A 121,896-nucleotide genomic window follows, 5' to 3' on the forward strand; every position below is an offset into this window, starting at 1 on the left:
GCACTCTCGCCTCTGAGTCAGAAGGTTGAAGCCCCACATCTGGATTTGGAATCACAAAGCCTAAGATGACACTCCAATACAGTGCTGAGGGTGTGTTACATTATTGGAGGTACTGTCCTTCAGATGAGATGTTAAACCGAGATTCAGGGGGACTTTAAAAATCCCATGGCAACTACAACAACAACAACAACAACAAGATTCCATTTATAAAGCGCCTTTCACGTCAGGAGGACGTCCCAAGGCGCTGCACAGTTGGGTCATGACCCGAGCAGGGGAAATGGTCAGGGTGAGGGGAGGGAAGGAAGGGAGCGAGGAGGGGGAAAATGGTCAGGGTGAGGGGAGGGAAGGGAGGGAGCGAGGAGGGGGAAGAGAGTCGAGAGGGGAGCTGAAGGCTCGGTCAAAGAGAACTAATCGAAAAGAGAAGGGAATTTCTCCTGGCGTCTTGGTCAACAATCTCCAAATAAAATTGGTCATTCGCTTCATAGCTTTTGTGGGATATTGCTCTGTTCAATTGACTGCTAGGTTTGCCTACATATATTTACAGTTGATTATAGATGATTGTTATTAATTATTAACTAACTCGTTGCTCCAATGCATTTTAGTACAAATACGTGGAGTCCTGTAGCTCAGTGGTTAGAGCACTCGCTTTGCAAGCGAGAGACCTGAGTTCAATTCCAGGCAGGGCGAAACCTTGGGCAAGTTTCCTTACTCCACACAGAGCCTAATAATAATCCCTCCAAAACCAAAAACAATAATAAATTGGTCATTTTCAATCTATGACTGTTTGTGGGACATTGCTGTGCGTAATTGGCTGCCGCGTTCGCCCACAAATATACAGTCAATTCACTTTACAGTGTGTTCTGTGAAGCGCTTTGGGACGTCCTCCCGACGTGAAAAGCGCTATCTCAAATGCAAGGATTATTATTATTATTAAATAGAGGACAGCAAGAGGCCCAAATGATATTTGGTTTAGCTATCCACTGTATGACTGAATCAAATAATTAAATACCTTGGCAACATCATTTCTGATTGGCCAAATTACACTTGATACAACAAAGTTGTCAAACCTCACGTTGTGCCTTTCCTGCTCAGGAGAAACTAAGTATTATGTGATTTTAAAACTGTCTTATTGATTTTTGCAGGTCATGTTTTTTTTCTCACGGGAAGCCACAGAACAACATTGATAATTACAGACATTTATATTTTTTCTTAAAGTGACCTCTGTCCTTGTCAATGAGATGTGTCTTTTACTCTTAGTTAATGAGACATCATCTTGCACAATTTCTGCATCAGACAGCCCCATATATTTTCATGGTTTACATGGTTGTCTGGCCTGTTCAAAATGATGGAATTCACGGAGTAAACATACTCTTATCTCTGAACAAACCCATCAATGAGATTCAATTATTGGTTATATGCTCTTGTTATATTTCACTCCCCCTCCCTCCCCCCTCCCTCAAAACAAGCCAATCTGAATTCTGGAGTCAATATTCATAGTCTGCACAACTTTACTTTCCAAATTCTTTCAATTACTCAAATTGTAAGACCAGAGTATTCTGCTCCAGTACCTCTATGTGTATGAATTACAGTTCTCCTTTTGTTTGCTGAAACCATCTTTATCTATTATCAAGTGCTGTGTTCGACCTGTTTGGATATTTTGGCATTGATCTGTTATTTGTTAAATGTGTCAACATTGACCGAGTGATTGCAGAATGAGCTTTCCCATTGCAAGATGACACTGTGAAAGTCAATAAAATCACTACCTGCTTGCTTGCCAAAATTGTTAAATTACTCCCTCTATTAACTTATTTGACAAAAAACACTTACCACAGCAATATTTTTCAGCCATTTTTGACTTTGTGTCCAGAAATTCACATCACATTTATGTGAATCATTTCCCAAGGATGCATGAAAGCCATAGCCAATGTGAAGAATTTAGGTTTCCGTGGCATGTCTGCCACGGATTTCATCTGTTTGCCACCTGCTTGGAGCTTCGGCAAGATTCTCCCTTACTTCAGTCACACCTCTCCCTCCACTCCCTCCTTGAGCCCCTGCAGTCTGGTTTTTGCCCTGCCCACAGCACAGAGACAGTGCTTGTCAAAGTCACAAATGAGGTCCTCTCTATCTGTGACCAGGACTCCTTCTGCCTCCATGTCCTCCTCGATCTCTCTGCCGCATATGACACAGTCGATGACACCATCCTCCTCCATTGCATCTCCTCCCTCATCCTCCTTAGTGAGACCACACTCATATGATTCGAGTCTACTCATCTTGGCAAATAGTTTCTTCTCCTGTCTGCGCCCGGTCACCTGCAGGGTACCCTAGGGCTCCATCCGTGGCCCTCTTCTTTTCCTCACTTATATGCTCCCTCTTGGCGATGTCAAATGCAAAAATGGGGTAAACTTCCACATGTATGTGGATGTCATACACATCTACTTTACTTCCCCCAGTACCAACTTCAGGTCTGCCGATATTCTATTAGCTTGTCTGACAGACATCAGGACCTGGATGAGTGCAAACTTGCTGCAACCGACTGTGAACAAGATAGAAGCCATACTCCTTGACTCCCGTCAACGTCTTCACTCCTTCGGATCTGAACTCCTCAATCTTCCTGGACTCTCCCTCACACTCACTGAACCAGTGCGCAATCTAGGCGTTCGGTTGACTGCCAGCTGACCTTCCTCCCCTACATCAAGTCCCTGACTAGGACCGCCTTCCTCCACCTCCACCACATTGCCCACCTCTGACTGTACCTTACCCCAAATACAGGCAAAACCCTCATGCGTTTATCACCTCCCATCTGGATTATTCTAACACACTCCTTGCCGGTCTCTCCAGCTTCACTATTAAAAAAATCCAGCTCATTCAGAATTCTGCTGCCCGCATATTTACCCCAACTGTACTGTACCAAGAGGTGAAGGAACTGTATCAGTTCTGGCCAGGCTCCACTAGCTCCCCATCACCGAACAGATCGACTTCAAGACATGCGTACTCAAATCCATTCACTCCCTGGCACCTCCCTACCTCTCTGACCTCCTCACTCCCCAATCCACCATATGCCGCCTCTGCTCGACTGGCACCAGCCTCCTGCTCGTCCCTTGCACCTTCCTCCCCACCATCGGAGATCACACCTTTAGCCACCTTGCCCCGAAATTCTGGAACACTCTCCCTCAATCCCTCAGCCTTGTCCCCTCTCTCCCCTTTTTCAAGTCCCGCCTGAAAACCTTCCTTTTCAACCGTGCTTATGGTCACATTACCCCTCCACGCCCACCCAGCTCGGAGTCAGACTCCGCCACTGTTAAGTGCTCTGAGATGCTACCCTGCATCGAGGGCCCTATATAAGTGCAAGTTTTTGTTGTTGTTGTTGTTATGGTGCTTAATTATGATTGTACCCTGTACATCATGTATAATGTATTTTCTCCATCCTTCTATTTACCTGTTCAGGTGACGTTAAAGATCCCATGGTACCATTTGAAAAAAGAAGGGAGTTTCTTTTGGTGTCCACCCAACAATCCGCCAATAAAATTGATCATTCCTTTCCTGGGTGTTTGTTAAACATCAGATCACAAGCTTAGTCTGGATGAAGAAGGATCTTTGGCCCATCCAATCTCATCTCTCCAGACCACCCACCCTACCAACCACCATCACAGCAAGAAGCTGCTTTTTCATAGAATCATAGAATTATACAGCTCAAAAGGAGGGCATTTGGCCAATCGTGCCTGTGCCCGATCTTTGAAAAGAGCTATCAATTCAATCCCACTCCCCCGCTCTCTTCCCATAGCCCTGCAAACTTGTCCTCCCCAAATAATTACCTACTTCTCTCTTAAAAGTTGTTATCGAATCGGCTTCCACCACCCTTTCAGGCAATGCATTCCAGATCCGAACAACTCTCTGTGTAAAAAAATGTCTCCTCACCTCCCCTCTTTTTATTTTAGCAACTATTTTAAATCGGTGTCCTTGGGTTACCGACCCACCCGCCAGTGGAAATAATTTCCCCCCTATTCACCCTATCAACTCCCCTCATAATTTTGAAAACTTCTATTAAAGTCTCCTCTTAACCTTTTCTGCTCCAAAGAGAATAATCCTAGGTTCTCTAGCCTCTCCTGATAACTCAAGGCCTCATTCCTGGTACCATCATGGTAAATCTCCTTTGCACTCTCTCCAATGCCTTGACATCCTTCCTAAAGTGTGGTGCCCAGAACTGAACACAGTATTCTAGCTGAGGCCTAACCAGTGTTCATCTTAACTTCCTGATTTTTGTATTCTATGCCCCTATTTATAAAGCCTAATATCCCACATACTTTTTTTTAATAGCTTTATCTACCTGTCCTGCCACCTTCAAAGATTTATTTATATGAACCCCCGGGTCGCTCTGTTCCTTCACCCCTTTAAGATTGTACCATCAGCTTATATTGCCTCTCCTCAATCTTCCTCACAAAATGCATCACTTCACATTTCTCCACATTAAAACTTCATCTGCACGTGTCTGCCCATTTTACCAGTCTGTCTATGTACATTTGCAGTGTGCTACTATCCTCCTCACTGTTTACTATTTTTCCTAGCTTAGTATTATCTGCAAACTTGGAAATTGTACTCCCTATACCCAAGTCCAGGTCATTTATAGAAAACAAAAACAGTAGTGGTCCCAATATTGATCCCTGGGGGACACTACTGCACTCTTCCCTCCAGTCAGGAAAACAACTGTTCATCATTGCTCTCTGCTTTCTGTCTCCCGGCCAATTCTGTATCCATGCTGTCACAGTCCCTTTAATACCATGGGCTTCTATTTTGCTTAAAAGTCTCTTATGTGGCTCTTTATCAAACGCCTTTTGAAAATCCATATAAACTACATCAACTGCACTACCTTCATCCACCCGCTCCATTATTTCATATAAAAAAAAACTTTCTTTCCGGCTTAGTACTACATCAGGAAGGTACTCTGACCTGGGCCATCGGAAGAGCGTATGAATTTTATTTTCAGTCAATTTCTCAAAATCAAGATCAAGGATGATGGGCAAATAGATTGCTTTATTTCATCATTTCAATGCTCGGGATAGAAACAAGGCACATGATCCAACCTAGCATTTTTCCTGAACGGACAAATTGTGCAATGTACGCAACAATTGTATGTCACTGAATATTAAGGTTATGACAGCCACAGACATTGATGTTTTCATTCCTGCCCAGACAGTTCAGAACATGATAGCCAGGTCTGAAATGATCTCGGCACCACATGCCATTTTATAAATGTGGTAAGGAAGACGCCAATAAATGAAACTATTCTACCCTCTGGTCATGTGGAAAATATAATGGATGCAGAAAATGCTTCATTATACAGTGTCAAATTAAGTCATTGTTACATTCTTCCTGAAGACCTTTTGTGAAAATTTAATATCAATATAAGGTGTGACTGAAGGTTTCACAACATATTAGTCTAGTCTGACACTCCAGTGCAATATAGGGAAGCATTGAGCTGTGGCATCAGAGAAATGCCGCCTTCAGATGAAACGTTAAAACAAAGTCCCATCTGCCTGTTGAAGTGGACATTAGAGATCCTATGACACAATTTTTCCCAGTACCCTGGCTAACAATCCCTCAGAAACTTCATGGCTGTTTGTGGGACATTGCTGAGCACAAATTGTCTGCCCTATTTTCCTAAAGATACATTTTACAGTAAATCTTGAAGTATTTCATCAACATGTGAAGACACTATATCGAATATGAGGATTTCTGTTATTAAATTTTATTATTATTATTAACTTTTAAGGTTTTTAGTTTCAGGGACATTAGAACTAATTAGAACCCCACCCTTTGGATCTCCATCCAACAGTCCCTTTGCCTTGTTCCCTCTCTTGCTTCCTTCAAGGCCCATCTCAAGAGCCTTCTCTTCGACCGCCCTTTTGGTCCCACCCCTACCCTCCACCACTCCTGATCCCAACCCCCAGCTCGGATCCAAATCGCTTACTGTCCAGGGCCTTGGGATGTCCTCCCAATGTGAAAGTTGCTGTACAAATTGTTGTTGTTGTTGCTATGTACAAACTGGGTGCTGCATTTTGCCCACAAAATGCATAGTCAAACCACTTTATTATAATAATCCTTGCATTTGATATAGTGCCTTCTCACATCTTGAGACGTCTCAAAGTTCTTCCCAGAATATACTGTAAAGTTAATTGACTATATTTTGTGGGCGAAACGCATCAGCCAATTGCGTACAGCAGTATCTCATAAACAGTAGATTGAGTAACCAATTTCTTCTTATTATTTTTATTAGAAGGCAATACTAGAATCCTGAGTTTAGTGTATGTGTTGTGCTGTTGTCTTTATTTATACATCTTAGATGTAATCGGGTCAAAATTCCATAACATCTAAAATTGTCCTGCGTGATCAGAGGGTTACATTTCATGGCACAAAACAGATTATAATTTTGATGTTCATATCCAGTGAACAATGAACCTGACTACAGCTTTACATGTCATTTATACATGTGCTAGTTCTGCAACTACATAATTATGCCAAAGAGGACCGACATAGAAGGATACAGAGAAAGAACAGGGAATTGAGATTTAGGTAGATAGTTTTGATGGAGAAGCAGAAGAATGGTTTGAATTTGTCTCCTTCAGTAATTTATAATTTCTATAATTTTACTACTGCACACACTTTTGTACATTTTTACATTTATACATGTCAACCTCAAATTTTCACATGATGAATTACATTACTTTGAAATATTATGGAGACAAACAGCAGCTAGTCCACAACAACAAATTTCTCAATTAGTGATGAAACTTGTTGCTTTTTGATGAATTTGGATGGGGAGAGTATTGGTCCAAATACCATCAAAACGTGTTGCTCTTCTTCAAAATAGTGCCAAGGGATCATCTTTAACATCCAATTAAAACACCCAACACTTTGGTTTAACATCTCATCCAAAGTTAACTGATCCAGATCTCTTGTAATATAATAATAATAACAATCCTTGCATTATATATAGCACCTTATCACATCTTCCAGACGTCTCAAAGCGTTTCACAGAATATACTGTAAAGTGAATTGACTGTATATTTTGTGGGCGAAACATGGCAGCCAATTGCACACAGCAGTGTCCCACAAACAGTCATGTAATGGGTAGAATGTTACTACACAACCTGCTCAAATATAATTCTTGGGTAATGTTTTGACACCTTGAAACATCACCTTAGTGCTGCAGTACTGAATGCTATTCTGGATTATAAACTGAAATCCTGTTGAGGTACTATCCACTATGTCACATTGGCGCTACACACCTTTTGCACTCTACGTGCATATACGTTCTGTACTTAAGAAAATGCTCTAGTGATTTGTACAGTCAGGTCTAAGCTTTGAAATGCTCACTATGGAGAGGCAGTAAGTGAATGTCTTTCTGTCCTGTTTGCACTATTTGGTACCTGAGATAATCGAATGTTGAAAGACTATTTATCCTGTAAACTTCAATATGTTATCACACGTGGAATAGATATTTGAATGAAATGCTCCTTGACTGACATTGTGGAAAATAACTAGAGTTTTCAGGAGTCAATTATTATAATGAGAATATCTGGACTAGAATTTTTAGATGAGCTGCTAGAAACCTGTTGTTTTCTGTCTTTAGTCATATTCAAACTACAAAGACATAAAGGAATTGAAAAGTAAAGGAAAACTTGAAACAGATCTAATTTTGCAAGCAAAAGACATGTAAGTATTATCATTATTAAAACTCATATTTTATCAGTCTCCATCATGTATTATTTATTAGGGATGCGGTCAGTGCTGCTTGTCATATCCTTTTGGTAACAAGAACACCTTTGACACATTGATACTGTAGTCATGTTGAACCTATTTGACTTTTCTATTTGTTGAAATGTACTTTCTTGACAAGGTTATGTGGTGCTTGTTTACCTTGTGTGACCTTGGGCTGGAAACCTTTCGGTTAATTCCATCAGAAAAGTTGCTATCCATAGTTCTGCTGAAAGCTGCTATATTGTGATCTCTATTGGCTTTGGCAGGATCCGCTCTATTGAGTTGACAGGAGCTATAACTGATCATCACAAAAGATCAGCAGTACTTACCTCCTGCTATTCTTCCGATAGAGAGAGAAACATTGGAGATGGTTATAAATGGTTATACGCACGTCATCATTCTAATCCTATCTCACATTCTGAACCCCCCTGAGGAGAACCACTCCAAATGTCGAACATAGCAATGATCACTATACAGCAGACCTTCAGACAGTCTCTACACTTTACAGTGTATGCTGCGAAGCACTTTGGGACGTCTCGACGACGTGATAAGGCGCTATATCAAATACAAGGATTATTATTATTATTATTATTATCCACCATAATGGACAGGGAGCTCCATATTGGCTCATTGAAATTGCTGGATAATTGGAGTTCCATTGTACCAGGGTGTCAGCCTAGCTCACAGCAGTTGGAAGCACTTTTGCCTCTGGATCAGAAAGTTGTGGGTTCAAGTCCTGCATTGGGTTAAGATTGATTGCTGTGTGTAAATGATCTACCTTGCCTGCAAATACAATTGTGAAGCACACTGAGATATTCTGGTGTGAAAAGGCAATGTATCAATGCAAAGTTTTTTATTATTATTGTTGTCCTTCAGATGAGACGTTGAATTGAAGTCCCATCTGCCTGTTCAGGTAGATGCTACAGATTCCATGACACTAGCTGAAAAGAGAAAGGAGTTTCTCCTGGTGTCCTGGCCAACACTACCCCAAATAAAATTGATCACTTACTCCATGGCTGTTTGTGGGACACTGCTGTGCAAAACTGGTTGCAACTTTTCACCCACAAAATACACAGACAATCCACTTTACACTATATCCTGTGAAGCCATTTGAGAAGTCTCAATGATGTGATAAGGCACGATATCAAATGCAAGGATTATTTTTATTATTATGTTATAAAAATAATCATTGAAATATTTCAACATGGTAAGGCTCTATCAAATACAATTACAGTATTATTCTTTATTTTAAGATTTGCATAAATATTTATTTTAAGTTTCACAAAAAAGACTTCAAGAGGCCCCATAATGGCCAAACAGGTTTAAAAAAACACAGCCTGAAACACAACTAAGACGAGAAGGTTCCAATCCATCTCTGATGATTTAGCTGATCTTATCCTGTGCAGAAATGTGTACATTTTAATTGGACTCTGGGACCCTGGTGGAGGAGATGGAGGAGAAAATAAGCCAGGTTTCTATTAATGGAGATGCAAATATGTGGATTTTGGGTGAAAATGAGATCAAGGTTGGCTATATATCATTATCATTGGCTTACAATTCAACAACACAACAACAACAAGATTTCATTTATAGAGCGCCTTTCACGTCGGGAGGATGTCCCAAGGCGCTGGATAGTCGGGTCAGGACCCGAGCAGGGGGGGAAATGGTCAGGGTGAGGGTAGGGAAGGGAGGGAGCGAGGAGGGGGTAGAGAGTCGAGAGGGGAGCTGAAGGCACGTTCAAAGAGAAAGGTCTTGAGACCGGCCTTGAAGAAGGAAAGGGAGGAGGCGGCGAAGGCACTGGGGGATGGAGTTCCAGAGCCTCGGGGCTGAGAGGCTGAAGGTCCGGCCACCGATGGTAGGGCGGTTGGGGCGGGGGATGTGGAGCAGACCGGAGCCAGAGGAACGGAGGGTACGGGGCAGGTAAGTAGGGGGATAGTAGGTCGGAGAGGTAGGAGGGAACAAGGCTGTGAATGGCCTTGTAGGTGAGGATGAGGATCTTGAATTCGATCCTCTGGGGATGGGGAGCCAGTGGAGGCGAGCGAGGGTGGGAGTGATGTGGTCCGAAGCCTGGTGCGGGACAGTACACGAGCTGCAGAGTTCTGAATGACCTGCAGCTTGTGGAGGGAGGTGCCGGGAAGGCCGGCGAGGAGAGGGTTCTCATAGTCCAGCCTTGAGGTGATAAAGGCGTGGACCAGTGTTTCAGCAGCATGAGGGGTGAGGTAGTGCCATAGTCTGGCGATATTCCGGAGGTGGTGGAAGGCGGTGCCAGTTGTAGCGTGGATGTGGGGAAGAAAGGACAGCTCAGGGTCGAACAGAACGCTGAGGATATAATAAAGTTATATTAATCACAGGAGTGTTGCATTCAGTTTTGGATGCCCTACCTCAAATAAAGTATAGGTACATTGGAAATGGTTCTGAGAAGAGAAATAAAATATAGTTGGCATTTCCTTGGGGGATGATTCTGAGCATAACCGGAAAAACTGAACTCTGCAGTGCCATTTGTAGAGCTACTTCACTCAATCTAAACTGTAGAAGCTGAGCTTTCAGGTACTGTCACTGTCTTAGGCTTTAAAGTTCCTTTACACCACAAGATAGACTCTATTCTAACCTTTATTCTGAAATAATAGACTTACAATGCAACCAGTCACACTCTGTGTATGATTGAAACAGAAGTTATTAGATGTGTTTGTGTGTGCCACTTACTGTGCAAATACTGAATGTAGGGTTTCAAAATGAACATGCTGAAATTACAGAACAATCTGCCATTGCCACAGTTAAAACATTTTATTAAATAAGACATTAAACTTAGTTCTATTCAAAAAGTTTGATTATGAAATTTGTATATTTGACTCCAACGGCCAAATTTATATTTATGTCTGACCTCAGCATCTACTAAAGCAATGATGTTATTATCACCAAATAATGATAATTCATCTGTTACTATGGGCACTAAAAGTTTAATGTTATAAAACAACACCTCAAGAGAGGTATCCAATATAATTACTCTTTGGACATGAGTGCTTGTACAATGTTTACATTTTACAAGGCTGATTTTTGAGCAGAATATTGTAGCTTCCATTATATGACAGCGATTTGTATTCTTCCCATCATTAGACGTTCAGGAAATACATAGAATCCTCCCATTACCTACAATCTGAAGAGGCACAGATACAAACCTAACCCATCACTCCCACCCTTGCCCGACTCCACTGGCTCCCCATCCCCCAGAGGATCAAGTTCAAGATCCTCGTCCTCACTTTTAAGGCCATGCATTGGCCTTGCCCTCTCCTACCTCTCTGACCTGCTGACTCCCTACCAACCTCCCCGCTCGCTCCATTCAACGGGCTCCGGTCTGCTCAATGTCTCCCGCCCGACCCGCCCTACCATCGGTGGCCGGGCTTTCAGCCTCTCTGTCCCCACACTCTGGAACTCCATCCCACGGTCCCTTCGCCTCGCTTCCTCCCTGTGCTTCCTTCAAGGCCGGTCTCAAGACTCTTCTCTTCGACCATGCCTTTGGTCTCCCTCCCACCTCTCTGCCTTCCCTCACCCCTACACCACCCCTCTCGGGCCCTGACACCTGATTGTTCAGCACTTTGGTACATCCTCCCGACGTGAAAGGCGCTCTACAAATGTAATTTTGTTGTTGTTGTTGAGAGAAAAACAGAAAACTAAGGGCTCCTTTAGGAAATTGGAATAGTACAACAACAATTTACACTTATATAATGTGCGTCACATAAGCTAATGTCCCAGAGTGCTTAAATGGTAGTTGAGAAAAGGGGCTGGAAGATTAGCAAGTATAATATTTGGCACCAAAATGGTAAAATATAAAAATTGTGTTTTTCCCTTATAGTCTCTGTTAGACACCAGTTCAACAAATAAAACAAGTGCTCATTGCCATCTGGATATGATGACCATATGTATTGACTGTCATTGGAAAACATCAGCATGGAGTGAAGAGGCAGGGGGAGGGGAATGCTGAACTGCAGTGGAGAAGTTTATTTAATTTTATTTAAAGCATAATTTAATGCTGAAGGAGTCTTCTTAGGGCACTGGTAACATTTTAATACAAGATTGTTTTACAGGCTAAGACTAACTGCAATTTTGGTCCTTTAATGTTTTCAATTTTGCCCTCATGTAGAAAACAAGAATGTTGGTGTTAGTTGACTTTCTGCTATTATTACTGACAGTGAAGCTTATTCTGTATTCCCTGGGGGCAACCACAGCCATTAGTTCGAGTTCACTGCCGATGTTAGCAATAAATAACTCTTATGTTGATTAAAACTATTATGATCTGTTACTTTATTCAAAATGTTGTTTCAATGACTGTAGTTTCCTCGAAGTTCTTTTTTAAAACTGAACTCTGAATTGCAAAATAGGTACTATTTGAAGTGTTATTAATTCAAATGAATGTCCTGAAACACAATGTAACAATTTGTAATAACTCAATGATAAAGAAGGATATTGCTCAGTCCAGAAGTTTAGGAATGCTTAATATAGGTACAGTAATTGATGTTCAAAATTTAATCGGATTTTAAATTTAAGACCCATGGGGGTTTGTAGTGTTTTATAATGTGTTCTGTGTATTCATTAAGTCAGCACAAAGAATAAGTTATGAACACCCCATTTTCTTAAAATTTAAGGTTTTCAGAATTAAGAAAATGTTAAGATAATACACATAGCAAACACAGTTGCAGTCTGAAACTCACCTGTAAGAATTCAGATCAATAGCAATGCTGATAGGGATAAACTTCCTTAAGCAGGGTGAAGCTCAATAGCTTATTATGCACAGATTTGTTCAAAAACATCCCCTGTGTGATAAAGCATATTCCTAGATGTATTTAAAATAATAAACTTCAGGACGAGACCAGATGGGATTTCAGCCTTTTGGTTTTATTGATTCACAGCACTTTTCATTGTCGAAGTCACACTTACCAGTGCTTCGAAGTCACAGCTAACAATTCCCAACAACAATGGAAAATAAATACAGTAAAACTCACATAAATCTTATAAATGGTATAATCGCCCAAGTTATACATTCACCCGAGTGCTATTCAGTTTTCTATCGAAACCACTTAGATTTCTTTGCATTAGTCGATTTAATTACCTCCTAACTCAGAATTCCACACCCTACTCTCCATACTCCCGCGTATACCTGAATCGCAGGAACTGATGTCCTGACCCATTGACGCATGCACACTTAGCATCCTGCTGCATTGAGTTGTGGGAAATTTTGTCTTGATCCGTCGATGCATGCACCAAAGAACTTGATTTCCTGTGATTCAATGTGATTCAAAATGGTTGACGGCATGTGCACATGTGTTGACGGGTCACGATGCATTGAATCATGAGAAATGCAATCTCGACCGGTCAACACATGCAAATTTTGCGGCTGCAGTGGTGAACTACCGCGTGCGTACCTACCAGCTTCAATAAATTGCGCATGTGAAGTGTAGGTTACTGATTAAATCGGATTTCCTGCATTTATACAGTTTGCCTACAACTTGGACTTTGCATAAGTCATGTTAAATATTATGGTCCTAACTTATGTGAGTTTTACTGTATAACAATTGCACATAAAAAAAGAAATTTTCTCAGTTTGAATCAGGGAACCTGCACAGTCAGAGTGAGATGTAAACTGACTGACAGTGCAGTAACTAAGAGATAAATGTCAGCTTGGCTTCCCAGCCCCAGGACTTCCAACAAATCTGACTGCAACTCCACTGACTGCAATATTAAAGGCTTCCAGTTACCCACGAGAGTTTCAAATCTATTTTACTTTTCCCATCAAGTTGATAGATTGATAGATCTTTGCACAGAAGAGTAGAAAATAGCACAGACCAGATGCAGACTTAGCTCACTCCACTCCAACCCACACCATATTAATACGATAGTTTTCTATTTCCAATATCAACCATTCTATTTGGTACCTCTGAGTCAGATTGACAATTTAGCCATCAGCCTACCAAGTCCTCAGCCTCCAGTAACTGGGTTAAGATTGACCAAACCTATTTCACATAGGACATTTACAAAAAGCAGAGCCAGATGTTATTTCCCTCATAGATCAGGGGTGATTTCAAACTCACATCCCCGAGATGAAGGCATTACTGTGCCATTTAATGGCCTTTGAAAACAAAATGTTTTGAAAATGTCGATGCTAAAAGTGGGAGTTGCAGAAACTCCTGTTATATAGCTACTGATGCAGAATAAAATAAGCAGGCTAGCCTCGGGTTATGTCACTTACTCCAATAGTGTACTGACATGCCTAGGCGGATTTATTAAGTCATGTTAACATCAAAACTAAAGTTGCAGTATGAAAAGGCAGCATTGCTGTTTTTATGGCTTTTCTTCCGGTCAGGATTCTGAGAGCAATTCAGTTCACTAAACATCTGCTGAGCACACCTGCAGGCTGAAGCTGTCTTGTAAAGTTTTAGATCCATATCAATCCCGACAGGGATAAACTTCCTTATATCAGCGTAAAACTGCAGAGCTTGGTATGCACAAATTTGTGGCAAAACATCACCTGTGTGATAGAGCATATTCCTAAATGTATGAAAATGAGTCACCTCATCTATAAATTGCCTTTCTGTAAATAAAACAGCATGCTAAGCACCTTTTTATGAAATAATATTGATGATCGTGTGTTTATGTAGCTTTAATGAGGTGAATAAGAGAAATACTTGGAGTGTCATTGAGTTAATGCAAATTGATACAGTGTGTTTGAGGACATTAACTCTGGGTTGAGTAGATCTACAATAACAACATGTTTAATGAGCAGATATTAATCAATCATCGTGTGGGATCAGTGGAGCCCAGACTACAGAATAGTTAGTTTCTAGTAATATAAAAGAGTATGGGGAGTGAGCAGGGGAATAGGATTAGATTAGATGACTCAATTTGAGAAAAATTTGAGATAAGAATAATATTTGCATTTGCAAATGCCTATAACGTTGAAGAATCTCAAAGCATTTCAGTCTGTAAAGTATAGTGATGAAGTGACACCTATGGAATGAATGACCAATTTTATCTGAGCAATTAATAATAATAATCCTTGCATTTAATATAGTGTCTTTCACATTGAGAGCACTCAAAGTGTTTCATGTTATTTAGTGTAAAGTGTAGTGACTCTATTTTGTAAGCAAGAAGGGCAACCAATTTGCAAGCACAATCTTTCACAAACAGCCAGGAAGTGGACCAATTTCAAATGGGGGATTGTTGGCCAGGTACCGTGAGAAACGTCTTTTTTCTTTTCAAATAGTGCCATGGGATCTTTACCATCCACCTGAACAAACAGACAGGACCTCAGTTAAACATCTCATGCGAAGGACGGCACCTCCAAAACTCCAGTATTTCTGTAACACTGTAATGGATTGTCAGCCTGGACCGTGAGCTCAAAGTCCCACGTGGGGCCCTGTACACACAACCTTCTGATTCAGTGCTGAGATTGCTACCAACAGAGCCAGGCTGACACCACAAGACTATTGTCATGAGCCAAGTGACCTGTTTTTGTACTGTAACATTCTAGTAACAGTCAATTTACAGCAATTGTTATTTAGGATTTAACTCGTTTGCAATAAAATGTTACGGAAACACAAAAGCAAAATAATTAGGATAATATAAATGTATTTGTTTCAGTATGAAGGATGTAAATGACATTTACTGTGTTCCAAGCTCATTTATTTCCAGCTCAACTCTTGCTGGAGTGCATATGCTGGATGGAGGGTGGAAATCTGCACATTTAACATTTGTAGATATTTTTACCTGAGTTCACATGTCCACTGTATTATGGTTGAAACATCATTTGCTGGAATGTCTTCAGAAAATATTTAAAGTAAATAAAAACTCTACATAAATCTTACCCTGGAGTTCACATCAGTATTTGAAAAGAATAAAAAAGTACAACTTGTATTTTTATAGCGCCCTTAACGCAGGCTGGCAACACCGAGCACTTGAAGTAGACAAGTTTCCAAACCAGAAGTATTTTTCTTGGTTACAAGTCTTGCAAATGAATGAATTTATTTTCAAACTGGGAATGATTGCTTCCACAAGGATTTGATCATTGGCATCAACTGCATACATGTGGCAATGAGGTCTCCCACGGTCAATTCTCTAACCTGACCTGATCTCCCCTCAAGGGTTTTCATTACATCAGTGTGCAGCCAGTGAGTGATGCACAAAGACATATTGCACATCAAGGCACAAGTCCCAGGATCAACACATGAATCCTTCATCTTCAACCAGTCATCTCTGGCTGCAGCATTGAACACAATGACAGGCTGCAAGGCTGTTTGCCAGGGAATTTGGGTAATGGCCTGAAACCATGGCTTCTAACTCCATTGCTCAAAGCAAAAGAGAAGTAGAACTAACCACACAAGAAACCTCACACAGCCATTTGGAAAGAGATTGAGCAGCAGTCTCAGTGACCACGCAGGACTCCACACTATGAGCCAGGCTACATGTACACAATGGTTGTGGTAAATGTTGTATAACGTTGCCTTTCACAATAAACTACAATCCTATAATAATCCTTGCACTTCATATAGGCCTTATCACATCTTTGATCTTTGAACCTGTGCACAACTTAGGGTTTCCTTTCTACCCCACATATGTTCAATGACCAGGACTGCTTTTTTCCACCTCCATCATATTGTCCACCTCCGACCGTACCTCACAAACAGAGCAGCCATCCACAACTTTGTCACTTCTTGGTTATACTATTCCAATGTTCTCCTCGCTGGTCACCTCAGCTCCACCATACACAAAATTCAACTAATTCGAAACTCCGCCGCCCAGATACTCACCCGCACGAAACTCGGTATCCCCATCACACCAGTCCCTGCCAGGGTACACTGGCTCCAAATTGCCGAATTGATAGAATGTCTGTCGGACATCAAGTTCTGGATGAGAGCTAACCTTCTTCAGTTGAACGTCAACAAGACCGAGACTCTCCTGATTGGCTCCCGTCAACGCCTCCTCACCTCAGGCGCTGACAGCATCACCATCCATGGTTGCACACTCCACCTCACTAAGCCAGTTCGGAACCTTGGGGTCTTGTTTGACCTTCAACTATCCTCTCTACCCCACATCTGCGCCATGACCCGCTCTGTCTTCCCCACCGGGCCGCTGAAACCCTCATACATGATTTCATTACATCGAGGCTTGACTATGCAAACTCCCTGCTTGTCGACCTCCCCAACTCCTCCCTCCATAGGCTGCAGATCATCCAGAACTCTGCAGCCTGTGTCCTCTCCCACATTGGGCTCTGCGACCCTATCACCCACATCCTCGCCCAACTCCACTGGCTTCCCATCACACAGAGGATACAGTTCAAGGTCCTGGTCCTCACCTTCAAAGCCCTCCATGGTCTTGCTCTCCCCTACCTTTGCAATCTCCTAATGCCCTACCATCTTGCTCGCTCCCCTGCTCAGCTGGCTCCGGCCTGCTTCACGTCCCTTGCCTCGCTCGCCCCACTATTGGCAGGCAGGCCTTCTGCCACTCTGCCCCCACCCTCTGGACCTCCATCCAGCAGTCCCTCCACCTCACCCCCTCCCTTGCCACCTTCAAGACCCATCCTCTTCAACCGTGCTTTTGATCTCCCTGCTTCCTCCCCTGCCCTCCACCCTCCCCAACCCCAACCCCCAGCTCAGGTCCGTAACTCTGTGTGTCCAGCGCTTTGGGACATCCTGATGTGAAAGGCTCTTTACAAATGTAATTCTGTTGTTGTTGATTGATTTCAAGAACCTCTCAGACATTCTCAAATCTCTTCATGCCCTCGTACCTCCCTACCTATCTGTTTTGCTTGCTCTCTATTCCACCACCCGCTGCCTCCGCTCAGCTGGCTCCAGCCTCTAGTTTGTCCCTCGTCCCCTCCGTTTCACCATTGGTGGCCGTGCCTTTAGCCACTGCGCCCTGAAACTCTGGACCTCTCTCCCCCAATCACTCCGCCTGCCCCCTCCTTCCCCACTTTCAAATGCCGCCTAAAGACCTCCCTTTTTGCTCATGGTTATGGTCACTTCCTCCTTCCTTCTGCCTCCTGGCTCGGTGTCAGACACCTGTGAAGCGCTCTGGGACGCTACTCCACTAGAAGGGCGCTGTATAAATGCAAGTTGTTGTTGTTGGTGTTGTTGTAGTGCTTAACATGATATTAAATGGAATAAGAGCAGGTATCCTAAATATTTTCAAATGATTTTTTCTACTGTTGATAGATTCCATATTCTCATGAAGCAGAATATAGATGCCCAAACCTGTGTTCCAGACTCAATCAACATTTGTACACCATCTTAAATAGATCCAACAGGGACAGCACAATATTTATGTTCTCTTATAAGGAGACAAAGGAGGGTGTTTTCTTTTCTGAGGTATGCCGAGTCCAGGTTTCTGTCAGTTCAGACTTTAGCTTAGAATGTGTAGAACTAACAACAAAGGGTCTATTTATGCTCCTTAGTCAAATAGATGTCCCAACAGACCATCTCTGCTTCCTAAAAAACATTTTCAGTTATTGCTACTGGGTTTTCAAAGGAAAGAGATAGAGACAGTCACAGCGGCAGTCTAGGAGGAGTGCAGGCTTGTTTAACCTGGTGGATTGTAGGTCTGATGGATTGTTGTACTTGGCAAGTCTAGTACTACAATTGAACATACGTTCTATCTCATTTGTTGAGAACAGGCCAGTGCTTTCTTGGAAATAGCTGCAACACGATTTATGGCACAGATATGGGCATTAACCCATGGAAACAGTCTCCAGATTTCCACAGGTATCAAGGTATCAAAACAAAACCAGGACTTGTTTTTAACATTTGAAAACAAATTATGGATTTATGATCTGACTGGTGATCACTCCTTACCCTATTGCCATAGATACATCATCATATCAGGAAACAAAACAACCACAAGGTACTGATTTATTTTCATCCCATTTTAGAATTATGTTTCAGGGACTCATTTCACAATGAAGCTCCATTTCCCAATCAAATGAAACATGTGACAACCTATGTAGAGCAAATTTAAAAGGGGAATGCGCGCTAGCTAACTCTCTGTGAAGTGCATAGCATTCTTTCAGAGGTAACTCCAGACATCACAGAAACTCACAAGACTCTGGCTCAAAGGAGATCACAGATCACAGGTAGAGACTCATAAATCAATGTGACACACAGAGGCTTCCCAGCAGAAAACAGTTTACACCACAAAGCGCTGTTATCTGCTGGCCCATGCCAATAACATTACCGCTTACCTCAGCATGCTTTTTTAATCTGATTCAAGGATTGAATTTGCCCCTGATTTTTAACCTTTTCTTGTATCACATTGGTGTAGACTCTGAGAGGTCAAAAGCAATGTGATAAAATCCAGCCCCTCTATCAAAAAGAAAGCCTGAGACGGCAAATAAAAGGAAAGGCTGATGAAATGAGAGACACTGGTTTATCCATTTCAAAAGAGCAAGCGTTTCTTTGCTGGACTGAACAAGCAGGCAGTGCTATTTCACGCGACTCTACATGAAGAAAGGTATTAATAGCTTGCAAAGTATATTCATCTCAGAAGAAGGATATTGTACTTCATATTTGAAACTGCTGTCACTTTGGCGTTGATGCAAAGTACATTAAAAGGGACAAATTCCATTTTCTTTGTGTGTGGACTGTTAGCTCTGCGAAGTAATCAGAAAGGTAATTTATTTGATGGCAAAACAAAAGCTGTTCCAAAAGACATAACTGATTTGATGAAAATGAACTTGAGATTGATAAAGGAATGCAGAGTCCACGATTGTCAGATCAGCTAATGGTTGAATGCACTCTGGTGTCGTGGCTCCTTGTTGCAATGCCTTCTGAAGGAAACTCTGTAAAAAAGGCAAGAAACTTCTGCTGAAAGTTTTTTTTACTTAAAAGATCTGAGAGTCAAATAATATGGTTGAGTAACTGAGCTGAGTTCTTTCTGAAGAAGTACAGAAATTCACTAGTGACTTTAATTTTGCTCTGACATGCCTATTTAGTAATGTATGTGTCTCTATAATTGACTCTGTGTATAAACAACACATTTATTTTACGCCAGCTGTAAGCATTGCAGCTACGTTTACAACCAAAGGGTCCAATATGGAATGTAGATTGACACACAGACAGAAATTTCATCTTTATCTATAGTCATCTGGGAGAACTCCTGTGGGAGATCTCCTTTTGGGAGGACTCCTGTGGGAGGACTCCTTTTGGGAGGACTCAACAGGAGGACTTGGCGCTTTAAAAATGTAATTGTGTTGTTGTTGCTGTGACTTAGCTTTGTCTGTGTGCTTTATTTTTTTCACGCCGCTTGGCTACGTATGTGCTCTGTGACGCACGATGCCACAGCGTCACTTTGACTCTGTGGCCACCAGATGTAACTACAGAAAATAATGCAAAACTGAAAATAATTAATGAACGATAGGAGATACCCAAACACAAATATGCCCATGTCACTCTCAGATGCAAAATCTTTCCGATGAGGTATCAACCATATCTGTATGTCAATTGCTTATTGAGATCCCTCTTGAAGCACAGACAGACATTGTTGTTTTATTAGTATAGAAGAAGAAAACTATAAACTGCTAGTCTATGTCAAATTATTCAACTTCGTGAGAGAATTATTAGTAGCAAATGGATTTGAGAGTGTCTCATGGCATCTCTAAAGAAGTACATAACAGCGAGACATCAAGTGTTAGACTGCTACAAGAGAAACAGTAAAGTTTTACAGTAAGATTTGCCTTACTCCTTGATCCTTTCCTTATCTTAATTAATTACCCTTCCTTGCTTGATTGTAAATCCATATTAGGAATTTTATTTCGGGGGAAATCCTCAATTGAAGCTTCCAATATGAATTTTCAACCACATTCTCAGGTAACTGTTTTTTACCTTAACTGCAAAGCTGTGAAGGTTTACCTAAACTGGAGCTCCATCAATGCTAGTTGCTTCTTGGCTACTGAGCAAAGCCACAGAGAATGATCCATTTTAATGTACTTTGCATCATTGCTGAGGAGATGGAGGCTGGGAGCAGTAGGATGAGAGCGATGTGAACTATGAAATTGAGAGAAATGTCCAATATTTCTTAACTAAGCCATGGAAAGTGTAAATAAATACTGCAAATTTTACCCCAATGCTCCAAAAAAAATCTTGTTGGGGGAAAATTTCAGTTGAGATTAAGAATAAAGGAGAAAATTTGTTCTCTATCCCGTCAATAAAATAATTAGTGCAACGATCATAGTGAATCTGTGAAAACATTCTATATTATAGCCTACCAGAGCTTATCCTTTATATAGTGAAGAGTATCCATCAGTCTTAGATGCTGGGTCTGTAAGAAAGATCCAATAAATTACAGGTACGTTGAGACATGCTGGCACTGACTAATCTATAAGCTCTCTATAAGTGTCTGAGATAGTGATTCTGGCCGCCAAAGTGAAGTTCTTCAGAAAGACAGAATGCAAATGTGTTATCGGTACTCTCAACTCATAAAGTCAAATCTTCCAGCTTGAGAAAGAACTTTGTACGTTGGAAGATTTGGGGCAGAAAATACCAAAGAGTACGTATTTTCTCCAAATTTATCTCTGACCAATTCTTGTCAATTCCCCAGCACTGAGTTCAAATTTTGGCTATTCTGGTTTATGTACAGGGTACACCAGTGGTCCAAGATGAACTCAAACTTGACAAGAACTTGAAGGTCTCAGTGTGGCTGCGGATTGATTTGGTGCCTTGGGTTTGTTTGCTGTGCCGGCCTCTGCCAGACATGAAGGATCTTGTCATGTTGCTTTTTTCCTTCTTCCTATTCATCGTCTGGAACTTGGAAACTATCTGTAGAATATTGCTTTTATCTTTGGTTCTTTTATCCATCCTTATTATTCTTTTAAGACTTTACCACATGTTTATGTTGTGAGGAAATAAAGCAAAGAACATGATTTTCTTTGTATGTTATGAACAGTATGTACTTCTACAGAGATCCGAGGAAAAGGCTGGTAAATTGAATGTGGTGTTCGCAAGTGACAAGAACTGTAAAGAAAACTACTACTATGCCTGGTTTATACATGGGCACAGAGTATAAAACTAACGCAATAATGTTAAATTTGTATAAATCATTGGTTAGGTGGAAACTGGAGTATTGTATCCGGCACCTCACTTCAGGAAAGATGTTAAGGCTTTAGAGGCAAAAGAAGAACTTAGGAGGATTTTTTTTACCAGAGAATAATTGGAATATGAACGCCCTGCCGAGTAGAGTGGTGGAGATGGAATCCATTATAGTGATCCTCCAATCGACTAACAACCGGGTTCCTATTTACTGCGAGGTAAACAGAGGCATGTGGAGTAAGAAAACTTGCCCAACATTTTGCCCTGACAGGAATAGCACCCAGGTCTCTCGCTTGTGCTCTAACCACTGAGCTATAGACTCCACAAAAGAGTGAAATGGGACTGAAAGGGTTGCACTTAAAAGAGGCAGTAAAGATACAATGGGCTGAATGGTCTTCTTCTATGCTGTAAATCTCTATGGTCTATGGTTCAAATAAGAGGAATAAAGAATACATCTTTCTCTCTTTATTCCCTCCCTGCCCCATTCCTCTCCCCACCTCCATACCCACAACACAACACACATTGGAGGAGGATTCTGCCTTTTCTGCTCTAAATATTTTTTCAATGGATTGTAAAATGTTGATCTTTGGAATTTGCCTCATGTACATTACAAATGCAGGATAACTTTTTCCAGATCCCAGAAAACACAATAATAAAATAATAATCCTTACATCTGGTATAGCGCCTTTCACATCTGGAGAATGTCCTGACGTGCTTCACAGGACGTACTATGAAGTGCAGTCGTTGTGTGTTTTGTGGGTGAATATGGCAGACAAATTCTTGTCTTTTTGAATAGTGCGTGGGATCTTTAAATGCCCACAGGCTGTTTAATGACTCAACCAAGGATTTGTGATATCCTAATGTTGAATATTGGATGTTCAGCTCACACAGGAAAATCCTTGTTTCCTGCTTGATTCCCGCTCTTGTTTAGACTCTAGTTTAATGTTTCACTTTCCCGTCACCCCAAATTAATTATGGAGTAAGTAAAAAATCGGGAGAATATGTGCCAAGTGCTGTCGAGCAGACTCACTCTAGCCTTAGGAGTCTGCACTTTCCACTTGAATGCTACTTGAAGTCCAGTCCTCTCACACTTAAACATCCTGGAGTCCCTTCGCCTCACTCACTTCCTCACCTTGTTCAAGACCTACCTGTTTGAGTGCACCTTCAGTTATATTTCCCCTCCACATCGCTCTTGGTTCAGGTGTCAAGCCAGGATCGTTAAGCGCTTTGAAAAATCCTTCTGACGTGAAGGCGCTACTATATAAGTGTAAATTAGTACTGTAATATGCAATTGATTTTTTAAAAAAAGCTATCCAATTTACAACTACTGAACATTGCGCCTTTTATGTTGGGAACACATCGCAATGTGTTTGCAAGGAAAAAGTTGCAGAACTTTGAGATATCAACAGGTCAACAATTTTGGCAGGTAAACAAAAGGCCCATCATTTCCTTCTTAAGGACTTTCAGCTATAAGAAGAAATAAAAATGGATTTCATAAATCAAGAGAAATTCTGAACAACAATATCCAATTTCCTGAGTTTACACATCTTTGCTGGCTCAGTCAGTGAGCAATGGACTTGAGACTAAAACGTTCTTAGTCAAAATCCCAGTGAAATGTAAGTGATACAAAACTATATTGTAAGGGTTTCTCACTTTCAGTTATTGGTCTTGTTGAAAATCTGTAGATCACAATTTATCGATTTGATGTAAATTCTCCTATCAGAAAAGGAACCAAAATATATTGCCATTGGAGTCCACAGATAATTCGGAACTCATTCTATTTTCTCACACAACTGTATTTAATGCAAACAAATGTTTAAAGGAGAAAAGTGCATTTCTTACATAAAGAGGTTTTGATACTACATTATTTCACACAACAGTTATTGCCGTTGAGCATTTGAGTACAGAATCATATAAAGGACAACCCTACTCTTAAAAGTTACCCTGAAGCCCAAGGCAAAAGTTGTTCATTTTTGCAGCACTAATGACTGCAGTTGTTTGCTTCGTTGCATTATACTGTACTTACTGACCTTGCCATAGCCTTGCCCTGGGGCAACTCAAATGAAACACATATTGCCACAGAGCAAGGTTATGGCATTTTCAAAATACTTCAAAAGGTTCATAAACACAAGCAATCTGGCCAATTATTCAGACAGAAAATTTGCTGATATGCTAAGGAAAGTTAGATTTTAAATATCTTTTTAGAAATTAACAGTGATGTTGATGGGAGAAATATTGAAGTCACTCTCTACCACAATCAATCTAGGAATGTGTACAGACCATTAGCATAGGCATAAAGGTAAAACCTGCTTCACTAAAATAATTATATTTAAGGTGTCTTCATCTCATTATGATGGCTGTTCACCTTTTTGTTGTTTGTGGGACATTGCTGGTGTAGATTGGCTGTTGTGTTTGGGATGTTCTTGGTGTAGATTAACTGTTGTGGTCAGAAGATTGATGCTGGAAATTAACTGTTGTGATCAGATGTTGCTCGTGGAAATTAACTGTTTATTTACCTGCAGAACAACTGGCATTAGATTTTAAAGTAGCTTGTTGTGTGATAGTAGCCAAGTATTATTCACTGTAATGTCTGTAACTGAGACTGAAGTCAGACTTTTCAATTCTCTCCTGAAAGAAATCATGTTACTTTTGTAACAGATAAGTAGAAATCTTAATCTTATATAAAAATCAAGTGATAGGTCTTGTTTAATCATAATAATAAGGTACTACATGAAAGGTGAATTTGGGATCTTGAGTCTAAAATTAATTATTTTCTGGTAAAATGCTTGCTTGAGCTGACATGATGTTTAGGATCATAGATAGAGGTTCTTAAAGGTACACTACAACAGTGAGCAGGTACTGGTATGGGAGGAAGGCAGTAGGTGAGCGGAATCAGCAAGGTAGGAAAGACCAGGGAGAGGGAGGTCAAGACATTGTACCTGCGTGAAGGGCCCGTTGTATGGTAACAAGATAGATGATTAGGTAAGCTCATACATTGCTTACCTGTCAAAAAGGTTATCAGCTGCCACTGCTTGGGAAGTAGGAGGGGTACCAAATTATGCGGAGAAAAGCTGAGGAAATGTGTTCTTACAAAATAGTGGAACAGACTCTTTGGCGGGGTGAATAGGTTCCTCCTGTTCCTGTGTTACCATAACAACAACAACAACAATTTGCATTTCACGTTGGAAGGATATCCGATGCCTATTCTCCCATAAAAAGAGAGAATAGGCTTGATGGGCTAAATGGTCTCCTACTGTTTGTATGTTTCCATAAAATGATGGAACAGGCTTGCTCTGTGAATATCTTTCATTTCATACATTGCTAGGGTGGACGATACCTCCAAAAGGTCATCTCATATATACACTAAACTCCAAGGCTAAACAGAGCGAGTGGAGAACAAACAAATGAACAGACAGAATATACTGGTGGAGGCAGGACAAGGAAGACAAAGGAGAAAATACGGTAGAGGATAAGGATGATGGGTTAAAGAGGTGTTAATGATGAAGAGCAAAGAGGGGAGATTGCAACAAAGCAGGGGAATAGAGGTGTTAATAATGCAGAACAACTTAACACCTCCCAACATGCCCCAGTTCTGACGAAGGGTCGTGGACCTGAAACGTTGACTCACTTTCCTTTCTCCATAGATGCTGTCTGACCTGCTGAGTGTTCCCAGTGACTTCTGTTTTTTGATTTCAGATTTCCAGCATCTACAGTGTTTTGTATTTTGTTTAGACAGAATATACAGTCCAAAATTAAATTAAAAGTAACTTAGAAGGTATTAAAATCTCAAATTTTGACAAGCTTGCTTCCCTCAACTGATAAGGTGCGCACTAAAATTCCTGTGTAATGTGATAAAGAACCCTTATCTTCATCTTTAATGACTATTAATGCATTATTATGACTCAGGCATTGGTCTTCATTTGCCAATTTAAATGTGGAGACACAATAACTCTCCAGGACATTGGATTGTCTCTTACCTTCTAACAAGCTCACTGATTAGCAGCAAGCCAAACATTACTAGTACCAGACTTTCTCGGAAATAAAGATAATAGGAATAATAGGATGAAATTTGGAGGATTCATAACAAGTTCCTTGTATTATAAGGTGAAACGGAACAAACTTCAACCCATGACCTTGGTCAGCTGATATGCAAAATAGAGGAAATGTTGTTACATGAGACTACAAAATATAAAACTTGTAAAGATTAAAAATAACAATAAAAAAATTGTACATGTATAAACCTTTCTCAAAGGGAGAATGTATCAAAACACTTTACAAAGATGGGATGAGAGCTGAAAGGCATACGGGAGGGAGTTGAGCAGGGGCGGGTGGTCAAAGACTCAGTCAAAGAGAAGTGTTTGAACAGATTTTGAAAGTAGAAAGAGAGAGAGGTTGATGGTGTTGGCTAAAGACAGGCAAGAAGCTTGGGTAGACAGGATGGGGAAAAAATGGTGAATTTCACATAAGAGATGAAGGGGTAGAGGGATAAGGGGGAAATAGGGTCAAATGTTTGAGGGTAACCAGCGTGGGAGAAGGGGAAATGGGTAGAGGGAGCAGAGGCAGCTGAGCAGATCTTAAGAACTTGTTGATTTTCAACACCAGGAAATCTATGACCTCAAATTTGGAGCTGGATGTGAGGATGGAGGAAGTGTGGGAGAGTGGATGGAGGTGGGATTTTTTTGGAGAAGAGGAGCTTAGGTTAGCTTTGCTCTTCAGTTTTGTGGAGTAAAAGGAGGATTTTGCCGAGGAGACAGAAAGATGGTAAGTTTAACAATAATAAAGCTTTTTAGGCAATTTCTCTGCTCTCTCAACAGGGAAGTATGATATGTCAGATTTGATTGATCATGAATGAGCTAATAGGTGAAAGGTTCCCACGTGTATGCTGAAACATTTGATAATGCAATCGCACAGCCCAAAATAGCTTTCAGTACTTGGCCACTGCATTTATTAGTCTGTAAATAACGCTAACCGTTTGCTTGCAAACATCTTCAGCACTTATATATTCGGTTGCCTTTATCCATCAATATTAATTTCTCTTCAAATGATTTATCACTGGACCTGCTGGCCCATTTAGATTAGCACAGTCCTTCACTCAATAATGTGTTTACTCAAATTCTTTTGACCTTTAATATTTCCTTACATTGGAATATGATTTTGTATTCAGGCCTAATATTTAATGTCTAATCATCACTCGCTTTTGTTCTCCATGAGAGGGCTTGAGTGCTGGATTCTAATGAGCTACTTCACTCACAATCATCAGTGATCACACCAGGAGGGAGTTAGATTCAGCTTTCAGAAGCAAACTGGAACATCATTATATAATTCATATAATTCAATGGATCAGGAACAAAAAAGTGCAAATTGTAGCACTGCACTGCATCGAAACTGTGGTGTTGTCCTAAAATAAACTATCAATCTTCATATTACATTTACAACAACAGCAACAATAACTTGGATTTTTAGAGCACCCTCCATGCCAGACGGCGTCTCAGAGCGCTTTACAGTAACGGATCCTGGGGCCAAGACAGGGGGAGGGGGAGGAAGGTGACCAAAGACACTGTCGAAAAGAAAGGTCTTCAGCAGAGACCTGAAAATGGGAAGGGATGGAGTGAGACGAAGGGAGTGAGGAAGGCAATTCCAGAGCTTTGGGGCATAGTGGCTGAAGGCACGGCCGCTGAGGGTGGAACGGAGGACTCGGGGGACGAGGAGGCCAGACCTGGAGGAACGGAGGCAATGGGTACTGTTTTGAGGAGAGAGGAGGTCAGAGAGGTAGAGGGGTACAGAGGAGTGCAGGGACTTGAATATGAGGGTGAGGATCTTGAAGTCAATCCTCTCTGGGATAGGGAGCCAGTGCAGTCTGGCAAGGACTGGGGTGATCGGGGAGCGGAGTTTCGTACGGGTGAGAATGCAGGCGGCAGAGTTTTGAATGATTTGGATTTGATGGATTTATTATGATTTGTGACAGTATCCTCTGATTTCTATCATTTCTGCTGTTTAAATTACCAGTTTAATTTTTTAAAAATTCTTATTTCCATTTGTTTGCTTTCCCTTCTGAATATTCATCAGAAGACCCGCTGCTCGCAGTTGTAATGGTGCATTTCAAATAGGATAAAAGTCTCAATAGGTTACACAGAAATGAGGATGATTATTTTCTAGGAATGCCAACCTTGAAGATGTTCTGCTCTTCTCTTTGACGTGACTTTTGTACTTCCCTTTTACCCTGCTCACCTTTTTTGCTATCTGTTTCCCTTCTTGTGTTTGATGATGTGTTCACTAAAACCTATTTTCACAGCCATATGTCTTTTGCAGTATTAACACCTCTTTTCCTCTGTTTTGTTGCAATACCCCTTTGTTTTGCATCATTATCATCTTTTTAACCCATCATACCCTGTCCTCTACCCCATTTTCTTCTTTGTCTTCCTTACCCTCCCTACCAACATCCCCCAGTTCTGATGAAGGGTCGTGGACCCAAAACATTAACTCAGTTTTCTCTCTCCATAGATGCTGCCTGACCTGCTGAGGGTTCCCAGCGACTTCTGTTTTTGTTTGAGGGTAATATCTATAATTAATTAACAAAATAAATATTCTTGGTTGAATATTATCTTGAGTTACGGCATAAATCAGGAAAAAAATGAAACACTATCGATCGAACACAGACTTACCTAAACTCATGTGGATGTTCTGTGTGTGGGGTAGTGGGGTGGGGGGGTGGGAGTTTCTTGATTAGCTATTACTGTATCCATTAGTTTTGATAATAATCCCTCCAAAACCAAAAAACAATAATAAATTGGTCATTTTCAATCTACGACTGTTTGTGGGACGCTGCTGTGCGCAATTGGCTGCCGCGTTCGCCCACAAATATACAGTCAATTCACTTTACAGTGTGTTCTGTGAAGCGCTTTGGGACGTCCTCCCGATGTGAAAAGTGCTATATCAAATGCAAGGATTATTATTATTATTATTATTTATATGAAGTAGTACAACATGAATAATGAACTATTTATCATTCAGTCTCTTTGTATAACTTGCCTAAAGGTGAAAATAAGTCCACAGCAAACTGATGGGTTATTTTGGACCAAAAAGACTGAAAATAGAAAATGTTTCACAAGCAGGTTCCTCATGTTTGCCAAGTACCAAGAGATGTTATATTACACAGTAACCACAGGAGAGGCTTGGGAATGTACAGTAGCGACAAAAACTACAAGATTATAATCTTGAATGTATTTCTTGTTTAGTATATGGTCTTTTCCATAACCAGCTCAACTCCAGACAAACCTGTATCCCTCTGTCTCTCTCTCTCTCCCACCCCTGCTCCTCCTGGAGGGCAACCACATGTTAGTGAGCAGACAGCTGACAAGTGTGGGTTTGAGTTCATACTGGATTGATAGCTAGCATCAGAAACTCTTTTCAAGAGAATAGACACTCACATAACTGCACATAACACGCACAAGTTTATCTCAATTATTTCCAGACCACATCCAGAGTCCACTGTAACACATTAAATGGTTTTAAATTTCAGCCCTCTGCACACTGCACAGGATAGTGGCAGGATAAGAGAGGGTGTGCATAAATCTGCACAATTAGTACAATAATATATTCTAGCATCCTGCGCCCAAGGTTCTTAATGTTAATGTGGTCTCAACCTCAATAGTTATTTGTAATATATTATGTCGTGTTCTAATAACCCTCTGCATTAAAAACATTGCTAACCTCCCTTTAATTCTTCCTGTGATAATCTTGAATTTATTACCACTTGTTATTAATTTGCCAATTAACTTGGAACAATCTTTCACAATTTATACTCTTAATCCAATTTCAGAGAGAGGGAAATATCACTGCTTAGATGGCATGCATATGTGTGGCTCTCAGACTGGTTTAGATACTCTTAAGTGTGGTCCTGATGTGAACGGCTCTATTCCATTTCCTTTCAAGAATCCTTGGCCCCAAGAAATAAGGCTGATGAACAATGTGAAAGGATTTTCTATTACGTTCACTGGCTGTGACAGTAAGTCTTACTGTTTTGAACAAATGATTTGGAATGACATGTTGGTTTGAATCTGAAGTCAAGAGAGGGTGGAGAAATTATAAGGCTGACAATCCAACTTTAGTTTTCAGATCCTGAAATAGTGCTGAAGTGACACTGACTAGAGTTTATTGAGTCCTAGTCCACCACTACAGCCAATTATATTGTAGTCTTATAGCAAGGAACTTGGAATTTGCCTATAAATGTATTCATTGGAATCTTTATAGGCTTTCTATGGTACGTGAAAGCCAAGGATATTTTTGCACTCGAGTATAGTTCATAGAGATATTAATATATGAATGTGTTGTATTCTACCAGAAAATTGCTGGACAAAAGATTGTTAGCCAAACGAAAGGGAAATAGCATCTCAAAAGTCTTTGAGCTTCGAGTAAGTAATGGCCTAGATTTTGCCTGATGTCCAAAAGAAACAGAATTTATTGATGAAAAGTGCACACAGAGGGCTCATTTTTCTTAGGTGTGCAATTTAATTTCCTGTTCAGAGTCTTCAGACTCAGTTGTAGTGTTTGGATAAGGATGTAAGAACATCAATGTAAGAACTTCCACTCTCTTTTGATTTTGCATTCAATACAATACTATGATATATTTTTATTTGCTAATGTTCAAATACAACTTAACACTTAGACAGACTGTTGGCAGATTTAGAGATGCTGTGGACTGCCTGGATTTGTATATTACCAGCTCAATACCGCAATGCTGAAGAAAATACTAATATTACAGCTAGAAAACTATTCAAACATGAATATAGCTTTATTAACCCTACCCACTAAAATAACCATCAAAGCACACTTGTGGCTATTTTCAACAAATACAAATCTTTAGTCTACTAATTTTCTCCACAATTTTTTCCCCTTCATTTACTCTTCTAAGGTGTTTTTTTCTTTTTCATCTTTTCCTTCCTTTGGGACACAATTCTCTGGATGCTCAAATGGATGGTGTTGAGTTGAACCCTATCCTCATCTGATGTTCACATAAATCATTGTAGATTCCTGAAGCTCAATGGTTAGAGCGACCTGGGTTCAATTCCCAGCAGGGCAAAATGTGGGGCAAGTTTCCTTACTTGGCCTCTGTTTAGCTAGCAGTGAGTAGGAATCAGGTTGTTAGTTGATTGGTGGATTGCTTTTCCAAGGGTAATATTTCCTTCAAAAAATAATAATAATAAATCAGTCACTTCAATCCATGACTGTTTGTGGGAGACTGCTGTGCGCAATTGGCTGCCGCGTTTTGCACACAAAATATACAGTCAATTCACTTTACAGTATATTCTGTGAAGCACTTTGAGACGTCTCGAAAACATGATAAGGCGTTATAGTAAATCAAGGACTTATTATTGTTATTATTAAATGCACCCCTCTTGGGATTCACTGAATAGTGATTAGGAGTGGAAACATTGTTTGATTTTCCTCTTGTCTAAGATGGGTACTGAGGCCGATTTTAATACCCTTGCTTTGCTTCCCTGGCACATTTGAAACTAATCCTAGTATTTCTAAAATTAACTCTGGCATACCTGATAGTTGAGAAAATAAAATTGAACCCAGTTTTTAAAATTCTGGAACTTATACATAAACATATTATACAACCTGTCTATAAGAGCACAACCAGACTACTGTATACAAGTTCAATATTAACAAGTCTCAAATGAGCCTAGAAATTACAATGTATTTTCCCCTTACCATATGTATGTGAAAACAGATGTCCAGAACCTAGTAGTGTATATGGTGTATTATGATGAGTAACATCAGCAATAATTATCATATGGACAGAGGAGCAGTCAAAATCTGTCCAGGAATGGTATAATACTGCACAAGACACAAAAATTCCTTTGTTGTCGTGTTTTTTTAAAGTTAATTCTTGAAATGCTGTTGCTGTGTTATCTGATTTCAGTTAAATAATGATCAGAATAATAAACAAACTATGTATTAACACTGTATTTCATTGCAAAACATTTTCGTTTCACATTTTTACATTAACGGGACCTAGATCCTGAAAAGTAGGTTTGTGAGATTTTCTAACAGTACTTAAAAGTGGAAGTGTGCTATAGGGACTAGTTCCTGTGCATATTGCATCCTTATGTGAGATGGTAAACCAAGACTCTATCCATCTGTTCAGGTGGACATTAAAAACACTATTCAAAAAGAGAAGGGAGTTTCTCCCAATATCCTGTCCAACGTTCCCCCAGATACAATTGGTTGTTCACTTCATGGCTGTTTGTGGGATATTGATATGCACAAATTGGTTGCCAGGTTCACCTACAAAATACACACTTACCGTAATTTCTGTGAAGGGGTTTGAGTCATCTCAGTGATGTGATAAAGTTCTATATTGAATGCAAGAATTATTACATTCTGTAGAGCAGAGCATTTAATCAGTTCTGTAACTAAATATTTAATTGATCAAAATACAGGAAGAACCTTTGCAGAACATCCTCTGAGGAAATTAAATGGGTTGGGTGGAACCTATGATGGAGTGGATAGGTATGATTAATAATGTTCTGTAATTACAATTTTAATTATATCATGAATGTAGATTCCTAGTCTGGGCTATGCCATTGGTCTTGATCTGTAAATCTAATACAGAAGTTGAATGAGTTTAACATTTTTTTAATTAACATTCATGTTAATGCCTGTTTTAGTTGGTTACACTCTTGCCTTTGGGTCAGAAAGTTGTGAGTTCAAGCTATACATTGCAGATTGGGAATGTTAAGACTAACACCCCATTGCAATGCTCTGGTACGCTCCATTGTCAAATGTGCCATCCTTCACATGAGGTACTGTCTCCCTGCTCACGTGAATGAGCAAGATCTCATATAGCTATTTGAAAAGATAAGGGAGTTTCTGCTGGTGCCCTGGCCAGCAATCTTCCGGATAAAATTGCTCATTCACTTCATGGCTGGTTGTGAGACATGGCTTTGTGCAAATTGGCTGCTTACAAATATATTTTACAGAAAAAACTTTAAGACATTCTCAATATTATATGCATCATTTTGATTGCAAGGATTATAACTGTATTCATTTCCAATTTGCAGATGGTTTGAGGTTGTGAACAAACAAAGGTTTCTCTTCATTTCCTATTTTAAGTTTCTTGGTTAAATTATTGTCTATTACCAGTTTCCTCAGCAACATCAGAGCTGGAACCATTGTAATTGTCAACTGCACAGCTTTAGTCTGAAGAGGTGACTTATGATCTTTTCAAGCTTCGGAAAATGCTCTCTAGATAGTTTTTGGATCCAACTGATATTGCTTTCAATTTTCTATGATGTTCCAGCTTGTATTTTATTGATGGTTTGAGCTCATGGAAACATTTTCAATAACATGATAGATTTACATTGCTGAACTTTTATTACATTTTGCAAGAATAACAACCATACTGATTTCTGTACTTCTATCAAGGCCATGGGTACACCAACAAATATTCCCCAACCCTCTCCACACTTTTGGAATCCTATTAACTGAAGAAGAAATGTTGCTAACCTGTGGCTGCCTGTGCTGTTTTCCATATGTGTTTTATGCATTTTCTATGATGATGAGGCACCTCATAGGTCACTTGCAAGATTAAACTGAAAAATATCTGCAAAATGCCTGAGTTTAGCTCAAGTAGTAGAACTCTCACCTCCAAAGCAAAAGGTTGTAGGTACATGTCCCACTTTTGGGCTTTGAACTCATATAGTCTAGGCTGACCCACCAATGCAGAGCTGAGGATAAGAACATAAGAAATAAGGGGTAAGTTAATAAGGGTTGTGCTGAATTGTTGGAGGAGCTGGGCTATGGATGAGACATGAATCTGCCGTGTTTCGCCCACAAAATACGTAGACACTACACTTTACAGTATATTCTGTAAAGCGCTTTGTGACATCTCGAAGACGTGATGAGGTGCTATATTAAATGCAAGGATTATGATTATCATTATTCAAAAAGAGAAGGGAGTTCTTTTGGCCAACAATCCTCATATAAAAACTGGTCATTCCCTTCATAATTGTTTGTGCAACTTTGCTGTGTATAAATTGGCAACTGCATTTGCCCACAAAAACACATGGTCTCTACAATTCACAGTAAATCCTGTGAAGTGCTGTAAGACATCTCAACAATGTGATAAAGTATTATATCAAATGGAAAGATTATTCTTTTTATTATTGATGTTGACAATGATAGCTAATGTTTGGATGGGTGACATCTATGCTGATAGCAGAATGAAATCTAGGTGACTCAAACTGAAGCTTGGTTTGAGTGAAATAGAATAAAGTTAAACCTGATTCTGGACCCTCTTCCCCCTCCCCTGGCTTGCCACTTCTCCCACCCCCCTGCCAATTACCAATGCTCAGGATTAAGTCTCACAGGTATCAGAAATATATTTTCAGTTGTCAACAGGTGGCAGTAGAGTTGTATGTTGCAATGTCAACTTATGGGTCTCAAAAGAGAAGAGATTATTTGATTTAAAGTTTAAATGTAGCCAGGCATTAAATGTGACAGTGCTTCCTGAAATGGCAATCTACCGATGCAAAATGAAATGTGTTTTCTTGTGTGGGAGTGAAGAAGGGAATTTGGACCTTATTTTTGGCTAGCAATATAGAGGTGGAAACTGCAACGTATGATTTGTTAAATAGGACATGTTGAGTGAAACATTGTAAATTCCACTGTTGAAAAATGAAGACATTGAATGGCGTGACTCCCCTACCCAGCCACATCACAGGACAATCCGGTTATAACTCCGTCATCTGAGTCTATTGTCTCCAGGCTATAAATGGAGCACAGAATAATGGCCAATTTCCAGGTAGTCACAGCAACACTGATATCACTTCCTGAGTGCTGTAAGCCTGTCCTTCCCTTGCTGAAACCTGGCCAACTTCAGTGTTGTCAGATCAGTGTCAATGTCACTTCATGCGTAATAGGTAAAAGAATCACTTCCTTTGCAAAGTGATGTAGGCTAACAGACCTCTCGATTGGCAAGATATTGGCTGTTTTGTTGAGTTACACTGCTATTCTAATAATAAGAATCTTTGCATTTGGTACAACGCCTTTCATGTTGAGATGATGTCTCAAAGCGCTTCATAGGATATAATGTAAAATGTAAAGACTGTGCATTTGTAGATGAATGCGGTAGCCCATTTGCACATTTTCAATATCCCACAAATAGCCATTGAGTGCGCGACCAATTTTATTTGGGAGATTGTTGCCCAGGACAAATAGTGTCATGGGATGTTTAACGTCCACCTGAACAGAAGACAAGACCTTAATATATCATCCCATCTGGAGGACATGTAATGGTTAAATAAATTTGTGACCCTACAGTGAAGTAAGGACTGACACAAATTTCCTTTTAAATAGTAAAATTTAATGAAAACATTAGTAAAGAAAATGCATATCAAAGTTATATGTTTCATCAAATCAATGTAATGACAGGTTAGTAAAGTTCACCAAAATGGGTTGATCGGATCAATCTAGTGGCTTTGATGTCGGAATTGGCTTGTTAACATGCATTGATCCACATTGATTTTAGAATATCCCTTTCCTCGAGATTGATTGCGATTAACTGCTCCATTCTCTCTTCAATCTAAGCCAAAAAATCTCTGATTCCTTATACCTTTTTGGTCACAAATGCCAGTTTGTTCAATGTGTTGTTAAAAACACCAGCTGCAAACCAAGGACAAGCTCATAACAAAATCAGAAAACTCAGATAATATAAGTGACTTCAAAGAATATATCGCAATATATTTTTGATCATGTAAGGTTTTATTCAGGGGCATGTTGATGTGTTGAGTTTATTGCTCATCTTTGCCGCTATCTATTTTGAAACCTATTACATTATTAGATATTTTTCTTCAGATTTTTGCATTCTACATTTTAGGATCATTGTTAATTATGTTTATTAATATTGACCCAGTGCTTGGAAAGACTGCTGTGCCTTTTCATTCTTTTATGGGACATTACTGTGTGCAAATTAATTGGCATATTCGTCTATGAATACACATAACTATACTTTAGAGTAAAATCATGTAAAGCGCTTTGAGATGTTTTGTAAACATGATAAGGATTTCACCCACAAAATACACAGTAAATTCACTTTACAGTATATACTGTGAAGTGCATTGACGTGATAAGGCGCTACATCAAATGCAAGGATTCTTCTTATTATTAAAGCGCTATATCAAATGCAACATTGATATTATTGAAGATAATATTATTGTTAACTTAATTTATAAATGATAAAATTTGTAAGAAGGTCATTTCTTATATTTTATATATATTATATATGATGTATTCAGCACATCTGGGACTCTGTGAACCATGCATCAGTAACCTTTTCACTGTGCACAGTGCAAGTGACATGTAATTCTGCCCTTTACTGCTTCAGATTAAACTTTAAGACTGAAAAAAACGTGTAGTGAAGATTCCTCTCATCCAATGTGAGCCTTGCTGTCAGTCAGTGTGTGTTCTTCAGAGAACATAATGTGAAAGAGAAACATAATGAAAGAGAACATAATCTAAAAGAAAAGACTAAACAAAGATCAAAACATACCAAAGTAATAAAGAGGAAAGAACAGATAAGGATCGTCAGAAAACGAAAGTGTAAAGAAGTAAAAAGATAGTCAGACAAGGGAGAGGAAGCAGGAGAAATTACAAACTGAAACATTTTTAGTGTTGTACATATGAAAATTGTTTTGTATTGTATTGATTCTGCCTCTACAGCTTTCTGTGTAGAGCATTCCACACCTTCACATTCCTTCTTAATTCTGACCCTCTTAATTCTGATTTAAAGCTGTGCCCCTTGTAATGGATCCCCTGATGGATTTAGTAATAACAAAATGTTGAGAGTTCAAATATGAAAATATATAGAAGGCAACATCAGCACCAACTGTTCTCTTAATTCACAGTGAATGATTATCAGCATCACTGTGTCAGTTCCACATTCACGCTCATTCCTTGTGACGTATTCAAAATGAGATTATCCAAACCAATGCTCACAGGTTCCACATCAAGGGTAGTTGCAAGCATAAACACTTATCAAGAGCAATTTCAACCTCTGGGGTCTTCAGTGAGCATTTGTTTTGATCAGCTGTGTGTATTACATATGCAAAAACCCATCACCATGCAAAGGAGTATTCAAATCAGGTTAAGAGTCCCACATATGCATGCCACCTACACATGGAAATATCCCTGTTTGGAATGCAATGCACGCTGTGTTCCTGAAGGGACTTTCTTATCTAATTCTGGAGACAATTAGGCACAGGTTGGCAAGAGCCAAAGCTTGGAGGCACAAATTTTGGTTTCTCTGCCATTAGCAGTGCCCTGGAGTATTGGCTCAGGAACAAGTCTGCTGAGAACACCACACAGGATTGGGTTGATTCCGACATTCCACTGCCAAACATATCTCCTTAGAGCTAATTCAGCTCCAAGAAGACCCAACTCCTTCCCTCTCCCCCCACCCACTCCAAAAAAGATAGTCAAGAGTCCTATATGCCATACACAAGATCAGCTCGATTTAAATTTGAAGTCCTAGAGATGAAAGGTGCCTGTCACAGATCCTTGTTTTAATGCTTGTTTAGATTGATTTCTGATGTCTCCTCTGAATTAAGCTCTTCATCATTTTTTATATAACCTAACATGGAAGCATTTTAGCACATTGACATTCTGATTGGATTTAAAATATGGCTACAGTATAAATATCAACTTCAAGAACAAGCTGAAAATTGTAGGTACTGAGATTTTAAGGTTCACTAGCTACCATCATAAAGCATTTTGACACAGATCTCCATCACAATGACAGACAATAGCTTTAAGATCTGAAACCACACATCACATGCAAGAAATTCATGTTGTGTGCTGCCTTGTTACTTGTATCTCATTCATCTGTAATCTGCACAAAGCTTTTGTTTCTATGTTTACTATCTGCTTCCGCGTTTTGACTTCATGCATGAACCTCTGAGGTTCATGCATGTTTTACATAGAATTAGATAGAATTTATAGCTCCAAAAAGGCCATACGACCCAACCTGTCTATGCCAGTGTTTATATTTCACAAGAGCCTCCACCCAATTCTAATCCCCTCTTTCTAGCCTTCCCCATTTCCATTTATTTCCTTTTCTCTCATGTATACATTAAATTTCCTCTTAAATACATTGATGAATCCTTTTTATTGCTATAGCGCTAGACTTCAGAACTAGGAGAACTAGCAAGTCCGTGATAAGGATTCAGCACTAGAATGTTAATTGACTTATATGTAGCCACCAATATTCAGTGACACGGGTCATATCTGAATAATCGCCACTTGGATAAGATACTCAAGGGCATCTGACATCCATAAAACTATATTCAGTCTATACAGTTTAAACTATAATAAGTCTAAACACAACAACTTTGCATTTAAATAGCACATTTCACATTCAGAGGAGATCCCTATAGTGTAAATGTAAACACCTTCAGGTAAGTGGCAAAAAAATTGAAGGAGTAAACAATATTCTGTAAATTCACATGATCTATATGTCAATAGGCAATTGGCCATTTCATGTATCTCACAGATAGTTCTTTATATTGATAAATTGGTTTTATGCAGGTAAACTCAGCCAGGCAGCTGGAGGAGTCATTGGCCAGTGAGGGCACACAACTGCAAACAGAAACTAGAGTAAAAGAGATCCATGTGGGGTGAGCGCGCAATAGCAGTGAAATTGAGGGGAGGGAGAAGGGGTAAGGGTGAAGTGACACAGAAGAGATTACTCCAGGCACACAAAGACCACCTGTCATTTTCTAGATAAAGCATCACTGCTGCAGAACATGTCTAGAATTCTGAAAATGTTACAATTATTAAAGTTCCCTGTTTTTAAGATACATTGTTCAATATTATTGTCACATTTGATACATCTCTTTTCAGTTCAGTGGCTATATCATCGGATGATCCTCAAGGCATGTTCCTCACTAATAATACTCATTAAAATTTTGGTCAGTTGGGTTTCTAACACATGCAAAAATTCATCACCGGGTTTAAGAGTATCCAAATCCGATCATATATGTGAAATTGCCCTATGTCTGAAATGGAATTCGCACTCTTTTTCTCCGGAGATATACACACTATTTACCTAATTCTGGAGAGCATGAGGCGCAGGTTGACAAGAGCCAAAGTTTGGGGACCACTAAGTGTGCATTGAAGTACTGCTGGGTTTAACCAGCTAAAACAGCAGAGTTTTTACTTATATTCGGTAAAATTACACACATAGAAAAATTACATACATACATATGTACTCATGAGAAAACAATAGATTTCAAAATAGGTTATGAAGTTCCATATTTGCTCCTTCGATGGTTCATGGTATTGTTACAGAGCAAGAAAAGACCGGATTCCCTGTCTGTGCTGAGTCAGTCAATAATACAGTAAACTTCTCTTTTCTCCACCCCATCATCACTGGAAAGTATCTCTGTGCTATGGACATGAGGTGAAGATTAGTTTCAGCTTAGTTGCAATGACTCCACAGTTGAATGGTCTGCTGATACTCCTTGTATTTGTTAGCCATTTCAGTTTAGTCATTTTGCTGAGTTTACTTGTTTTACTTGATGCTGAAATTCAATTTTGTGGCAGGTCAATGGTGATTTTTAGTAAATTTACAGATTAACCCGAATTCCTAAACTTTGCTGTGTTAATCTAACATCAGGCATTTGCAGGTGGAGGGATACATTTATTATTTCATGAATATTTCTCTGAACAAGCTACTTGCAATATTTCAACTAGAGATTAGACTGCTTCGAATGCCAAACACTTGAGAATGATATATGTACTCATATATGTAAAAAGACAATGTCTATTTACACCATTCTTCTGTGTAAAATGTTTCTCTTAAACAGGCGACACCACTGAACTCTTTTCCAATTATGATACGACTACAAAATACATGAGTGTTTTTAATTGTACATATAGTCAGAAGCACAGATGCATCATGTGAGGACCTGCGCGGTGTTGTCTTTATATGGCAGAGAGTTAACCTTAGTTATTAAACTGTTAAAAGTTTTAAAGAAAATATGAAAGCACACAAAACCTGTTCTGTAGTTATACTGTGTCACAGAACAACTGTGTGGTTATACGCAATGATTCAGTTTTACCACAAACAAAAACAAAAGTCGCTGGGAACACTCAGCAGGTCAAGCAGCATCTATGGTGAAAGGAAAGTGAGTCAATGTTTCAGGTCCACGACTCTTCATCAGAACTCTATTCAGTTTATATAGCGGTTCCTCATGATGAATGGATATTGCAAAGGTTGTGGAGAACCTTCACTGAGGGTTGTTATTAATAGTCTTTCCACATGGAAAGTATATTGAAACAGTTCTCTACTGGTGTGATTGTATTTTGTTTTACATTTCTTGTTTTTAATGTTTAATGAAAGAAATTGAAATGAGGGGAACAGGAACAGAGTGCAAACTGATCACATGATGTAACTTGGGACTGCTGAAAATAGTCTGTGTAGAAGTGCAGTGGGTCTATCTAAAACGCCACATCCAGAGCATGAAAAAGGCATTTAGAATTTTATTGCTGCTTGTGACAAGCCTGCTTTAGCTGAATGGTGTAGCAATCATTGCCTGCAAGGTTGATTTTAATTATAGGACATTGACCCAGAGCAAACCTATCAATCTGTGCAAAATGGGACACTGAAAAAATAAAGGTCATTCACTGCGGTAAAAATACCAATGTGAACATAAGCCTATTTTGAAATTAGCCTCTTTTAAAAACAGATCTGCAGCAATCCCAGCTACTTTCCTGAGTTTATTTTTATGTCCTCCCCAAGCCAAGTGGCAAGCCCCAGGTTTCCACATTAACAATTTCTAGGAGCTGAGGGAGTAAACTTGGCTGTTTTAATTGTGAAGTGGTTATGAGATGTCAGCACTTTTTTAAACTGGTTGAATTCTGTTAACTTGCCAACTCCTTGATGCAACAGTAGCCCCTGAGCAAAAGTCCCCCCTCAGTCTTCCCTAGTGCCTTCTCATCCTCTGATCTTCCCTCCTTGTGGTCATCCACCTGCCTGACCTCAAGCTGTTGAACGGCTTCCTCTCCTCCATCTTCAAAACACTTGCTCTCTTGAAATCCAGAATCATCACACACCCTAGCCACCCCCTCTCCCTCAGTACTACAGCATTAAATACTTTACACTCAAACACAGGTGATACAAAACCATTAGGCGATCAGAGAGACAAGGAGGTACCAGGAAGTGGATGGATTTATAGGTGAGGTTCTTGAAATCAATCAATTGGGAGACTGGCGAGGACCAGGGAGAATGGCACATGAAGTTTGGTTTGGGTGAGGATGCTGGTGGTGCAGTTTTGGAAGAATTGAAGCTTGTGAATGGTGGAGCTCGGGAGACCAGCGAGGCGTATATTGGAAAAGTTCAAGCAAGAAGTGATCCAGGCATTAATTAGTGTTTCAGTGGCATGTGGCTGTAAATCTACACCCACAATTTCAATACTTAACAAACGGAGTTGGAAAACTCACAGTATTCTTAATCCCAGAACAAGTTTATTAATCCTTTAAAATGAATGGTGAATGTTTGTTCTAGTAGAGTAGATGGCCATTAAATGTTTAATAGCACTGTTTTGAAGAGTGGAGAATTATACCATTGTCCTGGTATATTTCCCTAAACTAGATTCACAAAAAAAATTGTTTAGAATCAGAGAACCGTAAAACTGTACAACACAGTCGGAGGCCATTCAGCCCATTTTTGTGTCAGTGTTTGATCCACCAAAAAACAACCTAATCCTAAGCCTCTGCTGTTTCCCTTTACCTTTTATTACCCTTCCTCTGCAAGTACATGTTCAACTGTTTTAAATGTTCCAGTCAACGGTGTTCTAACAGCCACTCCTGGTAAATCATTCCATGCTCTGGGAGAAGGTCTTCTGAACTCTCCTTTATGCCTTGTCACAATCTTGAATTCGGGCCTTCTTATCCTCAAATCCCTTATCAGTAAAAAGGTTTTTTTATGATCATTTCTTTCAAACTCTTTCACTTTTAAACACTTCGATCATATCACCCTTTAACCTTATCTGTTCCAAAGGGAAGTCTTAATCTTTCTAGCTTCTCTCTATCTACATGGCTATAACTTTTCATTTCTGTTATTATCTGCTTGAACATATGCTGCACTGTCTCCATAGCTTTAATTTTCGAGATTAATGGAAGATCATTGTGGCATTTGTCACACTGATGTTTTGGTGACATTGCTGGTGCATATTAGTTGTAAACCCTGGACTGTTCAGCATTTTGGGATGCCCTCCTTATGTGAAAGGCAAAGTAAATTTGTTGTTGTGTTGTTGCTTCTTTTGCCCAAATAAAACCAGTCACTTTATTTCTATAACTAAGAACTTGCATTTTTAGAGCGCCTTATCAAACAAAACATCTCTTAAGTGTTTCACAAGTAATTACCGGCAAATGTAGAGGCAGCCATTTGCTCCAGGTTGGGTCTCATCATCAGCCATAAAGTGAATGTCAATGAATCTGGTGACGTGATTCAAATAAGCTTTACAGCTCAACAAACATTGCTAGAACCATCACAACATGTCTTCTGACCTTTTGGTCGAATATAACACTTAGAAAAGGGGAAAATTGTGATTGCAAAAAGCCTTTATGGAATCAGTCGGATTGCAACAAGACTTGCTGTGTTGGATGCCTTTATCTTTTATGGCAAAGGATTGTTAGATCAATAAGATATTTTTAGTGTTCCATTAACAATAAAGTGACATACTCTGCAGAGAGGAATGAACCGTGATCGACGATTAGACAAACTAGGGCTCTTCAGTCTTGAGAGAAGGTGACTCACAGGGACCTTCTGGAGGCATATAATATTTTAAATGGGATTGAAAACGTAAACCCAGAACAATACTTCAGGATGCAGTGAGACAGTAGAACAAGAGGACATATGTTTAGAGTTGAGTTGTAAAGGACAATTTCAGGATAGATACCAGGAAGTTTTGCTTTACCCGGAGGATAATTAATGACTGGAACAGATTGTTTGAGATCAGGAGAATGAATTGAAGTCTGTTAAAGTGCTGTACATCGCTATCTAAGTAGTAGTTTCTGTGAAAAAGCACTCAGAGATGACTTTTTGCATATCAGCGTGATATACATGAGATTCCTTGCATTCTTTAAGAGCTCCAAGACGCTGCCCTGTGTGAAGGGCACTATATAAATGCAAGTTGTTGTTGTATCATTTACACTTGCATGGTCATAAAACCAGAGAAATGTACCACATAACAGGAAGCCATTTGACTCATCATAATAATGTTGGTATTTGATCCTCCAATTATGCCACCCATCCCCATTCCTAAATCTTTCCCCATATCCTCTAATACCCTTCCTCTGCGTGTGCCTAAATAATTATCTTTTAAGTGCCTCAATCAGTTCTGCTCCAACAGCCAATACTGGTATTTCTTTCCAACACTGAGAATCCCATGAAGTTTTTCTGTAACTCTTCCTCTCATGTTCCTAGTTATAATCATAAATTCCTTACCTTTATCCTCGCAAACCCTTTCATTTTCTTAAAAATATGATTCAGTATCAACTCTTTAGATTTTTCAAAGGCTCAATGCTCCTTTTTATTCTGTAATGTCTGTGGTTCAATTAACAAACCATTTGCAAAAGTTGTATTATAGGAATTCATGCAAGCATTATCATCATCTTGGACAAAAGGCAGCAACAACAAAAACAACAAGATTACATTTGTATAGCGCCTTTCATGTCGGGACGACGTCCCAAGGCACTGGACAGAGTACAGCATTTCAGACCCAAGCTGGGATCAGGCGGGGACAAGGGAGGGGAGGGGAAGGGGAGTGGCCGATGGCATAGTCGAAGAGGAAGGTTTTGAGACAGGACTTGAAGGAGGCTAAGGAGGGGGAGAGGCGGAGTGATTTGGCGATGGAGTTCCAGAGGTTGGGGGCTGAGTGGCTGAAGGTTCTCCCGTCAATGGTGGGGCGGGTGGATAGGGGGACGTGAAGCAGGCCAGAGCCCAAGGGTAGATAAAAATGGTAGAATCTATTTTTTTCCTGAAAAATTCTGAACATAATCATTGCACCAATCTAAATCATGATGCAGACAGCAGAGTAATATTTTACTGAGACAAGCCACCTCACAAGTCACACGTGTAATTTGCATGAGCATGTGCTGCTGGTGCCATTTCTCAGCAAATTCTTTCTCTTTTATACAAACATGAGAGCAAGAAAATAATACTTTGTCCATTAATCCCTTTACTATTGTGTTTAAAACCTCTTCACTAACAAAAAATGTTTTTCAACCATGTGAAATTTAATTAAGAGCAAAGACTGTAGAGTAAGGATCTTACACATGATTTCAGAATGCACATAGAATTATCAATATTCTCATAAAAGACATTTGAAAGTTAATACTATAATCATGCACCCATAGTCCACTTGTCTTGAAGACAATTTACTATGCTAGACTATGCAGATAACCTCTATTGACACCTCTCTTGTGAATATCTTTCAAATGCAAACACATTTAAATTTTAAATATGTAGGCTCAATTAAACTAAAAAAAATTGCAATGACATTTTTGAACCACCAAGTTCTGTTGTTTCAGCATTTTATTAATAGTTTAGACACATACCAAGCTCTTTAAGTGAGACTTAAGTAGTCAGCCACATGCAGCCACATGTCAGCCATATGCAGGAAAACTCCATGACTGTGCTTAAAGTATCCATTCACCCCATCTATACATGGATATTCCAGAGATGCTTATTGGATTATAATCCGCACTCTCTCCCTGGAGGGACGCACCCTAATTCCCTAATGCCAGAGAGTATTAGGAGCGTTAGATTTAAGTGTTATATGATGAAGTGTTGGCTCAGTTATGTAAGTAACAGATTAAATGGCATATTTGCATATTAAAGAATTCACACAGTGAAGTTCACACTTTTGAAGTTGTGAGAAAATAATGAAAAACACATGATTTCGCAATGGAGCTAATTGCTACAAATCTATATTTTAAAAGAAGCCATATTTTCAAATAACCATTCAACATAAAAGAATGTGTAAGCGTTAGTTTTATAACATGGCTTTAAAGTGAAATTTAATCATAAATTATTCAGTCAGCAGTTAATGAATCTTTCTTATAAATCCACTAAGGTATTTTTTTCTAGGATATTTGCCAACTCCTCGCTGGATAACGATTCCTTAAACATTTTTAAACAAATGTGAGACCTCCGCTCTGGAGATTAAATTGCAAAATAAATTAACAGTGAAGAAACAGTGAAAGTCAGGGTGGATTAATACCCATTCAAATTGCAAATGGAATCTTTGTACAGAATCTTAAAAGCAAACCGCAGTAGTAATATCAGGAAGCATGAAATGGAAACAGCACATTTCCATCAAAGCTCCGGTTTGATGGAGCCCAAGCAAAACATTTCTTATCATGAATTTTTCTCCACTCACGTCTCCTGGGAGACATTCTACAAAGAACCTCTGAATCCAGTCAATCAAACAAAAGGTTCGTAAGTCTTCCATCACCATTTAAATATATATTTAAAGGATCGTGTCCTGTCCTTTTTAAAAATATATATTCTTGAAATTGTTATGTTTGATTTGCTTAGAATTTCCAAGTTTTGATGATTTGTAGTATTTTTTGTCTCAAGAAAGGCACTTTCAGTGAAAGTTATTGGTCTCAGGTCCTCCTATAACAATGTGCAAGGATGCACATGGGATGAAACTAGTCCAGAAGATGTCTGTAACTGGTCTGTTCACGTACTCCGCCTCGCTTGGCCCACCATTGGCGGGTGGGCCTTCTACCACTCCGCCGCCACCCTCTGGAACTCCATCCCGCAGTCCCTCTGCCTCGCCCCCTCTTTGCCTCCTTCAAGACCCATCTCAAGACCCTTCTCTTCGACCGTGCTTTCGATCTCCCTGCTTCCCCCCTGCCCTCCACCCTCCCTGATCCCAACCCCCAGCTCGGGTCCGAATCTCTGACTGTCCAGCACCTTGGGACATCCACCCGACGTGAAAGGTGCTTTACAAATGTAATTTTGTTGTTGTGCTGCATTGTGCTGGTCTGTGTTTTCTTCAGACAGAATATGTAAAGGTTTCAATGGCTGCAAGTTCCTTATTTAACTTTTTTGTTAATTTTCCCTTATTTTCATGTTATGATTAATAATTTTATTTCTTTCTGGGTTATTCAAGAGATGAAAATTATAAATTTACAGGATAGGAGATCATGCGGCACAAACTAATTTTGATTCTTAATGCCCACCTGAACAGAGAGATGGTTTAACATCTCACCTGAAAGGCAGCACCTCAAAACCTTGTAATCAGAGATCGCTTTAACACAAAATTGTGTGCATATTGCTTAAAAAAATCTTCCTGTACGTACAAATTGGCATTCCGTGTGTACCATGTAGGCAATTTTTTTTACAGTCCAAGTTCTTTGTTTTCTCACTTATCGCCCTGTGGGGAATCAAACCCGGGTCTCGCGCTTGCGAGGTGAGTGCTCTAACCACTGAGCTACAGGACTCCATGTGATAGCCTCGTAAGCGAGAGGCCCCAGGTTCGAATCCCGGGTAGGACTTAACCTTAGGCAAGTTTCCTTTCTGCATACGCCCGTCAGCCCAGTATGTCAGAACCCGGTTGTTAGATGACTGGCGGATCCCTTTCCCGGTAATAATCCCTCCAAAAAGTTCTGTTCACTCAAATCCACGGCTGTTTGTGGGACACTGCTGTGCGCAGTCGGCTGCCGCGTTTCACCCACAAACTGCAGTCAATTCGCTTTACAGTCTATTCTGTGAAGCGCTTTGAGACGTCTCGACCACGTGATGATGCGCGAGAGTGGAAGGAAACCAAGTGCAAAGATTATTATTATTATTATTATTATTGAGCATCATTTGAGATCGGGAACTCTATAAAGTCCCGATGTGGAACCAGAAACCTTCTCAGAAGAAAATATTACCAACTGAGCCCAGCTGTCACGTGATGGTGACATGATGCTCCCCGGGGACGTGATGACGTCCTGCACAACAACGTGATAAAGTTCCCCACAACCCCCCCGTGACGCGATGACGTCATCCACAACAAACCCCGTGACGTGATGACGTACATCACAACAACACCCGTGATGTGATGACGTTCTCCGATGCGGCTGCTCGCCGTGCCTGAAGCGCATGCGCGGTTGGATTGATGTCGTGGCCGAGAGCGAGAGCGAGCGGCGGGGGGGCGGGGCTGAGCCGAGGCCCTGACACCACCGCACACACAACCCGCACAATGAGGCGCGCGGGGCTCGGTAAGTGCTTCACAAACACCCGACACAGAGCAGCGGTAACATGGCCGCAGGTCCGCGTGTCATCACCGGGGGGTCAGTGACTGTCACACGGACTGTAGCCGCGTCAGCAACTCCCGACTGTGACTGTCACTAACCATCACCACCAGTGACTGTCACTAACCACCACCACCAGTGACTGTCACTAACCACCACCACCAGTGACTGTCACTAACCACCACCACCAGTGACTGTCACTAACCACCACCACCAGTGACTGTCACTAACCATCACCATCAGTGACTGTCACTAACCACCACCATCAGTGACTGTCACTAACCACCACCACCAGTGACTGTCACTAACCATCACCACCAGTGACTGTCACTAACCACCACCACCAGTGACTGTCACTAACCATCACCACCAGTGACTGTCACTAACCATCACCACCAGTGACTGTCACTAACCATCACCATCAGTGACTGTCACTAACCATCACCACCAGTGACTGTCACTAACCATCACCACCAGTGACTGTCACTAACCACCACCACCAGTGACTGTCACTAACCATCACCACCAGTGACTGTCACTAACCACCACCACCAGTGACTGTCACTAACCACCACCACCAGTGACTGTCACTAACCATCACCATCAGTGACTATGACTAACCATCACCATCAGTGACTGTGACTAACTACGAGGCTCAGTGACTGTAACTAGCTACCATCGTCAGTGACTGTACCACCATCAGTGACTGTGACTAACTACCAGCTTCAGTGACTGTACCAACATCGGTGACTAACTGTACCAGCATCGGTGACTACCAGTGACTGTGACTGTACCGCATACATATTACATTTGTATAGCACCTTTCACGTCAGGACGACGTTCCAATGTGTTGGACTGTCAGAGTTTCAGACCCGAGTTGGGGGTCGGGATTGGGAGGGTAGAGACGTCTCTATGTTGACCAACCGAGACAATTAAACAAATTCAATTTGAAGAATGAGTGCCACCGTTAATAATAACAATAATCCTTGTATTTGACACAGCGCCTTATCACATTGTTGAGACGTCTCAGAGCACGGATATACTGTGAAGTGGATTGCCTGTGTATTTCTGAGTGAAATGCGTCAGCCATGTTTCACAAACAGCCCTGAAGTGAATAACCAATTTGTTTTATTTGAGGGATTCTTGGTCAGGCACTGGAGAGAAACCCCTTTCTAGTAATAATAATAATAATCCTTGCATTTGATATAGCGCTTTTCACGTCGGGAGGACTTCCCAAAGCGCTTCACAGAACACACTGTAAAGTGAATTGACTATATTTGTGGGCGAACGCGGCAGCCAATTGCGCACAGCAATGTCCCACAAACAGTCGTAGATTGAAAATGACCAATTTATTACTGTTTTGGGTTTTGGAGGGATTATTATTAGGCTCTGTGTGGAGTAAGGAAACTTGCCCAAGGTTTCGCCCTCTGCCTGGAATTGAACTCAGGTCTCTCACTTGCAAAGCGAGTGCTCTAACCAATGAGCTACAGGACTCCATAGGAGTCATAGGATCTTTAACGTGCACCTGAATAGGCAGACGGGACCTCGTTTTAATACCTCATTCAAAGGATGGCACCTCCAACAATGCAACCCCACCACCCCCCGGCACTGCATTGGAGTGTCATCTTCGTTTATGTGATTCCAAGTCTTGATGTGGAGTTTGAATCCACAACCTTCTGACTCAGAGGCGAACTTGTTACCACTGAGCCAGGCTGACACACACCTGTTTCATAGGAAGCAGTGGTTTGATATCTGATGACAGTCATGTTATATCGTTCCTATACATTGATTGCTATAAGGAAAAACAGTAAACTACAGGTGTACTGGGAGAAGGCATGTAAAGGATTCGAATGGTCATCTTCTGTCCTGTCACTTTCTATAGTTCTACACCTGAGAATTCCTGTGAAGACTCATACCCTTTTGGCTTTTGGACAGCAACCAAAACAATATGAGGCTTTGCAGGAATTCTGCAGAAGATACTGCATAAAAGCTGAACATATTGTCAAATATCATGAATGATGGGGGTAATATAACAGAGGTGGGATATTAAAAGCAAAGCTCAGCATATAACATCAGCTTCAGCATTGTTTATAGAAAATAATGATCTTCGCATTTGGTGCAGTGCATTTCATGTCGGTAGGACATCTCATACCTTTTCACAGGATTCACTGTAAAGTGTAGTGACTGTGTGTTTTATAGGCAAAGGAAGCAGGCAATTTGCACGCAGCAGTATCCCACAAACTGCCAATAGCCATGGAGGATTGTTGGCCAGGACATTGGGAGGAATTCTCTTCTCTTTGAGATTTTTATTGTTATGAACCTGGAATTGCCCATCTTGGGAAACCACAATTTATAGAGGAATTTGTGGAGTCCGATAGATCCATTTTGGCCCCCAGGTGCCTCTGAAATGTTGTCGTCTCATAATGTGAATTGAATCTTTCAAGGCCATTAGCAGTCCCTGATAATAGGATCCAGCGAAGGACACAAACCTCTGTGAGGGCAGAATAGGCAAATTCTGTTTGACTGCCTTTGGTCAACACCCGTAAATTCTCCTCCTTCCCTGCTTTGCTTGGGGATCTTCATCTTTGTGAATGTCTTCGAGACGGTCATCTAAATTGTAAGAGTATGGGGACAGTTACCAAATGTGTCATCAAAGGTTTTTTCAGCAGAGTTTTGGAAGACGAGGAGAGTGTGCAAGATGGAATTCTGCAGAGCAGAGGCATATCAACTGAAAGCTCAGGTGCTGACAGTGGGTTGGATGGTGTGGGAGGGGTACAAGATGCTAAATGCAAGTTCTTTGAAGTGATAATTTCTATCACTTGTTGGCATAAACCTATTTTGAAAAGAACAATTAGTGACGTACTGAAACGAAACGTTGGACAAGTTTCCTTACTCCACATGGCTGTGTTTACCTAGCAGTAAGTAGGAACCTGGTTGTTTGTCGATTGGCAGATTGCTTTTACAGGGGTAATAATGACTTTCAAATAATTTTTAAAATAATTGGTTACTTCAATCCATGACTGTTTGTGGGACACTGCTGTGCGCAATTGGCTGCTGTGTTTCGCCCACAAAATATGCAGTCAATTCACTTTACAGTATATTCCCTGAAGCGCTTTGAGACATCTCGAAGACGTGATAAAGCGCTGTATCAAATGCAAGGATTATTATTATTATAACTGAAGTGTACTAAGACCATAAACATGTCCACAGAAATGGTGAATTTTCATTGTTGGGAGTAATATTTATATTTATGCACTGCAGAAAATCAACTGCTTGATGTATTCAGACACTATTAAAAATGACTGCTGATTTGGAAAGAAAGATATAAGACAAAATTACACTGTGCCAAGAATTACCACATATTCACCAAGTAACTTTATTTCCCTCCTCCAAGGGGATGGCGCCACTACATATACCCCTGGCAGTGGGTATAGTGTTTATGAAGAGGAAAATGAAAAGTTAACAGAGGGACTTCGTGAGAAAGTAACTGCATTAAAATCGGTGAGTTCATCTATTTGTTACAGGTTTAAGTAATTTACATTGGATTAAAGTATTGATACTGTTCAGCAGTTAAGTGATAACTGTCCGCTCCTCCACTCAGTGGACTCTGTTCTGCTCCACGTTCCCCGCTCTGCCTGCCCCACCATCGGCGGTAGGCCCTTCAACCTTTCTAGCCCCATCCTTTGGAACTCCATCCCACAGTCCCTTCATCTCGCTTCCTAACTTGCCTCTTTCAAGCCCTGTCTCAAGACCCTTCTCTCCAACCGCACTTTCAGTCACCCTCCTCCTCCTACCCTCCCTTCCTTCATTCCTCCTGATCCCAACCCCTAGCTTGGGAGCAAATCCTTGACTGTCCAGAGCCTTGGGATGTCCTCGCTGAAAGGTGCATTGTTTCTAACAAAATTACTATGATCAAGAAGGATGGTTGAGGCAGGACACTGGGCTCATTTAAGAAACAACTTAATGCTATTCATGGAAGACAGTTGCATTAACTGGAAGGATGAGATGATATATCATTCATATCTATGTTGGGATAATGCCCCATTATAATGCAATTGTCAGGATCTTTAAAATATGAGACTGTGTTAAAATGGGTCATTCATAACAGGACCGCTCGCAATTAATTTATGAGGTTGCTTGGGTCACTGTTGATGTTCCCAAGCCCTCTGCACTATGTGCACAAAGCTGGTAGACAGTGGTGATGACTCTTTGCAAAGTAGCAAGCCTATATGCCACAGCTCCACTGTCATATCGCGTTAAATTCAAACCCGCAATATACTAACGTGTGCGAGAGCAAGTCTGCATATTCAGCAAGATCTTTTATCTGAAATAAAGGGAAGTTAATTTGGATACATTCTATTATCAGTTGAATCAGTTGTTTCAGTGTTGTACAGTTGAGATAATAGTTTGATGTTGCTGGTAAGTAGGTTTTCTGCAATATCACAGCAACACAATCTTACATTTAGATTCTAAGTTAGAGTTCTAATTGGAAGCCAGAAGTGGCTGTGCAATATAAATAATAATAATCCTTGCTTTTTATATAGCGCTTTTCACATCTTCGAGATGACTCAAAGCACTTCACAGAATATACTGTAACGTGAATTGACTGTATATTTTGTGGACAGTCAATTGCACACAGCAGTGTCCCACAAACAGTCTTGGATTGAAGTGACCAATTTATTATTTTTTTTTTGAAGGAATTATTACCCCCGGAAAAGCGATCCACCAATCGACTAATTTGATTAAGGGTTCCTACTTACTGCCAGGTAAACAGGCGTGTGGAGTAAGGAACCTTGCCCAAGATTTTACCCTGCCGGGAATCTAACCACTGAGTTACAGCACTCCACAATTCATGTAAATTATAATAATAATAATCCTTGCATTTGATATAGCGCTTTTCACGTCGGGAGGACGTCCCAAAGCGCTTCACAGAACACACTGTAAAGTGAATTGACTGTATATTTGTGGGCGAACGCGGCAGCCAATTGCGCACAGCAATGTCCCACAAACAGTCATGGTTTGAAAGTGACCAATTTATTATTGTTTTTATTTTTTTTTGGAGGGATTATTATTAGGCTCTGTGTGGAGTAAGGAAACTTGCCCAAGGTTTCGCCCTCTGCCTGGAATTGAACCCACGTGTCTCGCTTGCAAAGCGAGTGCTCTAACCACTGAGCTACAGGACTCCACAATTGTGTCCACCCAGAGCACCCGAATCGGAAGAAAGGAACTGAGCAACATTGTATTACTAATAATTTGATATTTTCTCACTTTTTCTCATTTTTTCTGCAGCTTTCAATTGATATTGGAACTGAAGTTAAATACCACAATAAAATGATAAATGAGATGGTATGTATTGAACATTCACACAAGTTTTCAATGAGTAACACTCAGATATTGCATTTTTATTTTATTTTATCCGAAAAGAATTGGGCGAGGCCATGGAACACGTTTAAATGTGAAATACCCAAATACAGAAACAATGCTGAAACTATGGTGTTGATTTTTAATGATAATTGGAAGTTGTTGTGAGACATTAAAACTGCAGCATTCAGTAATAATCATTTTCCACCAGCAATACTGTTTTAGAAAATGTTAAGCAACAGTTTTTGTAAAGTCAGATGAGCTGGGCTGGCGAATATGTCATCAGCAGTACCCTGTGGACCTGCCTGGCTCAGGATTATCTGATTACCAAGACTGTCCTAGAGAATTGAGTTGACTTCTGGCATCTCATTGCCAAGCATGTTGTTTTGAAGCGAGCTCAGCTCTCCAAGGAGATCCACTTACTCTCCACGTACTCATTTCAGAGTACAGCTGATTAAAGCAGCTTACTTTACAGCATATTCTGTGAAGCGCTTTGAGACGTCTAGAAGACGCGAAAAATGCTATATCAAATGCAAGGATTATTATTATTATTGTCAGTAAAATATAAACCAAAGTTTCAGTTTGAAAGGCTCCAGTACATGGTATAGCTATTGATTGGTTTCATTGTTTCTGCCTAATAAGAGATTTCTCACATGGTGCTGGTAACTGTAATGGAGGGTGGACAGCAATACTGTACGATGCTAACATCAGAAACTGTCAAATTTGCAATATTTCCAAACTGTAATGCAATTTGAAAAACCAGAAAAGAGTGAAACAAGGCCAGAGAGCAAAGTTCTCGGATGGATGGATGAAGATAAATGATAGTGAAAGAATGCAGCACATCAGCCTTCCAGGGATTATGTAATCCAACATTTTTAAATACAACCAGATTGCTATGTAGTGATCATTATTGTGATGCCTTTTGGTGGATGTTGAAGATCACTGCAATGAGACATTGGAATTTGGTTAACATTGAGGGATTCTAGGACATAGAATGAATTACCTACCAAAAATGGTGGTTAAAGCAGAATCCACTATAATAATAATAATCGTTGCATTTGATATAGCGCTTTTCACGTCTTCTAGACATCACAAAGTGCTTCACACAATATACTGTAAAGTGAATTGACTATATTTGTGGGCGAAACGCAGCAGCCTATTGTGCACAGCAGTGTCCCACAGACAGTCATGGATTGAAAATGACCAATTTATTATTGTTTTGTTTTGGAGGGATTATTATTAGGCTCTGTGTGGAGTAAGGAAACTTGCCCAAGGTTTCGCGCTGCCTGGAATTGAACTTGGGTGTCTCGCTTGCAAGGCGAGTGCTCTAACCACTGAGCTGCAGGACTCCACAATTCTCCAGATGTTGTCTTTCCAAAGTTTATAGCTCTAAAAGGGAATTAGACAAATGTTTAAAAAATAAAAATATAAAATCATGTGGGGAAAACGCAAGGGAGTGGAACTAACAAGCTTTTTCAGAGTCTCGGCACAAACATGATGGGCCAGTTGGTCTTCTGTAGGCAGACTTGATTATGGTTAGAGCTTCCTTTGCACTTGTTAATGACACTTTCAGAGGCATTGCCAAAGGCCTCCCTTGCCCTCCACCCTTCTGTAAAATTCTTACTTATTCTTATTTACCGTAAAATTCTTATTTATGCAACAGTTTGATTCTCAGTGAGGTGGAATTTACTGAGTAAATTCTAAGAAGTTTTCTTACCATGGGCAGTGGAGCTGATGAACACTGACTTGAAAGGAAGACAGATGAGGAAACCTACTGTTTATATGATTGAAAAAACTTAACAGCCCAGAATATATGCACAAACTAACCAAACACAATAATATAAGTTGTTAAGATCAAATATTACTCCAACAATTAAAGGAAGTTAGAAGTGCTGCAGAATAAAAAAANCAACAGCAATAAAGGTTGTGCTGGTTAAAAAAGATTTATAGTGAACTGGAAGATAAATGATGATGGGAATTGTGTGTGAATTTGATTAAAAATATTTGGCAAAATGTTTCAGATAGGAGGTTTTAGAACAGATGAGGCGGTTGGTAAATGGGTTTATTTTATTCCAAACATATTAAATAATAATAATGGATTTTGTGATTTGCCTCATATACTAAGCTGATTGGTGTTGTTTGTCTTCGAGACTTGCTATAAACTTATCCCAGCACAATGCTGGAGATGTGCTGTTTTGTTGGGATTGCCATCTTTCAGATGAAAGGTTAAACTGGGTCCCATGTCTTTGTTCAGCTGGATGTAATATATATAATATAGCTATACAAATACAATTTTGTTGTTGTTGTTAAAGATCCCATGGCACTATTCATAAAGAGAGGAGTTTCTCCCAGTGCCGTGGGCAAGAGTCCCCCTAAATAAAATTGGTAATTCACTTCTTGCTGTTTGTGCAAACTGCTGTGAACAATTGATGCCACATTTGCTCACAAGGTGCATAGTCAGTCCGCTTTACAATAAATCTGGTGAGGTGTGAGACATGACCTCCTAACGTGACCTCCTATACTAAAAGTAAGGACTATTATTTTATTTAAAAAGTATCCCATTAACATCAAGGCAATGAAGTACCTCATTGTACTAAAATACCCGGTCATCTTGAGATGGCAAGTTTAATATGCTATGTTAGAGTAACATTTGGTTGGATTACTTCACCAAGAATCAATATTGTGCTTTCACAGGATACGGACTTTGACTCCACAGGTGGACTGCTAGGTGCAACAATGGGTAGACTCAAGCACATATCCCGTGGGAGTCAAACAAGAATGATATGCTACATGATGTTGTTTGCATTTTTTGTATTTTTTGTACTTTACTGGATTATTAAACTGAGGTGAAATAAATTTGTGCCACTCCAGTATTCACGTATTACACCTTACATACAGTGAACTAACGCTCTTCTGGGACTGGATAAATTTTGGTTATAATAAATCTTTTAAAGATTTTTTTAACAAATGAGGGTGCTGCCTCACCCTCATGTTGCAGACTACATTGTGATCATCTCTGCATTCTCTCAGTGATTTCTGATTCGGTTAATGTTTCATGTTCATGTTTGCATATTAGGAAAAAATTGTAGCTATGGTATTTCTAATATTTGACCTAAGTGAAATTCTGCTTCTTCCCTTACAATTGCAAATGTTGTGTAAAACCTGATCATTTCCTAATCTACATGCATGCCGAGTTGTGAGTCTAATCTCTCCAACCTTGGGACGTCCTCCCAACTTGAAAGGCGCTATACAAATGTAATTTTGTATTGTATTAAGTGTTTTGTCTCAACTGTACAGACATCGGATTTGGGAATATTCTATTGTTGCAGCAAAAAGCAGTGTGTCACAGAATTGAAAGAGATAGGCTCAACCAATAACTGAAGATGTCTAGCCACATCTTTCTAAGGTTCTGCGGAGCATCCAAGTGGAGATTAGTTTATTTCCTACAGATTTGAATTGCTGGGCAACTTCTTAGCTCATTTACATTTCTTGAATAATTCCTAAAGATAATGGAAAATATATGTACTCAGAAAGGTAAAGTTTCTATATCCCAAATAACAGCCACAACACTTTCTGCTTTTTACTGAAAGAAAACAATTCCTCTTTTTACTTGTTTGCTTCCTTGCATTAACCATTGGCTGAGAGGGAGCTCAGCTGATTTTCACCCCACCCTCAAGCAGCTGGAAGGTGTATAAGAGCAGCCGGGATATGACTGCAGTACTTTGTGGACTCGTCTGCTTCCTGTTATTCAGTGTCAGAAACTCAGCAAGTGATGCAGTCCATTGATATTCCGAACACTGCACCAGTGTTTTGCCATTAAAAGGGATGCCTTAAAAGAGGATTGTCGTACCTCGATACTGTAAAATAGACTAGGTTTAAGTTCACAAGATGAACAAAGAGGCAGCTTGATTATAGTTAGAGTTCCCTTTGGACTTGTTAATGACTTTAAGAGGCATTGCCAAAGGCCCCCCCACCCCCCTTGCTCTCCACCCTTCTTGATTCCAACCCCCAGCTTGGGTGTAAGCCCTTGACTGTCCAGCACCTTGGACATATTCCAGAGTGAAAGGTGCAAAATAAATGCAATTTGTTGTTGTCTGGTAGCAGGGACTTGAGACCTAAAGCTGCTACATTTGCTAACAATTAGTCACTCCACTTAACAGTAACTGAATTGCTTTGAGATGTTTCAATGTAATAAAATGCTATATCAAATACAAGTTTATAATTATAATGTGAAAAACAAATGAAGGGAGCTACTATAGGTTAAGATGGCATACTGTCTCTTTCGATGAACTTATGATTTGTGTAGACATTTGCTTTTCTACCAATTGTACATTCCATCATGCAACACAACTTTATGTTGAAGGTTGCTTTGGCAGATCCTGAAATTCGGTATTTTGGGGACTATGGTCTGTTTTCAGAATTCCTCCCTGAATTATCAGTGGGTCCAACAGCAGTGAAAGGCGATTGGAACGTGTTTTGGAGTTGGAGCTATACAGAAAATGGTTACAGCACCTATCAACTCCATCATGAGGGCATTCTGATTCAATGTCTCTGTGTTTTTGATGAATAATGTAATACACTATTACAAAGTCTCTGGAACTTACTCAAGCTTCCCACCGAACCCACCCCCCCCCCCCCCCCACTATCTTTAAAAGCCGAATAAAATCTAACACTTCGACAGTACCTAGGGTCACCTCTCCTGATCAGTGTCCGTCATCATCTTTGTAAAGCACTTCAAAACGTTACCCAAAGGTGCTACATAAAGGCAAATTGTTATGTGAGAGATATTCTGTTAAAAAAATACGTGGGTGGATGCAATCTGCCATGATGGAATCTGAATGGCTGTTAGCACCAACCAAGCAGTAAGTTCAGGAACTGAAGTGATTCACAAACTCTCTGCCATGGTTCTTGCTTTGATATGATCCAGAGATGACAAATTTACTAACTGAACGTTCTGGGGAAAATGTTATGAATAACAATTTTATCTGGTACTTCAGAGTTTGAAGCCTGAGATAAAGAACTGACTAGAACTGACTTCTTGGATGTAGGTTTGTATCCATCCCAGATTGAATGAATAAAAATGTTGTCTCCGATTTCTACATGGAAGTAGTTTTAACCCAGTCTCTAGTGGGAGTACAAACTTCTTACAATTCCATTCTGTACTTGCCAAGTCTTACTCGAGAGATTATAAACCGCCATTGGAAGGTCTTTATATTTCAAAATTTCTATCAAAAAAGTTTCCTAAACATGTAAAAATTCAGGTCTGCCAAAAGCATGATATCAAGGTGAAATGTCTCTTTTCCATCAATAGAATGAAAGTGGTTGTATTTTTAAAAAAGTGCCTGAGGAATTATTGTTGCATAATTAAATACAGTATGATGTGTTTTCTTTGTCAGAATATGTGTAATAATGTAAAATTAAATGTTTGCAATAAAAAATTCCACGTGTCCTGCACATTGAACAGTAATTAAGAGTTTCATCCAGATATTAGCTTGTAGCTATACAGCAATAAGTATAGATTCAGGTTCATTCTCAACTATCATACATATACCAAATCATAGAAAATTGTATTTTGTACATCTAAACCTTATTCTATTTGTCAAATAAAATGTTAGGCATAAACAGCCACTTTTCTGATCTGGTGGTGACAGATTATAACAACTTCATGACTCCACAGTGTACCTTGCAAGGAATTACTATCACAGTGAATATATTTTTGAACAAAACCTGGGTTTAGAGGTGATAAAAAGAAACATTGTGAAGCTAAAATAAAAACTAAAATATATTAAAGTACAGAAATGTACACGTCAATCAGCATTTAAGAGATTAACATTTTTCAGTACAACCCTTCATTAAAACTGAAGGCCCTTTCTATAGGAACACTGCATACTCTCTATTCCAGTCGAAGGAAGCAAATCCCTGCCAAATTCCTTGAGAGCCAACAGTTTCAGAAGTGTACAAGATGTCCTTGTGAGATCTCTGCATACTTATTAGTACTGTCTAACCTTTTTCATCTTTTGCAATAATAAACGGCGTAGGTGAAGATGGAAAATAAGTATAAAAAAGTGGCAGAAGATCTATAGATGACTACCAGTGCTGTTTTGGTAGGAATATTTAATGTGGGGGCATCAGATTCAATCTGATTCGATATTCACGTGTTTATGGAACTTTCTTTGCTAACTCCTGTAAGAGGTGTGGATATTTGTCATTTCCAATTATGTAACTGACATTCAAGGATCATTTTTCTGATACATAGCCAGTAGCCAGACTGGTATTGTCTGAGCAATAATAGTATCCTAATGAAATGCCAATTGCACTACAGGCATTGTTCAAAGTGGTAACTAGCAGTGGTGTGAGCTAGAAGACTAGAGTTTTACTGTTAATTCCATTTTTTTTGGTATTCAGTAGAAAGAAAGCAGGGATCATCACTTACACACTTACGCAGAACTCTGCTAAGCAGCACCAAATTCTGATAATTTTTTATTAGACAATCAGGTATTCAGACTCATACACCTGCAGTCCTGAAATCCTTTTCATGCAGCTTATTTGAGTTGAGCAGCTGGGAAATGAATATTGGACAGGTGAGATCAGGACAGAGATAACTTTGTGAAAGGCATATTAAATTAGCACAAACTGCAGCGATGCTGGGTCATAAATTTGAGCTTCAGAATCTGTTCATCATTTATTAATTCCTGTAATCTAATCATAGAACAAATATTACTGTTCAGAAAGAGAAGTAGGCGTGCTCTTAAACAGTCAAACACTTCAGTGACTTATTTTTAGTGGCTGACCGTGAACTAATACTGGATTTGAAATGTGGGATGTTATCCTTATCTTACTCTTCTCTTATCTAAACCACTAAAATAATCTGTATTCTAGATTGAAGTGCTCCTCTTTTGTTTTTAATGGGTGATGTGTTCTATTGAACAAAGTGACTTATTGATAAATTGTTCCACTTAGATTTAGATTCTTATTTCCAAAACAATGATTCATCAATGAGACTAGATAAAGGTTTGTTGTAATATACCCACAACCTGTGAAACATTTAGAAGCTTCCTGGCAAGACAGGTTTGTGCAAACAAAATATATTAAAACCACTGTTGAGTTTTGCTAGTTGCTGTTGGTAACATATTAACATTTGGATCAACCTTGGGAAAATGTAGTGCTTTTATATTGGCTGCTTTTCTTGGCAGTCACAAATAAATTTTTGGTATACATTTGGTTCAATGATTCCATCAGGGTCAAGGTTGCCCTTGCAAAACCTATCCTGTTATTTATGAAGTCTTATTAGAGATTTTCATCCATTCAAATGACATGAACCAATGCATTGCCAAAACTACTTTGAGGTGGTCTAGGCATCTACCCTCCGAGGCAATTTAGTCTCAGATCACACTGCACATTCTAGATTTGTACAATGCTTTTCATGGTCGTTTGCAGTGATTCTCAACAAGGAAAATGAATAGAATCTGTTCATTTAACTTCTTCTCAAAATCTGTTTTCTTGATATAGTTGTTAGTCAAAAGATGGAGCAATTGACAGCCAAAGCATATATTAATGTCCTATTGTTGAATTAGTACAACTATGGATTTCTTTTAGTAAGCCAGGTATCTGACACGTGGAAACCCATCACCATGCTTAAGAGTATCCAAACCAAACAAGTTCCATGCATCCTACCTAGACGTGGAAATTTCAAAAATATTAGTTGGAATGGAATGTGCACTCTCCCCCTGGAAAGACACACCCTGTTCATCTAATTCCAGAAAGTGTTAGGTGCAGGTTGGCATAAGCCAAGGCTTGTGGACCCCAGATTGTGTGTTGGGGTGCTGCTGGAGTCTAACCAGCTAAAACTGCATAGCACTGCCTGGCAAGCTTTCCTGTTGCTTGTCCAGCGAGGAGCACCAAACCCATTAATGGGAGCTAAGCGGGAACTGCCTCCAGTGACTGGTCGGCTCTTCCAAACCTCGATGAGCCAGGCTGCCTGTGCTGTCATCAGCAGTGCCCTGGAATACTGCAGACCCACCTGGCTCAGGATCCTGACTGCTGAGATCACCACAGAGGGTGGGTTCGATTCTGACATTCTGTTGCCAAACATGGCACCTTGGAGCCAGTTCACTTCCAAGGAGACCCTGCAGTTTATAAAAATAGAAGACTCAGGATTATGACAGCTGTGAGATTAGTCACAAAAAGCCTTTTCTAAAAATAACAATTGAGGGAGAGTAACTCCATTTTTCATTCCAATCTCCTGATTTTGTAACAGTCTGTTTCTAAGAAACCAATGCACAGGTTTATGAGCTGAAACTGCTCGAGTGAAAAATCATCACTGAAAATTTCCAAATGAGTAAATAATGATTAAGTACAACAGACATGGTTGGGGGAATAAAATCATAATTTAATTATATTTTACAATACACATTACAGAAATACATTGATCCTGAAATTTGCCTAATAAGGCACTGTTACACATAGCTCTGGTGCACGCTCGTGCGGCCGGTAGATGGCATTTCAAAGTTAGTCTGAGACGACTCTTGAGGCATTGGACTGTGCTACATGATGACAGTTCAGGAGGTGGGATTAGCAAATTACTCGGCACTGATTTATAAGGAACGTAGATACATGACCATTTCACTAAAGTCTAAACATATTTAGGCGATTTATGGAAAATGTCATTGTAATGAAGAGTAAAATTATACATAAATTCCCAGCAGGGTTAAATGGAATAGACTTACTGAAAGATTTAGTGCACTTTGCCATTTTACTGTTCAACAACAATGTGCACAGGCACTTAATTATAACATAGACCTCTTAAGAGATCCCTTCACTACCCACCTTATTCTTTTCTCTATAGATGATTATACACTTGGAAGCAGATAACACAGCAGAACAAATAGATAATTATAGTATAAAAATTATGTATCTGAATTTTTAGAAAGGCACTACAGGAATATCTATGAAAATTTAAAGAGATACTCTAGGAAACAAATTAGAAAAATAGCTATAGCACCATTTAAAGTATTCGAGTCCACAATATTACAGTAAATCCCTAACTTCATTCACCAAAGTCATTCAACTCCTGGCAATGTAACTGGAAAGAAACTGAATAGCCACCTTCAAAATGTGCCATTCCCATTGCTCTCATTGAACTGTTTTCTCTTTTCCATTGGAAACCAAAGCCATGCTCTTCCCTTATACCTTCAGGTCATGTTGTTTAGTATCGTAGCTGATACCAACTGATGTAAACACCAACACTTTGGCAATGAACATGTCAGCCTAGGTTCAAGCTTTAGTTTGCATTTACTTCTGAATAATAATTTTTAATAAGAAACACATTACCTGGGCGGAAGGTATTTAAAGAAGATACAAGGTTCGGAATTTATATTAAATCCAATTAACTAATACTAGTTGTGAACAACACTGATTAAAACAAGTATGGCAATTAATCAAAAGTGTTTGTAAAATGTGTTTAGGATGTTACACAAACTAACAACTTATTTCAAGTCTGATGATAGTATCTCTTCCCCCAAGATGATAATTCACATAGTATGGCTCAGAAAAACACATTGCATTACGTTGCTTATTTTGTGTACATTAATATCTTCTAAATGTGTCCTAAAATCAAACATCCCAAATAAAACACCAATACCAATTATTGCCAATACTTTCTTCTGGACCTTTGTATCAATCATTTTGATTCAGGAATGGTCCCCATATACTTGCATATGATAGACAGCATAACTTCATCAGTGCCAGCTCCTATTGACATCAGCCTCATATCTCTGGAGGAATGGAATAAAGAGAAAGGAAAAGACATTCATCAATCTAAACAAAACATTTTAAAACATCTTAAAGTGTTAAGTACTGAAACTCTTTATGTAGGCAAGCGAGGCCGCTATGGTTTGCTTACAGGAAGGCCCTACAAACAGCCTTGAGGTGAATGACAAACACACCTGGAGGACTGCTAGCCAGGACACTGAGAGAAACTCACTTTTCTTTAACAATGGTATTAAGTGATCTTCAATGTCTATATGAAGATCAAGCAGTTGGGACCTTAGTTTAAGTGAAGGGCATTTCCACTGCCATCACAGCACTCCCTAGACCCCTATAACATCAGGCTAGACTGTAAGGTAAAAAATATACAAATGCTGATTTTCTAGATGCATTTTAGAATGTACCTGCATTTCCAGATCACTTTCGTACAAACATTCAATTATGTTTAATTAGTTCATATATCTATAGGTAAATGCAGCAGCCATCTCACACACTGCAGGGTCCCACTATACTAATCATTGATGATTGACCATTGAATCTCAGTGAATACTTCAATCTACACTATTTCAGCCAAATTGTTGAAGAAATCAATAGACTTCTTTCTTATATCTTGCCTACACTGAATAAATAGAAAGATTTTTTTTCTGGAAAGGAATAGGACAACATGCAATGGGTTAGCCATGGTTAGGGCAGGGCACACAGAACAAGCATGAGTTATCCCAGCAGAGGAGGTGAAAAGGGGAGTGGGGCAGGCGTTCAGACAGATAATGAGGTGCCAGGGTGTGAAGGGATTTATAGATGAGGATAAGACTGATGTGAAGGAAAAAGGAGAGCTGAGGATCAAACCTGATAGCTAAACTTGAACACTGGTTTAGTGAGTTTGAAAGAGAGGTCAATTTATTATATTCAATGATGATGGTGAGCCCAGTTTATTCCATCCACCTACATCAATACCCCTATTAAAATCAATCCTCCTCATTTTAATTATTTAATAACACCGCTGAAATATCAATTAAGTTTTACTTTTTTTTAAAAGGAACAAAATTGAAAATCAAAGCAAGATGAATGGGATTAATTAGATTTTTTAATAGCATTTCATTATGAACATTTTAGAATTGGGTCTTATTTTATTTTGCAATTTCCCTTTTGTCAGGCTTCCTCTGGGCCATATGTGTGGATGTGTACATGTATATCACATCAGAGGGAGAGACTTCAAACATATCAGTCTAATTAATTTTAGTGTTCCAGCTTTTTTTAACGTTAATGTTTATCTGTAAATTGGTTTAAGTACCATCAATAAAATCTTAAGCATTCTCCTTATGAGTAATTTTGTCTCATTTCCAATCATCTGAAGATTCTTTCTCTGACAGGAAATTACTTAGGTCTCATAGAAGATTATTAAGACCTGGATGAATGTAATTTCCAGTCAAATTTTTCAATGGCTGGAAATTATTTTCTGTCAACAGACGTGAAATTGAGACATGAAAGATATCAGCCCCATTCAAGACTTTATTTCCTCTCAGATTTCACGTCTCTTCTTGACTTTGATACTGCATGTGAGATCCTTCTGTAGATCTCTGCAAACAACAGCTCAGGCCAGTTACTAAAAGGGTACTATAAAGGCTTCTAAGATAGTGAGATTTCCATAAGGATGGGCATATCTCAGCTGCCTCTGGAGTGATTCTCTGGAGCTCTATTCAGAAGCCGACTTTTTGGATGTAGGATCAGGAATTGATATCCAAAGAGAGTTCCAGAGCGATGGTCACGACAAGGGTTCGTTATCTACAAATTCTTTTAAAAACTGCACTGTAGACTCTGCAGTGAATTGATTTACTCTCCATTTTCAATTCCTTTGTCTGCAGAAGTGCCTGCTTTAAGCATGACAAGTCCTCCTGACACACAACTAAGATCAGCAATTTGTCAAACAAGGAACAGTGAGATCAAACCCATTTTGTACATCTGCAATTCCCTGAATTGTTCTGTTTAATAATATCAAATTAATGAATGCTATGTTTCTTGTTATTTATTTTTAGGCACCTGCTCTCTTTATTTCTGCGCCTCTTTGTTAGAAAGTATTAGTAAACCAAGCAAACACTCCACAGTGGCTTGAATTCATGATATAATAATAAAATAATGATAGTAATCTGTGTATCTGATATAGCACCTATAAAACTGAGAACATCTCAAAGCACTTCACAAACTTTCTGTTAACAACAAGTAACATTTATACAACGCATTTTCAAATTGGGAGGAGGTCTCAAAGTTCTTCATACAACTGACTAGTCCCCAGGCCAAGCTGGGGGAAGTGGAAGCAGGGAGAGAGCAAGGTGGGGGGACTCTTGAGATGCCCAGATGGACTTCAAGGTTGAACAAGACACAAAGGATCCGCACTGGTTCTGTGAGGTGTAGTTAGCATCTGTACAGATCGATACAGTCAATGCACTGAGGTGAGAGCCAAACAAGAGCATCTATCTTTTTTTATTTAGCTGTAATGGCATTTAGCTGTAATATGTAGTAGCTGTGCATTTTTAATAATAATAATAATACTTCCATTTGATATAGCGCCTTATCACGTCTTCGAGACATCCCAAAGCGCTTCATAGAATATACTGTAAATATGAATTGACTGTATATTTTGTGGGAGAAATGCAGCAGTCAATTGCACACAGCAGTGTCCCACATACAGTTGTGGATTGAATGACCAAATAATTATTTCATTTATTTATTTTTGAAGGGATTATTACCCCTGGAAAAGCATTCCGCTAATCGACTAACTGGGTTCCTATTTACCGCTAGTTGAACAGAGATGTGAGGAGTAATTTTTTGAAGAAACGCAGCAACCTATTATTCACAGCAATATCCCACAAACAGACAATTTTATCTGTGGGATTGTTGGCCAGGAAACCAGGATCTTTAATAAGTAAACAGACAGATGGACTTTGGTTTAATGTCTCATCCAAAGAACAAGTCTGACATGCAGTGCTCCCTCCAGCAATGCACTGGACTATAAGCTTTACGTTGCAATGCAATGCACGAAACTATAATCTTTCTAGCCTAAAGGCAAAAATGCTGCCAACAGGGTCAGGTTGACACCTGTTAACTAAATTGTTTAGGTTTATTTGTTATATACTTTAATTTGAGTTCTAGTACAGAGGATGCATGGCTGCTTAAACAATCAGTAACAAACGTGTTCAGAGGTTCTTATTATTACAGTATTGACAATATTAAGAGGGGTTTAGAGAAGTAAATGATCGTGGTGGGAACATGACAGATAGTGAACAATGTGTTTGGTAAATGAGATTGGACAGATGCCCAGGTGATGCTCTTTTACAGTGCTGTCTGTGGATTCCTATATTCATTTTAGCACAATGACAATTAAATGATCCTAATTGCTTTGAAATGTCACTTAGCATAGGTCAAAGTTTTAATAAAGTTTACCCCTCCATGCCACCGGTTTATGACTAAAACAAAAGTGATAAAGATTAGCTGACTCTTTAAAAAAAGTAAGTATTGCAGCTCACCATCTTAGGAAAGGAGAAAATTGATCTCCAGAAGGTCTAAGCAATATTGACCACTGGTGAGCACTTCCTGACAATCTAGTTTTTCACATGTTTTATGCTCTCTTTTTGTTAGCTTAGCCTTTCAAATGATTTAGAGCCATTGAATCCTTAATCTAGTAGAGGCACATTTGTTCCTTCCCGGCAAGAAAGGATTATTTACTTCCTTTCATTATAGTCACCCAAATCATACGATCTGCAAAAGTAGAAGTCAAATTCTTCAAAAACTCTTTAATATTAATAATAATCCTTGCATTTGATATAGCGCTTTTCACGTCGGGAGGACATCCCAAAGCGCTTCACAGAACACACTGTAAAGTGAATTGACTGTATATTTGTGGGTGAACGCGGCAGCCAATTGCGCACAGCAATGTCCCACAAACAGTCGTAGATTGAAAATGACCAATTTATTATTGTTTTTGGTTTTGGAGGGATTATTATTAGGCTCTGTGTGGAGTAAGGAAACTTGCCCAAGGTTTCGCCCTCTGCCTGGAATTGAACTCAGATCTCTCGCTTGCAAAGCGAGTGCTCTAACCACTGAGCTACAGAACTCCACACTTTTGGCTACAAATCAGTGATATCAATACATTATAGCAGATTTCTAATCTCTTCCTTATACTGAGTTAAACAGGTTTAACTTTGCTTTTGCAATGAATTCCCATTGTTTAAAGAGTGCTTTAACAATTGACATAGTAAGGTAAGATCAATAGTAAGTAGGAACAGGAAGAGGCCATTCAGCCCATCAAGCCTGCTCCATCAGTTTATTAGATCTTGGCAGATCTTTGGATCCCAATGCCCCATCCTTTCTAATATCTCTGCTACCCACGAATATGCCTATCTCACTTTTAAAATCACTAACTATTTCACTTGTCCCTACTGATGCTGCCTTTACAGCTTTCTGGATCAGAGCCAATCTACATCTTCATGTAAGAGATGCTTTGCTTTATCCTTCTAGACACAAAGAAACTAGAGTAGTTAATGAAATAGAGATGGGTACCACAATTTTTCCGAGAGCTTTGGTGGCTATTATGGTTTGGGCTTTCCACGTAAATATGGGCAGCTGAGCAAGCTGAAACATTGCAGTACAGCGAGGAGTACAGTTAGTTTCAGATATGTCAATACTACAGTCTTTGTGAAAGGAAGGAACATTCCTGAGTATATAATCACCTTCCACGGGCAATTAGATCTATTATTTTTGGAGAGCATTGATGTGGATTATTGTACAAATCCCATTCTCAACAAAATTGCACATGCAATGACATAAATGGAATTTAAAAAAAAACTGTGAAGGCACATACAGGATAGTGTGGCTGATACACAAAATTTACTTGTTGAGAAGGGTTAAAAAAAACGTCCGTAACAGCATTATATTGTAAAACATTGAAATGTTATTGCAGTGGTATTTTACAGTAGAATCAACTGACCAGACTAATTAGGACTGGTTCCGATGTGAAAGAAACAAACACGAATAATTCAATACTGTATCATGAAAAATACAATCAATTACAGTGCTAACTAAAAAAGTCTTCCATCCGGAGTTAAATTGTCACTATACAATTTCCAGTTGTATACGCAGTGCCAGGCCTTCTCTGCCACAGCCTCTCTGACTCTGACTCTTTTTCTCGCTCCCTCTGAGCTTCTCTAACTTTCTATCTCCATTTCTCTATAACTATCATCTCATTCTGACTAATCTTACACTGTACAAAACTACAGAGGCTTAGCTTCATGAGATTTGTGGTACTGGCCACAAAGGTAACACAAAAAGATTTACTTTTGGTGTACATGTATAACGTGTGCATTAGGTTACCAGGCTTGTGCAGAACTAAAATCTCACATGCATATGCACAAATGATTTGGACTCATCAACAAGCTTACTGCCCAGACTGCGAAGGTTAGCACACAAAATGCCACAATATTCACCCAATATTTTATCTCTATTGTGTTAATGGATCTGTTAAAACTGTAAGGAATGAAAATAAACTTTGGCCTGACAATACCCCAAAATAAATGTGAATTTTATTTGGCACAACTCTTGAGATAGAATATGGTAAACATTAAATGGTGAAAATTGCATTGAATTATGCTTTATTAACCAGATCTGACAGCTGCTGGTTGCATACTGCAAAAGTCACGGATGAATGTTTAATGAATATCTCAAGTATGTATAACCAAGGGCTATTGAATTCCACTGACTTTTCCCCCAATGATATTTTAGCATGACTTATAAGTTATGACTAAAATTATGAGACAGCAGGATTAAGCTGGATAAAACGTGGTCAAAAGCTGCCCAAACAAAAAAAGCAGAATAAGCCAAGCATTGACAGCTTCTGGGACAGAAAGCTGATTCATGAATGCTAGAAAACCATCTGGGTATACAATCAAGTAATCTAAGATTAGTTAATGTGCTTTCCAGCTGTGTTTAACGAAGATTGGCTGGGATGACACTGATTTTCACGAATTATGAAAGTTACTACATGTAGTAACATCACCAGCTCTTCAGCTGTGCTTGACAACAACAACAACTTGCATTTAATTAGCGGCCCTCACGCAGGGTAGCATCCTAGAGCACTTGACAGAATAAAGGAAAGGCACTGACTAATGTGAATGTCTGAGAAATGCAGAAACCCATCACCATGCCTTAAGAGTATCAAACCCGACTGAGTTCCACGTATGTATACTAACATTTTCTTGACTGTGGAATGGACTGTGCACCCTCTCCCTGGAGGAATGCCCCTGCTTACCTAGCTGTTGTAATTCCAGATAATATTAGGCGCAGGTTGGTGAGAGTCAAGGTTTGGAGACTCAGAGTATACATTGGGATACTGCTACAGTTTAACCAGTTAAAACCCCATTGCTTAGTATTGAAAGCATTCTGTGGCAAACGTCCTGTTTTTTGTCCAGCCAGGCCACTCTACCTGTTATGGCTTTGCACTTGCAAAGTAAACAGGAGTTGAGTTGGGAGAATCCCTGTTATTCAGCTGAGTGTGACAACAACAACTTGCATTTGTATAGCGCCTCTGATTACCACCCATCTCCAATCTCCCTTTCCTTTCCAAGGTGCTGGAATGATTTGTTGCTTCCAAGCTTCGCTCTTTCCTCTCCCGCCACTCCCTCTGTAAACCCCTCCAATCGGGTTTCCTGCCGCCCAGAAACACAGCTCAGAAACAGACCTGGTCAAAGTGACAAATGACATTCTGCCAGCCTGCGACCTCTGCCTCCACATCCTCCTTGACCTCTCTGCTGCTCCTGACACCGTTGACCACTCTATCCTCCTCCACCACCTCTCCTCTCACCTCAACCTTCATGGTTCTGTCCTTTACTAGTTCAGATCCTACCTCTCACACCGTCTCCACTTTATCTCCATAAACGGCTTCCTCTCCAGCCCCTGCACCGTCTTGTGCAGCGATCCCCAGGGCTCTGTCCTTGGTCCCCTCCTCTTCACCATTTACCTGCTTCCTCTTGGTGGCATCATCCGCAGACATGGAGTCAACTTCCACATGTATGCGGATGACACCCACCTCTATCTCTCTGCCTCCACCCTCGACTCCAGGACCACTGCTGTCCTGAAGAATGACTGTCAGGTTTCAAGTCCTGGATGGAAACTAACTTTCTCCAGTTGAACGTCAACAAAACCGATGCTCTCCTGATTGGTTCCCGTCAGCGGCTCCACACTTCAGGCACTGGCAGCATCACTATCCAAGGTTGCACACTCCACCTTGCTAAGCCAGTCCAGAACCTTGGCCTCTTGTTTGACCCTCAACTATTCTTTCTACCCCACATCTGTGCCATGACCAGCTCTGCCTTCCTTCAACTCCGCAACATCGCCCAGCTCCGCCACTGCCTCTCAGGTGCCGAGACCCTCATCCATTAATTCTTCACATCTAGGCTCGACTACGCCAACTCCTTGCTTGTCGGCCTTCCCAACTCTTCCTTCCACATACTGCTGATCATCCAGAACTCTGCAGCTCCTGTCCTCTCCCGCACCAGGCTCCATGACCCCATCACACCCACCCTCGCCCGGCTCCACTGGCTCCCCATCCCCAGAGGATAGAGTTCAAAATCCTCATCCTCGCCTTCAAGGCCCTCCATGCCCTTGCTCCTTCCTACCTCTGTGACCTGCTGATCCCATATCAACATGTCCTCTCCCTCCACTCAGCAGGCTCCGGCCTGGTCCACGTCCCCTGCCCAGCCCACCCCATCATTGGCAGCCGGGCCTTCAGCCTCTCTGCCTCCACCCTTTGAAACTCCGTCCCAGTCCCTTTGCCTCGCTTCCTCCCTTGCCTCCTTCAAGGAACGTCTCAAGACCCTCCTCTTTGACCGTGTCTTCGGCCTCTCTCCTAGCCTCCCTGTCCTCCACTCCACCTGATCCCAACCCTCTGCTCGGGACCAAATCCCTGACTGTCCAGCTCCTTGGGATGTCCTCCCGACGTGAAAGGCGCTATACAAATGTAATTTGTTGTTGTTCTGGTGCTAATGATAATGACAGTGACTTTTGAAAAGTTGCTTAAAATGACTGAATGTTTAGAGAATTTCTTTAAGATAATTTCAAAGAAAAAAGTAAAATTTTTAAATAAACGTATTTGCTTCTTTCCAATGAAAATCAAAAGACACTGCAACAAGAGAATATAATCTTTAACTAGTTAAGTGAAATCAGCGCTCCGAGACGCTACCTGTGTGAAGGGCAAAACACAAATGCAACATGTTGTTGCAAAAATTGTAAGATGTTCTGACTTTGTCTGCTGATTGTTATCCCTAGAGAGAAACACTGAGGTGTTTACAGCATATCACACGGAGGGATTATTACTATCAGAGAATTGACCTTAATTTGTGATAGGAATGCTTTTGCAATTTGCAAATTACACGGTTTGATGAGTTTTGTTTCTTTCCCAAAATCAGTTGAGGTCACATTCAGCTGATCTGTACATCTTGAACTGTTTTGTTTACTCACCTAAACAGCCGACTGACCAGTACCTCATTAGTAAAACCCATTCCTCCCCAGTACTGGAGGCAGCTGTCTGTTACCTCACGAACCAGACGGCCTCCCTTCAACTTCGCCATTGAGGCTAGCTTTGTTACATCATTTCCTTGAATATACTGAGCTGAATGAAGAGAAAACAATGATCAGCATACAACACCACAGTCCACGGTCTAGAAGGTAGAAACATACACACATGGGTGGCTGAGCTGACTTCATAAACCACAAAGGCAAAGCACAATTTTAATCATTTCTTTGATTAGCCAGATATTTGATGCTTGCAAAAGCCATCACCATGCTTAAGAGTATCTAAGCCAGACCAAAAATTCTACAATTATATTATTGTATAATTATTAATTATACAATTATACAGCATCAGTAGGGTAAAATTAGCCTGTCTTTCGACAATTCAATGGGGTTTAAAATGTACCATTCGCTGTGCTAATTATACTGTAATCATGATACTATTGAATGATACTATAATTATCATATAAATATTATACTCTTACCTTGAACTGCCTATCAGTCATTCTATTTTGTTACTGAAATTGTGCTATTCGCTAGCAATTTTTTAAAAAAACACTTGCGACTTTCAGCTTTCTATCGAGCCTGGCATTTTGCATTGGGCTGACCGGCAGCACATAAGTAAAACCTACTTCTCTCCAGCACTGGAGACAGTGGTTAGTCTCCTCACAAAACAGGCAGCTTCACATAAGTGACATTTTGCTTCTGGGTCATTTTTTAGCTGAGAAAATGTCTGAAAAGTCAGTCAGAAGTTTAAACTTTGCCCACTTTTTGGCATTTTTTTGAAAATGCACAACCTATCAAAACGTACGTGAGAATTGGAAAACAAAGCATATGAAAGATGACATGTTAGTATATAGAAACTGAAACTATTATTGTACACACTACAGGTTTCCCCACATTAACCTGCACTATACAAGTAATAGCATTGTTAACCTAGTTCACTTTAAGAATATGGAACATTCGGTTTCCCTTGTATGAGCAGAGATTATAAAGTTAGAACGTGGAGAATTGTGGGCAGTAATTCAATAGCAGATTAGAGTGAGGATCAACATTCAAGGAATGCATACAGATCGATATTCAAAACAACTGAAGATGGATCCAAATTAAAGAGTGACATTTGTGAATATTTTGGCTTGTGCTGTGCATCATATTTCACCTCCTCCCACTTTCCCAATGCCCCCACCACCATTCCAGTTAGTGAAATCAAGGGCTTCTTCCCAGATTGCTGTCGCCACCAGCAGTGGACACTTTTAGAGTGAGCTTGTATGGTACAGGGCATGGGGAGTTAATGAAAGAGAAAAATAGCTAAAAACAAAATCTTGCCTGACAGCACTTAAAGAATGCATGAGATAGGCCAGAAATGTGATGGAACAGTCAAGCAAAAGTTGCAGTAATGTTTGCACCACTACAATAGATTGCTGTGTATCAGCACACCAACTATTCTTGAACGGCCTTTCAACACTAGGATATATAAACTTAAAATTAGTACAAACTGGTTGGAAGTCAGAAGATATTTCTTCACACAGAGAGATGTGAGAATGTGAAATTCACTGCTCCTGGAGGCTGTGTAGGCAGAACCAATTGGGATGTAATAGATCTTTGAAGGGTTTTAAGGGGAATGGAGAAAAGGTGGGGAAAATTTATTAAAAGATCTGCTGTGATCTAATTAACAGGCTTGATGGACTTAATGACCTCCTCCTGATTATTGAGTGTTTCAGTCTATTGAGTGAATCATCTTATAAGGCCGCCAAAACAAAAATGTGCACAAGCTTCCTAGAAACAATTTTTTCACACCGCTTGATTGATCGAAAGCTCGAGGTAAGAATATTTTATGTTATAATTCTAGTACAATTCAATAATTTATTACAGAGGCAGTGTAGGGTTGGAGACAGGGTGAGAGTCAGAGTTAGAAGCAGAGAATGCCAGAAAATCATAGAAGCAGATTCGATAGAAGCTTTCAAAAGGCAATTGGATATGTACTTGAAAAGGAAAAAAATGCAGCGTTATGGGGTTAGAGTGGGGGAGAGGGACTAGTTGGTAGCTCTTTCAAAGAGCTATGGGCCGAATGGCCTCCTTCTGAGCTGTAAGATTCTATGATTCTATGAAGTCACAGAGAAATACAGAATATGAGAGTCAAACAGAGAAAGAAAATGGGAGTCAAACAGAGAGAGAGAGAGAGAGAACATCAAAGCAAAGAATTAGAGAAAGTTAGAAAGAGAGGAAAAAGAGACAGAGAAAAAATGCCTGCCATATTATGGTAGTTTAGTGACAGTATAACTCCTGATGGAAGAAGTTTTTGGTTAGCTCTGTAGCCAATTTTTATTATGTGAATATCTTTATTTCTAAGCACTGACATTATATTTTGATAAGAGATTAACTAGCAAAAATGGCATAACTTGCCATTGCGAACACGGTCTGACAGTGTTTCCGCTGCTTGACCAGCTAGGGCCACCCTACACTTCAGGGCTTTGGCTTGAAGTATTAACCGGAGTCAAGTGGGAAGAATTCTTGCCCCCAGTGACTGGTTTACCCCTCCATGTCCTACCAATGAGCCAGCCAGGTCCAACTCTTATATATTAAACAAATGATTCACTATCCCCTCTATAGTCAATGTCAAAATCATCAGTGCCTCAGTTAAATGAATGAAAATAAAACTAATACTAATGGTTCGAATCTATGAATCCAGTGAGAAAAAACAACAGCGGTCAATATTAAGGCACAATGCCACAAAACTATGCTCACTCTTGCGGGAGCACAAATGTATCTTTCTTTTACTATACCAACTAGTGGCAAATTACTTTTATCTCTTTATAAAGCAGTCACTTTCACCAACAGAAAGGCTGCACATGGTGATGTACAATTGACATAGAGACACTTCATGCTCACTGCTTCCAGGAGAATTAGATATTTGAAGAAACTATCTACTCCCATGTAGTGCAAATGTTTACAGGATAAAAAGTGATTAAAATGATTTAAATTCCATACCAACACAACGATAAAGGAGAGAACGGAGCAGTTCAATCTCAGTCTCAAGTTCAGCAAGACGGAAATGTACTGTCTGGTTGTGTAAGATCGGCTGATTGAATACTTTGCGTTGCCGTGTATATTCAATGGTTTCCTGTATGATGTTCTGCATTGGAACCAACACTGCAGAAAGAAAGATACAAAATAAAATACATTCATATTAACAGTGTGGCACTTGAAGGGATGGCTTTAACTCCCTCCTCTACTGAAGCCATTTCAATGGCCCCTGTACAGAGGGGCTAAGTGGGGACGAGAAGGGAGGTAAAGACCTATGTCTTTGACTGCGTTTTCGGACACCTTTTCCTGCCACCCTACCTCCTTCACAGCTCGGGCTTCACTAACATCTTTATAAAGTTCTTCAAGTCATTATCCTTCCTTGAAAGGCACTATAAGCGTAAATTGTTTGAGATGAGGCAATCGGAATAAGTTTCCTGAGTTGTGAGATTACAATGGAAAGATCCTATTGCATTTTCACATTGTTGAGTTTGGTAAATTAAATCATGATTGCAGAATCACCTCATTAGGTGTATTCCTACCATGCTATGCTTCCTTTTACTTACAAGAGAGCAACATTGATAAATAGTGTGTTACACATACGGAAACGATTTGACATTTCCCTTCAATAAGGGATTAACATTGGATTGACAGCAATACCTTTAAAACAAATCAGCAAGAAATGTAACTTGGGCATCAGAGACATTTCTGATAGGTATGTCTGGGCTGAATCCAACCCAGAGTCAAAGGGCAAAGATCAATGGTTTGTTCACTACATTAGCTGGTCCCCTTTTCCTCGGGAGGCCTTTGGATATTTTCTGCCAATTTTTCCTGTTAGCTCAATAGTGCTGCTTTCAGTAACTGAATTCTACTTCACACTCTCCTTGTCCAAAGAAAAAGATTTCTCAGGAGGGCAGTTAAACCTGAAGTCATAGCACTCTTACATAAACACAGGAAAGCAAACAGTTTTGAGTGCAAACAGTGCTAACATTTTACAACAAAATCGCCAAATTCGTAATTGTAGAGAGCGTAAAAACCAAATGCTGCTTTTATTTGCAATTCTGAGACTAGTTCTAGTGGTTAGAGCTAGGTTCTGTTATCCTACCAACTGGCTCACACGAGCTGAGAAAGTACTTACTTCCTGCAACTCCCCACATGCGCTCCTCTTGAAATTGCAACATTTGATAGGTAAATCCCATTCCTTCTTTCCCAATGAGGTACTTGCTTGGAACTCTGACATCTTCGAAAAAGATTTGTGCTGTGTCTGATGATCTCATACCCAATTTATCGATCTTCTTGGCCACCTGGATTCCTAAAAATATAATTTATACAGTTAGTTAATCGAACATCGTAACAAGAACCGGCTTTCAGTAATGCAGGAGCAATTAAATCGTGTTAATGTTCATTTGAATTAAAAAGGTATTTCCAAGTTCCAAGTATATTTGTAATCTTTATATATCTTTACATATTTTTATAAACTACCACAAGTGGTCTACAAGGTTCCTGCTGGGTGCAGTTGGTAACACTTTTGCCTCCGAGTCAGAAGGTTCAAGCTCCATGTTGGAACTTTAAACCCACAATCTAGACTGATACTCCAATACAGTGCCCTTGGAGAAACAATCCCTCAGATTAAAAAANCATTCACCTCATGGAGTCCTGTAGCTCAGTGGTTAGAGCACTCGCTTTGCAAGCGAGAGACCTGAGTTCAATTCCAGGCAGAGGGCGAAACCTTGGGCAAGTTTCCTTACTCCACACAGAGCCTAATAATAATCCCTCCAAAACCAAAAACAATAATAAATTGGTCATTTTCAATCTACGACTGTTTGTGGGACACTGCTGTGCGCAATTGGCTGCCGTGTTCGCCCACAAATATACAGTCAATTCACTTTACAGTGTGTTCTGTGAAGCGCTTTGGGACGTCCTCCCGACGTGAAAAGCGCTATATCAAATGCAAGGATTATTATTATTATTAGGATTATTATTGAGTCAAACAGGGCACAGATTGGCTGCCACATTCACCTACAAATATACAAACACTACTTACACTTTACAGCAAAAAAAACTTTGAAGCGCTTTGAGGCATTTCGAATTGATAAGGCACTTTATCAAATGTAAGGCTTTTGATTACATTCAGTCTATAGTGAGGCGTATAACAGAAGGTGTCATACTAAATTGATTGTTATTATTGATAAAATAATCAAATAATAATTTTCTAAAAATTTCTATGGGTACAAATTCCATCCAAGCCTAAAAATACTCTACTAACATAGTAATTCAGAGTGTGTAGAATTTGTCAAACTGTTGAAATCAATCCTAACTTTCAAGTTAATCTTCTATAGCTCTTTAAAAAAATTACAGAAAACTGGCTTCAAAATTATAGACCGTATTTAAGAATTTGACAAATTCTGGACACTGTAAAATGCTAAGAAAGTATAGTAAATCTTGGCTCAGGTGGTATTTCCAGCCAGTGATGTTTTAAATACAAGTAAATTATAAAAATATAGGGTTGTAATTGTACCCAAAGTTATATTTCCATGAAATATCAATTTTATTATTTCTTTAAAGCCTCAATTTTCTTCCAAATATCATTCACCATTTCTCGCTGAGCAAATATCAAGGTAACCTTCCTCGTAAGTGCCTGTTAATGCTTTTTGTTGTCAGCTGCAGCAATGGTTCACATGATAAGTAAGTCAGTAGACTTTAAAGAATGGTGAAAATGTTAAAACTTGTCAAAATTACCATGGTAAATCAAAAAAATCTGGCAGTCAGTATCATGTTTCTCACAAACGTAATTTCCCACAAAATGGCATTGACTGTAAATTTCACTTTTCATCATTTCTGCACTTCATTTGGAAACATAGACTAGAAAACATAGACTAGACTAGTACAGGACTCGAAAAGACCATTGTAGTACAGTATATATGGTCAGTCCAGGTGGTGGAGTAGGAAGATGTGGGGTAGGAAGGAAGGCTGGTGATCCAACCTGATACCTAGGTTGTACACTGGTCCAGTGAGTCTGAGGGACGAGGAGGCTAAGGAGATCAGAACCACAGATGAGAAGCTAAGGAAAATGGCTTCCGATTTGTCCACATTCAGCTGCAGAAAGCTGGCACCCAACCAGGACTTGTTGTCTAATCCTAGACTACACTATCTCTCTCACACCTTAAATCTTTGGCAAATAGCTTTCTAAATTACTCTTGAATTTGTTGATATATTTCCTCTCCATTGTTTCCCTGGGTGGTTTCGTCCACATATTTACCACTCAGTGTAGAGTAATTGAATCTAAAATGTCTGTTCATCTTTCTTCTTCGATCGAGTTGAATGAGGAATTCTCAAAATATTTTTCCTATTTAACTGCACTATTAGGAGCACAGTATTTTGTTTGAGTTATTTGTCCTGACTTACATTGTGCTATTTATACTTTAATAAAACCTAATATTATTAATGCTTTAACACCCCTTCCCTCTCCTCTTGGCTTGTTGTCAAACTCTGAAGCACTCTGGGACGTTACCCTACTCTATATAAATGTTGTTGTTGTTTACATAATGGAAACATTAACAATGTATTCAGTATTTTTTNAAATGCACTTTGCTATAATGTATGGTGGTAGAATTACATGAAAGGTCATTGTTAATTCTAGCCCATGACTGAATAATAATCCTTGCATTTGATAATCCTTGCATTTGATATAGCGCTTTTCACGTCTTCTAGACATCCCAAAGCGGTTCACAGAATATACTGTAAAGTGAATTGACTGTAGATTTGTGGGCGAACGCGGCAGCCAATTGTGCACAGCAATGTCCCACAAACGGTCATGGATTGAAACACTTTGGCTTGGGGTGAAATAATTATTTTAGTTTGTTCTCTCTCCCTGTATCAACCAAGTTCAGATCTACCAATGGTCAGGTGGTGAAAATAGTGAAATTTAAATGATGGCAAAGAGTGAGATCACACTCGAGCCCTCTGTACAGGAGCTCACTGCTCCACTGCTGAGGATACCGCCCACAATTTTCATCCAATCTCTAAAACTCATGGTCCAGACTGATACACAAGTGCAGTCCTGGGAGTGTGCTTCATTGTCATAAGTGCCGTTCTTCAGATGAGATGTTAAACAAAATCTCCAGTCTGCTTGTTCAGGAGATATTAAAGACCCAAAGAACAATTCAAAAAGAGGAGTTTCTCCCAGTGTTATGGCCAATAATCCCAAAGTTAAATTGGTTATTTATGGCTGCTTGTGCGACAAAGCTGCGCTCAAATTGGTTGTCACATTCAGCTACAAACAGGCAGAAACTACAACTTACAGGAAAAAAAGCAGTTTGAGATGTTTTGATTTGATGAGGTGTTATATTAAATGCAAGGATTATTATTATTATTTTTACAATAATTATCTGTCTAAGCAAGAGGTATGCTGGTACAATCCTGAGTATTAATTTAGATCAATAAATTTGATGTGCAGTGCATCCATTACCTTCTAAATTCATGGGAAGACATATGAGAGACTTGTTTCTGTGACGAGGTCCATCATTAGTGTTTGCTAAGAGACACATCCAGTCAGCCTGACATCCATTAGTTATCCACATCTTTCCTCCGTTTATTATGTAGTCATCTCCCTTCCTGACAGCTTTGGTCTTGATATCTGCAAACAAATGAATACATTCCTGACAATACTAAAACACAGAAAATGATCAAAACATTCTGTAAAGTGATATAACATAACATGTAGGAGGAGTAGACCATTCGGCCCTTCGAGCCTACCCCGCCATTCAATCATGACTGATCTTCTAATCTAACTCCAGCTAATAACCTGACCCTGCCTTATCCCCATATCCCTTAATCCCTTTTGCAATAAGAAATCTATCTATCTCAGTCTTGAATACTTTCAAGGACTGAGCTTCAACAGCCCTTTGGGGTAGTGAGTTCCATACATTCACCACCCTTTGAGTGAAGAAGTTTTCTCAACTCAGCGCGAAAGGGCTGGCCTCTGATTTTAAGATTGTGACCCCTGGTTTTAGTTTCTCCAACCAGGGGAAACAATCTCCCACTATCTACTCTATCATGCTCTTTGATGACCTTATAGGTTTCTATAAGATCCCCTCTAATTCTTCTATATTCTAGAGAATATAGGTCCAAATTGGTCAGCCTATCTTTGTAACTCATCTCCTTCATCCCTGGCACTGACCTAGTAAATCTACGCTGCACCCCCTCCAAGGCAAGTACATCCTTCCTTAAATGAGGAGACCAAAACTGGACACAGTATTCCAGGTGTGGTCTCACCAGGGCCCTATACAGTTGCAGCAAGACTTCCCTACTCTTATACTCTAATCCTTTCATAATGAATGCGTACATAACGTTCGCCTTCCAAGTTACTTGCTGGACCTGCAGACTAACTTTCTGTGATTGGTGTACAAGGACACCCAAGTCGCTCTGGACGGTAACATATTCCAATCTCCCCCCTTCTAAAAATAACCCACTGTACTGTTTTTGCTACCTCGGTGGATAACTTCGCACTTCTCTACATTATACTTCATCTGCCACCTACCTGCCCAATCACCTAACCTATCTATGTCTCGCTGCATTTTTTTAATGTCGTCCTCTGTGTTGACACTTCCTCCTAGTTTTGTGTCATCCGCGAATTTAGATATATTAACTTTGATGTTCTCATCATGTCCTCATGAAGCGTTTTCTTTTTTTTGAAGTCTTTTAAACAATTGTTTTTAAAAAACTTACTATAAACTGAAGTAAAACAGTTAATAATATGTTGAACTCTAAAGCTGCCAGTGTTGGAGACTATATTAAATGTAATGCAGTGAAATCAACACAACTACCTTATTATGTAACTGAATTTGAAGTTGTCATCAGCTAATTAGAGGGTAATTCTTGTAGCATTATTTTCCTAGCAGGTTGATATGGTGCTACAAGAAATGCATTTCAGTTTCGTTAATGGGTGCTGGAGCCTTATTCTGACATAGGGCTTCTTTGTTTTCATAGATATATCTCAAAAAGTATATCTAACCCCGTTTCCAGTCATCTTTCCCCTCCCCCACCTTGGCTCCCACCCCCAGCTCAGGTGCCTATCCAGCATTATCAAATGCTTTGAGACATATTCCTGATGTGAAAGGCGATATATAAATGTAAACTATAATTGTAATTCTCTCAAGAAAGTGAATGGATTATATGAGAATGAATAATGCAAATAGTGTGCGTGTGTCACGGGGGGTGAGGAGAGAGAAAGAATAGGAGCAAATAAGAGGAAAGATTTATTTCAGATCTTTTTACTTTTGGACAGATTCACCATGAAGAACACCCCTAATGGTCTCCTCTGCCAGAAATTGTTATTTCTTTACAAAAGGGAATGTTTGGGAGTGTGGATAATGCTTCCTTTCAGCAAATGAATAGTCTCACAAGGTAGATTGATTAACCTTCCTCAGTGTGATCCACTTACTAGGATTAGTCATCAGTACCGTCACCCAAAGGAGTACGGGAGGAAAGGAAAGAGGAAACACACACCTTATGGAATATTCAAAATACCAGCCCAAGCAGTTTTTACAATGAGGGGTGTGAGCCACAGGATGCAAATGACAGATCGGTTTTAAAATAAATCTAATCCTAACAACAAAAGACTATCTAGTATTAGTGTCCGACATGCATTTGCTGATGTGGGCTTTGCACCACTATAAATACTTTTGCCAAGGGTAACCCTATCTGTTGGTGTTGGGCCTGGTAAAGTTCCTTTATTTTGTACAGTAACTATAGGTGGTGTTGATTTTGTTCCACAATTGTCACCTATTCTTTTAAAATATCTGAAAGAAGCACATTAATTTGAATCAGTTTCTGTCCCTACTTCTAATTGTGTGATACTAGATATTTAGTGAGGTAAACCGCTTTGATCTGGCAAATGTGAAGATTGTATGTACTTGCAACATCAGATCCAGCTTCTGCTTCACTGACTCCTAAACAGGCTACCAAGTCCCCAGCAATGGTAGGTGTAAGGAACTGACGTTTCAATTCATCTGAGCCAAACCTAGGAAAAAAAAGGTGCTAGATTTTTCTAATCACAAATTATATCTTATTTTCCAAATCAATATTTTAACATAAATAATGACAATTGAGTTGCAGACTTTAAACTATTTTTAAGGACCAAAATATTTAATATAATGAAGTCCAAGTTGCAGGCAAACTCTGTAAGTCATAGAAAATCCGATTTAATCAATTAGCTATGTATACGCATGTGTAATTCAATGCAACCAGTAACTATCCATACGGTGACGGGTCAAGATGACATTTCCTGCGAATCAATGCACCCCGACCTGTTGCCGCAAGCACATTTACTGGCAAGCATTGCAATTGCATTGAACTGTGGGAAATTAAGTTCTTCTGTGCATGTGTCAATCAATCAAGACTATGTTTCCCGTGATTCAATGCAGCCGGGTAGAGGGGGGACGTTACGAATTGATTAACACAAGTAGTGGAAATAAATCTACGTGGTTTAATAGGAAACTGAAAGGGACTTAGGTGAATGTACGACTTATGATAATAAGTACAATAATACGATTTATAAAGATAAGACATAGGCGAGGTTTACAGTATCTATAAAAAAAATTCAATGTTTTTTTCCAGGAAACAGGCAACATGCCTCAATGCAATAGAAGTAGGGAACAAAATCACTGGTACTAATCCTTGTATTTGATACAACATCTGTAACATCAGGAAACGTCTCAACGTACTTAACACGATTTCAGTAAAGAGTGGTGAATGTATATTAGTAGGCAAACACAGTAGCCAATATGCACACAGCATTGTCTGACAAACAGCCATGATAAGGATGAGCAATTTTATCTAGTGGAATGTTGCCTCGGATCTTTAACATCCACCTGGACAGGGCAGACGGGACCCCGGTTTAATGTCTCATCCCAAGGAGAGGAACATGAAGCACAGCAAAAGTGCCGAATCCTCAAAGCCTTGATCCTTTCTCTCACTGTAATACTGTTTGATGGAGGGAATCATTCAGAATATGATCCAGCTGGGATTAGGAAACAGACTGATGTAAAGGGTTAGAACACTGTGCTTTCACCTCTGGTACCTGGGTTCAAGTTCAGACTGATCAGACTGAAAGCCGTCTCCTCTGACAGTTGCAAGATTCTCAGATTAAATGTATTTAAATTGTCTTAATCCCTTTTCTAGTGTCTGTCAGCACACAGCACAAACTGTCCATAATTCAGGGCTAATTTGCAATATGACACAAAGGAAATCATAAGGATTGCTGAGTGGGGAATGGAAACTCACCCTAGTACAAGAAAATGCGCTGTGCTGAGGCTGACGGTGAAAGTGTTATTTCACCAGAGTAACGTTTTGTGGAGACCCCCGGGTGAAGTGCGGCAGCAGAGAGGATGAGATAAATTGAGATAAAGTAATCAGGTGATGCCAAGCTTGGATTTATGGATTCCACTTTGTATCTAATACGTGGCGTGCATGAATAGAGGTGTATTGATGCTAATATTAGCTGACAAAAGCACAAAATACCCTACTTTACAGACTGATGCCCCTTTACCTTGATAAATGCAATTTAACCATTTTTTACATTTTTGGACAGGCAAAATCAGACACAGTTTAGTTCTGCACAGTTTAAGAGGAAAATATGGTTAATGTTTCATCCAGTACCTGTCTGCAAAGAGTGTATGCTATATAGATTAAAGGCTGTAAGTAAAACACCCTGTACAATAGAGTATGGCTCAGAACGAGCCAATGTAAATATTGTTGTTCAAGACAAAAATGAATGCCATATCATTGCACTATAATAACTATAATAACTGTTGCACAGTACAGTAGCCTACTTTAGTTAATATAAAATTCATACAGAATTAAGCCCTATAGTCAGAAATATAATGGTCAATTCTTATTTTTCATGTGACTCATCTTAATGCTGTAACTTCACCTCAACTCTCAGGATGCAACAGAAAATAATCTTGCTCATAATAGGTAATTGTTCTCTCCCAAGACTTCAAATAAGAATTAATCATTTTTATTCTCTCTTTGTTTCTTAAATAACTTGTGGCTAACATCCTCAGCAAACAAAGAATGCAATTTTTTTTTAAATTGACAGATTTTGACCTGGGATTCCACAGCAACCTCTTGTACTCATTACAAAGGCTGGGAGCTGTCAGTGTCTGCGGCCTGGTTTACTTTAGACAGAGGAATCCAGACGTTTGAGCAGCTGTCTTTAGAGAATGGCTCCAGCCAGGAAAATTCACCCTAAGTAACTGCTGAGCTGCAAAGTTTTCCTTTGGGACTTGCAGTGTTTCTCTGAGAGAAAAATCGCAACTGGCAAATGGCATTCTGAAATACAGGTGCTTTTAGCGGAGCTAAAGCACTGCAGTGTTGCACTTTTTCTGCACCGTTCATCAATCTATTGTGATAAGATTTGTTTGTTTCTTCAAAAAGGAAGACTCCCTGCAAATAAACGGAAAATGTGATTTAACAAAATAAAAGGACAGACCGGTAAAAGAACTTGTTGTGAAAAAAACAAGAAATCTGGCCTTTTTAAAAAGAAAATTCTGGAACTATTTCACAATGTAAATGAAACACTGTTAATCTTTACTCTGGTGTATAGATCTTCATTGCATGATGGAATGAATTAGCTGCTGAACTAAAAACCTTACTTGAGTTAGAAGAGACAGTTCGGGCATTCTACGAATGGTGGCAATAGTGAAATCAATGTGCTGCCTCAATTCACCGTTTGGAAGTGTTACTGGCACAATAGTTAACTATAGTAAAATATGCAAAAGATTTTGACTTGAATGGAATTTCCACTAAGTTGGGATTAAAAACTATTTTCCTTGGAACAGCTACTTGCATTAAATCATTACTTTTCAATATTTTGATAAGATTAGTTTGCTTCTTCAAAAAGGAAGATTTCCTGCAAATAAAGGGAAAATGTGATTTAACAAAACAAAAGGACAGACTTGTAAAAGAACTCGATGTGAAAAAAACAAGAAATCTGGCCTTTTTAAAAGGAAAATTCTGGAACTATTTCACAATGTAAATGAAACGTGTACCCTGCGTCAAGTACATTTTATATTCAATGATCCAATTTCTTGGTTGTTTTGTTAAAAATAACTTATATAATGGTGCTGTTGACTATGTTAGGTCTCCTGTACATTGACATTTTTTATAATTATAATATATTTAATATATATGCTCCAAAGTTATTATTAATATTATTTTCTTCCTGTTTAGGTTGTTTGCAATATTGTATATTGCATAATCACCTAAGTTGAACATTCGCCCGAGTTCCATTCAGTTTCCTATCAAAACCACTTAGATTTCTTTGTACTACTCGTATTAATCACCCAACTCGTATCGCTGCTCCCCTTTTCTCCATTATTCCTGCACTTACCAGCTTGCTTGAATCACAGGAATGACGTTCTGACCTGTGCACGCATGTGCACTTACAGGCCAGCTGACTGAATCGTGGGTAGTCTTGATCCATCGACACATGCGGAGAAAAACTTAATTTCCCATGATTCAATGCAATTCAATGCTTGCCAGTAAGTGCACATGCAGCGACGGATCACAACAACTACAACAACAAAATTACATTTGTATAGTGCCTTTCACGTCAGGAAGACATCCCAAGGCGCTGGACAATTAGTGTTTCGGACCCGAGCGTTACGAGTTTACTGAAAGTAAGTTTCCTTACTCCACTTGCCTCTATTTACCTAGCAGTAAGTAAGAACCCGGTCGTAAGTCGATTGGCGGATCGCTTTTCCAGGATAATAACCCCCTCAAAAAATAATAATTTGGTCAGTCAATCGACGATTGTTTGTGGGACACTGCTATGCACAATTGGCTGCTGCGTTTCACCCTCAAATATACAGTCAATTTACTTTACAGTATATTCTGTGAAGCACTTTGAGACGTCTAGAAGATGTGAAAAGAGCTATATCAAATGCAAGAATTATTATTATTATTATATTAAACATAAGCTTGTAAAAGCACAAATGTGATTAGAAATGATCCTGAGAAGAGAAATGACATACCTAGCTAAAGCTGGTGTTGCCATGTCACTCTGGACACCGATTGCCATGGGCACTCCTCCACAGCGGATGTGTCCCAGCTCTTCTGCCACAGCCATACTGTAGCTGAAATCCAAACCGAGTCCACCATATTCTGGGGAAAAGGTAAAACAGTATTACACACAAGGAAAACAGGAACATGGAAGGCTGTTCAACCCATTGAACCTTGGCCATCACTTTATTAGATCTTGGCAGATCGTTTAATCTGAATTCCTATCCTTTCGTTATACCCCTTATTTCAAATATGTGTTATATTTCAAACTGTTCAAAAGGCTTTAACACGAGCACATTATTTCTGTTTAATTGAGAGTTGTTAGCAAACAGTAGAGAAAGGTTAAGAACAGTACCGTATTTTTCAAAGTAGCTTCTCATCATGTAACATTGGTGAGCATAGTACATTAAGTCACAGATATCAACTATCCCCTTAAGACAATTAAGCCATGGCACTGTTTGAAAAAAGAATCCTGGCAATCATTCTCCCAGATAAAATTTGTCATTCATGCCATTTATTTCACATTTTTGGATGAGTGACTGTTGGGACCCACACCCAAATCATCAGCTTGTTAAGACATCATGATGATAAGACTAAAAAGTTGTCAAAGATGTGATTTAGAACTTTACCGGAGATGAAAACCATAAACAGCACCAGATCCACAAACAAATTCACAGAGGGAAAGAGAGGGCAATGACGTCCCTTCCTTAACAGAATGCTGAATCGGATGCCAGGTGTTTGAGAAATGTGACTATATGTGACTGCAACTCTTGCATCTATTAAAACTTACTGCATAATTTGTAGGTTCAATGAAAAAGCCTGATTAATTGAGGGAAAAAAAGGACTTAAAGTACAGTATGTGTTATTTTACAGTATGTGTGGAGTACCCTGTGATCCATTTCTGTATTGTAGTGCATTGGAAGACAGTAGCATTTAATCTGAAACACAAAGGAGGTAAAGAAATTTCTGGTGACTTGACCCAGGCTTAACCTGTCAGTACCACTGAGTCGTTCTGGGATACTACCCTGCGTGAGGGGCACTATATAAATGCAAGTTGTTGTTGTTGTTGCATGCTGACAATATACTGGTCACATTTATTTATGTATGTATACATATGCCTAACTTTCCACTTTGGATAACGATAACAATAATATGATATAGCGCCTTACCATTTGTCAAGCCAATAATAAATGAACCAACATTTATTATCTTCTACATATTTTGTGAACTAGACTAGAATAAGACTCACTGATGCCTTTTAGATTTTAGTAGAGCTTAATGCCGAGTGTGAAACGTCTTGTGACGTCCATTTGAATAGTGAAAACACCCAATGATACAATTTTAGATTTTGCAACACATGACTAGAATTAAGTACTAGTAGTCAAGTCTTCCACTGGTGGTGATAGCATTTGTTGCAAGTAGAAGTGATGAGTTAAATGCATTGTGCAAAAATATACTGGCACACATTCATAAAAATCCTAGTGATGACATTGCAGTATTAAGTGAGCCACAAGTTCTACTGAATACTTATACAATTAAAGCTATTGAGTATTATCAAAAGCAAACACATAACAGGTGTTTTGAAGCTGTGAACTGTTAGTAAGGGTCAATCATCATCATATTCCAAGTAATTATCTAATATAATGCTCCCTGGATTGAGAACTCTCATACACAGATGACTAAATTGCCTAATTCATCTTTTCAACAAATTCCCTCATCTTCTCAAAGATGTAATTACAGTTTCTCAGTGATTTCACACTCTCTTGAAATATATTTTTACAAGCTTATCCTGCTCTACTCTGATGAGACACAATCTTTTAGTTTAGTCACTGTTCTTTTCCATTCGACTTTTGGACATGTTGGCCTGGCTCAGTTGGTTGTGCTGTTTGTGAGAAACTACTGCTTGCAAGTTAGCCGACAAAATACACAATCACTACAATTTACACTCTCCTGTGAAGCATGTTTGAAATATCCTCCCAAAATAAAAGGAGCTTATCAAATGCAAAGATTAATATTATTTTTTCTGCATTGACAATAAAGCCATTGATGGAATGCCGACTAAAAAAAATACCTCCCCAGGAAATGTATTTTTAAATAAAATTTCAAACAAGTTTAAAACAAAGTGACTCAGTAGCACCTACACGTCAGCAACGGACCACACAACAGATAAATCTAGTACTTAAAAACAAAGGCTGTGCAGTAATATATCATGAAAATGTGAAATGGATCTAACTGATGATAATCTGAAAATGTAATTCAAAAAAGTATTGCATCCAAACTACAGTGCTCGTAACTGAAGTAATTTTAACAGTGGTCATAGATCTGAATTGGTTTGATCCAGGGAGTCTTACTAACATTTGGTGGAAACCCATAATTGCAAACAGTCACTTACTCAAGGCTATTTTCAGAAGGCAAATCTAGTGTTTATTTTAATATTAGCACGTGTTTCACCCACAAATACACAGTCAATTCATTTTACAGTATATTCCGTGAAGCGCTTTGAGACGTCTAGAAGAGGTGAAAAGCGGTATATCAAATGCAAAGATTATTATTATTATGCTCTGAGAAGAGCGGTGAGAACAATTGAAGGACTGTAAATCATGCAAAACAAACTGAACTTTTCTAGATCTGAAATTTCAGTGGGGGAAAAAAGATTGAAGGGAGATAACTTCAGTCTTTAAAATTATGAAAATAAAGGTTAGGGTTAGTATACGCAGGTTACTGAACTAAAATTTTGATTGTAAGCCAGAAGGCATTAGTACAAGACTAGCAAATTGAAGCCAAGATTAGAGATCAGAAAATCCACCCTTCCCCTAGCGTACGTAAGCAATATTGTTCCAGCTAAAACAGTTCTGTTGCTTCACTGCTTTTTTTAAAAAAAAGTGTTGTTTAAGAGCAGGTACAGATAATCATTTTACTGTATATAGTTGGATTAGTGCCTTGCTTCATCAACAAATCAGCCAGCAATGGAATATAATGTTGAATATAATTTTTGTTTTTCTTGATTACCTTCAAAGCTCGGGGAGACTTTTTGCAGAGCTTTATATTTTTGGAGATTTATTGGAAGTGGTTGCTTTCCCTGAGTGGGTTGGGTAGAGTCAACACACAATATACATTCAATGTGGTCTATGGTCGGGAATGAGGAGATATCTGGACAAATTTCTTTACAAGGCATCCTCATGCAGGATTGTGGTTTGGAAACTAATCTTCCATTTCATGTTGTGGAGTCCTGTAGCTCAGTGGTTAGAGCACTCGCTTTGCAAGTGAGAGACCTGAGTTCAATTCCAGGCAGAAGGCGAAACCTTGGGCAAGTTTCCTTACTCCACACAGAGCCTAATAATAATCCCTCCAAAAAAANCTAAAAACAATAATTAAATTGGTCATTTTCAATCTACGACTGTTTGTGGGACATTGCTGTGCGCAATTGGCTGCCGCGTTCGCCCACAAATATACAGTCAATTCACTTTACAGTGTGTTCTGTGAAGCGCTTTGGGACGTCCTCCTGACGTGAAAAGCGCTATATCAAATGCAAGGATTAAATTAGGATTAAAAACTGCAATACAAAAGTATAAAGGAGACATTTAGCAACACTCATGGTGCTGGTGGTGGCTTGGCTTGCTCTTGTCACTCTTTTTAGTAACCTCTGGATTCGAAGAATGGGGTTAACTGATTCTTCCCTCAAATTGGCCATAGGTTCTTTTTCATTTTCTCTGAATTTTTCCCCTGCCGAGGAGGGGACAAAGAAGCCATCAGCAGGAGAGATGTGGAGGTGAATACTGTAAGGGAGATAGATTGGGGGGTTTCTCGCAGGAGTGAACTCAATGCTTTTTCACTGCTTTCCAAGACATTTTTATGCCAAATTTGCTGCCCTGCTTACCTACAAATATACAGTCACTAACTATATTTTACAAAAAAACTCAGTGAGGTCAATTGTGACATTTTGATGCAACTTTTTTTGGTGGGCAGCCAGACATCTGACAAATGTGGAAACCCATCCCCATGCTTAAGAGTATCCAAACCAAACTGAGAATTCCATGCATCCCACCTACACTTGGAAATCCCAGAGTTAGATTTTTGGAATGGAATGCGCACTCTCTCCCTGGAGGGACGCATCCTGCTTACTTATTTCCAGAGAGTATTAGGTTCTGACTGTCAAAAGCCAAGGCTTGGGGACCCCAGAGTGTGTGTTGGGGTACTGTATATATGGATATGTGCCTCAGCTTTGTAAAATATACCCATTCTACAACAAGCTAGTATAATTATCTCCTCCAATTAAAGAGTTAATATCTTATGCATGTTTGTCACTGTGCTCAGCACTGCTCAGCATCGCTCCAGGTATCAACGCCAACAGCTGCAAACTGGATGACAGGGGAATAAGTGGCAAAATGAAGAATAGGAGACAAAGTATGCAGATAAGGACAGCAATAGGGAAAAACAAAGAGATCGAAAAGAAAAATGGTTAAGATTATAAAAAGGAACAAAGTACGAAAGGCAACTGAGGAAACAACATGAGGAACAAAAAGATAAAGCAGAAAGAAATACTGAGCGCATAGGAAATATCAAGAATGAGAAAAGGCCATTCTCCTGTAGTGTGGAGTCCTGTAGCTCAGTGGTTAGAGCACTTGCCTTGCAAGCGAGAGACCTGGGTTTGATTCCCGACAGGGCAAAACCTTGGGCAAGTTTTCTTACTCCACACGTCTGATAATAATCCATCAAGAAAAAAATAAAAAATAAAAAATAATTTGGTCACTCATTCCATGACTGTTTTTGGGACACTGCTGTGCTCAATTGGCTGCTGCGTTTCGCCCACAAATATACAGTCAATTCACTTTAGAGTATATTCTGTGAAGCGATTTGAGACATCTAGAAGATGTAAAAAGTGTGATATCAAATTCAAGGATTTTTGTCCAGTCCATCAAAGTTCACTGCTTTTATATTCTTCAGATATTTACTTATTTCCCTGATCTATAGGTATGCAAACATGGCTCAATTAGTAGCACTATCACCTTTTGAGTCAGACAGTTGCGGGCTTAACAACAACAGGTTTAAATTTATTTTGTATCTTTCATGTCAGAAGGACATCAACCCAAGGCACTGGACAATCTAACGTTTACACCCCAACTGTGTATGGGAGATGAGGAGGGTGAGGGAAGAGAAAACTTGACCAAAGACACAGTGAAGGATGAAAGTCTTGAGGCGGACCTTCAAGCCCCCGTCGACATTTGGAACCCATATAGTCTAAACTGACACTCCAATGCAGTGCTGAGGGTGTACTGCATTGTTAGAGATGCCATCCTTTGGATGACACATTAATCCAAGACCCTGTCTGACTTTTCAAGTGATGTTAAAGATCTCATAATATAATAATAATAATAATATGGCACAATTCGAAAAAAGAAAGAAGTTTCTCCTGGTGCCCCGGCCAACAATCCCCCAAAATAAAATAGGTCACTCACTCTGTGGCTCTTTGTGGGATATGGCTGTGCACAAATTGCTGCCAAGTTCACCCACAAAATAGTCATACTACTTTACAGTTTATCCCGTGAAGTGCTTTGAGACATCTCAATGACATAAGGCCCTTTATCAAATACAAGCATTATTGTATTGTATATTATTATACTATTCAGTTTTTGTGTGTGTCAGTCTGGTTGAGTTGGTAGCATTCTCACCTCTGAATCAGAAGGTTGTGGGTACACAAGCTCCATAGGCTTTGAGCTTGTAGTCTAGTCTGAAATTCCACATAATGCTGGTGATGCATTGTATTGTCAGAAGTCCCACCCTTCGAATGAGCCATTAAAATGAAGTCGAGTATAACATCAGGCTCAAGGGACCTGATACAGTAGCTCCAAGTCCCCTTAACTTAATACAGCAATGATTCTCTGCCACACTGATATCAAAATCCACTGAGACCCTGAGTTATCTACAATTGAATAAGAAATTAATATGGGCATGATCCTATCTTCTCTTCTAGAATATATTAATTTAATATTTCAGCTATTTTTAATCTTTAACTTTGCCATCACCTTTATCTTTCTGAGTTCTAATTTCCTTTTCAGGAGAATATTTTAATATTATGCCTAGTGGTGCTCATCTCTAGGGACCTCTTTTTATTCCTAATTCCCTTTTAACCCATTTTTGCAAATCCCTCTACAAACTCCCAGTGAATGAGAGGAATACGTACAAAAGTTGCCAATGAACAGTGCCGCGTCTAAGTAATTCAAAAGCAGTTAATATATTAAGGGAATGCATTGAGATATGCAAACCATAGCATCAAGTGTTCATTTTTCAATAATTCATCACTATACTGTACTTGTAGTGCAAACTAGACTCAAGCAATTAGAATTGAGAGTTTAGTGCTAACATTTACTGAAAAGCACAAGAGACGAACAAATGGCAACATCAAAAACAATGAATATAAATACAAGTATTGTTCAAATATGTAAACTCTCTGGGTATTATCTGTTTTAAATTTGTACTTTAGAATTATTTCAATAAATGATATACAGAGAACTGGCTTCAAAATTAAAACTATTTAAGAATGTAAGTATCTCAGAATATTTAATTTGGACACTACGAAATGTTAAGAAATAAAGTAAACCTGGAGCCGGGTGGAATTTCTCAAGCTAATCTGAACTGCTCAAAGCTCAAGATTGTTTGACTCAATAACAACTATCATTATGCTATCATCAGTTTCCCTTTCTGTCACAATACATGGAACTTGGCAGTACAAAATCCTGAGCCGGAAATATCCTATCTATACCAGCCCTTGCTGGAATCAAAATACTACCCGTAACAAAGAAGGTGAAACTCTTAACCCCTAACTGTTAAAATACATCTTAAGCTAACCATACCCTCTTTTTCCTGGCTTTCAGTATACAATTTAACTCCCAGTAATCCCTGAGCTACTGTCCCATACCTAGAACTGGAAAATAAAGGAACCTTAGCTTTCAGATAAAGAAATAAAGCAAAGAAGATTCAAATATTACAATGCAATACACACATATAGCAATATGTTAGCAAAAATAAGTCAATTGCAGTATAATGTGCTCAAATATTTTAGAGCATGAGTTAAGATTTTGTTCAGGTTGATCAGTTATAAATGTTTTGAGGTGTTATTGCTAGCACTGAAAAGCAAGAGCAGGTACAATGGTTTTATTATTTCCAGTAAAGCAAAAGCAGCTAACAGTTCAGTTATATATTTTGGCTCTGTGACTTGCGACAATGAAAGATATAATTTTCTTTAAACACCTAAATCTTGTCCCAAAATAATTGGCATTTGCTCAATTTGTAACATAATCAAAATGTTTTACTTCAGAAGCTCTACAGCAACATAAAAATGTAGCATTGAGCAAAGGCCAGCCAATTCAAGTTCTATTTTTGAATCTGATCTAACTATTCCATTTTCCCTGTCCCATACCAGTCTTCTGCATTAGGCCCAGAATGGTTCCTTTTAAAAACTCATATTGAGCCACCATCCAGTGTATGACTAAAATCAGGATACATGGAATCGTGGGAGAAGTAGCAGAATGGATTAAAGAATGGTTAGAAAACCAAAAGGAAAGAGAAGTTCTCAAAATCTGAAAAAAAGTCACTAACGTGAAGCAAAAGAACTCAAACTCAAGATTTACATGAGACACGTAAATTTATTACAAACACTCTGTGGGATTTAAAAACCTTTGAACAATAAAACATCACCTCATGTCGGAAAGGTGCCTCACAATGTAAAATCCTTCTCTTCAAGAAACCTCATATTTGTCACATCGATCTACGAAAACGCAATTCACAAAAGAATTAGCGAAACTGAATGGATTTCTCTGTAGAAACATCTCAATGTTCTTGAGCAATGTGCCATTTACACTGTAATTTTCCTGTTCATGCACTTTTTCAATTAGCAAATGTGCTTAGACCCCCAGGTCTCAGAGCTTAGACCTGAAGTGTTTCACGTCTCCCGCACTTCCTACTCCACCATTGGTAGTTGGGCATTCAGCATTTCTGCCCCCACACTCCGGAACTCTATCCCGTAATCCCTCCGTCTCACCCCCTCTTGCCTCCTTCAAGTCCCGTCTAAAGACCTTCCTTTTTGACCATACCTTTGGCCACCCACCCATCGACGCCCGCCCTCCACCCCTCCTGATCCCAACTCCGGTCCAAAACCCCTGACTGTCCAGCACACTGGGACATCTTTCCGACTTGAAGGGCACTATACAAGTGTAATTTGTTGTTGTTACAGACATCAGCTTCTCTATCTATCCACTAGTATATCCTTTACATTGACTAATGCTTGGTCAGAACATCAATAGTGTTGTTTAAGCCATTTGAAAATCACTAGCAAAAATTAAATGTTAACATTTACTTCCGACTATATAATTACCTTTATATCAGTTCTATTTTAAGAGGATACTACTCTGCTATCCAAAGAAAAACATTCTGATGATTTATTTGTTGCAATTCAGTGTTGTTATAATTAATAGATTACACTTGATATAGTGCCTTATCACATTGAAATATCTCAAAGCAGTTCTGTAAAGCGTAGTGACATTTGTCACATTATGTCACAAAGGAGTCCTGTAACTCAGTGGTTAGAGCTCTCATCTTGCAAGCGAGAGACCTGGGTTCAATTCCCGGCAGAGCGAAACATTGGGCAAGTTTCCTTACTCCACACGCCTGATAATAAACCCTCAAGAAAAAAAAACAATAATGAATTGGTCACTTCAATCCACGATTGTTTGTGGGACACTGCTGTGCGCAATTGGCTGCCGCGCTTCGTCCATAAATATACGGTCAAATCACTTTACAGTATATTCTGTGAAGCGCTTTGAGACGTCTAGAAGATGTGAAAAGCACTATATCAAAAGCAAGGATTATTATTACTAGTTGCTCCATTCCAGTATTTATTGCTCCTAACTTGTATTAAATTCCCAAGTCACAGAAATAGCCAGGATCTCTTGGCAGCCTAAGGTTCAACACTCATGCTCATTTTATAGTGTCCAGCTTTAAAGTTCTACAAAAATCAAATGCACAACCTTTTTACACAGAGGGTTTATTAGGATGTCGGTTGTCCTTCCTGGATCCTGGTTGGTACACAATCTACAACAGCTTTTAAAGAAAATCAGATCGATATCTGATGAAACGTTGGGAAGGAGAGTGGGTCTTAATGGATAGCTCATTCAGAGCTTCATATTATGATTTGCTGAATGGCTTCCTTCTTTGTTGCAAATTTCTATGGTTCTATACCACAGTATATACCAGGCTTTGTGCTACACAGTACCACCAGAAGTACTGTACAAAAGAACACCAATTCAGCCTCTGGTTACTGCCTGACGCTGTTGCAATGTCAAGTAAGATCAGCAGCTCATAATTCATGTAAGTGAGTTTCAGTGATTGGCTTACATCAAAAGTTAATTTCAGGCTTTGATATCTCAAAACTTCCCTGCTGCAAGTTCTGCAAAAACATTTTGCTGTTGTCTCAGCAAAACTGCACGGATGTTATTGCAGAGCTATGCAGTTTTATATTTTCCCAAGTGTGTGTTTTGAAACAAATCCTGGTTCTCTGCTCGTTCTAACTTACTAATACAACTGATTTATTTGCTGACATTGCAGAAAGTCCCACCAATACCACAAGCACCCAGACAGTCTCAGAAGTATTTCCAAATAGATTTCCATTGGAAAAATCTATTTGTGTCAGCGCTTGTACACCTTTGGACTGCGTCTGTAACATGAACATTCTATCTTGAGAATGGGTGTACATTTTCAGCGTTAAAACTCTATATCAAACTATATTATTAGCTCTTTCCATATACCAGGCACTGGCAGCATCACCATCCACAGATTCACACTCCACCTCACTGAGCCAGTCCAGAACCTTGGTGCCTTATTTGACCCTCAACTGTCCTTTCCACCCCACATCCGTGCCATGACCCACTCTGCCTTCCCCCACCTCTGCAACATCGCCTGACTCCACCACTACCTCTCCGGCCGCCAAAACCCTCATCCATGCATTTACTAGGCTCAACTATGCCAACTCCCTGCTTGTTGGCCTTCCCAACTCTTCCCTCCACAAGCTGCAGATCATACAAAACTCTGCAGCTCGTATCCTTTCCCGCAACAGGCTCTGTGACCCTATGATCCCCACCGTTGCCCGGCTCCACTGGCTCCCCATCCCCCAGAGAACAGAGTTCAAATCCTCGACCCAAAGCCCAGCAAAACCTTGCTCCTTCCTTCCTCTGTGACCTGTTCACCCTATATCAGCCTGTCCCTCCCTCCGCTCAGCAGGCTCCAGCCTGTTCCACGACCCCCGCCCCACTATCGGCGATCAGGCCTTCAGCCTCACTGCCCCCACCCTCTTTGGAACTACATCCAGTCCACTTGCCTTGCTCCCTCACTTGCCTTCTTCAAGGCACCCCTCAAGATTCTCCTTTTCAGCCACCCTACCATCCACACCACCCCCGCGATCCCAACCCCCAGTTCCAGTCCAAATTCCTGACTGTGGAGCGCGTTGGGCCATCTTCCCAATGTGAAAGGCGCTATAAAGATTTAATTTGTTGTTGTTGCTCCTTTTCTTCTGTGAAGTACAACAACTTGCATTTATACAGTGCCTTCATGGGGGAAACAACCCAGAGTGCTTAAGCATGAGGAAGGTTGGATGCCGAGAGAGAGAGAGAAGGGGAGGTGAGCATCGACGCAGTCAAAAGTTGTTATCCAAGTCAGGATTTAAAGACAGATGTAGGGGATAGAGGGGACCTATAATAATACCAAACCTTGCATTTGACATAGCACCTTTTCACCTCATCAAAATGTCTCAAAGAGCTCCATGGGATTTATTGTAAAGTATAGCGTTGTTAGAAAATAAAATCAGACAAATCTGTAAGGAAATAACGCTAATTTCTCTACCCAGATATCTGACTATTTTATTATTATTCGTTCGTTATTCCCCAATATCCAGATGGGTCAGACCAAAGGCCGGTACAATCAACAGATCTTATAACAGAATAACACCACTATAGATATCTCGAGTTCAACACTGTGTCTTTACAGCACACAAGCTTGATTCTTCATGCTTTCAGTCTTCTATCTCCGTACCCTTGTCTCCGCAGCCCGGGATGGCCCCATCTCCCGTATCCTTGCTCCACGACCCGGGACGGCTCCATCTCCCGTATCCTTGTCTCCGCGACCCGGGATGGCCCCGTACACAAAGTTATTGGAACTCTTATACCAATATTCATCCAATCATGGTGCGGACATTAGATCACCTGTCGAAATCATGCCGGGTTCACGTGAACACCTCATGGGGTGTACGTGCCTCACACACACAAACACACTGTCCTTGAGACAGTCCGTTATCTCGTGTACGTGCAGTGAGTTTCAGTCCAGCTGCCCACAACACATTTAACTTAAAAGTTAACCCGTTCGCAACATCTGTTATGATTCTAACATTATACAAAAAGTGTAAATTCTAACAGCGTTGTGTATGTGGAGGCGAAAGCTGCAGCGAATTTTTGCACAGCAATGTTCCCCAAACAACCATGAAGTGAATGAACAATTTTGTCTGGGGGATAATTGGCCAGGACAGGGAGAAATTCCCTTCTCTTTTTGAGTAGGGCCAGAATTTTTAATGTTTGCCTAAACAGACAGACAGAACCTCGGTTATTATCTCATTCAAAAAAGGAACAATTATGTTTGCTAAATACTCCACAGAAAAAAAGAAGTGTTCATTATTATCTCAACTACACATTTTGGATGTTTTGTAATGCCAGTAGACTGACCACAGACACAACCGTGTTTTCTAGCGCTTGCAATAAATCGTCCTCAAAAGAAGTCTGCTGGGAAACAAAGCATTTCTTCACACTCCGATGACTCAGCTCATCCAAGCATCTTCCTCATTGGCTCAAACAATCATATAAAAGAGAAAAGCTCAGCTTTTCATGGATGACTTCAACCTGCATTTCTCAGTAGAATTTAAATGATAAAATGACACTGCACTCAGCTTCCAACATACCAATTATAGCAGTGCCAGCTCACTGCTATTTCAAACACTGGGAAATGTACACAATCCAATTCCCAGAAGAATGTCTTTGAAACCATTTTTTCATCCAGTGTGCACCTATCAATGCTAATAGTCAATAGAGCATTATATCTCGGGATACAGTGTAATAGTTTGGGACATGTCAAGCAACTGCCAGGATGGTAGAAGGCGAACTAGAAGGACCTTAGTCTTCTTTCGCCTAGTAAATTCTTATGTTCTTATATGTTGTGGGACACTGCTGTGTGCAATTGGCCACCATGTTTTGCCACAAATATAGTCAATTCACTTCACAATATATTCTGTGAAGCACTTTGAGACGTCTAGAAGACATGAAAAGCGCTATATCAAATGCAAGGATTATTATTATGTTCTCATATGTCATGTTTTGTGAAAAAAATACCACCTTGGCAAAGAACTTAAAGTGGCAGCACATTAATTTCAGAACTTGGTACAATGACAAAATACTTCAAATAATCTCAACCACTATTCCTACTGCAAAGTCTCAGCCCATAAATAACTCTACCACTGCCAATATCTAAACCAAACATACAGTATTAGCCTCTTAGAATTCAAGACTACGCAAGCTAACAGCCAATGAATGCTTCACAGCCACATGCCATATAATGGGTTACCATTCCCAATGTAGTATTATAATCATATAGCAGGTAAATCACATTACCCAAATTGTTGTTAAATGGATAACAATCTACTCGACTCTACTAATAACAACTTGCCTTTATATAGCACCCTTCAGGCTGAATAGCTTCTCGGAGTGCTATAAACCTTACTAACCCTTACCTGGAGAAAACAGATAATAAACAAAATAATTAATAATCATGTTTCTATTGACCAAATTTGTTTTTTTTTCTGCAGGCTACCACATGGGGCTTTATTCGTACATCACCAGGCAGAGGTAGGAATAAGAAAGAACTTATACTTTTTATAATATCGAACTGGATCGAAACGTCTTAAAACACTTTAAAATGTGCCTTGCCTCCTATCATTTCACCCACAAAATATAGTCAATTCACTTTACAGTATATTCTGTGAAGTGCTTTGAGTTGTCTCAATTACGTGATAAGGCGCTCTATCAAATGAAAAAATTATTACCTCCCCACTTTTCAAGCCAACCTTAAAATTTATCTCTACGACTAACTGTGCTTCCAGTCATCTTTCACCCTCCTCAGGTATCCCCTACACTGCGTTCCCAGTCAGCCTGTGTGAAGCACCTGGAGATGTCCTACCGACGAGAAAAGTATATATATGAATATAAATTGTACTCTATGGTATAGTAATTCATGTCAGGCTTAGTGACTATTTATGTAGGGAAACATGACACATTTTGTGCAGTAAGGGCCCACCAACAGCTATGAGGTGAATGATGAATTAATGCAGAGGATTGCTGGTGAGGGTAACTTCTGTTTTGTATTTCATAGCATCATGAGATCGTTAACGTCTATCCGTGTAAGTATTGCAAAGAGATTTAAATTATGAAGCCATGAATATTTGTTTAATGATGCCTTGTCTCATCTTCTAAAGAAGCTCACTAGATAGCCCACGAATGCCTGTTCAAAGTTAAAGCTCCATGCGTTATGGAAGACTCCAGAGAGGGACTGAAAGAATTGCAAGTTGGCTACTTTACAATGAAGGCGTATAGTTGGCAACACCTTTTTGATCTTTGACACAACTAAGGAACTGTAAAGGCACTATATAAATGAAAGAATTATTATTTATTTGTCATGTAAACCTGGGTGGTCCAAACTTTTGGCTGCCGCTGGCCGGATTCCCTATTTGAGAAAAGTTTCCGGGCCGCATAAGCAACATTGTTAATATTATAAGCAATAGGCCTCAACTATCCTTCCTACCCCACATCTGAGCCATGTCCTGCTCTGCCTCCCCCATCTCCACAACATCACCTGGCTCCGCCGCTGTCTCACACGGTAGGCTGCCAACACCCTCACACACACATTCATTACATCCAGGCTCGACCACTCAAACTCCTTGCTTGTCGGCCTCCCCAACCCCTCCCTCCATAGGCTACAGATCATCCAACACTCTGCAGCCCATGTCTTCTTCCGCACCAAGCTCCGGGACCCTATCATCCTCATCCTCGCTCGACTCCACTGGCTTCCCATCACAGAGGATACAGTTCAAGATCCTGGCCCTCACCTTCAAAGTCCTCCATGCTTCCCCCTACCTCTGCCTCCTTGTTCCACCCTACCTCTACGACCTCCATACCCACTACCAACCTGCCCACTCCCTCCACTCAGCTGCTCTGGTCTGCTTCACGTCACTCACCTCACCTGCCCCACAATTGGCGGGCGGGCCTTCTGCCACTCTGCCCCCAACCTCTGGAACTTCATCATGCAGTCCATCCACCTCGCCCCCTCCCTTGCTTCCTTCAAGACCCGTCTCAAGACCCTCCTCTTCGACCATGCCTTCGGTCACCCTCCTTCCCCCCCACCCTTCAACCTCCCCGATCCCACCCCTGGCTCAGGTCCGAAACACTGATTGTCCAACGCCTTGGGACGTCCTCCTTACATGAAAAGTGCTATACAAATGTATTTTTGTTGTTATTATCCCCTTTCCCTTCCAGAAACATAACATTTACACAGCACCTTTTTCATGCTGGAAGGACATCTTGCCACTGTCGGCTGGGAACCTGAGCTGGGGTTGGGAACCAAGAGGTGGGATGGGGAGCGGAAAAGATGACCGAAAGAACGGTCAAAGAGTTAGGTCTTGACGTGCCTTGAAAGAAGGCAAAGAGTGAATGGAGGCACCCAAGCAATGGAACTCCAGAGAGCGGAGCAAAATGGCATTGGTGGAGCAGATGGGGGCGGAGCACATGAAGCAAGCTGGTGTTTGCTCTGCAAAGGGAGCCGCGCTCTCCTCTCTCAATTACTCTCTCTCTCCCCCTCTTTCTCAATACACACACATTCTCTCTGTCCCCTCTCAAACTCTCGCATTCACCCTCTCTCAATCTCCCTGCTCTCTCTCTGTGTTTCTTTCTCACTCCGTTACCCTCACATTCACTCCCTCACCCTCTCACTCTCTCTCTCTCCCCCCTCTCACACTCTCACCCTCTCAATGCTCTCTCCTTCTCTCAAGCACTCTCTCTGTCACTCCCCTTCCTTACCTCTCACACACATTCTCTGCCCCCCCTCTCCCCCCAATCCCTCTCTCTCCCAAACAGCCGCCCGGTTCACTATCAGCAGTGGCAGGAGCCGACGGTTGCTAAGGATGCGGTTGGCAAGGGACGCGCTTGTCTTCCTGCTGAACTACAGCAATGGCTGGTATTTTTTCCACTCTCCACGCTGCGTCCTCCCAACCACCGGCTCCTGCTGTTGCCCTAGGAGGACGTTCACCAGGGAGGGAGGGAGCAAAAGTTGGAATGATGTATATGTTCTCGACTGGCCAAAATCAACCGGCGTGCCGGAAGCAGCTCATGGGCCATCAATTGGACCATGTAAAGCTTGGGAAAAGAAAATGCTATTGGCTTTTCAAATTCACTCCCTCCACAGTCCATGCAAAACCTCTCTTATCGTGGATTATATCCAACCACTTAATTCTCCTGGGGAAAGCTTTGCTTATAAACTCCCCAAGACTGCAATTAAGCATATTTTTCACCACCATATCACCACTAGTCAAACCTGGTCTTGGTCCCTTTACACAGAACTCTCATCCTTAATCGCTGTCTCAAAAGATCAGTTTGTTCCATGGGGAATTTAATTTGTTCATCTCATTCAACACTGTTCTCCCTCCGCCTCGCTCCCTACATCTTCACTTTCAAAAAAAATTATAAAAAAACTCTTTTTGACTACCCTCCACTCAGCTCTGGCTCCATCCCTGTAAAAATATTAATAATCCATGCATTTGATACAGTGGCTTATCACATCTTCGAGACATCTTAAAGTGCCACACAAAGCGCTACACAGAATATACTGTAAAGTGAACTGACTGTATATTTTGTGGGAGAAACACAGCAGCCACGTTCGCACAGCAGTATCCCACAAATTGTCATGGAATTGAGTACCAAATTATTATTTTTATTTATTATTTTGAAGGTATTACTACCCCCATTGATCCATCAATTGACTAACAACTGGGTCCCAACTTACTGCTAGGTGAACAGAGGCATGTGGAGTAAGAAAACTTTCCCAAAGTTTTGCCCTACCGGGAATAGAACCCAGGTCCTCTCGCTTGCGAGACGAGTGCTCTAAGCACTGCTGCAGGACTCCACAGGACTGTAAAAGGCTTTGAGATGTTTTCTACCTGAAAGGTGTTATATAATTTGTTGCTGTTGATGACCAGATACTTGTCCAGTTGCAGAAAATGTGATATCACTTGTGATATTCAACACATCACACTTTGTGATTTAACCCCATTCAGATGCGTCAAGGTTTTGGTAACTCAGTCCAGTGATGGCGATTTGGACAGTCTTCAAAGTCACACCACATTAAAGAAGCAGACAAAAAGATGCATTCCATCCTCCCAACAAATACATACACATGTAAAGTAGGAAACCTAGAAATGTTGAGTTTAAAATGTATTGGTTTAATTGCCGGAAACAAACCTGGACATTTTAATGTGCAGCAAATTGTTAAAATAACAAATATGGGATTGCCATTTCCTGCAATTTGTACATCCATAAACGAAAATGTCAAGATGGCTAGCTAATTCCTCCAGAAAAAATTGCACCAAAGTTACGGAGTATTAAAATGTCATAACATCTTAGGGTTAAATCAAAATCAAATCATAATTGTTACATTTGATATAACATCTTACCACGGGATCAAGACATCTCAAAGTGTTTCACAAAACTGCGTTTTTGTAGGCAAATGCGGCAGCCAATTTGCAGACAGCATTGGCCCACAAACAGCCATGAAGTGATTGACAAATTTTATCTAGTTATTTGTATGGCACAATCATGGCATAGAGAGAAAGGATGCTAAATACAAAATTAAGTGAGGAAAGCCAGTATAACATTATTGAGATTCTCTCAGGAGGCCAACAAAGTCTCTATCCTCAAATACATTTTATACGCTGGTAATCAATCTGATTCTCTCTAATGAGTTCCCATGAGAACTCATATTAAATAAATCACCACTCAAAAAGAAAAGGAGAAAATGAGTGCAAAATGCTCTTTATTTTACAAGGTTTATGCAAGTAATATGCTAAATTTCTGCTTTGCTTTCATTTTATTGATTACATTTGAAAATTATTTTGTTAATCTAGAAATGTATTGATATTTGAATAGCACACAGCCCACAGTTAAACATCATTCTGAATTAATAAATACTTACCCCTTTGATTGTTCTTCGGTCACCTTAACCCCCCACCTCCAATCAAGCGCTTAGTCAGTTGTGAAGTCCTCCAAACATGAAAAGCGTTATAAATTCACTACACTAATGCCCTGTTTTCTGGACTTTCCAGGCTGCAGATTAACTATGTAGACCATGTCCTCTTCCTCACCAGTCTGTCACCCTTATCCTTGCTCGACTCCATTGGCTTCCCATCCTCTAGTGGATCAAAATCCCTCCACAGCCTCACCTCGCCCAATCTCCAAAGCCTCCTTCAACCCTACTGTCCCGTCCACGCCCTTCAATCAGAGAACACCTGCTTCACGTCCCCTATCCTATCCTCTCCACCATCAGCGGATAGGCTTTCAGCCATTCTCTCCCTGCTCTCTGGACCTCCAAATCCATCACTCCCTCCCTCACCTTTTTCAAGGCACGTGTCAAGTCACATCTCTTTGACCATGCTTTGTCTATCCTTCCTCTCCTCAGGCTCCCATCCCAATGTATTGTGTTGCTTACCTATCGGTTTATTCACGCCCAGGAAGCCAGCTTGTCCGAGAATTTTGAAAATTCGATGGGCTGGGAATATTCCTTCTTCTTCCCATTTATCAACAAAAGGATTGATTTCCTTCTCAATGATCTGTGAGAAACAGAGAGAACATTCCTTGGTTAACACTTTCAACAAAAACGTTCATTGATAATTAACACATCACACATTGCAATTTGCACACCATTCAAATGTGGCAAGCAGTCAGCAAATTGATATTCTCAGTGCAGTGATTGAGATTTTCACTGCCTTCTGAGTCATAACACATTGAGGTGTTAGAAAAGAAAGTACATCCCATGATCCCAGCGAATACAAGCACAATTTATACAATACAATTTACATTTATATAGTGCCTTTCACATCAGGAGGACATTTCAAAACGCTTGATAATGCTGGATAGCCAAGGGCTGCAGGTGGGAGCCAAGTACTGCGGGTAGGGGAAAGATATATGTTATTAACTATGCTCAAGTAGAAATTGGATATGAAGCGCTTACAAATGTGTTTATTTAATTCAGGGCAAAATGGGCAAAAGCTGGGAATTTAAATTTGCAAAACATTATTAAAATGTGGGATTGTCATTTTCTGTATTGTGTAAAATTTTGATTCTCATCAAGGAAAATATCAAGAAGGCAACAACAAAAAATTACATTTGTATAGCGCCTTTCAAGCTGAGCTAATTCTTCTTGAGAAGTCTGAAAGCAGAAACCTGCACATTCATAACTTTTGCAACAATGACGTATATTTTTGTGAAGATGGCAACTGCTGTTGGGGTATACCCCTCTCTCTAACCTCATGTAATTATTATTCGTGAGCCAATAGATTGCATATCAGCAATATTACTGTAGGTACCTCCAGTGGCGCGGCGCATACTACAACTGGCCTCAGTTTGCTGAGTGGAAAATCCACTTGGAAAATCCAGTCTGGATTTCTATATCTTTAATCTCTACTACTTGAAATAAGATGTTCAAGCATAGGCTTGGTAAGATTCAGATTATTTATACTAATTTTATTGTTTTATTCTAGCTATGCAAACTATGGAACATGATAACAGCATTCAATCCCGTTCTTACTTGATGTAGACTTTCCAGTTAGGGAATACTTGAAATTGATCAGGAAAGCCTTATCTTTCTGGCTTATGTCCTCCCACTTCCAGTGACCTCAATCCATAATGCTGCCTATGTCAATGTGGCAATATTACCCTAATTAAAGTGTTTAGCTTGATTGAAGTATTTAGTCCAACACAGATCGGAGTGATAAATCCTGCCTAAGCATCTTAAGCAGTTGTAGAAAAGTCAACAAAATATGTTTGCCAATTTCTGCTACATTATACTGCTTGAAACTGCTGACACATTTTTTCTCTAATCATAAATATTTTCTTGAGTTCAGATGCATTGCTATATATTGCTATGAATCTCTTTGAACCATTATAACCAACATATATGGTGCATGTACAATAGGTGGAATACTCAGTGGGAGGCTGCTGAAGATCTCTTTAGCACTATAGAGCCAAGCTCAATTTCTAGTTTCAGCTGACATCATTCTCAGACTTCTCCCACAAGATCGGTTATCTGGGACGAGGGAAACAAAATTGATCAGGAAGGAGACGCTCTACTTGTCCTCAAATGTGCCCAAAGTAGCAGCAGTATTAATACTCATGCAAATATCTGAAGCTGAACAATCCATTGTCCCCTCTTCCTTCTATCAACCCAAGCATGAGAAAAATCAACATTATTATTTATAATAATAATCCTTGCATTTTGTAAAGCCCTTTTCATCTCAGGAGAATGTCTCAATTGCTTCGCAGAATTTACTGTAAAGATTAGTGATGTTTGTCGACAAAAGTAACAGCCTATCTATGCACACCAATGTCCCACAATCAGCCATGAAGTGAATGACAATTTTTTTTATTTGGCGGATTGTGGTCCAGGACACCAGAAGAAGCTCCCTTCTCTTTTCAAATAGTGTAACAGAAACAAAGCTTAACATGCATAAATATCCCACATCACTGATCAGAACATTTGGGCTCATGTGGCGAGTATTAATTTTTAGCTAATAAGATCACAAGATTGGTTTGGATGAAGAAGACACTTCGATCCATCTGATGTCATCCCATCAATCTTCTGATCCCACTTTCGATTATCTTTCCCTTCCCCACTCTCCTTGGTTTCCACCCCCAGTTCGCCCAGTCAACATTGTTAAGAACTTGAAGGTATCCTTCTGGCGTGAAAGGTGTCTATATAAGTATACATTGTATCCCTCCAGAATACCAAACCTCCTTTCAAGCAACAAGGGAGTCCAGTGTACTGGCATCAACCACCCTTCCTGGCAATGTATTCCAGTCACTGATTATCCTCTGAGTAAAGATAAACTTCCTGGTATCTGTCCTGAAACTGTCCTTTGCAACTCTGAACCTATGTCCTCTTGTTCTGCTGTCTTGATGCATTCTAAAGTATTGTTCTGGTTTACTTTTTCCAATTCCATTTAAAATTGTATTTTGTATGTGATTCTTTAGTTTCAAAAAAAACATTCTGGATATACTTTTTATTACCACAAAAATGAACACCAGCAGCTCCTTACCACCATTTTACCCAATATAATTCTGCATACAACATGCAGTCCTGTGCAAATACAATTCCAGTATTTTTCCAGTTACATCATTAATGCAATGTTTTGGTGAGCATTCCACAATGAATGGCCATTCTCCATGCATGGATCATCGCCACGCCAACTGCTTTCGAAGGGATGAGGGGGAATTTTCACTCGCATTACAAAAACATCCTGCAGGATTTATTTTATTTGTTCAAAATAACAAACGCGGATGTTATCAAAACAAATGTGGATGAGTGGAAGTGACATCAATGAAATTGGTGTAATCTCAAGCACAGATGAATAGCATAAGACACAAATGATTCCTTTCATTCATTTCAGTATGTTTGAAGCCTTTACGTCTGGTAATATAGGATGACCCAAAACAAACTATCATATAGAACAATACTTTTTACATCTCGCTGTCAGTGATGTAACATTGTTAACACATTTGAAAATATTATTCAGACAATAACCAGCACTACAGATGAGATCACTCTGAACAGTTCTAACCTACCAGGATACAGAAAAAAGGTTGGCTGTTTTGTCATTTCCTTGACAACACAGTTTTGTGTGCACAACAAATCATGCAGCTCACTCTAAATGTCACCTGGAATGGTTTTAGTAAAACCTCAGAACTTTCACATTGTGCAAGCAAGATGACAGTGCAGACATCCTGAAATGGTAACCTATAAAAATTGTTTGCTGAAATGTTTGTTCCCTGCTACCAGTGGCTAATGTCCCCCTTCAAGTCCTTCCCGATGAACCAGACTGGCTGGTGTACTATCAGCAATGCCCTGGAGTGCTGCAGACCCACCAGGATCAACTTGATTCTCATATTCCAATCTGGAGCCAACTAAACCCCAAGGAGACTGACACTTATGCCTCCTCTCACATTCCCGGAGGACAGAATTATAAAATCAGAAAGCAGAGAATGGGTAAAAGCCAACCAGAACATCAAGTTACCTCCTCCACAGATGATATACAATCTACCCAATCATGAACTCTACTCCATCCATTTATTCTCCCGAGGAAAGTTCAGCGAACACACTGACCTGACCCACAAGGGTAATCAAACAAAATTCAAGATCATCTGTTCATCACACATAAACACTCCCATTCTCTTGTCCACGGATTTACTTGACCCCAGCAGCACAGACACCATGGCATTCCATGAATTTTGATCATCTGTCCTCATTTTCATCCCTATTAATTCCAGTTCTTTCACGCTGGATATTTAGCTTATTTTCAAAACGTTCAAATGGCACAATATTAAACCTCTTTTGCCAGGGTTCTGTTTCACTTCCATTTCCCTGTGGGAAACAAACATCTGGTTTGTTACAAGAGGCTTGTTACATTTTCACTTGTATCATCTATTCAATACCCAAAACATTGCTTGCAACTCCTGTAGCTCAGTGGTTAGAGCACTCGCTTTGCAAGCGAGAGACCTGAGTTCAATTCCAGGCAGAGGGCGAAACCTTGGGCAAGTTTCCTTACTCCACACAGAGCCTAATAATAATCCCTCCAAAACCAAAATCAATAATAAAATTGGCATTTTCAATCTACGACTGTTTGTGGGACATTGCTGTGCGCAATTGGCTGCCGTGTTCGCCCACAAATTTACAGCCAATTCACTTTACAGTGTGTTCTGTGAAGCGCTTTGGGACATCCTTCCGATGTGAAAAGCGCTATATAAAATGCAAGGATTATTATTATTATTATATTATTATCGACATTATCTATAAGTAACATAATGTAAATATTTGTATATATTTGAAGTACTGCGGGTAAGTAGCATTAATGTTTAAAAACCTGCTTCAATCCTCCCAACCCGACTGCTCCCGTCACTCAGCAAACACTGGCTGCTTTAGGTCCCCCGTCCTATCCGCCCCACCATTCTGCCCCGACTTTTTGGAACTCAATCCCAGAATCCCACCAATTTGCTCCTTCCCTCCCCTCTTTCAAGCTAGGTTTCAAAATACATCACTCTTCGGTCATCTTTGGCCTCCTTACCTGACGTTCCATGCGCTAAGTTCTCATGTAGAAAGCCATGCAGTGTGTCCCAGAAGCAGGATTGGTGGGCAATGTTTTCACAGACCCATGGGGTCTGAGTTTATGGACCCAAACCCATTCTAATTCCAAACCCATTATTGCCCCTTATATTGCGCCGGCTTCATCTTCTCACAACACTAATAGACCAGCACTCAAACGTGCAGCAAATCTATCATTGTGACCGTCTCCATGCACTAATTGCTTAGAGCAGGTCTGCCAGCTTGCACAGGAAAATATCTAAAATGGAATAAAGCTTCTCTCATGAACTAAACAATACATATTTACACTAGGGAATGACTGACACTGTAATCTCACCTTGTGGCTCAGTTAATGATCACCCGCTGCTTCTGGCAATGTCAGAACCCTTCATGTCAGGAGGACATCCCAAAGTGTTTCACAAGATATATTGTAAAGTGCAGTAACTGTGTATTTTAGGTGAAGTACGACACCTCTTGTACAAAATGAAATGAGTGTGGAAGAAACAAAAAGCCCCAAATTATATTGCAAATTCAAAGGACTAGGTCAAGGTGACTTCATGATAACAAAACTGGCAAAGGGAGAGTGAAGCTGAGTAAACTCCCTGTGGTCAACTCAGTGATCCAATTGTCCGAAGAAAGAACTTGTAATAGGACCTTAACAGCAATATCGATGCTAAGCTTTGTGGTTTTAGCTGGTTAGACTCCAGCAGTACCCCAATGCACACTCTGTGATCCCCAGGCCATAGCTCTTGCCAACATTCGCCTAATACTTTCTGGAATTAGGTAAGCAGGATGTGCCCTCCAGGGAGAGAGTGTGCAATCCATTCCAACAATCTATCTCTGGGATTTCCATGTGTAGGTGGGATGCACGGAAATCTCAGTTTGGTTTAGATACTCTTAATTTCTTAAGCATAGTGATGGGTTTCCACATGGGTCAAAACACTTGGCTGGTCAAAACAAACCGGATCACACTGAAATGTCTAAAAACCTCAAACAGCTTTACAGTACTTATTGTTTGTGTGATGTAGGCAAACACGCAGCCATTTTGTAAACAACAAAGTCACACAAACAGCCATGAGATGAATGGTATTCATCTGGAAGATATTTGGCTAGGATAAAATAATCCTCGCAATTGATATAGCGCTTTTCACATCTTCTAGACATCTCAAAGTGCTTCACAGAATATACTGTAAAGTGAACTGTCTGTATATTTGTGGGCGAAACGCGGAAGCCAATTCAGCACAGCAATATGACACAAACAGTCGTGACCAATTTATTATTTTTTTACTGGGAGAAACTCTTTATTTTTGAATAGTCTCAAGAGATCATTATTGTTCACCTGAGCAGGCAGACAGTACCATTGCTTAACGTGTCAGAGGACAGATAATTCATCTCCAGAAATACAGTGCTCCCCTTCAACCTGCAACCAAAACAGTTTTGGAGTATTTTCAGGCACTACTGTAGATTAACCAACCTGCTAGATATCACTCATGGACAAAATTCTTCCCAGTCAGAACCCGATTGAAATGCAAGGTGGTGTAGTGGCCTTGCTGGAGAAGTACTATGAAGCTTACCAATACAGTACTTTGTACTGAACATAATTTAGCTGGTTCAATTTCAGGACTCCAATGTAAACTTTGGGGATCCTATTGCCTCTCTTTCTAACAACATACCAGGTATAGACAAGCAGGAGTGTGCTCCCAAGCCAAACTAGTAAACAGAACTGTGAGTTCTCAGCAGCTGGAACTGCTGACTCTTATAATAATAATAATCCTTGCATTTGATGTAGCGCCTTATTATGTCTTCCAGACGGCTCAAAGCGCTTCACAGAATATACCGTAAAGTGAATTGACTGTATATTTTGTGGGAAAAATGTGGCAGCCAATTGCGCACAGCAGAGTCCCATAAACAGTTGTGGATTGAGTGACCAAATTATTATTTTTGTTTAGGGTATTATTACCCCTGGAAAAGTAATCCACCAATCGGCTAACAACTGAGTTCCCACTTATTGCTAAGTAAATAGAGTAGAGGACTAGTGAGGAAATTCTTCGCAAATCACAGGGTTTCCATACATGTCGGACTCATGGCTAACAAACCAAACAGAATTAAAAGGCACTAACAGACCAGTACTAAACATTTAACAATTCCATTTTCAGGAGTGAGTGAGTTATTTAAGAATCAATCACCTCAAGTAATAAAACAGAACACTTATAACAGCGCATACAACTGCCATTAATAAACATTAAGAAACAATATATTAAGCATTGAAATTGTGAATGAGTTTCATAAGTTAAAGTAGAGCCTTCTCTATACTCTAATAATAACTTGCTTCTTTATGAAATATGGACGTTTCAAACCACAGGTGTCGCTACCTGCACTATTCTCATGGATAAGCCCTGGTGCTTTTGTTTGTTGCTCCAGCGTACTCTGTCATGACAATTTTGAAAGACTTTCATGTTGCACTACAAACAAAATATTGTAATTAATATCATACCCCCTGAACATTAAGAAAAATGACAGTAATATTCTACAAAAAATATTCAACAGTGAATATAAATGTCAAAAAGTCACATTTGAATGTGTAGCCAGTTTTCTGGAAGTTCTTTTAATAAGCCGCCTTTTCATGGAATGGGCCTGAGTCTTGCTACACAAATAATCCTATATTTTCATGCGACTGCTAAGGGTTGCTTTTGGTTATCCTATTAAAGTAAATGTCTGTTTTAATTAATTTATTTTCTATGACCTATTTGATTTCTCACAAAAACTTCCAAGCGCAAACAGCAAAATGAAACGGGCTGCGAAAAAAATGCAATAAAAATGCAATGCTTTGTAAGTAACAGCTGTCTGAAACCGTGTCTTAAAAAAATGTTTCTCTGTTGAAAGTTACAAAGGGCAGCTCAAGAGCTCTGAATGGGTTTCAGAGAGGGGAGGAGAGAGGGGAGAAAGCCCAATGCAATTTACACCTATTTATACTCTGGGTGAAAATTGCAATGCTTCCAATACCTTCCTCATTATTGCTGGTCTGCTGAGTTTCCATAGGATTGAGTGCACACAAAGCAAGACTCTTAAGATTTCACTGAAACTCTTAAGATTTCACTGACTAACTGAGTCATTATTTATGCTGCAAATTTGGTGGCCAAAATTGTCAGCATTTTGTCACTAAATGCATAATAATAATAATCTTTGCAGTTGATATACTGTATGATCATGCCTTCGAGATATCTCAAAGCACTTCACAGAATATACTGTAAAGTGAATTGACTGTCTATGTTGTGGGCGAAACGTGGCAAAATATATCAAGGCATAGTGAAAGATAGAAAATAAACCATCACGTGCTGTGAGGTTGCATAATTCAAGAATATTGTCTGTTTAAGAGCAGTTTTGACTGCTTCCCATGATTTTTTATTCATGTATTTTATATTGCATATCAAATTTTCTTTGCTTTTCAACTGTGAAAAACATTAAAAAGCTTTATTTCCAATGTAACATTCTAAGTTTGCGGTGATCTTTTGTATTTGATAACGGAAGTGCTGGCAGAGTAATACACCACTATTCCAATTCATTGAAATCAGTGCAATTTTGAGTCTCATTTGGGTGTACTCAATCCAGTATTTAAAAATGCACTTTAACATGGTAGGAAGGCAGAGAAGAAAGACAGCATGTCAGAACAAGAGACAAAATCTATAAAAAGAGACAAATAAACAGGAAGCAACAAGAATGCAGGTAATAGAGATTACAGTCGCAAATAGAAAATAAGGGCAACAACAAAGGACACAGAACAACAATGGGGCAATTTGAATAGACAGCAGTGAAAATCCTCAAACCATAACTGTGTACAAGGCTGGAAAACCCACACATTGTATCAAACACATTGTATAGTGAAGATAACAGCGAGACAGAAATTGACATTGTAAAAGTGGTCGAGTTCAAAACAATATTTGAACAAAGCACACGAAGAGAACAAGACTTCAAATGACTCATGTTAATTTCTAAGGACCTCTACAATAAGAAAGTAATTACAGAATGCATTATCCACTGACACCTGTATTGAGACTAATCCATTAAGCAGACCAGACATCTGAAAACCATACATCCATTCTGTGTGACCTTCTTAGTTTTCTGAGCTAATTAATTTAACCTTGAATACAGTAGGCAACTTTGAATTGCACATAAGATAAACTTTATAATAAAATGCTACACAATTACTTTGACAGCATGAAAGATGAAGCTAAAGAACTGTACCATAACACTCTCGCATATGTCACTTTGTACCTCAGGGGATGCGCAATGCTTAGAAAATGAACTAAGAACCTATAACCCTGCTTTAGAGCTCAACTATTAGAACAAAACATAGTCAGTTATCACACCTGCCCACTCTTGTTAAACAGCATCAAATTGAAAATAAGGTTTTGTCTGCCACATGAAATCCAATGGTAAACTGGAAGAGTACAGGCCCAGTATTATTATACTATTAGATATGTGGGTCAACCAGAAACAGTGCTCATTTAAAAAAAAATCTTTGGAGTTGCAAAGGTTTTGTTTTTCAGTCAATTCAGCCCTGAATTGACTGAAAAACAAAACCTTTGCAACTCCAAAGATTTTGTTTAAATGGGCACTGTTTCTGGTTGACCCATATATCTAATAGTATAATAATACTGGCTAATAGATGGTTGATCAAATGGCTGCATACCATAACAAATGATAAACAGAGGCTCGGTCAAGGATTGGGAGAACTAGTACCAACCCATGGAGATGCAAAAGAAGACCTAAATAGTCAACCTCATAAAAATAGCTACTGTAGCCAAAGAGGCAGGTCTGAGAATATCAAGCAATTCAATAACTTTTTGTTCAGGATCAATCGACAGTTAGGATGTTGGCTTTTTTATTTTATCATTCTATCATGATCTGTAATGTATTTTAAATACCTAAATCACCTCACTCTTTAACCTCCTCCGCTCTAGGAAAGTAACCCCCGTCTACCAAACAAGTTTGAGCTTTAAAGTGTGCCTCTCACTATTGGGTGATGTACATCACCACTCTTCACTGACCCTGTTTAATTCTCTTGCTTAGTTTGTAACCCTCAGAGGGTTGTTATAATGTGGAATGCTTGAGCCGCTGAACTATGGTTCAGGCAGAAACCATATTAGTTTTTAAGAGGGAATAAGATAAAGTACCTGAAAAGGAGAAACATAAAAGGGTATCCAGAAAAAGCAGGAGAATGGGACTAACGGATAGCTATTTCATAGTCAGCACAGATACATTGGGTAGAATGGCCTCCTTCTTTACTGTAAATTTATATTTCTAGCAGTGGGGAAATTTTCATTATGGGTGATGGGGCAGGTAGAGGAAATTATTGGACGCCTGGCCATTGTGTAACAAGGATGTCTTAATCTCTTTAGACAATGCGCCATGCAGCCAATTGAAATACATTTCATCCAAACAAGTATTGAATTTCTTGCAATAAATACAGAATGCCAAGGAATTACATGTGTGCTTCAGTTAACATAGAACAAGAAGCATTTTATAACGTTTGTATAAACAGTGTTCTTGGTGTTTACTAAGCTATTGTTCGATGTTGTCGGTCCTTTTCATTGGTGCTGCAAAAGTGTATAATTGCACTACTTCCTTTCAATTTAAGAATGATATGAAATTTTATATTTTCAATCATGCCTCCCAGGAGCAACATCCCCAAGCCCCAGCTCAATCAAGATTAGGCCACCTAGGAGGACAGGTGATATTTTTTATGGCGTGGCGGGGTAGTGATATGAGGAGAGTCAGGAAAGGTGGAACGGAGAACAGTGAGAAGAGATTCCCTCCCGAAGAGGGCAGAACAAGCAGACCTCTTGGAGATCAGGGTATGGACATTCAGGGTGGCTGCTCTGGGACATCCATCAGGGAGTGAGAACAGAGGATAACAGTCCAGAATTTTCACATGTAAATTCTCAGATTCAGAGCTCGTACATTTACAAAAGCACCCACTACATTTTGTTCTATGACAAAACAAAGTGAGGTTTTATACATTAAGTGAGGTTACAAGAAGGCACTGGCAGCATCAGCATCCAAGGATGCACACTCCACCTCACCAAGCCAGTCAGGAACCTGGGCGTCTTGTTCGACCCTCAACTGTCCTTTCTCCCCCATAGCAGCGCAATGACCTGCTCTGCTTTACCCCTCCCCTGCAACACTGCCCGACTCCGCCACTGCCTCACCCCTCTGGCTGCCGAAACCCTCATACACGCTTGGCGTGTATTGATTTTATCTTTACCATTGGCGGCCGGGCTTTCAGCCTCTCTGCCCCCACTCTTTGGAATTCTGAGGAAATGGTTGGCCGCCTGGCTATTGTGTAACAAGGATGGCTTAATCTCTTTAGACAATGCGCCATGCAGCCAATTGAAATACATTTCATCCGAACAAGTATTGAATTTCTTGCAATAAATACAGAATGCCAAGGAATTCCCTTCGCCTTGCTCCCTCCCTTGCCTCCTTCGAGGCACGACTCAAAACCCTCCTTTTCGACTGCGCCTTCGGCCGCCCTCCTATCTCTTTGCCCTTCCTCATCCTGACCTCACCCCACCACCCTCAGGTCCTGACCCCTGATTGTTCAGCACCTTGGGACATCCCCCTGACATGAAAGGCGCTTACAAATGTAATTTTGTTGTTGTTGATCTACAGGATTTTAAAATAATTTTAACTGCTTCAGGCAGTTATGATTGTGGAAAGTAATTTGTGTCTGTATTATTTGGAGACTTGTAAAGATAAAATCAATAAACGGTTTTCAGAAATCTACTGATCCTCTATAACTTGCTTCAGTAGTGCATTTCTCATGATCAATTCAGATAGATTTGGTAAAGCATCTTAAACATTTATTGAAAGTACAAAGACTACTTGGAACAATGAAAGCGCACAAATTCTCCATTTCAAAAATCACATTTCAATCGTGAAGTCCTTTGAAGGGCAAAAGGAAATAACAAAGATCTCATGGAACACAGGAATAACAGGAAAGCTTGTCCCTGTCACCCTTTGTAGCTGTTAGTCAAAACACATCCTTCACCTTCAGGTTAATAAAAAATTTCATCAATTCTATCATTGGCCACCAATACAGTAAGAGGAAATGGTCAACCACAGAAAAGGATAAGGCCGATAGATAAGAACATTATAAAGTGACTGGATGACACTCACTTACTTGGTTTCCTCTTGAATCATAACACCATTGGAGCATTTTTTTCTGCATGGTATAAGTGAACTCAACTGAGATAAGAACATACATTCGTACCAAAGAAAGCAACTCAGGTCAGCTGTGTTTACTTCCTAGTTTTGTCAGACTCACTCACTTCTCCAGGCCAGCTCTACCAATGGTGTTGATGTTACTTATCATTAACCGGACACATTTTTGGTAGAATTTATTTTGAATATTAATTCTTGAGATCAAGGCCCAAACACATTACAAACAGAATTACATGGACAAGGAACTTATGAGAATTTTCTCAACTCAAAATAACAGAACTGCAAGATTCATCCCCTACCCCACCCACCCCACAATCTCCTCTGGTGATTATCAGATGTCTTTTGCCAGAAAGTTAGTTCGTAACCCCAAACTAATAATTAGAGTTCTCCCATGATTTCGTAGGGCTTTCATCCACTGAGCCTCAAAGCTCTGGAACTCCCTCACTCAATCCATCCGCCATGCCCCCTCCCTCCCCTTTCAAATCCCGCCTAAAGACCTTCCTTTTTGATCGTGCTTACGGTCACCTCCCCCCTCCCTCTCCTCCTGGCTCGAAGATCAGACTCCACCACTGTCAAGCACTCCGGGACGTTACCCAGGTGATGGCCGCTAGATAAATGCAAGTTATTGTTATTGTTGATTATAGCAATTGAAGTGAGAACTAAAAAAATTATTTGGATGAGATGTTAAACCGAGATCCCGTCAGCCTGATCAGATGGACATTAAAGATCCTATGTCACTATTCAACAAAGGGAGTTTCTCTCAGTGTTATTGTTCAATTAACTACACAAACAGTGCTTGCCCTGTTTTTGCAAAAGGGAATAATCTGAGAATGTAGAGTAATGTTTTTCATTACTATGACCCATGTTAGCACGATTAGAAAGCAGTACCTGTACTGTCACCCTGGGGTCTGTGTGTATGTGTGTGGGGGGTGTGGTGGAGGGAAGGAAAGAAAACACACCTTGTGAACTAGAAGAGATACAAGCAGCCTAAGCAGCTTTACCATGAGTTTTCCACAGGATACAAATGACAGCTTGGTTTTAAAATAAACCTAATCCCTAACAATTAAAAGACTATCTAGCATTTATGTGCCCAATTTGCTGATGTAGGCTAAGCGTATTGGCATTTCATCCCTGAGTAACTCTATCCAACAAATGTTAAAGAACTGCAGGCTAAAAGTCTACTTTAAGTGAAAAGCCACTTTGTTGAAAGAATCAGTTTTGACATTTGGCACATTTGGAAAACCTGCATTCCTCACTACTTTGTTTTCAATTCTATAATCCCAGAATTTAAAATTAGGTGTCATGTCTTTATAATGAGTAACATTTGCTTTACAGATGTTATATTTATGTACCAAATGATTCTATAAGGTGAGAAAAATATATAAAGTTCTGCTAACCTGGTACATATTATATTTATTAATTTAATATGAGGCCACAGCTAGTGTTAGGTTTCAGGACAATGATAATGAGGAAAAGACTAGATAAAATGTCTCAAGTAAATGACTTCATAGAAGCATAGACATTTTCTGTGCAGATGGGGTGAGGTGTCATATTGTGCTTGTGCCACTACATCAAGGTCATAATAAATGTATTGTATTCAAATAACAAAGCATTATGGTGCTGATATAAGTACTAGTCAACCATTCAAAAAAATCAAAGGCAGTTAAAACTAATTTTGTACAGATAAATGTAGATTCTCCCCCACCCGCACACACATAAATTTATGTGGCTCCCACCCCTAACTTGGTTGCCTATTCAGCACTGCAAAGCGCTTTCAGATGTCCATCATCCTGACTGTGCATTATAAATGTAAATTGTACTGCATTGTGTAAATGAAAAAGAGTGAAAAGTCACTCCACTTTATATATCCTGCGAAACGCTTCAAGACATCCTTTTGACGTGAAAGACACTATACCAAATGTAAGATTTATTATTGTGTATTTCCTGTCAAAACATCATAATAATCTTTGCATTTGATATAGAGCCTTTTCATATCATTGAGATGTCTCAAAGCGCTTCACAGAATATACCGTAAAGTGAATTGACTGTATATTTTATCGGCGAAACGCTGCAAGTAATTGAGCACAGCAGTGTCCCACAAACAGTGGTGGACTGAGTGACCAAATTATTTTTTTACATCAACTATGAACAAAAAATAAACACAAATGTTTCATAATAAGTATCTTTTTTCCTTAAAATCCGATTGTCATTTACTCGCCAATCCGAAACCTTAGCGTCTTGTTTGAACCTTAACTCTCCTTTCTATCCCACATCCATGCCATGACCCACTCTGCCTTCCCCCACGTCTGCGACATCGCCCGGCTCCGCTAGGCCGCCGAAACCCTCATACACTTATCCAGGCTCGACTATGCAAACTCCCTGCTTGTTGGGCTCCTCACCTCCTCCCTCCATAGGCTACAGATCATCCAGAAGTCTGCAGCCCATGTCCTCTTCCGTACCAGGCTCTGGGACCCTATCACCCCCATCCTCACCCAACTCCACTGGCTTCCCATTACACAGGGACATCCTCCCAACGTGAAGGGCGCTATACAAATGTAATTTTGCTGTTGTTGTTATTGAGTTCTGTTTAAATGGTTTTGCTAGTCAGCGCTGGCCTACCTAAAATGTCATTTGGTACATAAGACTGGGAGATTTGAAATGCTGGCTTGAGTGAAAGAAATGAAACAGCAATGATGCAGGGGGTGAAAAACATTCAGTTGTAGTATTGGAAATTATTGGCAAATACTATACCACGCCCTGCATTTAAAGAGAGAACAGTTGTTACTTGGTGTGCGAAATGAAAAGGCATCAAAAATAATTTTAAAAATAAGTTGCTGTGGTAGGATTCTAGCAAAAAGCAATGAGAGGATGCTTACTTGTTCATTTTTGAGAAGATTCCATGTCTGTGTAAGGGAGGGAACTAGATAAAAGGTGCTATATCAAATGCAAGGATTATTTATTATTATTTTATCAAAATTTTCTCAAAACTGCACACCCACAAGTCACTGCTGTGTAGACACATCCAAAGTGGCAATTAAACCTTTGCTAAAAATGATTTAATATGAACTGATAACTTGCCCAGTGACTGAGGAAACTGCATAAAGAGGTGGGTAGCAAACATGGCTTACAATCCTTATACAAGAGGGAGCTGAAGCAATTTCAATAACCAAGTGAATATTTCTGTCTCTCTGTACCTCACTGAACCCCCGTGTAATCTCTGGATTTTTTTTTAACCCTCAAGTATCTTTTAAACCTTTCATCCAGGCTCTGTTCCACTTTCCTCCAGGCTCTGATCAATTCCACTTTCCTCCATTTCTCCAACATTGGCTGCCTTCTCCCTCATTCCACTGCTTTCTCCAACTCAGTGCATAACACTGCTTTTTAAAGTTCCACGAGACACTCCCGAGGTGAAAGTGCAAGTTATTTTGGTAGGCAATTATTTTAACACTCTCCTCTATCCTTTCTGCCTTCAAAAACATTGTGTAAACAGGGTGATTTCCACAGCAGAGGAAAATCAGCAGATCCACATGTTAAAGTGGTGCCACAATATACGGGGGTGGGACTGTGGACATCAGATCTGCTGAGTGACGAGGTCAGTTTGTTTTTAAGAAATAACTTGTTTTGATGCGGGTTTCTGAGTAAAATAACACACAAAACGGTGCTGGCAGTGCTTGCTGTACGTGTGACTAAGTTGGCTCATATCAGTTTTCCTTCTGCTAACAGCACCAAGTGCATTAGGGTGCTGTGTGGGGGTGATGACCGGGGGTTGGGGGAGCGCGGGGTATATGGAAACAGGGGGAATGACCAGGATTTGGGGTGTTGACCAGGTTTGTGGGGGGGGTGGGGGACAGGGATTGGGCTGGGGAGGGGTTAGTGATAGGGGTTGGGGGAGGGGTTAGTGATAGGTGTTGGGGGAGGGGTCAGTGACAGGGGTGGGGGGAGGGGTCAGTGACAGGGGGTTGGGGGAGGGGTTAGTGACAGGGGTTGGGGAGGGGTTAGTGATAGGTGTTGGGGGGAGGGGTCAGTGACAGGGGGGGGGAGGGGTCAGGACAGGGGTTGGGGGGGTCAGGACAGGGGTTGGGGGAGGGGTTAGTGACAGGGGTTGGGGGAGGGGTTAGTGACAGGGGTTGGGGGGAGGGGTCAGTGACAGGGGTTGGGGGGAGGGGTCAGTGACAGGGGTTGGGGGAGGGGTTAGTGACAGGGGTTGGGGGGAGGGTTAGTGACAGGGGTTGAGGGAGGGGTTAGTGACAGGGGTTGGGGGGTCAGTGACAGGGGTTGGGGGAGGGGTTAGTGACAGGGGTTGGGGGAGGGGTCAGTGACAGGGGTTGGGGGGAGGGGTCAGTGACAGGGGTGAGGGGAGGGGTTAGTGATAGGTTGGGGGAGGTGTCAGTGACAGGGGTTGGGGAGGGTCAGTGACAGGGTTGGGGGGGGGTTAGTGACAGAGGTTGGGGGAGGGGTCAGTGACAGGGGTTGGGGGAGGGGTCAGTGACAGGGGTTGGGGGAGGGGTCAGTGACAGGGGTTGGGGGGTCAGTGACAGGGGTTGGGGGAGGGGTCAGTGACAGGGATTGGGGGAGGGGTTAGTGACAGGGGTTGGGGGGAGGGGTCAGTGACAGGGGTTGGGGGAGGGGTCAGTGACAGGGGTTGGGGGGGGTCAGTGACAGGGGTTGGGGGAGGGGTTAGTGACAAGGGTTGGGGGAGGGGTCAGTGACAGGGGTGGGGGGTGGGGGTAGTGACAGGGGTTGGGGGAGGGGTCAGTGACAGGGGTTGGGGGGAGGGGTTAGTGACAGGGGTTGGGAGGGGTCAGTGACAGGGGTTGGGGGGAGGGGTTAGTGACAGGGGTTGGGGGTGAAGGGTTGGGAGGGGTCAGTGATAGGGGTTGGGGGAGGGGTCAGTGACAGGGGTTGGGGGAGGGGTCAGGTCAGGGTTTGGGGGGAGGGGTCAGTGACAGGGGTTGGGGGAGGGGTCAGTGACAGGGGTTGGGGGAGGGGTCAGTGACAGGGGTTGGGGGGAGGGGTTAGTGACAGGGGTTGGGGGGGGGTCAGTGACAGGGGTTGGGGGAGGGGTTAGTGACAGGGATTGGGGGAGGGGTTAGTGACAGGGGTTGGGGGGAGGGGTTAGTGACAGGGGTTGAGGGGAGGGGTTAGTGACAGGGGTTGGGGGGAGAGTTAGTGACAGGGGTTGGGGGAGGGTTAGTGACAGGGGTTGGGGGAGGGGTCAGTGACAGGGGTTGGGGGAGGGGTTAGTGACAGGGGTTGGGGGGAGGGTCAGTGACAGGGGTTGGGGGAGGGGTCAGTGACAGGGGTTGGGGGGGGGCAGTGACAGGGGTTGGGGGAGGGGTTAGTGACAGGGGTTGGGGGAGGGTTAGTGATAGGGTTGGGGGAGGGGTAGTGACAGGGTGGGGAGGGGTCAGTGACAGGGGTTGGGGGAGGGGTCAGTGACAGGGGTTGGGGGAGGGGTCAGTGACAGGGGTTGGGGGGGGGGCAGTGACAGGGGTTGGGGGGGCAGTGACAGGTGTTGGGGGAGGGGTTAGTGACGGGGTTGGGGGAGGGGTTAGTGACAGGGGTTGGGGGGGGCAGTGACAGGGTTGGGGGGGGGGTTAGTGACGGGGTTGGGGGAGGGGTTAGTGACAGGGGTTGGGGGAGGGGTCAGTGACAGGGGTTGGGGGAGGGGTCAGTGACAGGGGTTGGGGGAGGGGTAGTGACAGGGGTTGGGGGAGGGGTCAGTGATAGGGGTTGGGGGAGGGGTTAGTGACAGGGGTTGGGGGAGGGGTCAGTGACAGGGGTTGGGGGAGGGGTCAGTGACAGGGGTTGGGGGAGGGGTCAGTGACAGGGGTTGGGGGGGGCAGTGACAGGGGTTGGGGGGGAGTGACAGGTGGGGGAGGGGTTAGTGACGGGGGTTGGGGGAGGGGTAGTGACAGGGGTTGGGGGGGCAGTGACAGGTGTTGGGGGAGGGGTTAGTGACGGGGGTTGGGGGAGGGGTTAGTGACAGGGGTTGGGGAGGGGTCAGTGACAGGGGTTGGGGGAGGGTTAGTGACAGGGGTTGGGGGGGAGGGGTTAGTGACAGGGGTTGGGGGAGGGGTCAGTGATAGGGGTTGGGGGAGGGGTTAGTGACAGGGGTTGGGGGAGGGGTCAGTGACAGGGGTTGGGGGAGGGGTTAGTGACAGGGGTTGGGGGGGGAGGGGTTAGTGACAGGGGTTGGGGGAGGGGTTTAGTGACAGGGGTTGGGGGGGGTCAGTGACAGGGGTTGGGGAGGGGTTAGTGACGGGGGTTGGGGGAGGGGTTAGTGACAGGGGTTGGGGGAGGGGTCAGTGACAGGGGTTGGGGGAGGGGTTAGTGACAGGGGTTGGGGGGAGGGGTTAGTGACAGGGGTTGGGGGAGGGGTCAGTGATAGGGTTGGGGAGGGTTAGTGACAGGGGTTGGGGGAGGGGTCAGTGACAGGGGTTGGGGGAGGGGTTAGTGACAGGGGTTGGGGGGGAGGGGTTAGTGACAGGGGTTGGGGGAGGGGTCAGTGATAGGGGTTGGGGGAGGGTTAGTGACAGGGGTTGGGGGGGAGGGGTTAGTGACAGGGGTTGGGGGAGGGGTCAGTGACAGGGGTTGGGAGGGGTTAGTGACAGGGGTTGGGGGAGGGGTCAGTGACAGGGGTTGGGGGAGGGGTTAGTGACAGGGGTTGGGGGGGGAGGGGGTTAGTGACAGGGGTTGGGGGAGGGGTCAGTGATAGGGGTTGGGGGAGGGGTTAGTGACAGGGGTTGGGGGAGGGGTCAGTGACAGGGGTTGGGGGGGGGCAGTGACAGGGATTACCTTTCGCAGACTCTCTCTCAGGGCCTGGTGTTGCTGAGTGTTGAACGGGTCGGCGCTTTGCGGGGCCGGTTGCTCGGAGTGTGCCCTGTGAGGGGGCAGACGCCGGGGCCCGGGCCCGGGCCGGAGCCAACTGCCGGAGCAGCGCAGCCGCGAGAGCCGAGCGCACGCCATGACACCAGCCGCGTCACTGCCAGCGCTGCACATGCGCAGTCCGCCCCCCAGGACCAGCCAGTGTGAGCTGTGCTGAGCTGCCAGTGCCATGTCAGCTCTGGGCTGTCAATCAGTGCCCAGTGGTGCAGACATCACATCAGTGCCAACTCGTGGGTCTGGGAATTGTTGTGAACTGGGGCTGAACGGCAGATCAGTGTCGACTCTGGTTCAGTGAAAAAGCACATCACTTTTTCTCTTGCAAAGGTTTGAAGCACCAACAATTGAGTAACCACCTGAGTACTCTGCTGATACATTTTCCAGCTGGGTGCATCGGTGCAAA

The 121,896-nt window shown here is 40.5% G+C and overlaps 2 protein-coding genes across 2 annotated transcripts; one reads left to right on the forward strand and one right to left on the reverse strand.

The window, feature by feature from the left end:
- The first annotated feature begins 46,968 nt into the window (after positions 1–46,968).
- On the forward strand, positions 46,969–55,352 carry bet1 (Bet1 golgi vesicular membrane trafficking protein). The gene is made up of 4 exons (XM_007909257.2): positions 46,969–47,102; positions 50,530–50,636; positions 52,425–52,481; positions 55,191–55,352. Exons 1-4 carry the CDS (start codon positions 47,000–47,002, stop codon positions 55,344–55,346), a joined length of 423 nt encoding a protein of 140 aa, XP_007907448.2. The 5' UTR covers positions 46,969–46,999; the 3' UTR covers positions 55,347–55,352.
- Positions 55,353–60,864: 5,512 nt separating this feature from the next.
- Positions 60,865–121,619, reverse strand: zgc:85777 (acyl-CoA/acyl-ACP dehydrogenase). Its single transcript, XM_042331829.1, has 9 exons — positions 121,407–121,619; positions 102,741–102,861; positions 84,875–85,004; positions 80,753–80,859; positions 78,307–78,474; positions 74,977–75,150; positions 73,806–73,967; positions 70,767–70,917; positions 60,865–62,269 (listed from the first exon to the last, which is right to left on the reverse strand). The coding sequence occupies exons 1-9, from the start codon at positions 121,608–121,610 to the stop codon at positions 62,176–62,178; spliced, it is 1,311 nt and encodes a 436-aa protein (XP_042187763.1). The 5' UTR covers positions 121,611–121,619; the 3' UTR covers positions 60,865–62,175.
- Between the last annotated feature and the right edge of the window lie 277 nt (positions 121,620–121,896).

This window comes from Callorhinchus milii, unplaced genomic scaffold, assembly GCF_018977255.1.
Source record: "Callorhinchus milii isolate IMCB2004 unplaced genomic scaffold, IMCB_Cmil_1.0 Scaffold2, whole genome shotgun sequence".
Taxonomy (NCBI): domain Eukaryota; kingdom Metazoa; phylum Chordata; class Chondrichthyes; order Chimaeriformes; family Callorhinchidae; genus Callorhinchus; species Callorhinchus milii.

Bases quoted from the DNA above. Each gene is read 5' to 3' on its own strand.
- bet1 (XM_007909257.2), top strand. From the start codon at position 47,000: ATGTCGTGGCCGAGAGCGAGAGCGAGCGGCGGGGGGGCGGGGCTGAGC. The intron at 47,103-50,529 runs GTAAGTGCTTCA...CCCTCCTCCAAG, and splicing joins AATGAGGCGCGCGGGGCTCG to GGGATGGCGCCACTACATAT. The intron at 52,482-55,190 runs GTATGTATTGAA...GTGCTTTCACAG, and splicing joins ATAAAATGATAAATGAGATG to GATACGGACTTTGACTCCAC.
- zgc:85777 (XM_042331829.1), bottom strand. From the start codon at position 121,610: ATGTGCAGCGCTGGCAGTGACGCGGCTGGTGTCATGGCGTGCGCTCGG. The intron at 85,005-102,740 runs GTAAGCAACACA...CCTTTTCCCCAG, and splicing joins GGGCGTGAATAAACCGATAG to AATATGGTGGACTCGGTTTG. The intron at 62,270-70,766 runs GTGAGTAAACAA...CCATTCCTCCAG, and splicing joins CTGGTCAGTCGGCTGTTTAG to AGATATGAGGCTGATGTCAA.